Here is a 141,136-nt window from a genome sequence, read left to right as displayed (position 1 = left end):
GATCATATCCCCCACTGCGTGCACAGCTATGTAGATGGGATGAATGATACCGCAGCAGAAAAGGACGGATTGGTCAATAATCCACTTGCATGTCATCGGGGGATGCTGTGCTGTTGGTAGTAGCAGCACCTGCTGTGGAAGAGCATGCGTGACGTGAAATACGTGGTGGATGAACCGTAGAACAAAAGCATGACGCCTGAAGGTTACAAACAAGAAAAAAGAAAATGAGTAAAAAAACACCCTTTGCTGCCATTTTGTGGCAACTGGGAAAGAAACTTTTGCCAGAATTCACACGCTGCATTTTCAGGATGAAAACAACTTGAAATAGCCCAAAATCTCCTCCGTAAATACCAACGACTTCAAAGACATATTCCACTCTCCCCATGTGCCTCGTGCTCCCCCACCGCAGTGTCAGTGCCATTCCCTCCAGATGACTGCTTTTATTTGATATCAAACTAATGAGATTTCCATTCTCAAAGCACATCCTCTCGCTGCCTAGTCTTAGAGACGCTTCCATTTATGTATATACCCTGCAATGATATTTGTTTTGCATATTTACATAAGACATATCCAGCCTATCTATATTTTTTTCTCCAAATGCCAATGTTTTATTCATGTCTTTCTCTATCATTTGCTTTTCATATCTTCCGCCACTTAAACCGCATAAACTGTCACAAAGAGCGATGTGTATTATTGGTGTATTGAACGTATAATTCAGTTTGGAGCTCATGTGGGCGAAAGCTTTTATGCCAGAATACACAGACTCTCAATCAAGTGGACCAATTGCTATTGATATTCTTTGCATAGAAGTTATTGAAAGATTACTTTGCTCGGCTCTCTTTCTTTGTCGTCGCGCGGAGGAATCCTAAATTCAACCCGGGGTGTAATTGATGACGCGCGCCGCTGCGATCGCCCCCAGTTCCTGGCCTCCTCAAGAGCTCCACCGGCGGTCTCGGCGAATTCGCACGGCGAGCGTGATTGACATCCCGGTCAAGAACATGACAGCGCGCGCTCAGCGGAGCTGGCAGCCGGCGCCCGCCTCTCTCGCTCCGGAAAACATCAGTTTGTGAGCGATGGAAATCATCTTTGATATCCGTCCCGCTTTTGGCTACGCACACCAACGGCAAACGGTATTTACACAAACACACACACACACACACACAGAGGAATAGTCTTACAGCAACAGACAGAATGTCACAAAGAGACGTGTTCAAAGTCCAAGCATGAAATATGTCCTCCGAAACTGCTGTAACACATCCAGGTTGTACTCTACTCGGCGCCTCGCTTTGTCCCCCTCCAGATGTCTCCTGTCCTTGGCACATCATACGCTCTCCTTTTCTTACACAGCCACACACAAACAGACACACACACACACACACACACACAGGGCCCTGAATTATGGATGAACCCTGTGACACTCTGATGACACATTTGTCACATCTAGACAAAGTCATTCTTCAAAGGCTTGTCCCTCTTTATGCCGCCTAGAGTTCACATTTTGTCACTTGACATTTACGGGGCGGCTCACACGGAGGCCCCCCCTCCCTCCCCCCCCGAGCGCTGATGTCTCACTGAATCCGGACTGCGTGGACCCCGACGCAGACGGCACCCCGAGGGCCGCGAGACGGCGGCGCCGAAGCTCGGCGGCGACGAGGTTGACAGAAAAAGAGACGCAGCTTCCTTGCTGTGCGTCTTAAAACCGCCACGGGATGTGTGGCAACGTGAGATCAATAATCACAGTACAACAGTACAGTTGGGAGGTAAAACCTCCTTCTGTGTCCACGTGGAGTCGACCACGAAGGCCTGATTCATCAGTCCACATCAGTCACATAGTTTCAAAGTTTCTTGCAGCCCAGACCACGGAATTGTAGCGTGGGTGGGAAATGAGGTTCACTGTTGTTTGAAACAAGTTCTCTGTTCGGGGGGTTGTGAAGAATACGGAAATACAGTCTAAAAAGTTTTCCATGACCTTTTAAACGATTCTATTATTGGAGCGTTTTGTTGTATTTCTTTATTCATTGGTATTTTAGCACATAGGTTGTCGGAAGAAGGACTGCTGAGTTGATCAAATTCAAACGACATTTTAAAACCTTAAAACTTACTTTCCTACAGTATAAGAACATGCTCTGTGCATGCAGTGTGATGATGATGATGATGATGAAGATTCTGGTTTGACCTGTTCGCTGGCAGAGGTGTGTTACATGTGGACCGGTGAGGCGTGGCAGGGCCTCAAATGATGGATAGGAGATGAGAAAACAGCCGGATACAAAGGCTGCAGTAGCGAGGCAGAAGGACGGGAGGCGGAGGAGGACGGAGCAGCTGTCGCCATGACGGAGCAGATGAAGTTAAAGTAGTGGCGATTTCAAACGTCCGTCCTTCTTAGCTCGGACCAGCATCTCGTACAGATGCTCGTCACTTTGTGGGGTTTACCGGCTCTTATATGTTATTTACTGCACCCGTCTGTGGCTTCACATAAGCGACTCGTTTGATAACTAAAGCAATGAAGCATGAGGTTAAAGTTGTGCAGCTCAAACCACAAAATAACTAAGTTTAATTTAGTTTAAACCTTTTTTTTTTGTTTATGTAGGGGGGAAAACATACCAAAAAAAAGTAATATAGTGCAGATTGATTTATAGGCCTGTGTATTTTCTAAATATCATTATTTCTTATACACGGATCCAGGTAGTAGGGACTCTGAGGGGGCGGCAGCATCTCCTAAAACAAGGTTTCACTAATAACAGGCTTCATCCAACTCTGAAGTTATTTAGAAAAATGATAAAATTAGCTGCTACATCTGACTAAATATATCAATAAATTGGATTCTGTCAATCTGGGCTATGAGGTCATTCTAACATGAACACAACACTAAGCCATGTTTGATCCTTAAGATCTCAAGTCTGGTTGGCAAAAAAATACAAATGGTGACTGCAGGCAAACACTTGAACATAATAAGAAATGCAACAGAAGGCCTTTTGAATTGGGTTTGACAAAAAAAATGAAGCGCACACATTGAATGGCTGTTCAAAAATCAGCCTTCCATGAAAATATAAAGAATCATACCTCTTAAATCACGTCAAAATGTTGACGATCCCTTCTCTGCTGCAGCCGTCACAAAGATGAGTGTCTGGTTGTAATCTTTGACGGATGTAAACCTCGCGTACATAAGATCAGCACGATCCCAGTGGAATACTTTGCTTATCAACCAAAAACCTTTTGCTAATCTCACAGAAAGTCAAGAGGTCTGAGATTTGACTTTTCTCCCCAGAGGTGTTGCAGCTAATGTGTCATTCTGTCAACACACTCATGCACACAACACTATCTGTGTGCATCGGGAGAAAAGAAGAGAGCATCAACAGCTGTTCTCTACCAACACAAGAGTTCTAATAAAGATTAAAATTATTACGACACCATTATCAATTCTTCTTGATACATCGACAAATTGTTTTTTCTCTGCTGCTTTCAAACCACTGCAATTGTTCAGCTGCCACGCAAAAACTACGCATTCTGAACGTGTTTGAACACAGTCATAAGGGTTCCGCAGCGGGTCGATTCCGTCCTACCCGCTTCCCCCACTCACTTCCCGCTTGGGACCGTTGAGGTGAAGGTTGCATCCGGCTCCCCGGTGACCGAGTAAAGGCCTGGAATCGGGGTCCCCAAAAGCGTCAATCTACTCTGTGATTCCCCTTCGCCCTGATGGAAGCCGAATGCTCCCATGTTCCAGCTCCTAAGCCAGCGGGGGCCCGACTGTCCGATTATCGGCTTTTACCGCATCGAGTCATAACCGTTTAAGAGCGAATCAGGATGCGTCTAAGAACCCAAACCCCCCCCCAATCTACAACACTATTAGGCAGACAGAAAATTGGCCCCAGAGCCGGAAATTGGTGCTTGAGACCTGTTTTTAGGCTTTCATGCTCGCCGAATGTTATTGCATTAATAACGGGGCCTTTCGTTTTGCCAAATGGGGCCGGTCTCCGCACCTCCTGGCTCACGGCTGCTCGGTGCGGCTCCCAACCGGCTCAGCGAAGGAGCGCTTGATTCAAACAAATTTCCATTACAGAAAACGGGGTGGCTTGAATAAATCATAATAAAAATGGAACTTGCGGCCTGTCATCTCTCAAAGATCGGCTACCTCGGGACGCTGCTGAAACCTCTCCCATCATATGCCCCAGTGAAGCAGAGACGATGGCAGAGAGCACAGAGAGGATTTCTCTGCCAGGGGGAAAGATTTTCAAAGATTAAAATATACAGTTCCCTTTTTTAAAAGGCTTCCTTCCAAGTGTGCAGCCCGCTGGATGCAGCTGTGGCTGCAGTAGAAAGAACAGTGCATCCTCTTCTCAATTCCCTTTTATGATTCAACACTGCGACCGTCCGATCCGAATTAGTCAGATGAATCACCCGCGTCGGTCGGGGACGGCGGCGCGCGCCGGGAGGTCCAACGAACCCGTGGACCTGATCGCCTGTTGTCTGGAAGCCAAACGAGGCCGTGCGCCTCACCGAAATGCTTATGAATTAGATGGGATGGCAAAATGTCAGGCAGAGAAAGAGAGAGAGAGACTGGGCCCCTCAGAGCACTTGTGTGAATATTGTTTGTCACTCCTCCGGAGCTAGTCAGCGTCAGCGTGTCACACCGCGTCCCTCAGCTTCGCTCAAATTGGTCCCCTGGGAAACGGCGGATGGCCTTTTTTTTTATTTCAGATGTCGAGACACTGGCCGAACTTCATCAAAAGAAGACGCGTCACGGCGTCTTGCGAGAGACGGAGGATTCGGATGCTGCGGTTTTGGATGCTGTTGTAGATCAGAACAGCGGTTCAGTGAGTCTAAGGAACGACTTACATTCAAATCCACTCCATTCATTTAAAAAAAAAACATCAATCACCAACGTCGCTGGCAGTCAGTGAGGTTCACAGCTGATTTAGCTGCTAGTTTAGCAAAGTTTGGTGAAGCTTCAGCAGATGCAGCACAGGCGATGTAGAGAGGCAGAGTTTAAATTTTCCCCATATGGTTTTCCTGTAATGGACAACACACCAAATGCGATAAACATTCTGGATTCGGGGCCCAACACAATGTTCAAATTTGAAGCGGTTATAGTCAACTGAATGAGTAAAATGACCTTCAAAGGAGAACTGTTTCTTTTCAGAAAATCCAATAAGGTTCATCTCATGAAAGAACTCGGCTCTGATGCATCTGATTCATAGAGCCACGTGGTGCCCAACGGTTCCACCTGTTAAATGGAAGATCTTTTCTTGCCACTGTCGCCTCGATGGGTTCTCACTGGTGTCTGTAAATAGTCTACAACCTGCTCTACGAGAAAAGTGTCTTCAGATAGTCTTGTATTATTTGATGCTTGCAATATTAATACATTGAATTGCAAGGACATACCAAAATGTTATATTCCGTTATTTCTTTGTAATATAAGTGTAAATGTTTTAAGTTCAGTTGTTGAGATGCTGGTGAGATCCTCTTAAGATCATATATTCATTTTGAGTATTAGTTTGTATATTCAGTTTTTTTTTGCTGATTCAGCAAACGCGTACTGCTAATGCCTCCGTCATCCGCTGCACTCTGACAAGTTCACGCCCCAAAACAGTGCCGTCATCTTGCTCTCGAGGAGTCGACGTAACCAAAAGAAGGAGAAGGAGCAGGCGGCAAGATGCGGCTGATCTTTCCGATCCGCGGTCCAAAGCTCGGCGCACAGCATGCGGCTTCATTACGTTCCTGTAATATTCAACATGATCGCATTGTTAATTCCTTTGCTGCTATTATTGGACATTTCTTCTCTCCTTAATGGACACAATAACAACCTCTCTCATCGTATTGTACTTATTTGTGCACTCAGCTTGCTCGGTCTCTCTCACTCTCTTAACACCCCTGAATGCACATTAAGATTCACCCACACAGAAGTCAATACAAAATATGATTCATGTGAATTAAAGGCTTTTCGTGGGATCAAAATATCGCCCTCTCAGAAACAAATATTATTCCGTCTACTGCGGACTGGACGGCCGCATCAAAGGACCTTTCAGTTTGCTTTACTTTAGAACAGTCAGCGTGCTGCTGTGGGACGGATCTCTGTAGGCTCTTTGGTAAATCTTCTCAGGTCAGAAGAAATGGAAAACGATCGCCCTCCCTCCCTCTCTGTCGCAGTGAAAGCCACCCATGGGTGGACGTGGCCTTTGGGCTTGACACAGACTTCCAGACACAGAGCGGTGATGGACGAGGGCAGATGTTGCGCACAAGCTGCCGCACTGCTGTTGCCACTGATGCCACAGGGGAGGTGAGAGGAGGAGGAGGAGGAGGAGGAGGAGGAGGAGGAGGAGGAGGAGGAGGAGGAGACAGACAAACGGAGCTTTAGGCTCAGTGTCTTCTTTCTGATGTCACGTCTCTGACTGAATGTGGAAAGCTGTAAATGTATTTACTTAAAATCTAAGAGGGGTTTCGGCCCTTTGGGCTGTAACGAATCATCTGAATGAACTTTGACCTTTGTTCAAGCTGCTTTACTGTCTCACTCCGGCTGCCATCCCATCAGGCCCCTCACGAGCGCTTCGCTACTAGCGCTGGAAAATAAATGAATATAATAATAATAATATATTGGAAAATTGTGAAAGCGCTCCTCACAAAATAGGGATCTTTAAATTTGTAGAGCAACCAGGGTCACATGTGGATCCGTGGAGCGGGGATTCATTCTGTTTTCGTCTTTGGGTGGACAGGTGTTTTGGGCAGAATACGGTCACAACTGTGCAAGATGTAGTGGCAAAGTGTGGATGTGTATACAGGCTATTCGGAAAACCCAACAATATGGTTATCAGCACCATCATCAACGTGTGTTTTTAAGGTCACAACTGCTAAATATGACCTTTTCAGTCACCCGAAAATGACGTATTGAGTGGTCGGCCTCTAGTTTCACTTGTGGACAGCCAAGACGGCGACGGCCAAAACTTTAAACTCGATGCTTAAAAAACCACAAACCAATGAGTGCCGTAAAGAAACGGGAGCTACAACTTCAGCTCAGGCTCTGAAGGTTGGCCAACTATTCTCAGAGGTTTCCTAATATAATTATGAAAATCGCCCTTGCGAACCATGTTTTTATAGATGAAATATTTTGTGCACTTTAGTCGTCGTCCGATGTGAACGTGACCTCATTATCTCCATCGATGTGATAATGTATAACTGATACATCGCTGACTTCAGTTAAACACTTGAGTATTGAATTCACTTTTGTGTCATTGCTTCCACAGAGAGAGAGAGAGAGAGAGAGAGAGAGAGAGAGAGAGAGAGAGAGAGAGAGCAGCTTTGTTGAAATGATGAGAACAGATTCGCCTCTGGGTAGATCAGCCTTTTCTTATTGGACTCCACTGGGAAGAGAGGAGATCATCTGTCTCTGACAAAAGACAGCGTGCTATTACTCGTAGATGGACTGATTGCGATCGTGTTACTGCAGCTCTTTCAGTTACCCTGATGCAGTGCGTTTGTGCCCATCACGAAAAGAAAAAAAACCTCATATCAGAAGGAATTGTCAACGTGGTACACTTCGTTTCCACAGTCTGACAATACCCCCACCCCCCCCCCTCTCATCGCCCTTCACGGGGGGGCGGATTTGATTTAAACAAGGTCTTCACATTAAAATACCGTAGGTTGTCATACTTAAGGGCACGATGTCCACAGTACAACATGTAGCTCTAATTTTGAGTCTCTTGCGGGGGAAAGAATTGTCTACAAACACGTCTGGGATGCCCTAAAGCTAATACTCTGTAGCATAAGTTACTTTTGCACAATCCAGATCTAGAATGCTGCAGAGAAACACTCGCCATTCGTTTTGGTTCGGATGAAGCTAATGAAAAACAAAAAGACATAGGACTTTTTTCCGTGAAGAATTTATATAGTTTATCTTTGGTAGCTGCTATTCGTCAATGAAACAATTCTACTAGTACTGCAGCTAAAATAACAGGGCTTTTATTTTGAAGAATTGATACTGTAGGAAATGAAACGAGTTCATCCACCCTTTTACAGCCACGCCTCTGACCTCAAAATGCATTCAGTCGTCATCCGTCAGGCAGGTCGCGTTTAAGCGGCAAACAAACAAAGTTTAGCTCCGGTCCGGCTCGACCGATCAGAAAAGGACGCCGTTGAAAAGACGAGCCGGAGCCGTGAGGGAGCTTTGTTCTCTCCTGCGGATCCAAAGTCACGTGGCTGAATTCCGTTGCTCAAAATTGCTGGTCGCCGCTAATGAAACCTGAGCTGCTTTCTGAGCTGCTTTTAAAAAGATGCCACCTTAACATTTGGGTCCCGCCCTTGTTTCCACCTACACGACCACAGCGCATCAGGATAAATGGTCCTATTATCTTAATGGCCATTAATTCATGGCCTGCCGGCCACTAATGTTGTTTGCTGTCCGGCTGAGATGATGACTTCCTCTTTGGCGAATCATTTGACCGTGCAGGATGTTCATCCCAAATAATCACACAAGTTATATCACTGTTAATGTCCTCCTGATGTTCTGTCAGCACTTTATTACATGATTCCCATCAGCAGAGGATCGAAGAGCAGGCAGCGCTCACAGGGGCCCGCTGACCACACGGGCCTCCGGCCAAGATGTATCATTCTGTGGCATCACGGATAATTGAACAACAAATTGTAATTTCAGGGACCAGTGCTCAATGTCCACCCTGTTCTCTTTTCTAAGTGAACATCTGATTACACACATCTGCTGAGGTTTTCAGATCACCGTCTGACTCATATCGTGAGTTCATAAGAATTGTCAGACGATGGCGGAAAAAGGAAAACACGGCATTGGGCACAAACGTAAAAGCACTTAAAATTCTTTTTTTGTTTTTTCTTTAGCAAGATCCGCCTGAGCCACGTTTCGGAAGAAGAAGAAGAAGAACAACAACAACAAAGAGATTAAGATCAAGGGAGGACATTGAACATTTTGAAAGAGTTATTTTTGTGTTCTGCTACCGTTTTAAAGTACAAATCTTTTCTATCCTCTCAATGGTGGCCTTGAATCACTGTACCCTGCAAAATAAATGGAAGGCATTGGACCACAGTGCGTCATGCAGAAAGGTTTATCCTGCCAGCACATACAGTCACAACACTGGACTGTGATTTCATAATAGGGCTGCATTTTAAAACGAAATGGCGTTTTTTAAAACTGTGGCAAAGGATGCCAGAAAGCATGGGAAGAAATAATAAGAAATGATTATTTCCTCTCATTTTATCATCCAAGCATTATATTTTTATCAGAATTTCAAATGGATTAAAACCACAGTTGTTCTCAGAGTTACATCAATCTCTCAATGAGTGATGTAAGATGATGATGTCACATTATTCTCTCAATGAATGATGTAAGAGTTAAACAGAAATCCTCCATCTTCTATCAGGCTATACTGTCATTAATTTGATGTATTGCAATATGAAAATTTACCATTTCATTGTAACATTCTTAAATAGAAATATCACCTTTCATGGATAAAATATCTATTCATAGTTAATCCAGCATTTGTGATGTAATGCAATAAATAATGCAATATGTATATCAAGCAATCTTACTCATTGATTTGTGAGACTGTTCGCAATTAACTAATACACTCAGAGATATTAAAGGAAAACCTTTCCCACATTTATCACTATTTGTCTACCATCATGTCACTCAATGCTTGGAGTCCATCATCAGGGGTCCACGTCTGGATTGTTTAGGCAAACTTTGCTATATTGAGATCTGACAAAAGTAGAAGCTTCTGTGACAAAAGCACAAAAGAATATTTGTGCCAGCAGTCCATTTCATATTTAATGGATTTTGGTTTCATTAAATGAATTTGAATATTTTCTCTGAAAAAGTTTTTAGAAAGTGGAAACCATTTTTATCACGTCTGTGTCAAAATGATAACCAGCGCATAATTACTACGACAACATCGTTTCACGTTTTCCATTGATGTGAAAAATTCCTAAAAAGAACGCAGTGGGCAGATTACCTTCAAGTAAGCAGACATTTCAACATTTGCAGAGCATAATATACATGATTCTTATGTTTGAATGTCTGTTTGAAATAAAGTTACGTTAGAGACCACCTATTTATTGGCGTCGGCCTTGTGGGAAAAAAGCTAATTCCAAATTGGGAAAAAAGTAGAAAAAGCTCATTTAAAGTTTGTTGTACTATTGTGTTTCGTCGTCATTTCATCATTTATTCCATCTAAAATAAAACATCAGCCTCAGCCAGGTTCATGAGATCACCTTGTATTTTTCTCACATCCCACCCATGCAGCATGTTGTGCCAGTGTGCTGCGATGCGCCGCAGAGGCTGTGCGGCGCATCGCAGCCCCGCTAACCAAGACTTACATAACGTCGTACGATTCAGCACCTTGAAACCAACCTGTGAGAAACGGAGCGACTCCTCTCGCTGCTGCGGCAATCTGGGATAAGCCGGTTTAATGCCGGCTTCTTCAAACGCAGTGCAAGTGCGAGTCAAAGGTTAATGAAAGGGCACCTGGTTGGGAGGATGAAGACATGGCAGCCGCCAGAACCGGAGGGATTAGCCCTGCTCTCATATCAAAGAGATCCCCAGCCGGCGAGGCTCAATCTGGATTTTGTGTGGAAATCTGTCTCCATTGCAGAGATATTAGGTTCAAGAGGCGGCTCGCTGGGCCCTTCATCTTCTCTCACACCCTCCACCCTACACAAACGCACGTCCACTCCGTTATCGCTGTAACCCAATGGGCCGCGGGTGAAAGTTGGCGAGTTGTTGTTGACAGTGCAAAGTTTTTGTGCGGCAGTATGTTGCTGTTTCGCCGCGCACAGCACATTCAAGAGGCGCAGATCTTCGGAATCACCATGAAATCTACGAGACTGAACATTTTTCTTCATCAGCGGTTCAAGTTGCAACACTTAATGGGTGAATCTTGTGCCCTGTAGAACTCCTCTAACCCTTCTGGCTGACATCTGCAAGCCGTAGCGATCAACAGACTCGTCTTATGTTACTCGGTGATGCTCTTTGAGGCTGTTGCCATCTTTACTACCTCCTTGTTACTTGGCGTGAGTGTTTACTGTCCTGCAGTAAAACAAAGCGAGTCCTGATACATCTGCTTGAATCGGATATTACAAGATATTTCTGTATTGATCGTCCTTTCTGCTTTTGCCAGCAGGAAGTGATCAATGATCAATGACCCGTAGCAGCACGACGCGGCCAAAGCAAACGTCTGATTAGTTTGACAAGTAACCTAATGAGCCTCTCTTCACTGTCTTAAGCCGTCCTCTGCGGCGCTCAAACGTCATTCACCAGGTTTTCTTAATACAAAAATACACAAGTAATCCAGCAATTAAAAACCCTTCATTTCAACTCACTTATGTTGACAATATGTTTGTATTTTAAATCCCCTCCATATGTCCTGCGTGTATATTGATATTTGACATTATGTCTGAGGATCTTTGCCTGTGTTGATGTGAGGAAAAATGTATGCGCATTCTGTGTGAGAGACTGAAGGGAATTGTTGAGGTAGATGTGCTTTTCTTTAGTCCTCTTTATGATTTTAAAACGAGCTTCTTAAGCATTTCACAGCTGCTCCTCGTGGTCCCACTCTGTGACAGCTTCCCTCCAATATGCTCTTTAGAGACAGACCTGCTGGATTTTCATAAAAGAGACGCCAGTTGTTATGAAGAGATTTTAATGGATTTAAAGCTTCAGGGTTTTTTTAAGGTGCTGTTGTCATGAGATGTCAACAGGATAAATACTGTCGAAAATCCCTCTTATTTTTTTGCTCTGAGATGTAAAGGGTGAAATGTATTTTTATTTTCATGTTTCAGATGTAGTGGCTCGTTTGTGACTGTTAAAATGAGTCATAATTTTAATTAAAACTAATCACAATTGCCTATAAATATGATTGTGTATATATACACACACATATCTATATATATATATTTATACACACTATCTACATCCACACAGACACACACAATTATTAATATAACAAAGCACTTTATTAATTTGCAGAGGCCTGGACCGCTGTAATCCTCGGGAAGCAATGAAATGAGCGTTACCTCAAATGGATGATCTAGTTAATGGAAATTATTGACGCTACAAAAAGAATTAAGTGACAACAGCACATGTTTGGAGACGAGAGCCCAGTTTCTTTTGAGGCAGACTTAAAGGGTCAGATGGGATTAAAATGGTTGCACACCATGCAAAAAGGTGGGTTATTATTTATTATCCACCGGTGAAATGTTCAAAACGTTCCTTCACTCTAAATTAACTTTTTTTCTTTTCAAAAATCCCTGAGGTTCTTTTTAAATATTTTTTCGTCTCTTGTATCAGAGTCAGAATCAGCTCTATTTGCTATGTATGATCATGCGTGCGTGGAATGTTACTATTACAAAAACACAGAACATGCCAAAACAAGGCATACACGAAGATAATTAACAAAAGGGACAATACATAAGATCAAAAACAATGAAAAAAACAAAGAGAAAGTACTTAGCAACCATACAGTCAATCAGCAACATAGTCTTGGTATTTATTTACCATTAACATCGGCACGTTAGCCCCGTCAGTGTGTTAGCGAGCTGACTTCATCGTTTAGCTGCAAGCAAAGTGTCCAAGCGGATCCACCATTGCTTCCTGTAAACCTGCTGCATTAATTGTTAAGAGCAACGTGCCCTGCAGACTTCATCAGGCACAGAGCAGCAAACGTCTCGGACTTTTCTTGCAATAATGAAATTGACTTTGAGGCCCGGAGGCTTCTCAGCGACGCGGTTCTTCCTTACATCAGTCGTCGTTGTGACAGGACTCGCAGGACTCACAGGACTCACAGGACTGGTGTGTTTTCGGCATTAAGTGTTAACCGAGCGAGAGACACGTTCACAGCACTTAGTCATCTACATCATCCGTAAACACTGTGGTGAAGATACATTTTAATTGGAGGGGTTGAGCCGAACAAGATATTTTCGCTGTAGATAAAGATAGCGATTATGATCATGTTTTCCCGCATCAGCCCGCCCACACATCTCAGAGAGGTTATGAGGCTTCCCACTGCAACACAGGAAGTTGTTATCAAGTGAAAATGTGATGCAAAATTATTCCACAAAGTTTTCTTTTGATCTTCATCCTCGGCCGCGTGTTTTTTTATCTTATTACTCTTCTTGATGTGGGCGTGAGTGGAAACTCTGGAGATGAGACAAGAGGGAAAGATTACATGTGTTGTCTTTTATTAAAGATTTGACCAGCACTTTTTCTTCCTTTGCAACACTGCAGCGTGGCAGTGTTTGTAGAAAGGTTCTTTAATGTGCTTCTCCTTCCTGTTGACCCGTTTCATGGGGTGAAGTTGATCAAGGTGTCCTAGACGCGTGCGTCGTCTCCACTTACACCAGCACGGCTGGTCTGCTTCTGCACTTAATATTGGCGGACCTTCTCAGTCATGTGGAACTCGTTTGGAGAACTGATGTTTCATTTTGAACTTCTGTTGACGGATCTTCAGATCTACCCGACCTTCTTCCAGGATGGACTTCACCTTCGACCTTCTCCCATTCATAGGAATAACAGGGGTAGTAGAGTGTGTTCTTTAGGGGAACTGTATGAATGTTTTCTTTCTAAGGACGGACAAATGATATTTAAAGCTTCACAGACGTCCTCCTCATTTTTACTTTTTCTCTACCATGTTAACGCTCAGTGTGAAATCAACCAGAGCCCAAATGACCCGACGCTGCAGAACGTTCGCGTCATTAAAGCCGGCCGGAGGCATTTTGTATTTGTCAGCTGCGCAGATGTGTCATACTTTTCTACAAGACCTGTGATTGTAGTTCCTCTGAAGTTTAACTCTGGGGAGGCTCACCGAGAACAATATGAAAAGGGAGAAATAAGTAATTTGAAGCTTGGACATTTTATCGTATCGCTGCTGTTAGAGACATCATGAGTCGTCTGGGAGAGCAGAGAATAATAAATGACATTTGTTGAGGAGAAGGCACCAATCTTTCACACACACACACACACACACTGGGTGCCAAAAAGTAATCCGTTAAACATCTTACCTGTTCCTCCTCCCCTGTTGTATTTATCTGTAGCTTTCACTCAGTATGCGGATTGCTCGCTTGAAAGAGAGCGACCCGCGAAGCTTTTGACAGAAGGAACTCGGGAGCCGGCAGAAAATGCATCAAAGGTCAATGCAAACGACATGAGTGCAAGCAAATCATTGCAAATGTGCTGGTAGATAGCGGCAAAGATGCAACTGCCTGCGTTTGAAATGTCTTAACTTTAGGGGAAAATTCACCTTGGTGCCAAGACGGTATGCTTCTGAAAATGTACACAAGACCAGAGGAAAACTAGAAAAAAACGAGAAATGGGTGTAAAATAACAAAACGAGGTTTGTGTGGTCCACCAGTCTTTTAACGGAGACTTTAAAATTACAGCCCGTCGCGTCTTAATATGTGGATTTTCAGTGTTATCTCCCTCGTTGTCTAAACGGAAAGAGGCGGTTTTGGAGGAATCTGCTGACGGGACGCGCTTTGGAAAGCGCGGAGGAGGGAGGTGCACCTGTTACATCGCCCAGCAAAGTCATTCCTGGAGGGCATCTGTAACATTGACTAAAATTCTCTTTCCAGGTTTTCAGGCCGGGTGCCAGAACGGGCCCCGGTGATCGCTCGACGGTTTGAAGTGCCGGCCGTTTCTCACCGACCCCCTACGGAACGTGGAGGGGTGGATGGAGAGCAGGTATTAGCCCCATAGATCATGTAAAATTAGCAGCAGGAACCCCTGTCAGCCCAGACATTGGCACTTAATCTTGGACTTTTGGCAGACTGTTGCCTTAACAGGTCAAATGATATCTATAAATCAAGGATCCCCTGGTGGAGAGCGAGCGGTAGCGAGGGGAGGGGGGGACGCACAGAGCCGGCACTGAAGCTCCGAGGGAATTAAATGGCGGTCATAAAGCCTAACCCAAGGAAATAATCCAGTCTATTTCATAAAGGATTAAAACCTCTAAAGAAGATTGATTGCCCCTTTTTCCTTTTCTAGCCAAATGTAATCCTAGATTATGGAGAGCACTTGAGGTTAGATTTTGAAGAAATTTGCACAGGATTAATGATAAAGGGGAGAAATCCATTCTTAAGATTGCCTTGCTGGATTTTCGCTAAAAAAGATGGATGTTTTTGTCTCTTCCTCCAGTCAGTCACAAGAGTAGTTTTTTTCAGAGTGCATGAACAGATGGGGGATTGAATATTTTCTCTCTTCCTGTAAATATGTTTAATCAGGCAGAATCTGTGAGATAAACTTCTCCTTTGTTAACAGAGATGTGAAAATCAAAGTCAAACATAACCGGCATTCAAGAGAAACGCTTCTCAAGTATCCGACCATATTGAGGAAATAAAAACACTGAAAGCATCGTTTGCACACTGACATGGTTACACAGGTTTACGTCAAGTAGTGCTTTGTTATACATTAAGTTAAGCCACTCAACAGTGTACAGTGTACAAAAAAAACTATGTCTAGAAATGTCAGATTCTTTTACATTTACAATATTGTGTCAATAATAATGAAACAGCTAAAAATTCCTTTGGAATAAAAGAACTTTTCCTCTCGTGTAACCTGATCATATACTTGCATTTTCTACCCAAGAGCGATTGTTTATGTTAAAGCATTGTCTATTTTCCATTTGTTTGTTACAAATCCCGGTATTGGTGCTTTTTCCACCACTGGTGTTACCGAGTGACGCAGATGCCGTGAACACTGAGCTGTGACCGTCTGACAATCGCTCACGATGTTCTGACCACTTGAGACAAAATGGACGGTGGCTGATGTCTCCGGTCCGGCTGGGGGACCAATTACCTTCCGATCGGTCATGTTGCACTCCCGTGAATGAGACCGCATTAAACTTGCGCACACACATACGCACGCAGCCATTTGGTCACACTTTGGAACCTGTGAAATGTGCCGGGGGCGGTTTACACACGCTTCTTGGATGCATTCACCCAACGCTTTACACATTTAGACGCATTCAGCGTATTTTAGCAGTGTGTGAATTGGTAGTTTGTAGCAGAGGTTGGAATAGCAACGATCCCTTACCCCGAATCAATCCGTGGTGTTTTCTCTCTCTCTCCCCCTGATGACCAAAGGAGTGGATCTCCTGTGATTGTCCACAGCGGGACGCGCGCGGGAAGCACCGTGACGGACAGACGGGGACATCCAGCGAAGACAACCTTTAATGATCTGTAATCACAGTGGCAGTCGGAGCACGGCGGAACGAGAGCTGGTGATGAGAATAAAGCTTTTTGGAGTGTGTGTTGTGTGTGTGTGTGTGGGTAGAGTGACAGAGAGAGAGAGAGAGAGAGAGAGAGAGAGAGAGATCACCTCAAGCGAAATGCTCCACCACCCATGGAACTAATTTAAAGTCCTCGTTTAGAGGCCGTCACACGGAGGGGCCCCCGAACGACCACCGATGTCTGCACATTTAACGGCACAGGCAGCTGTCAGGCCGCTGACAGACGGGGCCCCGCCACTGAATGATTACACACAGCGCCAGAGTGAACTGTGATCCGGTGAACTTTATTCTCCCTGGCAGGCCCAACGTGCGGCGCATGCCTCAGCTCGCCGGCCTCCGATAGACTCTCCGTCTCCTCCATTATCACCCGGCGTCCGTGTGAGCAATCCCCGAGAGAGTTATGATTTATTTAATTTGACCATGGAGGTCCTGTAACACCTCTTTTCTTTTTTTTTTTTTTTAAATGAAAAAGTAAACACCTCTGGAACCTTTTCAGTCGCATCTGAGAAAGGAGCAGAGAAGCTGTGGCCCGTGAGCTGCAGCATGCAGCTATTGTCCCTGTTAATATATATTGAAGGCTGAATATTGTATATTAAAACCTCACTTAGGTCTGCAAATTTTATTCCACTATCCAGACCTCCGAGTGTCTAATAGGATTCGATTCAGACATAAATCTCTTGTCAGGCAATTGCAAATGAAAGAATTGTGCAGATCCCTTCACCTGCTGCAGCGCCGCCGCGCTGTAAGAAGTCTGCTTTAAGGATACTCAGGCGCAGATTTATCCCCATCCGCCGGGGAAGGAATTATCCAAACTAATTTCAAGATTAATCAGCATTACCTCACACTTTAGTCGAGGTGCGGTCTGACATGCAGTAGCCTGGAAACAAGTCAAAGTTGTGCTTTTTCAGTAAATTATTAATGTCAAAAGTGCTGTCTTCAAACTCTATCTATGCTTTTCAACATAATTCCATTTTGCGAGCACATGCATTATGAAGGGAACACGGCGGCGTGTTTTAAAGCACGTTGGTCCAAACAACGCCGGACAAAAGACTTTATAATATACCTTTCTGACTAAAGACAAATCAAATAATGACAATGAAAATAAACTTAATTCCATACGAATTTGAGAAGAGCAAACTTTCCTAACTTTTTGAGAAATCTATCCCGTAACCCAACGGCCTCGTGAAATCTGTGAACATCTGGCATATAACCCATTTTCTATACATTTCTGCTTACTTGAGGTCAAAAGCAAATACAGACGAAGAAGAAGGTCTCTCATCTGTCACAAGCGCGAAAGGGGCCGGCTGACGTCTCTCTCTCTCCGCCTGCAAAAAGAAAGCCATCAAATAAGGATTCCAGCCTGTCTACCTGCAAATCTCCCTCCACCGCCGGATTAGATTTAAGTCCTGGAAAATCTCGGGCTGGTGCTACATCAGAGGAAGTGCGGCGCCGGGCCAAGTTAGGTAACTCATTAAGACCTGACGGCTCTCTCCTGGGTTGGTAACTCATCCCTCCAAACTCGCAGCCTTTGAGCGAATAAAGCCACGTAAGAGGGTTGAAAAATAAGACACCGGCAAACTCCTGTAAAACTTTCTGATCGAACACAGCTTGAATTCATCTTGAGGGCAGCCCGTTTCAACTGCGTCATTAAGCATCATTACACCCATTGTTCTGCTTCCTAATCAGCAGTGTTATTCCCACCCTGCTCAGTATAGATTAACAGTCAAACTGGAAATAATAGCACGCTGTCAGTAATCTTTTTAATTACAAGCTGTAATTCAGATCGCTCTGGTCTCGAAGCGAGTTAGTGAAATGCAACGTGTGTACAAGTATCAAGACTGCCGCAAGACTTTGAGACGGCTCGTCGTCTTACGCTTTGGTTAAAGTTTCGTTAACTAAAAAGTTCCCCTATTTTTGTTCTCTGCAAATTTCTCAGCCTTTCTTTCCCAATAACTCTTGTGTCCTTCAGGAGGATCCCGCTCTTAGGCTTCCATTACCCGTCCGTCACACGGCACATTTAGAACAACACTGCTATGATTGGCACTGTGCATTAGCAATCCCCTCCCGAGCCCCGTTTCCCATTGTCATTCCGCAGCGGTGCCGGTTCTGCAGTGTTCTCCCTCACTCTCCCCGAAATGCCATGACAACGCAGTGGAAAAAAAGAAAAAAAAAAGCCTGACAAAGCCCGAAGGCCTCCTCAGTCGAGAAGGGCTCTCCGCTCGCCTCCGCAGATGACGGCACTGTTTCATTTATTTTTCATGACGGCAAAAAAAAAGAAGAGAAGATTGAACAGGGGAGATAAGGCGGCCGGGCTAAACGCGCCTCGGAGACTGACCCCACGTACACTGTGGCGCGCACGCCGCCGTCTGCCACAGGATTCCATGCTCTGCAGAGCAGAAATGATGGGAATATTTCAGTGTTTGTTTAATTAGAGCATCTGCTTTGGGTGCAGTGATAATGTTGGAGCTCGGAGCTGACACTTTTATCTGCTAAAAATGCTAGATGTCTACAAGCAGATCACATATTGATCTTTGTCCACCCGATACTGTCACTTGTGGCACTAACGGCTATAGTTTTGTAAACTTATTTGCTTTCTCAAGTCTCAAGCCAATATGTGTTCGTGTAACGTAAAACTCTTTGTCGAACAGGCGTCGCTTAATTTCTTTTGAAAATGTATGACCTTTTGTCGCAGGAGGGGAAAGTCGATGTTGGCAGTCAGCTCCCCTTCTGGAAGCCTTGGTCGATGCCCACTTCTTGATGCTTCAAAAGCGCCGCCTCTGCCAGATCCCCGTAGGAAGCGCGGCGAGCGGGCCTCGCCTCTCCGAGATCCCTCGCTGCTTTAACGCCTCATTACACCTGCGGCCAAAAGAGACACGCCGAGCGGTTGAGGTGATTACCGATGCAACGCAGCTGACTTTATAGCAGGATGAAGTGCTTTGGGGCACCTGGAGGAACGTCGGACACCACGACCGCCAGTGTCGAAGCCGCGTCGTGCGTTTGCTCGGCGTCGTGGAGATTTCTTTCGTTCTTTGATGAAATATCTGTGACCTTTCCGTTTTGATTTTATCGGCTGTAACATAACTCTCGGAAATACGTATCCTCACACTTAGGGGTTTGTGCAGGTGTTTGACCAAAGCATATTAAAACCACAATGTAAAGCTATCTGATTTGCATGCACATTAGGATTTCGTAAAGGCCAATTGGTGCTTTCGTTTGTCTCATAGATCTTAAGCAGAATCATCTAGCATTAGATATGAGCTCAATTAGCGGGTCTTCCCCACATCTGTCATCTGTTATGCACCTTTAATCAGCCGTCCTGCACAGACAGCTCACATCTTACACGCAAGTAGCACCGCAATTGAACAAGAAAACGTCCAATTTACCGTAATATAAAACCGGCCCGAGTGACAAAAAAGAGAAGCGAGTGGAGGGAGAGATGAGCGGTGCGGAGGGATTGTTACTGTAGGTGATCTCGAGGGGGGGGGACGGTTGTGGTCGTGCTTTCAGCCATCGCACCCTCTCGCCTCGACCTTGCCTGGAGCGAGCGTGGAGCCCGCGGCCACGTCCGAGTGATTAGATCAAGCGGGAGAGGCCAAGCGGCCAACTTTCTGCTGCGCTGACCGCCCCGAGGGGCCAGAAGGCCGCCGCCCGGCTTTTATTCATTCACAACCACTTTAAGGGAAGTTAAACACCGCAGGCGACCGTGTTGTTTTGTGTAAACACACTCGGTATTAATTCTCCAAAACAAAACATCCTCGTTCATTCGGGGGGCTCCCGTCGAACCTCGACCGTGAGCTGTGACAGCACAGCTGGCCGGGGGGACGTTGTTATGTATTTCCTGCTGCGCAAATTTGGCTTTTCTCTCTTCCCCCGCGTTATGGTAATGAGATTCACCGAGGTGTCAAACGCTGCCGCGGGGCGTATTCCCGTCTCCCCCCACCTCGCTCGGGTCACAAGAGACTCGACGCTTCGACGGTCGCAGATGTCGACGCATCGTGTCTGACTTGACGGCGAGGTTTGAAGACGCTGCGTCGGGAAAACCCGGCGTGGCCGCTGCCCAAGTGGTTTAAATGAGAGTCACACTGCACCAGGCGGGGCGGGTGTGGACCTCGGAGTTGTCCATACTGGAATCTCAGGGGATTCATGATAGCAGCATTCCTGTATTCCCTATCAGAGTTTTTTTTTTTTCGTGTCAAATCTTTGAAGGCAGAGACATGACTTATTCTATTGGATGAATGCGTTGCTGCTACAGGAACCCTCGCGGCTCTTTGCACGTGCTGTGTCGAACCCAAACGTCTGCAAATTCCTCCCGTGCGTTGAGACCGAGACCAGATTTTCCTGGCAACGATAACGGAAAAGCAGAAATGAAAAATGCACGTTTCATCTTTGATGTTGCAGCTACTTCTTTGTCTTCTGAAAACGGATAACGAGGTGAATGATCTCTCTTCAGAAAAGAATTCTGCCGGCGCGAGTCACGCAGCGCGCGTATATGCGCAATGCGATGCCGATTTTCGGTGGGAGAACATTTGTCACGCAGATGCTCAGCCATTCCCGAGCTAATTGACAAGTTATAATGATAGAAAGTTATTTCTCTGAAATCCAGCCAAAGTGCTTCCACGCTCCGATGCCCACAGGAGACGCACCATCTGCGCGGCCTTCCATAAGCGGTTTACCGTTCTCGTTTTCAGACAAATGTGTTCTTGATGAGCAGGTTTTCGTTTCATTGTCTGTGTAAATGAGTCAAAGGTTTTGTCCCACAGTTTTATTGACATGTCGCTCGGGCTTCTATAGGCTGCGCTTTGTGGTGAAACATGTATAAATCATAACGGCGGCGCGTGGTCTCCTGCGAGCCTGATTAATGGCTTTGTGAGTATTTTACAACGTCTGGCTGTGGAATGGAGGTTTTTTTCCCCCCATAGTAAGAAAAGCTAAGCCGCATAGAAACCCGAGCCTTTTCGATCCCCAGTCCTCTATGTTGCAAATGCTCTTCTTTTGGATTATGTTTCTCTCAGGTAGCTATTCTTTTTTAATCCCCTTATTTTGCTCCCCGGCAGATGTTTGCTTAATTTCGGCTTGCACGCGAGTCATTTGTTAGGCAATAATAGCACAGAGCAAGTAAACAACAACATCCTCTTGGTGAAATGGTAAACACACGGGGATATAAATGGATTGGTGCTCAGACCCTCAAACATATGCGATAACGCTGAACATGGTGACGACGGCATTGCAATGCGAATTCTTTTTTAGATTTACTCGTTTCCATAGTTTGTTTCTTTTGGTAAATTGCTAAAAATCCCCCAAAATTGAGGTGAGGTTAAACTTAAAAAAGAAGAATGACGGCGGCTGTTTGGGTGTACTTTCCTTCGGGTACTGTTTAAACCGCACTGTACGCGTGGCCGGGTGTGTTTGTCGCCGCGTGGCATTGTGCCCCCTCAGCACGGACAGCACTCCCTCTACGCCGCAGATGGAGTTTGCAATTGGATGCCTCCAGTGAATAATCTTCTCATTACTTATAATGATGAACTGTGGCGTGCAAATATCAATAAGGGACTGTGGTGAAGCAATCCAATTAAGCCCCAAAAACCAGAGTCTCATTAGTGCTGAGTCTCTGGTAATGCAAATGACACCCTGCTTGTAATCAACCTTGAATGTAAATGGCCTCGGCAAAATCCACCACTACAGGTGATTCTGCCTACCTGGATGTGATTAAAGAGTCGAGCCGCCGCTGCTCTGTTTGAATAAAAAACCTTTGACGACAGAACATTTCTGTAACGTGTTTGTTGTGTTTGTTGCTGTTCCGGGGCTCCACAATTGCCATGGATCTCTTGTTTTGTTTGCACATGCTATATTGTGTAATTCACTCCACCCTGTCTGCAAGTAAAAACATCAATACCGGACATCTCTGCCAATCCCAGGGTTACGATCAATGCCAACGTTTTGTCCATTTCCAAATGCTCCCTCTCTGCAATATCTGCTCATGCCTTTATAGTTAATCTAATTTAAATTACGCTTCTGAACAGGGGGATGTGTCAAAGTAATCAAGTCATTGATTATAAAATGAATTGATTCATATGAAGTGAAGGTACTTCAGATTGAGAGGCAACAATGTGCGCAGTAAGCTCTACCAATTGGAACCCGGGAGTCTTTTGTCAGGACGGCTTTCCGTCCCGAGGCATATGATATGTATTGGAATCAGCAATAGTAATAGTTATGTTATGGCAACAGTGTCACACCATGCGGCATCTTGGATCTGCATTCCGCCGTTTCTATTTTCTGTTCACTTGAACGGATGTGTGAAATGTTTTAGTTAATTGCTTTGACTTATGTTTCAGTCTGTATATCATTTGTTCCCTTTCCACTCATACTACTTATGCAAACGTAGATTTGAATATCTTAACTGAATAATATGTCTTGGATTACATCAATGCATGTCATTGGCATGTTAACTTTAGAATCAAGTAGGCTACTTCAGAAACTTGAACAATCTGGTGGATCCTTTTGATTATGTTTTTTTATTAGGACTATTTTTAGGAGATTAAATAAACATAATAAAATCCCCTTGAGATTTGTGCGTTTGACTGGTCTTCCCTGTGGCCCTTTCACACCATCTGTGAGGGGAATCGGAAGCTTCTGGCATTTCGGCTGAAGCTTCATTCGACTGAAAAACACAAGAAAAAAAACAGAAGGACAAGAAGGCGTTTAGTGCGAGTTGGACGAGGGGACCTCATTCTTCTCTGGGCCGAGCTGCAACTTCTGAAACGCATTCGAAAAAACGCGTTGGCAAAGCAAGCTTGTGTGAGGTTTCCAGGATTTGGCATCAGTGGAATCAAAGAGCTGTTCTGCCGACTCAAATCAGACACTAAAACAATGAACATTTTCGACAAACTTCCCACTCAGAAATGGTCAAATTCAACTGATCCATTCTTGATTTTTGAAGGATAATGGAAGAGAGAGCATGCTAATCGGAAGAACAAGTTTTTCTTTTTCTTTGGCTTGGTATCTCCCAAATTTACATCCGTGCTGCTCTACCCGAGAAATCAGCAGGTGGCAAACTAGACCAGAGGAGCTTGTCGAGGTCCTCACGGGCTCCAGCATTTATTGACAGACAAACAACTGAAGGAGCACACGATGAGCTGGATGCTGACTTCACTTCATCACCCTGCCTCCCTCTCGCCAACGCACCGCCGGCAACGTTGCACAGAGAGCAAGGGACAGACACCAACCCAGCATAGTTTTATCATTACATGATTATTTCGGAACAAGCGTTCTGCCAGTGTGGCTAAAAGCCTTCTAAGATTTTCCCACCAGATGGAAAATTCAATTTTCGAAATTTTGCCGAATTGTTGCTCCTGGTGGGTGTTAATTTCAGCGCTTGCCCAGAGTGGGGACACGGCGCAGTTGATGTGCCAGTCATGCTCCAAACCTCGAAAGTATCACCTGGTTACTGCTCTCAGCGCTATTTAGCTCAGGATGCTAACAATTGCGGCTGCAATTTTATCAAGAAAACACACAACCATCCCCGACTCTAAACCAATACATCCTTTCTTTAAATGTCGCATACGTATCGCCTTGCTGTACTTAGTTACTGTTCCTGAGGTTTGAGGGGGAGAGGGGCCATCAGGGGTTTAGTGAACAGTGGATTGAGAATAATAGCCCCACTTTGTCATTCATTGCCCTCTTTGTGCTACGATATTCTCCTCCAGATCCTCCCTCCCTCTTTGACTGGATGTATATACACCGTGAATCCATTCCGTTTGTCACAACTCTTCCATGAAAGCACCCTCGCTGCAATCTAACTTAAGTTATAGGCGCGCACCTGTGGAGGAGGCCATCTTTCACCAAGCTCCACTCTCGAGATCAGTCGGCTTACAATCATTAGTGTGATAGTGGGCTGACGCGGTGAAAAGCTTTGAGCGGCCTCGAAGAAAATCCAATTATGAACTTTGATTCCTCTCCAGGAACAGATTACCTATCTCGCTAATGGCATTTTTCCTTCCCATTCATGCCTCCTGTAAATGAGACGATTGAGGGACTGCGTGGGTGTTCCAAGCCGCGCGGCGATGATGATGACTATCTATCCCTCACAGGTCTATCAGATGGACAGCTTGCATTATGTTTTAACGCTTTTCCCAGCTGCTTGAGATGAACGTTGCGAGGATTATTCAAACCCCTCCTTGTATTGTGTGAGAGCAAGAGGGGGAGGCGGCGTGACAACCAGACAGATTTCTATTTACCAGTGGGCCCTTCACCAGCTCCAGCAGATGGGGCCGTTCTCCAGTTCCATGTAGGTGTCGTGGATGCAATTAGTTGAAAAAGAAAAAGCAGTATAATTTACCCACTGTTGCAACAAAGATTTGCGTTTCCACTACGGCAGCATTTTTTATTTTGTTTTACCGCATTCATAAATCATGAGCATACACCTTACTCCAGCTTTTATGAATTGAAATATCTTGAGGGCGTTCAAATGTTAATAGAGAGATAGTAGAGTCTTCCAAAATATTTTTGGCATTTGGTTTATTAGCTACAATCTGGTTAATTTCGAAAACTTCTTCTGAGTTAGACGAAAGAAAAATAATATTAATGAAATATGAAGGCAGATAATATAAGGATTGTTTTAAAAAATGTGGGACTTTACGTCGGTCACGAGACGTTGCCATAGGATGCCATCTCAGTCACTGTGTAACACGCCAAAGTGTAAGTACGGCACCTGCACACATATTACTGCCAGCCTACCTCTGATACCCTCTCCGAACCTCTGGCAACGTCACGGGGCGCCTTGGCACTCGGGCGGAGTCGTCCCTGCCAACCCTGAGAGCTCCACACCTGAGGCCCAGAGAGCGAAGAACCAGCTCAGCATCACCGTGTGGTTGTTGGCCTCCACACCACAAATATCTCTCCCGTTTCAACTCTCATTTTTTAGGGGCTCGATTTAGCCGTTTTTTTTACTCTGATACCGAAATGAAGAAGGATGGCGTGTACGTCGGGGGACTCAAGGAGAGAAGAAGGACAGATGGGAGGATTGGCTGATCGATGGGCGGAGGGGCACGGTTGACTCCTCTTTCCTTCCTCGTCTTGAATGATCAGAATCTTCATTGGAATGCGGGAACATGCACGACCGGGTAGTTAACATGTCTCCAAGGTTAACATTTTTGATGCAAGACTGAGGGATTCAGAGAAGTGCTCCTTTGAAGTTTTTCTGTTGGAGTCAGAAGGGAGGCTGCAGGGCTGCTGGAGACTGTCTGCGATATTGACATTAAAACTGAACACATAGAATGATGCCAATTGAAATTTCATAGTGCCCCCTTCGGGAAGCTGGGGAGCTGGATATGCCAGAGTGAGATGAATAATGAAACTTCCCTCGCTTTGCTCATTTTTTATTTAAAGTGGAACTCTCCTTTGTTGCTCCCTAAAACTCCGCCGGGGCTGTCGCGCACGTATTACAGGTGCAGAGTCAAAAGAAAAGAGTCAGGCTCCTACTTTAGATATGGATGAAATTGGGCATAAATGATCACGATAATCTGTTGTTAAAGATGTATGGATCACTGCTGGCTTTCGCCATTGTCTGTCATCACAGGGTATATTCGTTTCCTCTGGGATTGACGGAAGAGACATCGGTGTATAATTGAGTCCAAACACTGAATCCAAACATGCACACATTTTTGCGGGAGGTTTTCCCTCATCTTCTTGCACACAACAAAACAACACGCTTCTGTGTTTCCTATTTCCCTCCGCTGGGGGTTTATCCTCTGAAGGGATTTAATGGGTTTGATGTCGCTCGGGTTCCCTGCATTAAGTGAAATACAGCTAGTACAAAGTACAAATCAGGCCGCTGCATCTTGACGGTGAAATGCTGCATCCATTCCTACTTTTGCAGCATAGTGATGACACCTCGTAGGAATGGAAGCCCCGCTGCCGATCTGCTAATTGCATTTTCTAGTATTGTTGTACTGTTTTGCATCAGACAGAGACACTGGGACTCAACTTAACAAGACTTTTCTAACATCTGTTGTTTTTGTCAGAAACACCTGGCCCACCCGCTCTTCTCATCCACCCTTTCTCTGTCGCTACATCTCTTCGCATGAGTCATCAGCACAGCCCCGCCGGGGGACTCCATGCCCACCTCTGAGTCACAGCCCCCTTTTGCGAAAGGTTAATAAGCTAATGAAAAGTCAAGGGTGTCTTTTTGAGCCGTGCCACCGCTGAGTGCACGGCGAAGCAAAAAACGGGAGAGGAACTGCCAGGGCGGTGTATTGGATTCTGATTTAAGTAAACAGAAGTGCTCACCTATTCCCAAAAGAGTGGCGGTAGGAGCAGTGGAGCTTCGAGGGGTCTTTTTGATGAGATTGTGAGGTCAAGAGGGTTGTTTGTGTCTCCCATTAGAATATGCTCTCTGAAGAATTCGATGTTTGGGGAGATCGTGCGTGCAGGCAAATATTAAGAGAAATCGCTGTCCATACTGTCAAAAAGAAAAATGATTCCCCTGACTTCTATTGATGGGAATTAAATCTTTCCGCTCTGTCTGGTGCAGAGCTACTTCTGTGCACAGCCTTCCTTACTTAGACGAAAGGGGGCTCGCTCATTTAAGAAAAAAAAGTTGGTATTAATTTCATGGCCTTGTTCATGAGGTTTTCTCATTTTTTAAAACCCTCTGAGGGGGAAAATGATCCACCTGTGAGACTGCAGAATCAGTGAGTCATGCTAATTAGCAATTACGTCTACAATCACCCATGTTAATTCACTTAGGAGGAGGTCAGTGTAATTTATTCTCCTTTTCAGAAGCCAGGGCCGACATTAAATTAATGCTCCTAAAATAAGTGTCATTTAAGAAGCTGCGTTTCCCGCCCAAAGGGGCAGCTACACAGTCGGTCCTCTGCCGCTTTTAATCTTTCACCCAATCCCTACACGCACGCAGGCGCACACACTTTGGGCTTGAGTCTTTATCTGTGTCACTCTGTTGTCATTGAAATCTAACTTCTGCTTAGAAAACAGATCTTCCTCGGTGTCTAACACACCCGGCAGAACGTGCACGGCGTCTTGCGGCAGAGCTTACTTGATTTTCCACGTGTTTCTTCTTCACTGCACAGTTACAAACCTTGGAATTGGCATCAATGTGAACTCTGCGGGAAAGGAAAGATGAGACGTCGTGGGAAAGTAAGATGCCATCGTGGAACTGATATTTGAGGTCGATTTAAATATTCGACAGTTAAAAGTATCTGCTGACGATACTGTTGGTTTGTGATCCATGTGAGATTTGATACACTTTATCTTACTTGGTCTGACATTCATTTGATTTGCTTTGAATCCATTTTGGTTTTCCCCAGTTGAATGTCAGTCCCCTCATGCGCTTGAATGTTTTACAAAGCTTTGCTCGCCAATCAACACGCAACTAACGCGCAGAGGGATCATGTTCAGTACGGGAGAGTTGTCTTCACTTTGTCTCTTTTTCCCTGGCGATAAAACGAGACGGAGGATGGCGGCTAATTTCCGTGGCTAATTTCAGTCTGCAGAGTCCCTGCAGAGGTTACGCTGCACACACATCTGGCTTGTACACGCGACCGTTTGAGCAGTCAGATTTAAATCTGGACTAATTCACATGAATTGTTTTTTTTTCCAATATTCTACAGCTAAGACACTGGAAAAGAATTTGATGACTCAACGCGTTCTTTGTGTCTGGTGGACCAACAATGTGCCAACTGCAAATCTACACACAAAAATCCCTTAATTGTCCAAACCTGATGCAAACAGGATGAAATAGGGGATTAATTCCCAGTTAATATGAAGTGTCGCCCTCGAAACAGGAAATCAAGCTTTCAGGGTCACTGGGGGTCTTCAGTGTGATGTAAAGACATATTTACATACCAGGTGTTTTCTGTGGGCGTACGTGTAACTGTAACGAGCAATTAAGAATACATTTTGGAGGAAAGGAGACGACACGCAATCCATCACCCTGTTCAGATGTCCTATCAAGAGATTGCTTGATAAGTTGCCCTGCCTAATGTAGTTAACATGGTCATTTTTCAGATTTTAACGATTAATTTCCTCCTTGTTCGAAGAGTCAGCCACATTGATTAAACCAAAATAGTACTCGCGTCGTCGTCGTCGTTGTTGTTGTTGTTGTTGTTGAAAAACGGCTCATTTTTCCATGCGTACATTTAGTTTTGTGCAAATCCAGTTTGTCTGGTCAGTGGGCATAATTATTTGAAGGGTGTGCTGTTGTCATTTACACGCCACACAAATCCTCCCATCTGCATCTGCAGATAAACAGGAAATCCAATCCCAAGGCTTTTCTGCTTAAGCCCGCGGTTCAATTCCAGCTGACAGATTCAGAGGAGATTTTCCTTTGCAACCCGAACTTTCACTTCTAACCGAGGAATGGGAACCAGCAACCCTGGACGTGGAGTAAATTGCATCAGTGGCTATCATCAATCTCTATCTGTCGGCAACATGTCTTATAAACTTGGAGCTGGATTGTGGTGTATCTCTGTCACACAGGGCTCTCTGAAGAGACCTTTTTCTCTTAATACTAAATACATTTCTGTATCTGATGGAGAAAATTACTTCATCCTGCATGATCTCCTGTGCATTGTTTATGCCTACATTGCGTTAACAATCTTACTCCTAGTTCTTTTACACGAGGCTTTTTTTTTAGCAGAAATAGTCGGCCTAACTGCTTTGGAGAATTACTTCATTTTAATTTTAATCATTCTGACTTAAAAACCCTTTGCAGCACCAAAACAGCTACCCATAAACTCACTAATGATCTGCTGCTGGCTGCCGGTGTTGAGGCTCTGTTTTAATCACTCTTGATCTCATCGGTGCCTTTGATACAGATGATTGCTCCCTTTTACTCAACAAAAAAAGGGGTCGACGCCACACGACCAGTGTTTCTTAAAGACCTAACTCGCAGGTCTGCTTTTTGGCAGATGGTTTCTTTTTATCTCATATATTCCATTTTTCGGACACAGTTTCAATCTAGCGATTATAAAGTGTTTTATTCATAACGATTGTACAGCTTTGAGATTGTTATTTGATGTTGTGCACCTGCAACAGTGAAATCACATATAGCAATAATTGGTTCCAATTAAGCATCCTGTTGCTCGTAGCAACCATTACTGACAGAGTCCAGAGCAGTTTAACAGAGAATCTTTCACGCAGAATCTCACATCTACTTCTGGAGTGTTATCGCCATCTCTTTTCTATTACTGCTGCTTTCTGACTGTTGATCTGTGACACACAGTAGAGTTTAGTTTTCTATGATTAGCATGTTGCTAACCAATCTGGCAACAGCAGCTATCCACTAGCATTATCTGCAGAAATGAATGGTGGAGTGATCAGAGAACAAAGTTGTAGCTGTTTGACCGATGACAACAAAGATGACATGGGGACAAATTGCCCGTTGGACCTTAATGGTTAATGTAAAGACATTCTGTTCTGGGTTGATATAAAAACGTAAAAAGTCTGAATTAACGTCTGTAAAAAGTTTGCAGAAGTGTGTGTTGTCAGTGGATTTGTTTACAGCCCCTCGATGGTCTGTAGAGCTTTAATAAAATGTACTTTATTGGGTTGTTTCACTGCTCTAGGATCCCATATGTAAAGTGTGTATAGGCTACTGGAGAGCATTGCACAGTCTGCCGGCCTCAATAACAAACAACACATTAACTTTCAGTACGCTTCGTAGTGGACCCATTCATTGTTGCAGGCCATGAAAAGCGTGATATATGCTCCTGACAGTCATCCTTATTAAACACAGACATAATTGTTCTATGCTTTTCAGCGTTTGTGATTTGTAGAAAGATAACTTTCTTCTATCAGCGGTGAAGCAAGTTCACTTGTATTGTTTGCTCTGAACTCATGGGAACTGCAATTGCATGATAATATGCAAGTTTTGCATCAGCACTGACATCCCCGGCCAGCAGCGCATGACCTTTTTATTGAAGCATCTTTGCTCACAAAACAAATAAAGAAATTAATAGAACATGGACATTGATCCATTGTGTGAACCTCATGACTTTTCATACAGTATAAAGCAGATGTGGACAGCATATGACAAGTAACGTAATACCTTTGACACCAAGTAATAAATACTGTAAATGACACTCAAAGCCCAGATATCTGTATTTGGAGTGCGAAAAGTAGGATGATAAATCTACAATATCAGATAGTCTATCAGGACTGCCGGTGTTTTCACACCGTGGGGATTAACTTCTAGATTTCGATCCATCATGTGTTGGTAGATGTTAAATGGATTTACGGTCAGCAACATATTTTGGAATATAGACTGCTATGTTTAAGGCTGGAAGAAACCAATCCCCAATATGGTGTATGTCCAGGAGAGAAAATCCTTCAATGTAACAAACGCGTAACATCTGTTTTTTTCACAATGACCTTTTGTGTTCCAAGTTCAATCGCATGCGACTCTGGAGTCCGCCTCCTTGCCCTGATCCCAGCAAGCTGTGAAAAGCAGGAATGATCATCTCACACCAGCAGCAGAGAGCCAGAACCTGACATTTAAATAAAAGATGATGCAATCTAAACGAAATGGGGGGCTTCGTGAAAAATCTGATGACACAGAATAGCTTTTACCCTGATGTTATAGAGGTGCTTACTTAAAGAGGAAAATATTTTTATCATCTGTTGGCCTGCTTTGTTGATACAGCGTGTTGTTTCTGTGATTATGAGCGCTTTTTCAAGGGCATTGTTTCCATTAAGCTTATTGACTATAACCTTGTTTTATTGTGCTGTTGAATTTTGAGTTTTTAATTCGCTTTGGCACTTGAGCATTGAAGGAAACAAGTATACATTATGTTAGGTAAGTTCCTTTTTGGATTTGTGCGCCGCAGACGTTCGACAGTGAGAGACCACTGTCATGTAGTTTTATCGTCCAAAGACGGCAAGAGATGAATATTTCATCCCTCCTGAGCTGTCCAACCTTTGCTGCATGAATACAGATGTCCGCTGCATTAACACCCTGCTTCCCTTCTACCTGGCTGGGATTGTTCACTGGTGCATGTCGGTGATGAATCTGCGTTTGGTTCTAATGTTAAAAGAAAACAATGTCAAAAACGATGTCTGTCGTAGTGATATTCACCAAATTACTTACAAAAGACTGTGCTGTATTGAAACACCAGCTTTTGTTGTCATTTTTAGCAAAACTTCTGAATACGGCTCACAAAAGGCATCCGTTGTTTTGAATCTTTGAAGTCCAATTATGAGATATAGTTCACCATTTAAGATTAGTTCCAAAATAAAAGAAACCACCATCTTTGTCTGTCTCCATTGTGTTTTTTTATTCTTTAATTACTGTAAAGCATTACAATCACAGAACTAGTAATAGGACTCAAACGCAGACTTGTAGAAAACAAAAGACTTTAATAGTCAAAGCTCAAAAAACAGGAACCGGGGGCAAAAGCACACAGACGAGAAACTACGGCGATCCAAGACGAAAGACATGCGTGGCGAAAGACAATGACGCGACAAGTGACACAGGAGACACACTGCTTAAATACACAAGGGAGGTGCAGGTGATTGGACACAGGTGGAAACTATTAGACGAACACAGGGGATGACGAGACAAGGCAGGAAGTGAAGTTACCCGGGGACACGAGTGGCAGAAAACTACAAAATAAGACAGGAAGTGAACCACACCGTGACAGTACCCCCCCCTTAAGGGCCGAATTCCAGACGGCCAACACTAGAGCGAACAAGGGGTGGGTGGGGAGGGAAACCATAGACGTTGGTCGGACCACCCTGGAAACTCTGGCGGGCGGCCTGGCGGGCGGCCAGACGAGCGGGGAGCCTCTGGGGGTCGGCCCGGCGGGCGGTCACCAATCCGGCTCCGGAGCGGCGACTGCAGGGCACGGAACGTCTCTAGAATGGCAGACTCTGAGACACGGGAAACGTCTGGGGTAGTCGTCGTCGGCAGCTCGGGGACACGGAACACCTCCGTAGTCTGCTCAGGCTCGGGGACACGGAACACCTCCGTAGTCTGCTCAGGCTCGGGGACACGGAACACCTCCGTAGTCTGCTCAGGCTCGGGGACACGGAACACCTCCGTAGTCTGCTCAGGCTCGGGGACACGGAACACCTCCGTAGTCTGCTCAGGCTCGGGGACACGGAACACCTCCGTAGTCTGCTCAGGCTCGGGGACACGGAACACCTCCGTAGTCTGCTCAGGCTCGGGGACACGGAACACCTCCGTAGTCTGCTCAGGCTCGGGGACACGGAACACCTCCGTAGTCTGCTCAGGCTCGGGGACACGGAACACCTCCGTAGTCTGCTCAGGCTCGGGGACACGGAACACCTCCGCAGTCTGCTCAGGCTCGGGGACACGGAACACCTCCGCAGTCTGCTCCAGCTCGGGGACACGGAACACCTCCGCAGTCTGCTCCAGCTCGGGGACACGGAACACCTCCGCAGTCTGCTCCAGCTCGGGGACACGGAACACCTCCGCAGTCTGCTCCAGCTCGGGGACACGGAACACCTCCGCAGTCTGCTCCAGCTCGGGGACACGGAACACCTCCGCAGTCGTCGTCGGCTCGGGGACACGGAACACCTCCGCAGTCTGCTCCAGCTCGGGGACACGGAACACCTCCGCAGTCTGCTCCAGCTCGGGGACACGGAACACCTCCGCAGTCGTCGTCGGCTCGGGGACACGGAACACCTCCGCAGTCGTCGTCGGCTCGGGGACACGGAACACCTCCGCAGTCGTCGTCGGCTCGGGGACACGGAACACCTCCGCAGTCGGGTCCGGCTCGGGGACACGGAACACCTCCGCAGTCGGGTCCGGCTCGGGGACACGGAACACCTCCGCAGTCGGGTCCGGCTCGGGGACACGGAACACCTCCGCAGTCGGGTCCGGCTCGGGGACACGGAACACCTCCGCAGTCGGGTCCGGCTCGGGGACACGGAACACCTCCGCAGTCGGGTCCGGCTCGGGGACACGGAACACCTCCGCAGTCGGCGGCGGCTCAGCCCCCCCCATAACCCACCCCGTAGCCCCCCCTCAAGGGCCGGATCCCAGACGGCCCTCAAATCACCAACGGGAGGGTGGGAGAGGACCATGGGATGGGAGGGAGGGAGCCTGAGTCTCGGAGCGGGGACTGGGGGCGTCGGGGTCATGAGTCTCGGAGCGGGGACTGGGGGCGTCGGGGTCATGAGTCTCGGAGCGGGGACTGGGGGCGTCGGGGTCATGAGTCTCGGAGCGGGGACTGGGGGCGTCGGGGTCATGAGTCTCGGAGCGGGGACTGGGGGCGTCGGGGTCATGAGTCTCGGAGCGGGGACTGGGGGCGTCGGGGTCATGAGTCTCGGAGCGGGGACTGGGGGCGTCGGGGTCATGGAGCGTGGGGCCGGTACTGGTCGGGTCGGGGGCATAGAGCGTGGGGCCGGTACTGGTCGGGTCGGGGGCATGGAGCGTGGGGCCGGTACTGGTCGGGTCGGGGGCATGGAGCGTGGGGCCGGTACTGGTCGGGTCGGGGGCATGGAGCGTGGGGCCGGTACTGGTCGGGTCGGGGGCATAGAGCGTGGGGCCGGTACTGGTCGGGTCGGGGGCATGGAGCGTGGGGCCGGTACTGGTCGGGTCGGGGGCATGGAGCGTGGGGCCGGTACTGGTCGGGTCGGGGGCATGGAGCGTGGGGCCGGTACTGGTCGGGTCGGGGGCATGGAGCGTGGGGCCGGTACTGGTCGGGTCGGGGGCATGGATCGTGGCGCTGGTACCGGGGGCATGGATCGTGGCGCTGGCTCGGGGGTCGGGGGCATGGCTGAGAGTCTCGGAACGGGAGATCGCTGCGGCGGCCCAGCGGGAACGGGAGAACGCTGCGGCGGCCCAGCGGGAACGGGAGAACGCTGCGGCGGCCCAGCGGGAACGGGAGAACGCTGCGGCGGCCCAGCGGGAACGGGAGAACGCTGCGGCGGCCCAGCGGGAAAGGGAGAACGCTGCGGCGGCCCAGCGGGAACGGGAGAACGCTGCGGCGGCCCAGCGGGAACGGGAGAACGCTGCGGCGGCCCAGCGGGAACGGGAGAACGCTGCGGCGGCCCAGCGGGAACGGGAGATCGCTGCGGCGGCCCAGCGGGAACGGGAGATCGCTGCGGCGGCCCAGCGGGAACGGGAGATCGCTGCGGCGGCCCAGCGGGAACGGGAGATCGCTGCGGCGGCCCAGCGGGAACGGGAGATCGCTGCGGCGGCCCAGCGGGAACGGGAGATCGCTGCGGCGGCCCAGCGGGACGTCTGTTATTTCTCTGGCCAGGGCTCCTCTTAGGATTTAGCAGATCCCGGAGCTCGAGGCAGGCGAGCTGATAGCCCCTGGGACCGAAGATGAAGTTCGTTTTCCGCTGCCAGAAGGGACTCCTTACGTCCAGGTAGTCCGGACCGTAGTCTGGCAGCGGGTCTGCTGAGCCCTTCTTTGGTCGCGTCATTCTGTCAGGGTGTGAGGTTGGAAGGCAGGACTCAAACGCAGACTTGTAGAAAACAAAAGACTTTAATAGTCAAAGCTCAAAAAACAGGAACCGGGGGCAAAAGCACACAGACGAGAAACTACGGCGATCCAAGACGAAAGACATGCGTGGCGAAAGACAATGACGCGACAAGTGACACAGGAGACACACTGCTTAAATACACAAGGGAGGTGCAGGTGATTGGACACAGGTGGAAACTATTAGACGAACACAGGGGATGACGAGACAAGGCAGGAAGTGAAGTTACCCGGGGACACGAGTGGCAGAAAACTACAAAATAAGACAGGAAGTGAACCACACCGTGACAGGGGGGGGATTTGTTGATGTTATTGTTGCTTCTTTTCTAAATAAATCCTCTGGCTATGAGCTGTTGTCCCATGCATCTCTTTCGCTGATGAATATTGCATAGATTCCTGCTTGACAGGCCAGCCAGCCGCGGTACTTAATAAAATCACTGTGAAATGGCGAGTTAAATTATGCCCTAACTGCGGTGGCACCAATTAATTATTCATTAGGAGCTTTTCAGGCAGTGGAAGCCGACATACCTTTCCTGACAAAGCTTCTGAAGGCAACGCGGAATTAGCATTCAGAGAAAGTTCTGTAAGGCAGGAATAAAGGACTGTATGTACTTGTCATGGCAACAGATGTATGAAATGCAAATGCCATTGTATAACAGGCTTCTTCAGTTCCTAAAACTTTGTTTTCTCAGCAGTTGTCTCCAAATTAGCATTTTCATTTTCTGAAAAACGCACAATTATTATGATGGATGTAGCTGCTTTGCATGCTATCGCTTTTTAGCTAAAGAGAAAAAGAACACACATCGCAAAAGGAGGGGCTGGTGTCTTGATGCATGCAGGGTTTTCATCAAATTATAGTGCTGGCGGCTGCAGTGCACAGTGTAAAGAGTGGGCTGTTCAAATGGAGTACAACATGGGAATTGGTTGTGTATGTCAGGGTCTTGTTTTATATACAAAGACGCACACCTACACATTCAAGGAAAGGGCAGCCTTTGTGATCGTTTCTAAATAGTCAACCAATTGTCTTTCAGTTGTACTCTGGCTGCATAATCCACTATTTTACTTGAGCGTAAGTAGCATTTTTATGCGCCTCCACAAGAAAAAGCTGCATCTTAAATTCATCCACAACCTCAGTGGACTAATGGGAGCAGAGAGCGCCGATGGTTTTTTATTCACAGCACGGACGCTGTGGGTCCTCGGCCTGTTTAAAACCAGACATACCTGTGCCACACTCTGATGCCCTCTGTCTAACCATGTGAGTGGAGAGTGCAGCTACTTTGCATGGAGCAATTCTGAGTCAATTTTCCCAACTTCCTCAAGCGGAAAATGAGCAGAGCACCGATAAGATGTGATAAGGTGCATTTGTCGACTGTGTAGTATATCTGCTTTATGATGGCATACAGTGGAAATCCTGTATAAGCAGGAACCGACTGTACCTCAAATCACACGGAATAAATATTCTCCTGTGATTTCCGCAGTGATGTGCCTGAGTCATCCGACCATTTCTGGCTCTGATTTGATTTTGTTGAGCTTTCATTAGGCCTTAGCCAGTATATAAATATATATATATATATATATATATATATATATATATATATATATATATATATATATATACTTGAGTCTTTAAACTGACAAAGCTATGTGGTCATGAATTTATGGTTAAATGGATTGAATAAATGCTTGTGATACAGCCGTGGCATTGCAAAGACAGTAATGGATGCAGTCTAAACCAACACGTAATGAATGAGTCATTGACCCAAGCACACAAACAATGAAGAGACTTGAATTATACTAAGATAGAAAGGGGTTTAAAACCTTACATTGCTTTGATCGGCACTTCACCGCTGAAATAGCTGCTTAAAGGTGTAAAATTACATTTGTATTTCACCAGTCTTATTATTACTTTTTGAACTGTTTTAATCTCTTTTTTATTTGGCCACACTAACAGCAGGGCTCAAAGGAGGCGAAGGATTGACATTAAATACTGCACAGACATTCATGGTTCCCAGAGGATGAATCCCAATGAGTTTTGTCTCTGGACCGCCACAAGCAGGTTGGCATTTCTGTTTATTTCTTTAGTGACATGTCTTGACAACTATTGGATGGATTGCGAATGGATGTTTGTTCAAATATTGGTGTTCCCCTCAGGAGCATTTGATTTATGATAATGTCCACATCTGATGTTTGAACACAGCCTGAGCAGTGACATATCAGAAACACAACATCAACATATGATTATAACATAGGAATAATGCAAAGCTATTAACATGATTGGAACCTATATAAACGAGTGGTTGCTCAAACTAGCAACTACTCCTTTCGCTGTTTACTTTGGGATTTTATTAAGGGAGTGAAGGTCCAAACAATATACACTCCTCCTCATATATAAGCTGGCAGCGCTAATTTTGACTGTTTAAGCTTTTATTATTATTTTAATGATTATTATTTTAAAGCATTTTGAGACCAACATCCACATAGTGCGAAATAAACTTTGCCCACAAGATGTCCTCATATCAAGATATTATGTCTCATAATTTGGGCTTTACAGTGAGAATTTAAATCTAGAAACGCCCCAATTCCCTCAAAGTGCCCCATTCAGTTTAGAACAATGTGAATGTGGACGTCCTACGTCATCTTCATTATATTGGCCTGAAATGCAGAGCACACAAACTGGGCTCAGCCAACACAGGAGGAGGAGATAATGGAGGGAAACTCAAATGTTATGCTGGAGTTATGTTCTCATTCCAGCCTTTACCGAGGCTGGGGCCTGAGCCAACGAGACCTGTGGTGTAACAGTGTACTTGTCTCTTAAATTGTATCACTCAATAGAGCTGCCATCTGGCCAGTCTCAGAGGTGCAGAAAGACAGTGATCCAAAATAGCAGCAGCAATAGGAAAAGGTCAGACATTGAGTAAAGGCATCTGTTAAATTACCCTCTCTTGGCATCGCAGTGGCACACTGACAGATTTAGTGCATACCTCTGATGTCTTTTCTATACAGGGGAGGAGTATGATTTGGCCACAAATGAGTTCTAGTTTTAATGCCTGTAATAATAATGACATTAAGGCCTGTATCCTCTAAATGAGGAACCCGGTACGTGTCCTTGATATGTAAAATAATTGAGAGGAACATTGTGAAATTGGCTATTTAAAAAGATTTGATTTGGAATCGAGCCAGCGCGCCAAGGCCACAAATAGCAGGAGATAAATCCACTGATGCACGCTTTCCTGCGTCACAAATCCTCATGATTACCCCAGTCGTCCGTGTTGTGTGTGAATGATTTGCTGGGGCTTGATCAGCAGCTCAGTCATTCCAAAATAGATCCATCCCAACCTCTTGCCACGAAGGCACGCTCGGGCTTGAAAACGCTGATCTATGGTACTGCAGCAGGAATTGACCCTCATCGGATAAACCGCTCCAAATTGCCTCCCTGATATATGGCTGGCCCTTGTTACCGCTCTCCCCTTGTCAATTTTCCCCCGTTCCCTTCAAGGTCGGCTCTCCGTGCTGTTGGCCAAAGTAGCAGAACAGCTCTCCTCTTACTGGCTGGCCCACCTCGCATCCAGCTCTCCAGCTCTCCAGCCCTCCAGCCCTCCAGCTCTCCACCGCTATGCCCCCACGCTTCATTCACACATCAGACACCCGAGTGACTACAGCCTCCTCCCTGCAGAACAGCTGGGGTTAAAGCAACATGCAGACAACAGAGGATGGCCTCAGGTTTGAGGGCGTAGAAATACAATTAAAGCTTAAAGGCATTCAACCACCTCTGGAACGCACACACGTTTTAATCATAAAATGGAAAGTCACAACATAAATCTACTGGTTTATGTCCTATGCCAGTGTGTCATGTAGGGCCGATATGCTGCATAAATAATATTACACTTTTGTGTGTGAATGAAAACAAGTGTCAGCCTTGTGAGGCGGGGGAATTAAAATCTAATAAAAAAATAAGATTACATTTATAAAAAGGTACCAGCAACGCCACCTAGTTGCGGAGTCTAGGTCTCCATAGAACAGGTTCTTGTTCACCAGAGGAAGAACAGCATGGATCACAAGACTTAAAAGCGTGGTTTAAAAGGAGGATTTTATTATTAACTAAAAACCCATAAATAACTACAATATTAAAAGTCCATTTGGAACAAGGTACTAAAAGGATTTAAGAATTCGACCAGCCACTGCTGCTGGTCGGTCTTGCCCTTTCTTCTTGTTGTTTCCGGTTCCGTTCCTTTCCTGGGTGAGGTGTCCAGTCCGTTTCGTTCCTCTCCCCGTTGCACCCTGCCTGCTCGTCCGTTGTCTGGCCGCCCTCTCGCTCGATTTCCCGTGGCTTCTCCTGCCCGTGGCTTCCTTCCTGTGGCTCCCCTGCGCCCTGGCCTTTTCCTGCTCTGGGGCCTTTATAGCAGCTGTGTTAATTGGAGAGGGGAGGTCCTTTCATTGTGTAATGTGGTTGGCCAGGGCTCTCTGTAATTGATTAGTCCCTCCAGGTGCATGTAATTTACTAAAAGGTGGGTTAATATGTAAAAAAAATGTAATCAAACAAACCATGCAAAAATGTAATAAAACAAACCACGCTAAAATGTAAAAACAAGCCATGCTAAAAGGTTATAAAACAAGCCACGCTAAAATGTAATAAAACAAGCCACGCTAAAATGTAAAAACAATAATTTACAGAAACCACAATGTCCCCCTGCTGACATCCCTCCACTCTTTAATGTTGGCAGTCCCTGCAACATGAATACCTAAATTTCCCTATAACGAGCAGGTGGCTGGCCGAGGTTAGTCCTGTTTGAGCGTCGTGGCGCTACTTCTGGTCCTTGCTCCTGCGCCGGGACCATCACTGGGGCTGGAGCAAACCCATAGAACGCTGTACCTTGGAGCCAGTGTGTCTCCGCTGCGGGCCCATTGGTCCGTGGGTTGGGGTCTATTGGAGGAGCTAAGCAGACTTTTAAAGCATTTCTATGTACAGTTCTTTCACGGCCCCCCTTCTCAGGTTTTATCCTATACACCAACCCTGTATTGCCCACTAGTTCAACAATAACAAATTGTTCAGGGTCCCACCAAGTACACAATTTTCCTTGACCTCGTCGATTTCTGTTGCGTACCCATACTCTCTCTCCGGGTAAGAGTGGCGTAGCTTTAGCCCTTTTGTCATAGTGTTGTTTGCTTTGGGAGGCTGCGTTATCCATTTTCTGTCTAGCTATACAATACGCTAGTGAAAGTCTCTGTTGGTGGTCTAGTATCCAACCACCAATGTCATGGCGTAGTTGCTGGGGACCGACACCAAGTCCCACATGCACAGGAAGCCTCAGATGCCTCCCAAACATAAGAAAGGAGGGAGTGTAGCTGGTTGCACTGTGTATTGTATTATTGTAAGCATGTACCAACTCAAGCAAGTATTCTGGCCAACGGTTTTGCTTCTCTGTTTCTAGAGAGCGGAGCATGTTTAACAAGGTCTGGTTGAAGCGTTCTGCCCCACCGTTTCCTGCAGGATGGTACGGCGTTGTGCGGCTTTTAGTTATACCATAAGTATCACAGAGCTGTTTCATCAATGCAGACTCAAAATTTGGTCCCCGGTCAGAATGGAACCGAGCTGGACAGCCAAAAGGCTGTATTACATGAGTCCACAGAGCTTTTACTGTTGTCTGAGCCGTTTGGTCATGTGTGGGGATGGCCCAAGAGTAGCGTGTAAATAAATCCGTGGCCACAAGGATGTTTTGAATACGGTCTGTTGGCCGACCTAAGGACAAGAAGTCTAGCCCCACAACCTCAAGAGGGTATGACACAGCTATCGGATTAAGAGGGGCCCTAGGCTCTACTCTTTTCCTCTGGAGGCTGCAGGTAACACAACCCAAATGGAAATGGCGTACCTCTTGCTCCATGTCAGGCCAATAGAAATGCTGTCGTATCCGGGCCAGGGTCCGATCCACACCAGCATGGGCAGCAGCTTCATGGACCTTTTTCCAGACCTCTTCGCACCTTGAGCTTGGACACACCACCTGGAAGCATACTTCATGGGTATGCTGATCGGTAACCTTACGGCACAACACTTTGTTTTCAACTTGAAGTCTTTTCCGCTGTTGCAACAATCTCTGTGCTCTACAGGACAAGGCTCGGCGTTCTGGTCCCGTCGGTAGAGTCTGGTTTTCTACATACCTCTTAGCCACTTGTATGTCAGGATCACTGGCTTGTGCATCTTCCCATTCACTGCTAGCCCACTCACTGTCCTCACTTCTAGGGTTTAGCTCGATGGCTGCCGTGGTCACGCCTGTTCCTGTCTCACACTCCTGGTCTGCAACCCTGGCAGGGATGGGGTCAACTGGAAACCTGGACAGAGCATCTGCATTAGCATTGCTTTTACCTGGGCGGTACTTGACGTCGTAGTTGAAAGAAGCCAGCTGAGCGACCCAGCGTTGTTCCACAGCACCCAGGCGAGCCGTCTGCAGGTGAGCAACAGGGTTATTGTCGGTATATACTGTGAACTGCGTTCCAGTCAGGTAGTCTCTGAATTTCTCAGTCACCGCCCACTTTAGAGCCAGAAGCTCTAGTTTAAACGAACTGTAGTTAGCATCATTCTTCTCGGTTGGATGTAGACTTCGGCTGGCGTACGCTATTACACGTTCCCTTCCCTCCTGGGCTTGGGCTAACACTGCTCCCAACCCCTGGTTGCTTGCGTCGGTGTAGACAATGAAAGGAAGTGTGTAGTCAGCATATGCCAGAACAGGGGTTTGTGTCAAAGCCCTCTTTAGGGCATCGAAAGCTGCTTGACACTCAGAGGACCATTGCACTCTTCGAGTCTCAGACTTTTTATTTGCTGGAATGCCTGTCAACAAGTTGTTCAGGGGACGTGCAATTTTGGCAAATCCAGATACAAAGCGTCTGTAGTATCCAGCTAACCCTAGGAAGGCCCTCACTTGCCTTATCGTGGACGGGACAGGCCAGTTTGATACAGACGAGATTTTATCGGGGTCAGGTCTTACCCCAGAATGATCCACCACATGGCCCAAAAACTTTACTTCTTGTTGGAGAAGTTTACACTTGTCCAATCGCAGTTTCAGGCCATGCCGCAACAATCTTTGGATCACCTCATCCAAATGCTGTAGGTGAGAGGAAAAATCAGGTGAGTATATTATGATGTCGTCCAAATACACCAATAGGGACTCCGCCATTTGGCCACTTAAACACTGTTGCATTAGGCGCTGAAATGTTGCTGGTGCATTACAGAGGCCAAAAGGCATGCGCTCAAACTCAAATAGTCCAAGTGGGGTTGTAAAGGCAGTTTTCTCTCGGTCTTGGGGGTCCATCTCAACCTGCCAATAGCCACTAGCCAGGTCAAGGGTAGAAAACCACTCAGCTCGGGTCAGGTTTTTTAGAGTCTCTTCGATTCTTGGAAGGGGAAAGGCATCTTTATGGGTTACGGCATTGAGTTTCCTATAGTCGACACAGAACCTCCAGTTACCGTCCTTCTTCTTCACCAGAACTATGGGCGCAGCCCATGGGCTACAACTTTCTCTGATTACCCCCTTCTCAAGCATTTCTACAAGTAGGCCCTTCATTTCCTTATACATCAGAGGCGGAAGAGGTCGGTACCTTTCTCTGATGGGCGCTGCATCACCCGTATGGATACGGTGTTGTACCAGGTCTGTCCGACCAAAGTCTTCATCATGGTTAGCAAACGCGTCCTTCCACTTGAGCAGCAGGGTGCATAGCTCCTCCTGTTGCTGTTTAGAGAGATCAGGTCGGTTAGTCAGGTTCTTTACCTCTTCAGGCAGCTCCTGTCCCTTGTGGTTGCCTGTTGCATCTACCAAAGCCACTTCAACAACGCAATTGTCTTTCAGAGATAGGGTAAGGTCACAAGATCCACGCACATCAGCTTCATCAACGTGGTACAGCTTACCCAATTTCTGGTTCCGCCCTATTGACAAGGTGTAGGGATATGGGTTACAGACACGAACAGGGATTCTCCCATTTCTTACCACTGCTAGTGTCCTAGCTACGCCAACATTGTTGGTTTCAGGTAGTGCTTCCATCAGGGCACAGTAGTCTGTTCCTCGCGGGCCCATCCGAGCACGGCCCCACACCAGCAGCTCACTCTTTGGTGGGACTCGGATATTTTGGCGAGTAGCTGGCCGCACGTTTCCCAAGAATCCGTCTTCTGTCATGGTGGCCTCGATACGTTGACAGGTAGCAAAAGCATCCCGCCAAACTCTCTGGTTCTTCAGCTGCTGTGGAGTGGAAACTGGCCTTCCAGGTCGTTGAAAGAGTATTTCCCAGCAGGCGGTCACAACATTCATACCTATGAGGAGCGGGTGGGTGCAGTGTTTATCTTTAATAATCACGACTCCTCGTCCAGGTATTTTGATGCCTTCCACTTCCAGATCAAACACTGCGTAGCTAGTGTATGGGATCTCCAGGCCGTTGGCTGCCCTTAACTGGAAAACTACAGGGGTCTTCCCAAGCTTAGCTTTGGAAAAATGCTGCTCAAATAAACTCTGCTGCATTAATGTAACCTGAGACCCCGTATCCAACAGTCCTTGCAACTCAACCCCTTCAATCGTTACTCCTATAGTTGGGCATTGCCCAATAAAGGCTTCCGTGGCCCTTGAGTCGTGTAGTGCATCAGCAACCCCTGCCCCTTGGACCTCAGCAGCAGGGACAGCTAGTTTAAAGCCACCCGGGAAGCAGGCCTCCTACAATACCTGGCTATATGTCCCGCTTGTCTACATTGGCGACAGATTGGCCTACCTTGTTCATCCCAGTCGTTAACACCGGACGCCGGTCGCGACCGCTCACTATGTTGTGTCAGGGGCTGTGGGGGAGCATTGACTGGTTGAAGTAGTGGTTTAATTTCCTTTATTAATTCTTGGGTGAGTCCTTGCATCTGGGATTTCACATCTTCCATGATCTCTCGCTTCAGCGTGTCTCTCCAACTTTCCTTCTGTAACAAAGCAGGGGAGGCATGAGAGTCGTTCACAGAAAAGCATGTTACCTCCGGCTGTGTGTATCCGTGTTCTGAGTCCAGCAGTAGTGCTTCTTGTCGAAGTGCAGCAAAGTCTTCGTCTGGGTTACGGCGCGCATACACCTTCAGCGCCTGAGCCATTGGGCCTTCGTTTAGCCCAAGCAACAACTGGTCTCGTAGCACCGTGTCAGAGGGGGCGTTGCTTGGATCATTCCGCCGCAACATGCAAAACAGCTCTCTCAACCGTAATATGAACGAGGGTACAGACTCTCCAGGTTTCTGTTTACAACCGAAGAACTTTGATCTTAAAACCGGGGTTGGGGTTCTATCGCCATAGAGAGTGTCTAGGTAGAGAAAAATCTTCCTACCCTGGTCTCGCTCACTGTCTTCAAGGACGCTGACCTGGCGTTTAGCCTCACCTGCTAAGGCTCCCAACACAATAGCTGCCTTCCCAGCTTCTGTTAATTCTTGGGAACTTAGCAGTCCTTGAATCTGTTCCTTCCAATCACTGTATTTTACATCTTCACCGGGCCCTTTAAATTTAGGCAGCCACGGGGCACCAGGAAACACAGGCATCATCATCTTCAAAGTCTTTTTTGTCTTAAATCACCGCAGCTGTTCTCCAATCCGGTCCTGCCAGCGACGCCAGAAAAGTTCCCTTGTCAGCCTTGTGAGGCGGGGGAATTAAAATCTAATAAAAAAATAAGATTACATTTATAAAAAGGTACCAGCAACGCCACCTAGTTGCGGAGTCTAGGTCTCCATAGAACAGGTTCTTGTTCACCAGAGGAAGAACAGCATGGATCACAAGACTTAAAAGCGTGGTTTAAAAGGAGGATTTTATTATTAACTAAAAACCCATAAATAACTACAATATTAAAAGTCCATTTGGAACAAGGTACTAAAAGGATTTAAGAATTCGACCAGCCACTGCTGCTGGTCGGTCTTGCCCTTTCTTCTTGTTGTTTCCGGTTCCGTTCCTTTCCTGGGTGAGGTGTCCAGTCCGTTTCGTTCCTCTCCCCGTTGCACCCTGCCTGCTCGTCCGTTGTCTGGCCGCCCTCTCGCTCGATTTCCCGTGGCTTCTCCTGCCCGTGGCTTCCTTCCTGTGGCTCCCCTGCGCCCTGGCCTTTTCCTGCTCTGGGGCCTTTATAGCAGCTGTGTTAATTGGAGAGGGGAGGTCCTTTCATTGTGTAATGTGGTTGGCCAGGGCTCTCTGTAATTGATTAGTCCCTCCAGGTGCATGTAATTTACTAAAAGGTGGGTTAATATGTAAAAAAAATGTAATCAAACAAACCATGCAAAAATGTAATAAAACAAACCACGCTAAAATGTAAAAACAAGCCATGCTAAAAGGTTATAAAACAAGCCACGCTAAAATGTAATAAAACAAGCCACGCTAAAATGTAAAAACAATAATTTACAGAAACCACAATGTCCCCCTGCTGACACAAGGGTGTGTGTTATTGCTTTTGAGTTTGGTAAGACGGAGAGTGTCATTAATTCTCCTTTTGTTTTAGAATGATTCATGTTAAAGCCAGAATGTGTTGTTATTGTTCATGTATACAAAAGACGACAATTTCACTCTGGTGAGAAAATGAGGAGGAAACAAAACTCAAAAGGGACTTTGTTGCCCTGAGTCGTCGATTGGAGGAGTCCTTGCCTCGTTTCCTAAAAGGCTTCTTCATCAAACAATCGCTGTGATGACGAAACATGCACGGCCATAAATACTTTATCCATAGGTACTTTATCTATACTTCATCCCTAGGTACTTTATCTCTAGGTACTTCATCCCTAGGTACTTCATCTCTAGGTACTTAATCCCTAGGTACTTCATCTCTAGGTACTTCATCTCTAGGTACTTCATCTCTAGGTACTTCATCTCTAGGTACTTCATCCCTAGGTACTTCATCTCTAGGTACTTCATCCCTAGGTACTTCATCTCTAGGTACTTCATCCCTAGGTACTTGGAAACCAGAAGTATTTGCTGTGTGAAAAACTTGAGCACTAGACTGTGTTCCCACAGTGTCAGATTAATTTATTTTTACTTAACATAACATATTATTTTCTTCTCCAGGCTAATCTGTGTGCTTTGTGAGTGTGTGTGTGTGTGTGTGTGTGTGTGTGTGTGTGTGTGTGTGTGTGTGTGTGTGTGTGTGCGTGTTTTAGATTAGATGAAAATCAAAATATTTTTAGATTAGTTTAATTGGTAATGGCCCTCTTTGGAAAAAATGTCATCTTTGAGGTGCAGAAAATCATTTTTAGATAAGACTGGAGAGAGAAAAGATGATGTTAAAGATAATGTAAAAAAAATAAACTCAACCAAAAGAAGAAAAACAAATACTTACTAAACAACGATGAAAAGGGCCTTTGCTCAAAATCTCGATTATTTTGAACTACTGCTGTTACGGAGGAATGATTTTATGCACCAGGGACACATGCAACCTACATGCAAATGGTTTTACATTATTCTGGGCAATGAAAAAAACATTTTTAAACGTTTTCGTGTGTGAAAACATGTTAAACAAACGATACAACATGAAGAAACACTGCATGGGACCGTTTTAACGGGAAGATGATGGGACAGATTAAGTTGAAACTGTAGGTATACTAACACCCTTACATTTCATAAAAGAACATCAAACATGATAGAAAGTCCTCTGCTAGAGATATAAGAGAGGAAAAAACAATCCAGATGAAGGGAGAGCCCCTGCAGCGTTAATGACCGGAAGTCTGGACAACGGATATCTGACAGCACAGAATGTCTGACACAAGGGAAGGAGGCTTGTAAACAAAGGATCAAAAGAAAACTTCTGTGATCGAGTTATTTATCAGGAAACCCTTTTAGAGTTGTGGCTTCCGATCCTTTCGCTCTTTGTGGCGCTCATTGTTGTGTATGACCGTGTGTATCTTAAAAGCTGCGGGAACACGTTAACCTGTGTTCTGACGTGCAACAAAACTTTCAAAGTCTCAAATGCTCGGCTCCTCGGCTCCTCGGCTACCTGGTGATGTTCCACAGCAGAAAATGTCTCCATCCTAACAAACATAAAGCCGGGCAGCGTTGAGGCGAGTGCGTGTTTCAGCTGGAAGGGCAATAAATGCCTTTAGAAACACGGCAGCGGATGTGAGCTCTCTTGTCACTGCAGCCACTGACCGAAACAGACATTTTCGTATTTGTTTGTGCCATTACACTGACCCCTAATGACCCCCGTTCTTTGTCCTGTTTCACCAAACCAGGATCTACGCAACTTTCGTCTGCACCAACCATGCTGGGGCAAAAGGTAACGGCCGCTGACTGCCGACCTGTGAGTTCTTTGGGCCAAGGTGCAATTACATTTAGTACATGGGAAGGTGGAGGCAGTGCAACGTTCATCGGGTTCCTGGTTACACTAAAGTGTGTGGTTGTTTTTTTAATATAACCAACCATAAGGGACCTGCTCTTAATTTATGGCAGGTAGAATATATTTAATAATATCTGAGCAATAGAGGAGGTACGTGCAGTGCACTTGATGTGACGGGGATTACAGCACCAAGCATTGCTGTTGAAATCAGGTCAGCTCCGGTATTGAACAAAGAACACTGGTGGAGTTTGAGGACTGTGAATGTCCTCTTGTGATTGAGAACGTATGCCAGTAAACGCAGCTTATTATACTCTATAGGCGCTGTGTTTCACAAAGCTGACCTGGTCAGTTTTAATCCTGCTGACGATGCGACTAGTTTAGTGCTAACCACCGATCTGCACACTGAACCAGCACTCAGAACAACGAGATGGAAATTCTAATACATGTAATGTAAAAAATATTCATATTTATTTCAAAAGCAGGAGGATGATTCTTCAACTTTCTCGGCTTCAGTCATCACTCTCCAACGTGCCCACAACAGCGATATACCAATTAATTAACTACATCAGTAGTTAAGGTCACCACCACCTCCCTCACTATTGATCTGAGTGTGCTTTATTCTAATACTATAGCAACCGGTTGGCTAACTTGAAGAAATACGATTTAGTGCACAGCATGCTAGCTAAATGTTATTATTCTCAGTATGTGGAGATATGAAGCATTTAGCATGTTGGCATGCTTTCTTTTTGTTGTTGTTGCAAAGTGTAAAGAGCTGTTAAAGCTGATACATCACTCAGGTCCAAAAATGAGAAGTTAGAGATTTGGGGAAAAGCTGCATTTTTAATTACGCAATGTTGGTTGGGAGTTGCAGATTCCATGAATACATGCCTCTATGTAAGTGTGAGTTTGAGTGATTGCACATATGTCATTCCCAAATTCTATTACCATTCTTCACACTCTGCAGTTGTGAATACAGCCCAGGAAGGAACACTCATCTGGAGGTGCCGCTCCACGGCCTCCTCTATTCGAGGAGCAGTTCAAGCACCTTGGAACGCAATAAAACATGCAACAAAGAGAAATGTTTCTACGGAGTCAAGAGTTTAGAGGGCAGATTCAATAATCTGTGTACCAAAGCCTTTCCTTTCCCAAGCCCTCGTCCACTCATTTATAGCACCTGGGGGAGTTGTGGGAGAAAGGCCTAAAGACTGAAAGGTTCCGAAAGCTTTCATTCAGGTGGATGAGGTTAACAATGTCTGTTGTTTGGTTGAAACGTGTTTCTTACAGGCGCCATATTTGTTAGAATATCGCTGATAAATCAACTGATGCAGGAAATCAGTGTCTCAGAAAGCACGTTATCTCGTGGAGCGCAGACACTATTCGATATCCTCTCAGGCCACACGCGCTGTTCTCTTAGCTGGCCTGTGTGCATGACAGAGGGGTGGAGGAAGTATCGCGGGGGCACGGCACTAAGCCTCCCACTGCCAATAAGAACGTGACTGACCTCAACATTTAGCAACATAGTGTCCAGATCGTCCAGGCTGCTTGATCCGGGCGCCGAAACAAACTCAACCTTTCCAGCTTCCCTCAGCAAGTCACGTTTGGGCGAGGTTTGGGATCGAGGTGCCGCCGGGGACTTTTGGGCTGTCACAGCGGATATAGACCCACGGACGGCGGCTGGAGTATCTGTGAAACATATGCAGCGGTTATTTTTCATTTCATACATATTCAGAGAGGCTCAGTCCCATTCGATGACGTCCGCGGCGTCTTAACGTGTCTCCGAGACAGAGCTCATCGGGCCCAGCTGGAGAGCTCCTGCCAAGGTAAGACACTTGACAGACAGACACTATGGAGTTTGAACGTATTACGTCTCTTGAGAGTAATTGCCTGGGTAAATAAGCCATTTTCAGTTGGATATCAGTTAGCATATGTTGTTTTGTCAGTGTTCCAACAATACAGTTCCCAAAATGAGTGTGCGATTTCCCAGAGCAAATATCTAACACGCTTCCCTCATCTATAATTAATCAGAGAAATTCACCAAGTCTAATAAGCCGTATTAGGAACCTGGGGTCATGAAAGACCCCGAGTCTGGCTGCAAGGAGAATGAATGAAAAATGTTTTCGCTAGAAGCATAAACACCAAACCAAATATGTAAAATGACACATCTATTCAACTGTATTGTGTTGTGTTTCTATTCGGCCGTAACATCTATTCTGACTGCTTAATTCAGTCTAATACACTATCAATGCAAACAAGAATTACATCTGAGTAAATCGAGATGGTGTGGGGAAGTTGGGGCCTTGAATGCACCGCATGCATGATGTTTCTGTCCGTTGCTTGACGCGGCTGTACACCAGCTAATGATGGTCCTCAAGCCAAGCAACAGGGTGCCAGCACCGGGTGTTGAACAGTGACCCGTGTTAGTCGCCTAATTTGAAGGAACATTGTTTGTCTTTTCAGTAACACCAGCTTTTCCGTCTCTATCGGCCTCCACTGAGCCGACCCTGCTTTGTCAAGTGGCACTTTGGCTGATTATTTTAGATCTTTACAATGCGATGGGGGTTAGCGTTGAGGCTCGGCCCATTTCTCTACTTATTTCATTCTCCGATACCTGGCTTAAATGAATCAACCCTGCAATTTTCACTCAATTATTTGATGCCTTTCTCTCCATTTTGGAGCCAAGCAATCAATCCTTAGTGTGAAATTATCCGGTTTATTCATTACTCCTGCGGTTTTGATGCTTTATCTGAAGTCCTGTCGGTCTCAACTCCCTCCTCTATTCATCACCTGAAGTCAACCACTGAATTTTTCATTTTTTAGAATTGCAGCTCTGCTGTCAGTAAAAAACATTTTCCAATTCTTTTCTATTTGGAAGGCCGCCGTGAATGTGTGTTGAACATTTCCAGACAATGAAAGTCTTGCACCTGACCTTTGATGTGCATGTGGAGACCCTCCATTTCCAGAGTGGGACACGTGACAGGTGTGAACAGAGGCAACATCCATGAACCCTCTTCATAAACTCATATGTATTTCTTAATGTTGTCTTAGGACAGTCGTTTTTATGCTAAGCTAGGCGAGCAACCCAGGCAAGTACTTGACACACTGACAGCAACCTTCTCCGAGCAGATTTCAGCACAGTTCACCGCTTCGCCTGGAAGCTTCTAGTGCAGTTAGTACTTGTTGTCTTTCAAATCTGGAGGCTGCGACATTATTATGTTACGTCAACTGTCCGAATAATTTAACTCCTCATGGGTGATGGCGTTGAAGTAAAACCCTGGAACATTTTTAATGTCATTTATTACACTCAATTGACTGCCATCTAATTATTCTAAGATCTGGTATGAATACATAAAAGACTTATTTCACCTCCATTAGCAATTGCATGTGTAGAATACGGCGGGGGCCACATTTACAGCTGCAAAGCAGCGGCTAGAAATCCCTGCGCAATAAAAAGAGTTCTTCGGCACATTAAATATTCACTACTCGCTGCACACAACTGGCTTACCCAATACGTTTTCAGGGCACCGAACCAGTTCATCAACCAAATCAAGTCCTCCTCGGCGGAGGAACCCTATATCATCACCCACTCCTTAGCGTAGCCCTCAGCTATTCAACGGCGCGAATTCATCCAGGGTCCAAGGTTGTGATCGATGTTTTCTCTGCGTAGTCTCCCCTGTGTAAACGATACAGTAAGTTGTTTGACTCTTCGAATGCTCTCTTATTCATCACCTCTTAAGTGAGACTGTGGGACCGCAGCGGGTGGGAGCTCAGTAAATACATGCATGGAACAACTCAAAGCCAAGCGAGGCCTTAAACAGCCTCCTTAATCTTAAACTCTCTTATCGAGGTGAAAAAATATAATGAGACAAATCTGATCCCTCTCCAAAAACGCATGAAAGGCAGCAGCAAAGCATACGTACTTAGATGTGATTATAGGTCCGTAGAGTGTTGTTTTGCACATGTTGAGGGTGGATTTATGAAGTAAAACAAGTTTAGTTTGTTCAGTAAGTGCTGAGGATGATGCACTCAGGTCAGTTGGAATGAGGCAGATAAAAAAGATCAAACATAGACAAAAGTCGGCTTGGATGTTTTTTACATGGGAGGTGAAATATTTTTAAAGGAGGCCAAACAACGTGACATGCGGGGGCTGAGAAGATCAAAATGTACCTACAATTGAAGAATCTAAGGCTGGACACAGTTACACTTCTACGCAGAAAGAATTTTGTGATTCTTGGCAGTGATCTCATTTCGTTGTCTCTTCTCCTCAGCTTTGACCGCAGCAACGCTGAAGTGCTTTGTATCATTGTATCGTCATCATCAGATTTGTACAATCAGGAATCAGATAACATTTGAAAACATAAGAAAAAACTTCAACAACAGTTAAACGTGTACGTTGTACTTGTACGACGTCATTAAACCACAACATGCACATCTTATAACTCTTTAAAGATTTAGGGGGAAATAACTTGAGTGAGGATTTGTTGAACTTTGAAAATAGTTCAAGTGGGCACCACAGACTACAGCTGCGATACTTTTCTTCCAGCGTGGAAAAGGTCACGGTCAGGGTCCGTCGGCACGTAGGAGTCACCCAAAAAGAGCTCTGGTTATACAAGCAAACAACAGTACTAACAAACCGTCGCTACCGATGGTACCTCGGCTTTTAATGACAGTGAATCGCAGAAAGGTACACGTTAAACCCACTGGGTCAAAGAACCTTTAGCATTTTAACATCAGACAGACTTGTGGCTTTTAGTAGGGCAGTGGGTTAGTAGTCTTAGTATAAAAAGGCTTGAGCTTGCTTATTTGTGGGATAGTTATTGTTGTTTCCCAAACGTCAAGGCCACAAAGCCTTTAACCGAAGTTATGTCCTTGGCTGTTTTGTTTTCTCCTGAACAGATCCTCCGATCTGTTAAAACGTGTTGAAAGTGAAGAAGAGCTTTGTGCGCGTAAATGGCGCCCGCCGTCGGTGGTCCTCAAGGCTACACGCCACCCGAGGGTGGCTGGGGATGGATGGTGGTGCTCGGGGCGTTCATCTCTATTGGCTTCTCCTACGCCTTCCCCAAGTCCATCACCGTCTTCTTCAAAGAGATTGAGACGATCTTCGATGTGACCAGCAGCCAGGTGTCCTGGATCTCTTCCATCATGTTGGCGTGCATGTACGGCGGAGGTGAGCTACGACCCAAAAAGCAACCTGTCAAACATTGCTTAACACTTGACATTGGGCAGGTGGAGGTGATTTATAGATGGAGTCAGCCTCTGGCTCTTTGCACAACTTGTAAAAGATTTACCTCTGGAGTGTTGAAAGAAGAATGATCCATTGCTCAAATACAAACTTGCTTTGTAGCCCTTCAGCCTCAGTCTGTCCACAAAGAGGTTCTCAAAATTAAAAAAATCTAACATGTCATACTGAGATAGCTCAACACTGTAACTCCTGTATAGAACGTTTGTTGGCAAAAGTGCAACGTGTCTCTGGAACCACTTATTGTTTTTCCCACTGGAGGTCTGGTTGTGTTCCTGCACTGATGAGGGGAACTGTCAGGTGACTGACACCCTCTATTCATGTTGATATTCAACACGGAGGGAACCGACTTCAAAGGATTCCCTCTCGTCCCTCAAGACACTGAAATCAAACCATTGCACTTCTCCTCTCTCGTGATCAACAGGGGACGAAATGATGACTTGGGCATCTTTTTTAATCTTAGGGAAGTCTCTAGAAAGTTGCTTTAGTGTGCCAAATTGATGCAAAGTGGAAAGTATTACACCTTATGAAACTACTTTATATCAGTTTTTCTCTAAAATATTTACAAGATCTGCAAGCAATACAAGACAAGTGGAAATGGTATTTTACTAGCAGCATTGCATCATTTTGAACATATTGCCCTTTCTTTTTCTTTTGCTATGTGACAAAATCCAGGGAAAGTTGCAGGTTACAGTATTGCAAGTCGAAGGCGAACAAAACTTATTGGAGATAAGCCCACATGGAACTACGCCAAAAACAATAAATTATTGATCGGGGGATTAAAGATCACAAAGTTGCGCTGTGAGGTCGATTGTTCTTCATTTGTTTGATCATCTTCCAGTCTGTGATGTTCAATGGGAATATTTATCAGCTTGGGTGAGTTTACTTACTTTCAAAGGCGGTAAAAGTGAGATATGCACCCATTCTGACCAGTTATGAGTGACGCTGGAATAGACATGCAAATTCAGGTTTCACGTTGTTAATTAATTCAAATGTTTAGATGTAAATATACACGGATGAAAGCAAGCTATGCATGGTAATTGAAAGTTAAGTGGTGAAATGTTTGTCCATGCGGTGAGCAGATGACAGCCGAGCCCGTTATCGTACGTTAAACATTCTGTGCACATCAGCAGGAGAAGTTCATTAACAACCTACAGTCGCGCACCTCTCTACTCCTTCAATGTTTGATTCATTACATTCATAATATTCTACATTGGTTCGTCTCCCACCTTTTTATCCCGAGCAACTCTGCCCTGCAGGGCGGAAGGAAAGAACTCATTGTTAGAGTGCAGACTGGCTGCATTACAATTTAAAAACCTTTTGTCTTGCACCGTGCTGGCAAATGAGTCTGGACAACCTCTAAACAAAAACTGTCAGTTTCTATTTGGGTTCATTGGGAAGTGCGGGGATTTGGCAGGAAGGCAGAAGTGTCTTCCGTGTGGGTCCTCATACTCATTTAGGCCGCTTGTTATCAGCCCAGGATGGAGATGGTGTTTTGCGACATGAACCCGCCGCACATTTTATTCATTTGTTCACAAGTCATATATATTTTCCTGAATTGAAGTTGAATTAATGGTGCATGCATATTAAAAACTTGATTTACTGTTTCCTTATTCCATCACTTTTTTTTCAAACTAATGCACTAGGTGATACCTCATAAGAAACCCTTCCCCACACATACATGCACACTTTCCTTCACCCCCCCAAATAGAACTAACACACACACAGACACTTATACACTCAGCCACTCATCTAAACTGAGGTTCTCCCAATAATCATTTCAAATGGGTTTAGAGGCCATTTAGGAAGAATCCACCAACAAATTATTCCTCAGTCAATTTTTATGAATCTCTGAAACAAATAAATGCTTATTTCATTAGCGGCGTCATGGTTTTTCTGACACATCGCATTATTTATGGCACTTGAACACATCTGCTGCAGTGCAGCACTGACAAAAATGATTGCAGAAGTTCTTTGAGTTTTATGAGCTTCAGCTTTGGCACTAGAGCCCTCTGGTGGTTGAAATAAATACAGTTCAGTGTTTAATATCAGTGCTTTTGCTTTTCAGGTCCAATCAGCAGCATCCTGGTGAACAAATATGGTAGTCGTCCTGTGATGATAGCGGGAGGATGCCTGTCTGGATCGGGCCTCATTGCTGCCTCTTTCTGCAATTCTGTTCATGCACTGTACATTTGCATTGGTGTGGTGGGAGGTACCTAATTTAACTTTCTATATTTATAGGTTTGGTCACAAGTCACATTATTTCTTTCTTTTTATATATATATATATATATATATATATAGTTTTTTTTTTACTGCACACTGTTGCCATCTAGTGTTTTTCAAAAGTAAAAACCCCCAAACTGTTTAAACTGCTCAAATCCATTTAATTTCAACTTATATTTACAGACGTCAAATACACTTACTTTTTTATTGATCATTTTAGGTTTGGGATTGGCTTTCAACCTGAACCCTGCCCTCACCATGATTGGAAAGTACTTCTACAACAAGCGGCCCATTGCTAATGGAATCGCTATGGCCGGCAGCCCCGTCTTCTTGTCCACCATGGCTCCCATAAACACTTGGCTTTTTGAAAAGTTCGGCTGGAGAGGAAGTTTCTTGATCCTGGGCGGCCTGCTGTTCAATTGCTGCGTCGCTGGTTCCCTAATGCGGCCCATAGGACCAAAACCCAAACCCGCAGAGAGGAGCACGGAGAGGAGGACGGCAGCGCAGCTCATCAACAGCTTCATCGACCTCTCTCTGTTCAAGCACCGCGGCTTTGTCCTCTACATCACTGGCAATATCGTCATGTTTTTTGGTCTCTTTGCGCCGCTGGTGTTCCTCAGTAATTTTGCCAAAAGTAAAGACATCCCAAAAGACAAGGCGGCTTTCTTACTGTCTGTGCTGGCTATTGTGGACATGGTTGCCCGGCCCTCAATGGGCATGGTGGCTAACACCAAGTGGGTCCGGCCTAGAATACAGTACTTCTTCGCGGCCTCGGTGCTGTACAACGGTGTTTGCCACGTTCTGGCACCATTATCGGTCGACTACAAAGGCTTCGTGATTTATGCCATGTTCTTCGGGTTCGCTTTCGGCTGGCTGAGCTCAGTGCTGTTTGAGACCCTGATGGACCTGGTGGGCACCCAGCGCTTCTCCAGCGCCGTCGGGCTGGTCACCATTGTGGAGTGTGGCCCCGTGTTGTTAGGACCCCCTCTGCTTGGTGAGTACATTTGAACATCGAAGTTCACCGTCACCAATTGTTATCCATTTCTGCGTCTGAGCGGTGGATCATCCGAGGTGGCTCTTTTCTCTTCACAGGAAGGTTCAAAGACGTGTATCATGATTACAAGTACACGTACCAGGGCTGCGGCATACTCCTCATCATCTCCAGTGTCATCCTGTTTGCGGGGATGGGGCTCAACTATCGCCTGCTGGCCAAGGAGAAAAAAGAGGAGGAAAGTAAGGCCAGAGTGGGAAGTAGAGAGCAAAGGTCCTACAGGGACTTTGCTACCAAGAAGGTGGCCGAGGCGGGGAGCACAGAAGACACTGTCTGATATTCTGCTCCAAGTTAATTGACATTTTTGTTTAATTAAATATTTTCAGCGAGGCATTTATAAGAAAAAAAACGTATTTTCAGCCCTCTTCTGTTTTACAATGAATTTTTGAAGACCACCGGCGAAAGCCTGTTCTGAAATTTCCTGTAAAACATTTACACACCTATTAAAGCCCTTTAAGTCCAATGAAAGAACCACATGAAATACCTCTGATGGTGGAACTGTTGTATATGTTGGAAAGACTATCTAGGTTTGCGTTTTATGTCACTTATACTGATGATTAATCTCAGATGTTATTACTATAACTTACCTGCAGCACACAATTTTTGGTATTTTAACCTTCTAAAATGTACCTCAGGTTATTACATTTTATATTAAGAGATATGCAAAGTTCAGTATTCAATTAAACGTGTTAAAGAAATTGCTACGTGCATGATTATAGTATTCACCTCATCAAGCTTGCCGCACTGTCAAAGACATTTAGAAAAGAACTAGACCGTGTGTGGTGTAAAGAGGTTTGAAAACATCTGCGCCTCTTTCCCTAAACATATTTTCATAACAATTCTCTATTTCTCTTTCAAATGTGTGTTGTTTGGTTCATTTGTGATGATGAATGATGGGAATTATTTGTAATTGTGGGCAATAAACCTCTTTCTATCACTTTATGTATTTGCATTATTTCAAATGTGCCACCGACTGCAAGTACATGAACAGGAAAGAAAGTCAGATGAATGTCATTCAACATTACATTACATTACATGTTGTTTGGCATGGCTTATGCTTTTATCCAAAGCGACTTAAAAATAAGTTCATTTCAACCATAAGGATACAAACCCAGAAGAACAAGAAAGCGCAATTTCATCAAATAAGCCAATTTACAACTTGCTATAGATAAGATACATTGTAAGTACAATTTTAGTGCTACAATTTGTTCAGTGTTTTTTAGACATGAAACAAAGGTAGTCTGTATTCAATGTTTCTCGTCCTTTTTACTATGGTTCTTGTAACACACATAGCATTATGCCAATAACCGTTATTAAATCAACGAGTTGGAAGAATAATTATATACAGTGTTATATTGGGTTATCGGCATCAGTTAGTGGGTTCATCAAAGTATGTTGTTACATTATAAAACAACCACAGTAAAGATAAACAAATAACTTAAAGTAGGCTTAATAGAATAGTGGCTCGACATGAATAACTGACGTTAAAAAAAAAATATATATATATATATATATACGTCTGATAGGTCTGTTGTTCTGTAGGCAGTTGAGCATACTATTGACTACAATCCGTACCCAGGTAGCTAACGTTAGTTTAATGTTCTATTCCGTCGTAAAATAAACCGTTAACATAACGTCATCATTAACTGCCACCGGACAATTGTTGCACGCGCCGCGGCCATTAGTCGTTAGCTAACGGCCCTAATTAACGTTACGTCAGCAAATGCCGTGAACTGACCAACGTTAGCTGGCCGGTATAAGACAGATATTTTGCATTATATCGTAGGAATTACTGAAGGTAAGTGAGGTAAACGAAGATTAGCTAGAAAATCTTAACGTTCAATAAATTATGTCAAGTTAACGAAAGAATGTTAGCTAATAGCAACGTTAATTGTAATGTTTCATTTGATTAACGTTAGCAACAAGCTAACGCTAACATTAGTTAAGTAACGTTATAGTTTAACGTTAGTAACGTTATAGCTTAACGTTAGCTGACCAACGGATCAACGTTAGACTTATTGTAAGTCGCTTCGGATGAAAGCGTCAACCAAATGACATGTAATGAAATGTAATTATCGTTATTTTCCCGTCAAAATACGTCCGTCGTGATAAAGCTCGTTAAATTACCACGTGACGTCACTTTACGTTGGATAATATAAACTCTATTGCTCCTTTCAGGATGGAGAGAGACCGCAGATTCAACTTCAAACTGGTGGTACCTTCCAGGGGGAATAGTGGACAGGTATCTGCGGTTCGACCGCAGGACATCGTTGCGAACTGCGCTGATGTCCTGAATCCATCGCAGCAGGTAAATTCATTAGCCGGTAGTTAGCCGCCAGTTAACACGAATGGAGACCACCAAGGTAAAATTCCCCGACCCGATGCTAGCTCAGCCATGACAGTCTTTCAGCATGAGTAAAACAACTGTTTTTGTCTGGAAGTCTTCTACAAACCGTAATCTATCTGTTCTTGGATGCACTGTTATCCTTGTAGTCAGCTGAATGTAACGTTAACATTGCTAATGAATACAGGCAGCTGTTTTAAGAGGCAGTAATCCTTACGAGATCCTTAATGTTACTTAGCATAATTGCTGTTTTGCCCCTAGGGGAACAGTAAAGGTTCCGCAAAAGAGCAGAGCATGCCTTTCTCCACGAAAAGTATGGTTGCACCAACTAAAGCAACTAGACCAGGTATGTCCTACTAAACAATGAGTTGGCCGGTATCACAAAACCTGATGATGAATTGATTATTGTCTCTGCTCCATAGAACTCCCCAGGATGAAAGTTCTGCTACCAATGGAAAAAGGCGAGGTGATATTTCATTGAACAAAAATGTGAATGGGATAGATTTAGACTATTTCGAATGACTTCCCATCATTGTAAATATTCCGCAGGATAATTGCAGTCCCGGGCAGCTGTATAGCAAGCTGTTTGATGAGGTTGATAAGATTAAGTTTTGGAAGGTTAAAGTTGACTCTGACAATGTGCAAAATGAAAGGAAACATCAAGAAAACAAAAGAACAATTGAAACTCAGCGCAAAGCCATTCAAGAACTGCAGGTGTGTATCCTTATCATCCTTATCCGTATGTCATTCTCTCTCTCACCACATTTTTTATTTTCTTGTTCAAAGGATTATTGAAAAAAGAGTAACGGCACACTTCCTTTGTCTTTACAGTTTGGAAATGAAAGTCTCAGTGTGAAGCTGGAGGAACAAATCAGTGAAAATGAGGATTTGAGGAACAAGTAGGTGTTTAGTTTGGGAATATCATGAGATTAGACATGCTCTGCACAGGCCAAATAAACTTGATAATTCAATTTGTAGACGTAGACATTTTTTGTTTAACACACTTTTTTAATACAGAAACAATGCCACAAGGAATCTGTGTAATATCCTCAAAAGTACTTTCCAGCGGTCAGCTGAGAAAATGGATTTATGTAAGTAAAATGCTCCTCATTTTTCTAGTTAAGTGTCTTAACCAGCAGTATTATTATAGTGTTTAAAATAAGGATATATTGTTGTATAAAACATCTTTACATTTTCTAGTTGAATCCGAAAGAGAAGAAACACATAACCTCTATATGGAAAATAGTGAGAGTATTCAGGTAAAAAACCCTTTAGTTTATTGTTTTATGATAACTTGTTGGACACAATTCAGTAAAACATTCTGACTTTAGGTTTGACGGTCAGTTCACGTGTAACCCATTCTCCTCAGAAAATGATTGCAGAATTTGAAAGCCTTCGTATTCAAGCAGAAGCTGATCAACAAGAGACACAGAAAGGTTTTTACTCCAGAATATTTGAATTATTCAGGGATAACTTAACGGATGTAAGATAAAAGATCAATAACATGACAAATTAACCATTTTTTATTTTTCCAGTCAAAGAGGCTTTGCTGCAATTTGAAGATCTCAAGGAAAAATATGATCAAGAATATAATGTGAAAGAGAAAAAGGTCAGTTAAGTCAAACTATTTTCAGATCAGTTTGTTTATGATGTTTTGAATCAAACTTCTCAAGGAGTCACACTCACATTCGCAGGTTGCTCTGCTTCAAACAAAAATAAAGGAGAAGGAGAATGAACTCGAAAAACTGCTTCTTGACCTCAATGAAACCCAGAAGCACTGCAAACAACTTCAAGAGGCAACAAGTAAGGTCGTAGTTGGATTTCCTGATTAGCTGTGTATTCTTAGTTTTGTGAACATTGTTATGATTTTACCAAAACAAAGAAACACCATTCAATGTTTTGTCTGCAACAAATTGAATAAAATTCCCAGCAGGTGTAGTACAGACGGTTCAAATGTTCAACGACGCATTAGGTTTATGTAAAGATAATAGTTCATAAATAATAAAGAGTTCAATCCTTACTATAATATATGTGTGTTAGTAAAAGTACACTTCATTAATTGAAGGATCACTGGAGAAAGTTACCGATGATGTTATCATCAAATACTTACTGACTTTACAGATGAACAAAATGAACTTCTAAAAAGTTCAAAACGGGAACAAGAATCTCTTCTTCAAAGGCTGAACGCTGCAGAGCAGCACTGCAAGGAAACAGAGGTAAGTGTTGAGATACTAATTACCAGTGAAACTGCAGTTTAGAGCATTATCTGCTTTGATTAAAAATGCGTCCTAACCCTCAGACAAACCGTGAAGCTATTGCTGCAACACTGGCCCGAAGCAGAGAAGAACTTGACTCGAGCTTGCAAGAGCTCACTAGAGTTAAAAATCAGCAAGCAGACAAGCTGGAGGAGATTCAGATGGACATGCAGGAGCTACAGAACTCACTAGCATTAGAGATTCAGAGGTAGAAATGACTCATGTAAATTCAGTTTTTCTGACCAAATACAGTTTTCCCTCTTACGATTTTGTTCCATTTGTGGACCATTTTAAAGGACCAAGGAACTCAAGGATAATCTTATGGCAAACAACGAAGAACTTGAAAGAACAAACACACTTTTAGGTAAACCTCACTGAGTGAAGTAAGTAGATGTTTTTATTTGATTCTCTATTAAGCTAAAAAGAAGCGGTTTTACTCAACAGGAAAGAGCGTAGACGAGTGTGCAGAGAAAGATGGGCAGATCAAAATCCTGAAAGATGAAATGGTAGGGTAGATTTGAATGCATTCTTTGTTTTTGTACCAGTCATCGTCGTTCAAAAACCAAGCCTGTGTTGTTCTTAGGATAACCGATCCAAACGGGTTGAGTCCATGAAGGAACAGATGCAAATCACTGAACTCAGAGCGGAGGAACTTGCAGCTGAGCTGTCTAGAAAAACTGAAGAAGTCCAACTATTTCAGGTGATACCAATAAGTTCCTCATCTCAGAAGGAAGAGTTCTGTTTATAACATAGTCAAACACAGATACCAAGCAATGTAAGCCCTAGATAAGCTTTTTTGTTATTAAAGAGGGAAGCAGAGATCGAGAAAAACGAACAGGAACGACTGAAGAGGACTTGTGAAGCTGCTGAAAATGCACAGGAGGATTTAAAGAAGAAGGTCACAGTGACAGAGGTTTTCACAGGGTTTACTTCTCATCCGCTTTTATTCACAGTTAAGACTTTAAAAAAAAGAGATGTTATTAGAATGGAAAAATGTGATCTTGTGTAAATACACACTACTGTGCTTCTGCACATTATGTTCTTGTTTATTCTCAAGATCAAAGTGCAAGACCTTGAGGAACTGTTGAATACTGAAATGGAGAAGAATAAAGAACAAACACTTCAGATGGAGCAACTGAGGAAAGACTTCACGCAGGAAAAGTGAGTTTCTAGGAGCCAGCCCCTCCACAATATCAGCATATCAAATAGTGTATATATTTTTATTTATTTCCAGATTTAGGAGTCCATTTAAAAACATTGAGCTGTATTAATCTTAATTGCTTATATGTCCTTCATGTCTTTTTTAAGGTTAAAGTACACAAAGTTATCATCTACATTTAATGAGCTGCAGCGTGAGAAGAGAACCTTTCAACAGCAGTTTGAGAGTGGATCCTCGAATGTGAAAGCTGTTGAGGCAAAGATGAAGGTCTGAATATTATCCATTCAAATGTGATCATTGTCTTGTGTAGAGTGTTTGCATTAGGTGTCCCTTTGTAATTTTTTATGGCTGGCTGTCATTTGCATAACACATGCTGAACGCTGTTTTGACGGATCAGGTGAGTGAGGAGAAGGTGGTGAAGCTCACCAAAGAAACTCAAAGACTGGAAGAAGAAAACCAACGTTTACGGTGAGTTTTGAACTGTAGAGATATAAAGAGGTTTGCATATGTATTTTTCAAGGTTCATATTTCTGTATTTCTATCCAATAGAGAGCAAGTAAACTCCATCAAAAACAAAACTCAAGGGATATATCAGGAACTGGAGACTTTGCAGAAGAAATTTGATGAAAATGTAACTATACAAACTAAACCATTTATCAACAGTGACACAATGCCTCATTATGATGCCTGGTATGAAAGTATGTAATGAGTATTTCTATGTGATTTTTGTGTATAGTGTGAACATCTGCAAGAGGAAATGACAGGAAAAGACAATCGGATCAAATCTGTGGAATCAAAGGTTATTGAAAAGCTGAAATGCGAAATGCTTTTTATTATCCATCATTTTGTGGAAATAAGAACTTGTTTGGTTTTCAGCTGTGTAATCTCCGGAAAAAAATTGAGACTAAACTTAAAGCCCAGGAGGGATTCCAGAAAGAGGTTTGTGATCATAAAACTACAGATTAAAAATACATGCAATGGTGTTGTGTATTACGCTAACAGTGGAATTGTATATTTCAGAATAAAATGCTTCAGAAACAATTAGTAAAGGAAAATGCAAAATCCAGTCAACTTCAAATTGAGGTATGTTTTTTTCTTTAATCTTCCAGTATGTAGCATACTTTGCATTATAATGAAACATTTAGAATGATCAGTACAGCCCTCTATGATGTAAATGGTTGTTTTTGTCTTCAGATCATTGCTCTTCAGGAGGAATCTCAAAACCTTAAACAACTGAACGAAGACCATGAGATATTGCGTAGGGATCTTGAGTCTAAATCGTCCTCTGTAGCAGAGCTTGAGAAGGAGGTGGCTAATATGATATCATATTTATCGCATTTTGAGTTGCTCACAATACACAGTTACCACGTCCCCTTCCTTACAGCTACAAAAGGTCAGATTAGCAGCAGTGGACGCCATCAAGATCAAGGAAGATGCAGAACTCAAGTGCCAACACAAGATCGCAGATATGGTTGCACTGATGGATAAACACAAGGTACGGTCTTATGAAATGAATGTTTTGTCGTGTGAAGATATTCTTTTCCAGCAGAATCAATGTTGCATTGGAAGGACTTTGACTTTGCTTTAATAGAGCCAGTACGATCGTATCATTGAAGAAAAGGATGCAGAGCTTGATGAGAAGAAGAGAAAAGAGAAGGAGGCGGCTGCATTTAGGGAATCTCTGGTATGTCGCTGAAAAATTACGTTTATTTGCACATACAAAAATTGAATTATTGGCCAAACAAGTCAAACAATTTTTCTGAGAATCAGGAGTTGGACCTCACGAAGCACAAGGCAGATAATAATCAGCTGAAGCAACAGCTGGAGAAAGAAAGAACGAAGAAGGTACGTCACAGTTTGAATCATTTTGGGTTTTTTTTCACTGCAACACGTTGTTTGAGAAACACTTTTCTATTTGTTTATCTATTGCTATTAACAAAAAATGTAGACGGAGCTAAGTGACTTGAAGAAAATAATATCGTCTACAAAGATCCCTCAACTGTCAGAAGCAAAGAACAAGCAGGTAGAGCAACTCATAGGCCTTTCTAACGGATTGACATGGTTTGTCATTACATGCAATTAACCACAGAAAAATATCCTTCAATCTCCAGTCACCTGCCTCAGAACGTAAACAAAGGAGATGCTCAAAGGCAAACGACAGCCCTCAGAAAAGACACACGTTTGACTTCTCCCAGTCGAGGAGAACTCCCTCCTACGCTGACGCCGATGGACGAACTGCACTGAAGAAGAAGGCTGTGAGTTTAATCATAAGACTTTTACACAGATTGTCGAGTGTTTTGATGTGTGTGCATGTTCATGTGTCGGAGGACCAATCATCAAAACGCAGTGTGAATAAGTCACTAGAGGTTATGACTGAACGATGGCCCTGTTGCTAAGCGATGCATCACGCTACAATAACATTCAATGTCTTCTGTGTTTAAGCAATCTCACACCGAATCCATCAGAACATCTTGTGGAGCAACCCCAAAGACCAAGGTAGAGAACAGTTTACGAAGGAGGATGATAAAGACCATTATGACATGACAGTTTACTTTTGTAGCATTCATAATCATAAAACTCAAACTGACACCGGCTTTGTATGGAAGGAAATTCACGCAGAAGACCTGAAAACCCTTAAAAACGTAGCAAAAGGACTCGGTGGAACTTCAAAGATTAAAGTAATTATTTGACTTTTTCCAAAATGAATCAAAATATGAATCCCTTGCTAATATTTCCTCTTTGGATTCCTTTCCAGTCGTACAGAATAATGACGCCTCCTTCGGCTGAGAAGGGAGCGCGCTGGGGGACGAGCACCATGGAGCTGGATTTCAAGTCAGACAGCTCTGATCAAACCGATCTTCTGGTGAGTTCTTCTATTATCGGATGCGTGGTTCCTTTATCAGGAGAAAATACACAAAGTGACATGTCACATCATTAGAGCTGATTTGGCCTTTTCTCTCTCTGTCTCTCTGGCAGACCTTTGCGAGTACACCAGCACCCAACTTCTCTTCCAGTCATCAATGCAAACGTAACATCGTCGACAAGGTAACATCCTTCACCAAAATGGAGGCGGCAGAAAGAATCCCCGGTGGTTTGTGTTTGAAAGAATTAGGTGAACATTGTTTTTCAGATTCAATCACCGGGGAACTCCTTGAAGTTTGCTGCCATAAAAAGAATGAGAGACGCTGGTTGGACCGCTGTGACCGGCAGGGACAAGAAGAAGAAGACGACCAGTGAGAATATCTTTGCATAAAAAGTGCTGTTACAGGTTCTCATTTTCATTTTTTTTAACTTTGTTATCTTTTCAAATAGACAGTATTGATGATAGTAGAATGACATTTAATTTCATTACATGCATAGAAATGATTTGGTTCAGTTAAACGGTATTGTTGACAACAGAAAGATTTAGGTGTTTGTATTCAAACCACGTTATAAAGTTTGCGTTTTGCAGAGTTTTGCAGGGGATTTAAGTAGCAGTAGAGTTTTTTTGTAGCTTTTATCTTAACTGGTGTTCATTTACAATCCCATCTGCACAAGTTGATATTGTTGGTGTCGGAAATGGTTTATTTACGTGTTGCTAACCTAACACATCCAAAATGGTGATAGAAATCAAATAAATGTTCCTTTTGACCTGCATTGTCTTTGTGTGAATGTTCTGCCCTCAGCCTCTCATGAAGAATTTAGATTTCACAGTGAGTGAAGGGTCCTGAAATTGCACTAATTAGTGGAAGAGGAGAAGCAGCCAAAAGGTCAAAGTTCAAACCATGGCACCTCCTTATTAAAGGAACTGGAGCCGAAATTGCGACTGGTCTGCTGGGACTGGTGGCACGTTGTCGTATATTGGATGGCCGTCGTAAAGTCCTCCAGAAATCACAAGTGTGTCATCGTCGGCTGCAAATTCATCTGCAGAAAAGGACATTTTTAGCTGCTTAATGAAAGATGAAGTAGTATTTGCTGGTCGTATTGTCAGGGGGGGAGTTGGGGAGGGGGGGTGGTCCTTACCCGCGTCACCAGTGCTGTTTAGAGGTTGATGCAGGTATTGGATCCTATGTTTGCATTTATGAAATATGAACACAACCACCGCCAGGCCCAGCGCCCCGAGCACCGTGCTGAAGGCGATAGTCATACTTATCTCGGAAATGTTCAGTCTGAGCCCTTGCAACAGAAAAAAACAAAGCAAAATGAGTTCAATATTGAGTTCCGTTGCGCAACTGACTCACTGATAAGACGGATTCTCACCCTTTGTGGTTCTGCCCGTTGAGTCTGTCGATGATGAGTCTGTCGATGATGAGTCTGTCGATGATGAACCTGTCGGTGATGAACCTGTCGGTGATGAACCTGTCGATGATGAATCTGCGGTTGCCGTACTCGCTGCTGTGCTCGTGTGACCTGTCGCGGTCTGCGCGGTCGACGTGGTCGCAGCAGGAGGTGGAGGAGTCGTGGTTGTCAACATGGACGTGCCGTTCGAAGTCCGCGGATGGCCCGTGCTCTCGGGTGGAGCCGCGGTAGTTGTAGCGAGCGTTCCCCCGTCCCGGGTCGTGCTGCTAAACGCAATGGAGTTCGAGACGTCGGCTGCCTGTCCGGTGGAGTTGGTTGGTGTCAGTGTGGACGTGTGCGTCCTGTTGAAATCGGGGGTTGTCATTGCCGACGTGACGGCCGTTTTCTCCTCGTCTTTTTGCGCCGCCGCAAAGGAAAAGGCCAGAAGGTAACAGGCCAGGGTAACGATGGCGGTATCCATGGCCATTCACTTCTATACAGGGAGACAAAACATAAACTCTCTGTTACATGTCTCCCTTGTCTCAGTGACACTCGCAGTGAGAACAACACCCCAAAGGTCGTGTTTGGCCTTTCACTAGTAGGCCATGTGCGTCACACAAACAGAGCTGCTGCAGGAGGAAATAACTGCGTTCACGCCACGCTGATCTTCTGTCATGCGGCTCGCGTGAGAGCCTGACGGAGTCGAAGCTTTGAATAGGAAGTGAAAGACGGATCTGGCTCACCTTGTTTTTGTTGGTATGAAAAACTGAAACTCTTTTTTGCTTCCCTGGCAGCGAGCTGGCTCCCGTTGTCGCCGCCGACTCTCCACTTCCTGTAAAGCCAGTGTGGATTTACTGGCAAAGAGGCAGGTAAAAGTGGGCAGGTCACTTCTTTCTCCACTTCCTCTATTGTAGGTTTCCAAGGAGACAAATGACCCGGCTCTTACCGGGACCAAAGCTCAGTCTCTCCCTCCCTTTCTCGCTCAAGTTCAAATAGATTATACAGCCCTGGGGGGGAATACAGAGTGTGCTGATTACACTACATCTATTGTTCTTTGGCTTCGCTGTCTTGTATTCCGTCTCACAAACAGATCATAAAACACCCGCAGGAGTTTCCTCTGCCGTGTGTGTGTGTGTGTGTGTACGGGTGAATTAAATCAACACGGTTGGACTTAGTACAAAAGGTTTATTAACTAAGTATAATTTGTGAAGAATTCATACAGGTAGTTCTTAAAGATTGCACAATTTCCAGGCATAAAAAGTAGGCGTTACACAGAAAGTCAAAAACAAATGGCCACTGTTGCTTCAGTACAAGAAAACCCTTGGCACAGATTGTTATATTGTGACTATGATGAAATAAAGGAGGATTGTTAGTCCTCCTACACTGAAGATAAAGATAGCAAGTGGAACAATTGAACAAAGAGCAAATGAGTCAAGTTGCGCTTTGCTAAACAGGAAAAAGGGTCAGCTCAGCAAAACCTTGTGCTATTACAAAAGGCGCTCCTTGTAAGGTATCAAATGTATCTTAAGCTGGTCTGTGATCAAGTACTTATTACAGACTAATCATCAAACAGGAGCCTTAAGTACACACAGGGTGAAAGGGGACGGAGTGTTCCGTCTCCCTCAGAGGAGTAACTGCAAAAGTAACTGGAGCAGTGGGGTAACATGAATAGGACAGCTTGTGTATTTTTTCCACTTGATGTTTTTGTATTTCCATCACAGTTTGGTGGCCTTTTCTGCATCTTTACTCATCGGGTCAAAGTCTTTGAATGTGGAGTTGTCAGCGTTCAAGTGAATGTCTGTTGCGGCTTTCTCTGGGATGTCGGAAGCCTGCAGAGAACAAACCATTAACAACATGACAACTACATGTAACATATGCTTACTTATCAGTTATCTATCAAAAGGGTCATTTTCCCACCTCTGATTCACTGGAAGAGCTGAAGCAGATGAAGTCGCTCATCCTCACAAACAGTTCCGGGTTCATTTTTTCTTGCTTGCATCCACCTAAAGAGAGACCAGAGACGTATTCTCACAACGGTTCCACAGTAGATTTACATCACGGGTGTCTTCAGTGGAAGTGAAGGAAGGAATCAAATGCCTCACCTGTGATCATGCTCACCAGCAGGCCACACACAACGGTGGTCAGGGTACCCAAGAGAGAGAAGTACAGGTAGGACAGAGAGTACCAGGAGTCGGCCAGAGGAGGCCTCACACTGACACACAAACAAGAAATCATCGTCAAACAAGAAGTCATCGTCCTGCAAGAAAACGCTGCAAACCCCTCTCTCCATGGGAAAAGCCTTGCCTCTGAGAGCAGTCCCGCCTCGGTCTATTCGTTTCCACTCTTAAAAGTGTCTACTTTTCAGAAGGGAAGTGACTCACTCGGGCAGCGAGGTCGGGGGCGCTGCACTGGTCCACGGCGCGCTCGTTGTGTAGTTTTGGCCCATCGTGTTGTTGCAGCCCGCGATGCTGATGTTGAGAGGAATTGTCATGTCAGCCGTTGGTGGGAAAATCTGGCCTCCGATCCCCACCCACAGAGTCAACAGCAGACCCAGGGTCATCCCCACAAGCCCGCCCTGCAAAGTAAACACGGCCGCCGGCAAATACCTCCTGAATGCATTCACGGTTCTTGTATTAGGGCGCGAAAGCAAAAAGGTGGACCTTACCGTGGAATTGGACGTGCGGAACAGCATGCCCAACAGGTAGAGGCCGAGCAGAGGCCCGCTGATCATGCCGAAGATGGACAGAGCCGCCTGAGGAGCGAAAAGCGTCAGGGCGGCCTGTAGTTGTTAATATCCAGCTGCAGGAGGCGCTGTGCAGCAACGACAGACTGCAGCGCTGCCTTTAAAACGGTGGTTACCTGCAGAACGCTTCCCATCACCGAGGCGATTCCCGCCATCCCGATACACAGGGCGCCGAAGAACACGCCTGGGGGAGGTCGACATCCGCACGATCAACCCGCACGTTTAATCACAAATGTTCAGGGCATGCGGCAGGTTGGCAGGACTTTAAAACACGTTTCATACATATTTAAATGTTGCACGGTAACATGGTGACTAGGATGTGGACTGATGGGAGCCGTTAAACAAACATACAACTTGCTTATGTTTTCAATATTATGTACTCATTTTATATTCTCAGTATTTTGGAGTCATTTGACTGCTTCAGCTCAATAAATGTCACCAAACAAAGAGAAGACACATGTGTTTTATGTTGTTTTGACTGATATTTACGGCACTATCACATGCGGTTTAAGAATCTTAAGGACCCTAACTGTTCCTTCAGATAGTAAAAACATCATTTATATAATATGAACACCAATCAAAGCGGAGAAACGCCGTCTCAAAGCGGGTGCAGCCTGTGATTCACAGCCCTTCTATGGCTGGAACATGCAGGCTATACTGGGAAACGTCATGTGGGGAAACCTAAAGAGGCCTTTCTGCCCCTCACCATGGCAACATCATCCTCATGTGTTGACATGAGGTGTAATTACAAAGGCTGCTTTAATAGCTGTGTGTCTACCGTGTCATTTTTAGAACAATATGAACTTGTCGGATAACATAATGGAGCTGCGCCCTTGATTTTTAACATCGCCAAAGAGGTTTTCTCAGAACCGACATGATCCTGTTCCCGTGGATGACTGTGCTTTGAGTCACTGTTTGTACTTTTGTGAAATCTGCTCCAAGAAATTCTTCAGAAACACCGATTTCCTTTTGTAGTCGTGGCTAATGGTGTCATGGCCCTTGCAGGGGAACGAGAAGCTCAACTACCTCTGGAATAACAAGATAACGTATCTCTTTTGTACCACGATTACTGTGGTATTCATCAACAGAATGTACAGTGAGCTTGTTAATCAATGAAATAGGGAGAAGTATTTGGAATTCCGGCTCACTGTGTTTTGTTTTCTTTTAACTTACTCAGGCCCATGTTCATCCAGGTCACCTGCTTCTCTGTGAGGTTTTTGCATACTGGAAGAATAAAGTCTTCCACGGTGACGGCAACCAGGGCGTTGATGCTGGAAGACACCGTGCTGAAAACAGACGTTAGTCTTCAGACAGGACAGGAAGGATGATGCGTTCAAACGACGAATCGTGGCTCGCAAGATAAGATCTGTCTGCACGCGGACGATAAGCGGCGCGGACTTTTAAGAAGTAACGTAACCCGGGCTGTGCCCCCCCATCCCCCCCCCCCCCGGGCCATTTCTCTCTTTCCCATTGTGCCTTTTCTGCTAGATGATTTCCTCACAAACACAGGTTAAAATAGTGTATTTTCCTTGTTGGCCTCAGGTCTCACCTGAGGGTGCCGCTGTACGCAGCGGCCACGAACAAGCCGGGGATCCCGGGGTATTCCGACAAAATGTCCATCACCAGGTAAGGCAGCAGCTGGTGTGCAAGCAGAGGCGACCCACAACCTTATGACACATGCAAACCGACTGACGCTTGTGTGCTAGCGATGATGACGGCGAGCAGTCCCACCTGGTCGTGGGTGCCTATGTCCCCGTTGGCCAGGGGGTCACAGTCCTTGTAGATGGAGAACATGGTGAGGCCCGAAAACACAGCTAGACTCACAGTTAGCCACAGGCCCACCAGGTTGACGTACAGAGACCTGAGGGACAGAGAGAAGACGCGTGGGCTCGGGGGGGGGGGCCCGCGGCGACACAGGCCCGCGGGCCCACAGTCGGCGTTGCAAGCGCTCACATCTTGGCGTGTCCCAGGGTCTTGCAGGAGATGTAGCGCTGCACCTGCGACTGGTTGATGGAGTAGATCGACACCCACATGACGCTGCCGCCGACCACAATGGTCCAGAAGGTGTGGCGCCTCCGAGGATCTGGGTCGAAACTGAAGAAAGCCAAGCGACATGTGTTTAATGCTCGGGGGACGTCTGGAAGAGTGGAATTACGCTTTCATTTATCTGATGGACGATTTAGAAACAAAGCAGAGAGAAATCTGACACAAGTCGGCCTGCGCGCATACTCGAAGGCGTCCAGTCGGCCTCCTCGGCCGGCGTCTTCCCAGATCTTCGTCAGGCCTCCCTGCAGCACAGCTCCTCTGGCTATGACGGCCACAAAGCCCGCCAGCATGATGACCATCTGTATCACGTCCGTCCAGATCACGGCTTTCAGACCGCCCTGCAACAAAAATCCACGTTACAGCCAGCTCATCATTTACCACTACTACTTCTGCAGAGGGTTTCCAATTCCAAAAATACATTTTAAATAAATTTAACATTACTATGATGGTCATGTGATATGATTAAGAACAGTTTGGAATACACATAGATCCGCGCTTGGAGTTTCAGTCTATGTTGGTATATATTATGGACACTTCAACCCTTTGGTATGCGGATCGTTTATTTAAGGCGACACAATACCGACCAAAGTGCAGTAGATGATGCACACGGCTCCTGTAGCCACCAGCACTCCCCAGAGATTGAGTCCTGTGACTGTAATCACAAAAAAGCTCTGTTTTGATTTCAAAATAAACCTAATGAGACATAACGACGGGTGACAGTGTTTGTAACTTCAAGCCAAAGTCTCCACTACCTCTCTTGTTTTTTACATTGCTGTTAAGTTTTAAGAAATAAGCTGGTAGCTCTGGGAGACTATGGTGTCATAAAAGTCGTATTTATACACAGTTGCTTGTAAAGACTTACTTTGATTGAGTGCAAGAGCGGGAGCGTAGATGACCAAACCGGTGTAGAGGCTCTGAAAACCGACGCATTAGTTTATTAGGTGGAAACAAAACAAGCTTGTGATTCATGTTGATCTTGGTATCTACAATCAGTTTTACATAAAGTCAAACAGGCCGGCTTTTTACCAGGTTACATTTAAATGTTAATTACAGACGCTCGTTTCATTCTTTTTGTTCTTTTGGTTTTGTGCTTTTTAGGAGTTGAATATAAAAAGCGCGTGTTAGTCACCGTCTGCACGATGTACATGGAGGTCCCGATAACCCGGATGGGCCGGCTGAAGCGCAGCTCCAGGTACTAAGAGTGAGGGGAAAAACCATCCGACATTATTCAAATCTTTACGCACATCGGAGTTGTCCATCCGTCCACATCACACCAAATATGAAAAGCTGTTCATTTTTTGGGGTGTTTTTTCTGCATTTGGATTCAGTACAGCGTTTCACTTCTGATCTGATATACCGGACGCATCCTCGGCCCCGCTGTCCTCTGAAGGTCATGTATGTCCCTCAGCGCGCTCGCTCTGTTGACGTTTTGCCTTGGAAGGTATCTGCCGCCGCTCACCTCGTAGGCGCTGGTGATCCCCAGTCGGTAGAAGAGCGGCACAAAGATCTCGGCCGTGACCGCGGACATGATGGCGTAGGAGAAGCCGAAGAGCCAGAAGGCCGAACCGAAGCGGTAGGCCTCGGTGGGCGTGCCGATGACCGTGATGCCGGACATGAAGCTGGCGGTGAGCGACATGGCGACCGGCACGGCGGTCATCTGCCGTCCCCCCAGCAAGAACTCGGCGCTGCTGGTCTCCTTGCGGCCCCGGATGGCCTGGAAAAGGCCGATGCCCGCTGCCGCCAAAATGATGCCGGCGAACACCACGTAATCCCAGACGGAGAAAGTGGCCACTGGGCCACCTGAACCCGCCATGCTCAGCGCTCAGTTCTTCTACACGCGCCTGTATTACCTCCAGCTGTGCGTACACTAAAAGAGCAAAGACGCACACTAAAGACAGAGTGAAAAATGCTTTTTACCGCATCTCGGACTTGATATTAAAAATGTTTCCCCTACCAACCTTCAACAAAGTAAAGCGGGATCCAAAGAGTTGAGGATCTTAGTCCTCTGTCGTTTAGTCCAACTATGAGAGTCGCTGCAGAAGAATGAGACACTTTACCCGCTGAACAAACGGTGTCGTCGGCATTTCAGCTGACAATAAAGATTAGTTCACGTTGGTTAATAATCCATCAAGGGCACCTACACTAAGTCAGTGGAAACGTCAGCGATAGCGGAAAGCTCCAGCGCATTGTTTTTGAGACGCTTTGCCGTGTAGCTGTGTCCACTCTCGTCTAGGAGGGGTCCATACATAACTCCAAGTTACTCAGTATCAATGTTGCATCGTGAGGAATTTTAGGGACGGCAGGTTAAACCTTTACGCCGGTCCCTTTGTGTCACATGGTTACAAGTTGCTTTTCTCAGCACAACAAAAAAAGCACCACATTTCAAACACCAGAAGACGAAGATATATATGAAGATGAAGAAACAGTACTTGTAGGGTGCTGATTGATCTCAGTACAGGGGATACTCATCTTGTATTATTATTATTAGATAGATTAGAGATTTTTATGAATGATTTTCCTGAAGTGACTCCGAAAGCTGAAACCAGCTGCTGTCAAATCTCAGGAGGTTCTTAATGTATAAGAAGACGTCTTAATATATGTGAAGGGGAGCAAGACCTGGGGAGAAGCAAGGAGCTCCTCAAATGGACAGAGAATGGTTTTACATTGTGATACTCCTTCTAAGAATTGTGGTTTTTCATTAATAGACTTGCAAAGAGAAGAAACTGACTGGAATGCCAACGTGCCTGTTGGAGTCTTGAATGAATTCAACGAAGACAATATTAGCAACTACATGCTGAACAATTCAGACGCAACGTATCAAAGAGACTGAGAGTACGCTCGACAATCATAAAACAATCCATAAAGATAAGGACGTCACTGCAGACTGCACAGAACGCTGCACCCCTCACTGCTTGTAATACACTCACTAAGAGCAGATTAGATGAACCCGTTCTGAATGTACCCGTGTTCATTACGAGTTTGGACTGTGACAGTTTGTAAACACTCTGTGCGCACGTTGCTATCTGGATTTGTAACCCACAAAGCATCTTCGTGACAAGAGCAATGAGGAAGCGCTCTGAAGTGTTTTGTTGCTTTTCGTCCAGTTAATTTTTACCCGAATGAAAGATTGACAGATTAAGTTTGTTTTGGAAGATCACTCACAGGTTGATCTTTAACCTCTCCCCAATGTATGCGTGCAGGAAACTAATTCACAACTAATGAGCGGTGTTCATCTTCGCTTTGGACAGAACCAGATGCAGATTAGTTTTACCATCAGCTGCTGCACAATCCATTGTTTCAATCGGTTTACATGCATGGACTTTTTCCATGAAGGAAATCATTAATTCATGTCATCCACATAATGGACTTTCCTTTCTTCCTGTTGGTCACAGATAGAAGATCGCTGAGTACCGGTGGATTCTGTCATGTCTGCATAAATACTGGTCAGCAGGGATGTTGCTCAGACTCACCTCACCATCCAGCCTGCAGGCGCACGCATCTCCTGAGCAGGTGACCCACAAGATATGTTGAAGGAGCTTCCTCCTCTCTGGTATCTGGTTTTCAGTGCGGCTCTTCTGTCCTCACCTCACGTTTAGATCCTGGATCGATTGGGAGGTGAAAGCCATGGAGACTGCAGTGTTCCCCTGCTGGCTGCTGTTTCTGCTGCTCAGCCCAGCTGTTCCCACGTGTTTCCCCACGGACTTCACGATGTACGTGGAGAGGCCGGAGTGCGACTACTGTGTTGCGATCAACACGACCATCTGCATGGGATTCTGCTACTCCCGGGTATGTATACAGTGTGTCCTACATCGGTTCCTCCGCAGTTGGGTTTAACCATTTGTCGGCTAAAATGTGTAAAGTAAACCAACTTTGGACTCTTTCTTTTATTTTCAATGGAGAGAAAAAAAAACGCTTTTGTGTTTTCGTGGAACTGAAATGTCCTGTCGACACGGACGTGTTGGTCTCCAGGACAGCAACGTGAGGGCCATCGTGGGCCCACGTTTCCTCATCCAGACGGGCTGCAACTACGACAAGGTGGAGTACCGCGCAGCCTTGCTGCCCGGCTGCCCCATCGACTCGGACCCCGTCTTCAGCTACCCGGTGGCTCTCAGCTGCCGATGTGGGACCTGCAGGACCGACAGTGATGAGTGTGTGCACAGGGCGCCCGGCGTGGGCGGAGCAAGGTGCACCAAACCGGTTAGACGCATCTACCCGTACCCGGGCCAGAGCACCTACATGACCCCTTTCTGAGGGTCAGCCCTTAGCGTGTTGTGGATACGCTGATAACTGTCCTACTCATTGTACCAGCCTGTTTTTACCGTGTATTGTTGTGTGTGTGTGTGTGTGACTGCCATGCGTATTACGTTTTCTCTGACAGGGATACTCTGAATGCAACACAAATTAAAGCTGAACTCTTCAAATAGCTCTCGGACTAAGCTGTGCTTTACTTAATCACACGCCGTGCCGAGTTATGCTGAAGCTCTTCCGGTTCCCGAACACGGGGAAGGCCGTGACGCTCCACCACGTCACACACACACACACACGGAAATTTTCCTCAGCAGTCACCGCCGAGCACACGTGACCGTCGACGCACCTGCTCTCATTAAACGACCACAAACATTAGACGCACGGGATGCAGGAGAGTCAACGAACGCGAGAAACGCGGCTCGACTTCATCTGTGGAGTCACTCCGTCTCATCCCGTGATGAGCTTGCGTGTGTTGCTTCCCATTCTCAAAGGGAATGTCGGGGAGACAGCTGGAGATTATTAATAGCACAACAGTTCAGAGAGGGAGAATGTGTCATGAGTTCAACATGAGTTCTGGGTGACATCGCTCTCTCTTCACCTCATTTTACCGTATATTCTGTTTGGGGCGGTTTCTATATTTAAGCTTTTATGAGATCAATGGTTTGATGTGTATTGTATATGTATAATAATAATACTTGACCCTGTACAACCATCAGACTGCACAATGGTAAAACCCTGATGCCCAAATGGAAAAAACAGTGGATGAAACGGAATTTGCATCCATCAGCGGAATCAGCCGTGTGGCTCACATACCGATCGCTCTCTCATTCAGACAAACGTCACAGTTTGTCTGTGTTGTGTTTATTCATCCAGAAAAAATGCGAGATGTTTTTTTTTTTCCCCCGTGGTATGAGGACGTCAATGTCTTTTGATTGGTCCGGTTGGTCCTTCCCACCGCTTGAGTCTAGACTGAAATATCTCAAAAACTACAGGGTGGATTAAGACACAGTTCAGTACAGCCGTTAATAGTCGGTTCATGATCCACAAACGTTTCCTCCAGGGCCTTTGGGTTGTTTGAGTTACATATACATCCAAACATCTGCCCGGTGGATCGCTCCTGGTTCCCACGCTATTTGTTCTAATAACTTTGTGATCCATTCCACTTCACTCTAGCACCACCCTGAGGTTCACTTCTGGGATTTTGCCATTAAACTCGAGAACTTCTGTGAAGCCTTATTGTCTCCGCCATTATCAAAATGTTCATTTGTCCAGTACTTTGATGACCAAATGTCACCCAATGACTTGTTCCATTATTTGCAGCTCCAGCTCATGTTCACCGCTCATCGGCATGCTAAGATGCCAAACCGAGATGTGCCATTATTTAGATGTCAGACCAGCGGGGCAGCAAGGGAAGCCTGAATTGGCTGCACCTCGTGACTCTGCCTTACTGCTGTTGTAACAAGTTGCTCAAGTTTCTCTTTAGCTTTAGATTACTTGATTTTACTACTTACCGTTTGGTAAAAAGACACTTTTACAAGAGCATGTAACTTTTATAATGCAGTAGAATGTAATAAAACAAGAGCTAGTAGTTATGTGAGTATATAAATGCTGTTCTTTCTACTGAGGCTACACCCACTGTAACACAACTTCAAGTGAAGATAAGAACAGCTGCCTGAGTGTGTTGAAATGAGTCTCTCCTCAGACTAAGAAGAAGAACCAGTTTATATCCCAACAAGAACCCTCCTGCCTTTGTCATTTAAACGACCACTTCCCATTTCATACACCCATGTCTTTGTGCTCGCATGTAATTGAAACTCTTCAAATGACCAGATGGTCTGATAAAACATTGGAAATACCCCTTTTAGTAATTTAACTCGCTTCCTTTTGTTAGAGATTTCACCAAAGCAGCCAGTGCTGCTGCTCTTCCTTGTCAAAACCTCCTTTATTTTGTCTCGTTTCCAGGCTGCTGAATACGCACACTGCTACAGCGCAAACATACTTCATGCCTCACTCGAGGATGTCTTAAAAAAGGCGGACATGTGTCCTACCTCGTCGTAGCTGTCTGTCAGCGTGCGTCAGATTCGGTGTATTTGTACCATTACCCCACCCGAGAATGAAAGGAAGGAATTCGGCACAAATACTTACATTTAAGTCGGACCAGGATTTAAATAGTTTCATATGGCATTATTTGATCAGGCTACTAATGCATTACAACAGGTAGGAGAGGGGGCGATGTGTTGGACTGTTGCTTATACTAAACATACAATGTGTTTGGAAGGTAAGATATGAATCTTTAAAAGCACTAGCAACTAAGGCTTTCAGGTGGTGGAGGGAAAAAAAGGATTATGTCACTGTAGTGTAGCAGAAAAAGAAGACAAGCACTCTTACACCTCAGCATTGTTCCATAAAGCACTAGCACTTTCCACCCTTCATTAGCTGCATTAGGATGATGTCATTTCTCAACTTTACCAGAATGTTCTCTATAATCCATGATTTTAACCCTGGATTTACAATGGGACCTGGAATATTTTAATCTCAAAATCCGAGGAGACTGCTCCATAATCCGTACTAATCGTATTAGGGATTATGCCTAATAAAAATAATCTTTAAATGTCTATCTTTAAACATTTACATGTATTCTACCTATTATGTCCGATGAACAATGGCTTCATTCATTCCAACTTCCTTACTCATCTTTGTTAACGCCTTATTGGTGGGAAGGTAGATTGACTGATTGGCCTTCCAATGAAACGAGAGAGCGTTCAGAGAGCGTTCACAGGAGCCAATCAGCTTCGAGCGTTTTGCCAGACTGTGGGCGAAGCGTTTTACTTCCGCCCCCCGTCTCACAAAACTCAGTGGAAATTTCCACTCTCTCCTCTCGCGACTATATATCCGCAGACAGACAGCGCGCTGCTCACACGGAAACACACACAGCGGCCTGAAAGCATCGCGGAGAATTACTGAAAGACAATCTTCTGGTGAGTAATGTTTATGTTTTTGATCTAATATGCTTTTGGAAGTCATCCAGTTGTTCGAGGTAGCCGACTCATTCTCTTTTATGGAACGGGTGTTTCTGCTATTACCGTTAAATAACCTAACGTTACCCTAACCGAAGTTTGTAAATTCAAAATCAACGGCTCTCACGCTGTAAATACGTTTTTTTTAATGCAGCCACTTCCTTAATATTTCAATTTTCCATTCATTCTTCACTTCATGAATTAAAAATGAATGCATGACCACTTTTATGTCAAACGCGGTTAATATTCGTCAAGCCGTTTTCTTTACAGTAGAATCTCCTGTTGTCAGACCGAGGGGAATCTTTCTTCATGCCCCAGCTTGCACGTTCAGGTCATTTGGAAGTCTATCTCCATGAATACAAGTTTAAAATGCCCGTATATGGTGTTCCGGTATGCGCCCTAAGCCACGCCCCCCGGCGCCGACTAGTTGGGCGCTCTCGTGTCTCCGAGTCGCTTTAATCCAAAGCCTCTGCTGCCGTCCGAATACTCCGAAAGCTGCTGAGTTCTATGAATTGACTCCTCCCCTTTTCCCCTTTCTAGGAATCTATACATTGATTTGACCGAGAACACTTGGAATCTACCACTACTTGTTTGACAGCCTCGCTTATTTTTAAATTCATCATGTCTCAGAAGCAGATCAGGTGAGTCATGTTTTTCTCTCCTCCATGAAGTACGTTCTCTAATTAATCATGTTCCATTAAATGTAAAATCCTCAACATTCAGAAACCTTTTTATTAATCTATTCCAGCCCTTTTTTTGTTTATTTACAGTTCTATGTTAATTTCCACATTCTCCTTTTAGCCTCCCAGCAAAGCTCATTAACGGCGGTATCGCTGGCATTGTTGGCGTTACTTGCGTCTTCCCCATTGACTTGGCGAAGACCAGATTGCAGAATCAGAGACAAAGCCAGCAGGTCTACAAGAGCATGTAAGTGATCAAATTATTTTTATTTTTTTTAAGTAGATAATTTAATCTTTATTAATCTCTATGCCCACTGGCATTGTAACAAGAATGACCCACTTGTTGGTTGCCACAATAAGTGCAGGTGAATGTTTGGCTTTGGGGAAGTTCCGGACTTAACGGCCCATGAGTCTTTCTCAGTCCTCTGAAATGAGGTAATCCAAATACCTGTGAAGGGTGGAAACCTCGTATACCCTCCGCCGCTGCTCATTGACTCTCGATAAGCGGTCTTTGCCATAAACTTGTTCTTTTAAAATAATGAGGCTCTATGTTGAATGTTTCCCTCGTATGTGTCGGATCGATAATGTTTTCCTTGCTCTCTCTGTTTTGTAGGGTGGACTGCCTTGTCAAGACAGTCCGATCCGACGGGTACTTTGGCATGTACAGAGGTAAGAGTTACCCTCATCTGAATATTAACCAGTAGGCGAGGACTAAATTAGGAAAGCGTAAGATCCTCCTATGCTGAGGTTGAGCGTTGATCGGTTTATTCGGCTACAGTGTGCTTTGATTGCATGAGCTGCTTGATTTCCGAGTTAAACAATGGCCTAAGCTATACAAAAAACAGAAGTGGCCAAAAACGTATTTTGCTGCTTTGATAAATTGTCTTTTAATAGCATTCATGCAGTATGTAATGAAACACTGTGTAAATATCAGGTCATTGCTTTTTATAATGTCAAAAAAAGATTAAGAAATCTTGTGGACATTGTTAAATATGAGAAAAATGGAGACCTAGTTATTCTGGGGACTGCTTGTGTGAGGAAAGCTGTTTGTTTGCATCTGTGTTTTTCATATTACAGACTTGGGTCCCCCTGGGATATTGAAGGCTAGCCGATAAGGCGCAGCCACGCTGGAGGCAAATCATATAATGGTTCTTACAATATTGCTCTATTTAAAACTGTAGGCACTCGTTTTTTTTGTTCTGCCATCTATTTGTTGTGTAATGTGACTTCATAACTAACCCCTTGGCTGTCTGCTGTCTCTCCACTGTCCTGTCCACCTGGCGTAGAGCCTCTTTTTCTTGACTGTCCTTTCACTTAACACCCCTCCATTGTTGACACTGACCCACTCACTGACTCTTTACTCGCTGCACTTCATACTCTGCAGCCTCCTCTGGTTCTTCATCACCCTCATTTCCTCTGTTTTTATTGTCCCTTCCTTTCTCATCGTCTCCCTCCATCATCGTGTCTGAAGCTTCTTTTTTTAAACCGAGCGTCTTGTCTTCTCTCTGTGTAGATAAGTTACACAATGGATTAGTTAAATTGTGACGTTTGTGTCCTAAAATGGGCAAACTTTCCTGTGACCCGAACGCTGACGTCTAGTTTGTTCTTTCTTCAGGTGCTGCCGTAAATTTGGCCCTGGTGACCCCCGAGAAGGCCATCAAGCTGGCTGCCAATGACTTCTTCAGGCACCACCTCTCCAAGGACGGGTAAGCGCGATCACCTCCAGGAGGAAACCCTCGCCATTTTGAAGAGGGGAGGGGGGGCGGGCGACATGCGTCATGCTTACTTGGCGTTTCTCTTCTCCCTCCTCACAGGGCGGGGCTGACGGTGTTCAGAGAGATGCTGGCGGGTTGCGGTGCCGGCATGTGTCAGGTCGTCATCACCACCCCGATGGAGATGCTGAAGATACAGCTGCAGGATGCGGGCCGACTCGGTGAGACGTCGCTCGCCGATCACCCAGGATCACCAGTTTGTGCGCGCAGCGGTGTGTTGACGTTGTGTCTTTGTTGTGTTTTTGCCCCCCCTTAAAGCTGCCCAGCAGACGAAGCCGGTCATGATGTCTCCCACCAAGCTGGTGGCCACCAACGCCGTGCTCACGCGCTCCTACAACTCTGTGGCGTCGGCCCGCCGGCCCGTCTCTGCCACGCAGATCGCAAAAGAACTCCTGCAGACGCAGGGCATCCGGGGGCTCTACAGGGGCCTGGGGGCCACGCTGATGAGGTATAACTGCCCCCACCCAAAAATGGAACCGTAAACTCATCAGACCAGTCACTTGCTCTCTGGTTTGCAATCTAAAACATGTTTTTTTTAATTATTCCTTTGTTTTTAGGGACGTGCCCTTTTCTATAGTCTACTTCCCGCTGTTTGCCAACCTGAACCGCCTGGGCAGAGCGGGTCCCGAGGACGCCGTCCCCTTCTACTGGGCTTTCTTCTCTGGCTGCGCGGCGGGTTCTACCGCCGCTGTGGCCGTTAACCCCTGTGACGGTGAGTCTCGCAGCCACGGCGAGGACCACAGGACGCAAACGTTTAGCTCAGAATAGATCATCTTTTAGAGTTTTCTCTAACATCCTTTTTGTTTTTTTCTTTCCAGTGGTTAAGACGAGACTGCAGTCCCTGAACAAAGGGTCCAGTGAGGAGACCTACAACGGGGTTGTGGATTGTGTGAGGTAAGACAAGCCAACTCTCCACGACTACATTTTCATTTTGTTCTTTTTTTTTTTTTTTTTGTGTGTGTGTGTATGCGTGGAAGTGAACCTGACCTCCTCCCTGTGTCGCTCCACAGTAAAATAATGCGAAAGGAGGGACCCTCGGCCTTCCTGAAAGGCGCCGGCTGTCGCGCGCTGGTCATCGCGCCGCTGTTCGGCATCGCTCAGGTGATGTACTCGGCCGGAGTCGGCGAGTACCTCCTGGACAACACGCCGCTGAACCTCCTGTCGCCATGAGAGACGACGACGAACGGGGAGGTGGGGGCGGCGGGGGAGAGCGCACGCCGATCTCTTCTGAGCGTAGATGGCGACCAGCCGGCAGCTACACAACCATCAGTTCACAGCAACAACAGAAAAAAGGGGACAACGTAAGTGCTCTGACCGCTGTGTTGCACTCAAACACTTTTAAGACTTCTTCAGCAGGCCGACGTTTGCACTTGAAGCCGTTGGCCTTTCCAGGCCGTGGGGGGGGGGGGGGGGGGGCTCAGAGTTGCAGTGTTATTCTTTCTATGTCTCTGAGACAGTCCTGTTTCCCTCTGTGAGGGACGGGAGCTCACTCCATCTACACGTTTGTGCTTTCTTCCACGTTACCACTTGTCGTATTTAGTGTGCTCGTTCCTATTTTGGATCGCGGCAGCTTTTAGTCCTTTTTAGTCTTTGTTCCTTTTCCATCGCTGGGCCAAATTTACACAGTTCGTAGCAGAGGTCGTTTTTATTTTTGAAATACATTTTCAGTCAAAGCTTCGGTGCACGTTTAATGTGGCCGATGGTGTCCGTTCCTCCTGACGCGGGGCCGCGATGGTTCACCGAACCACAAGCGGCCCCGCTGTATACTTGATATTCTCCCTTCAGTGGGTCAGTAGTGAGCTGCAGCTTCAGTACCTGTGAAAAACTTGAGATGCAGTCATGCACATTACATGTATGTTTGTCCACGTAACATTTACAATAACTAATGCATAACTGAACCTAAGATGTATTTTGGTTTATGCCTTAACAGAGCAGACATTTCTCTCGCGAAGCAGGCTTAGTCAAAAAAAGCATTACGATGACTGAACATTGAACCTTGACTGTTACAATATTTTGTGATTTTTGTACAAACTGGGCATATATGTATATACAAAATAAACTTTGAATTGTACTTCTGTCTTTATGGATTATTTGATTACACGTTTAACAAGGGTCACAAATGATCAAGCATGAAGTGGTTGAACGGGGAGCAAAATGTCGACTATAAATGGGACGCTTTTGCTTTTTTTTAATTTTTTTGTGACGTGAGCATGTTTGGTAGGAAATGTACCAAAAATACCAGACGCATCAATAAAAGCACCCAATATTTTGTTTTATTACTGTTATAATGGCAGAAACTTTATTATGCTATAATCCACATCTCATTGGCACAACAACAAAATTTACATCCAGAAAATAATTCCCACACAAAGCAAACCACGTCACTGTTACAGTTCACACAGGAATACAAAAGAGTTATTTGTGACCTTTTTAGATGAATTTGGAGATTGAGATTGCAGGTTTATCATCAGACCTTCCCTAAGGCGTTGACGTTTACATCACATCTACACTTCCTCTACGGTGCTTTCCAGTAGAAATACTTGACAGTGGTGGCCAGTATGTACACACGGAAACCACGCGGTGTAGGTAAATAGGGCCGAGGCTGAAGACTGGTTTCCTGTTTGACTAAATAGGCACACGATGGAAATCTACTCGGCAAAGGTCCGCTACAGTCCTCGGAAACATTTAATCACACACAAGTATTGATTACAAAACGTGGGCTGGAAAGGGCACAATAAATAGTTAACTGCATGAAACGGCGGTCCATATTTACAGCACATTCGTGTGTCGAACGAAGGCTTTGTGTAGCGACTAGTAGCTCACAGGGAACCACTCTGTGACCCAAAACCGGCGAATGATGCAGAGTTTTCGCCGAAAAGCAGACGGTGCGTTACGCGGAGGAGCAGAGGAAATGACCACTTCCAGCGCTGGTGGAGTTCAGGAGGTGTGAAGGTGACGATTCCAAACTGTCGTGTTGAATTTGGCCCGTGGACAACTGGGATGTGCTCGCTCTCCCTGTTAGTGTTGAGTGAACCCCCCCCAGATCACTCTGGACTATTTGAATTGACATTGAAATGTAACTTTGGCTTTTCCCCTCAGACGGGCTTCTATGAAGGGGTCAGGGGGCGTGTGATGGGGGGGGGGGTCGACTCACCATCTATATAACCTCCCTGTTGTTCCTGATGGCACAGCACAGAACCATACTGAAGATCATTCCTATGATCTGAAATCAGATGAATAAACGGGACATGTTAAATCATCAGCATCATGGAAAAGTAGCAAATAGGGCAAATAGTTCAAATTTAGATTGGAAATATTTCTAATTTCCAATCAAACGTTTTGTAACTTCTCACCATGACCCCCGCCATCCCGATCCCGGTGTATCCCATAATATGCAGCTTTTCATCAAAGAACTCCGTTATGGCGGTGAGGCAGTCCTGAAAAAAAACGACAACAGCGCATTCACATCGTCGGCAAAAAGTTGAATTCAATACCAACTGTGCAGCGGCTGGTGGAACCTGGACTCGGCTCTCTAGCGCCGCCACGTGGTGCGACGCGTCACAGCAGGCGCGAGGCGCCTTCTTTTTTTTTCTTTTACCTGAACGTCCTGCTGCCCCTCGCACAGCTCCTTGTTCACGTCCGACGTGGAACCTCCGCAACAGTTCAGCTGGAGAGCAGACAGAGATTAGAAACGTGACCGGCGGCGAGGAGGAGGAGGAGGTGGAGGATGAGGATGAGGAGGATGAGGAGGAGGAGGAGGAGAAGGTGGAGGATGAGGATGAGGAGGTGAAGGTGGAGGATGAAGATGAGAAGGTGGAGGAGGATGAGGAGGAGGTTGAGGAGGAGGAGGATGAGGTGGAGGAGGATGAGGAGAAGGAGAAGGTGGAGGATGAGGATGAGGAGGTGAAGGTGGAGGATGAGGAGGTGGAGGAGGATGAGGAGGGGGTTGAGGAGGAGGAGGATGAGGATGAGGTGGAGGAGGATGAGGAGGAGGAGAAGGAGAAGGTGGAGGATGAGGATGAGGAGGTGGAGGAGGAGGAGGAGGAGGAGGTTGAGGAGGAGAAGGAGAAGGAGAAGGTGGAGGATGAGGAGGAGGATGAGGAGGAGAAGGAGGAGGAGAAGGTGGAGGATGAGGATGAGGAGGTGGAGGAGGAGGTTGAGGAGGAGGAGGAGAAGGAGAAGGATGAGAATGAGGATGAGGAGGTGGTGGAGGAGGATGAGGATGAGGAGGAGGTTGAGGAGGAGGAGAAGAAGGAGGAGCGGCCTCACTTACGGTTCTGTGGTAAATGGAAGCGATGTCGGTGCCGTTCGGAGTGGTGACGTCAGCTAAGGAGCTGCTGTAAAACTTTTGGACTTCCTCAATAATCTGTTGTTGAGATATGATAATACAAAAAAAAACGTTAATTGTATTGTTGTTAATGTTTTTTTTTAAACTTTTTTTTTTACCTGTTCCTTGTTTACGAATCCGAACACTCCGGCAGCAATCTCTGCTCCAAAGATGATGATAAGGCAAGCAAAGAACTGCAGAATAAAAGAAAGTTACTACCTTATATATCACGAGAGAAGAGTTTGTAACACTTTATTTGACAGTTCAATCATTTCCTTCTAATTTACAAATAAGAGGGACCCTCTTATACAAAGTCCATCTTGGTCCAAGATTGTTTCCTGAAAAGATTCATTACTAAAAAGCTCCATTCTAAACAAAGTTAATTTTCTTTAATTATTCATTTATTCATAGAAACTTCATTATCTTTATTTATATGTAGACGCAAACTGAATAAAATATTATTGGATATAAAACCAGGAGAGGCAGCACTTATGAGCCCATCAACTCACCGATGCCAGAAGACACTGAGACTCACGAACAGCTCCGAAACAACCAAAGAACCCGACGATCGTCATCAACCCGCCTGCACCGAGGAGGATGTACACAGCTGAGTGAGGAGAGAAAAGGAACATCGATTGAGGTTCTGGTTCTGGTTCTGGTTCTGGTTCTGGTTGAAGTTCTGGTTGTATGTCACCTTACAACAATAAGGTAATGCAAAGTGCTTCATTTAAAACAATTAAAACCATCAAAACTTAACGTTAAAAATAAGGATATCAATAAAATACTGTGTTACTCTGTGGGAAGACATTTTGAAACAATGCGGCCATCCTGAGGATCGGGGTAGAATAAATAGCCTCGATAGACTGAAGGACACATGAATGCAGTTCGCAGTTTAATCTGAGGATGGCAGCATCCGCCAACCGTTTTCTTGCCTTGTATTTTGCAGCATTTCTACAGAAGGGCTGTTGTTGTCTTTGGCCACCAGCACGACAGTGTTGCAGTGTGGGAGGCAACTTCCAAAATTCAGTCGGATTCTCAGCGCATTCCTTAAATGCAGCCACTTGAGAGTTGTAAGGCTTTGAGATGAAAACAAATGGCACTTTTTCATGTTTGGTAGCTTAAAATAATTCCTTTTTGGTTATTTTTTGTGCATCATGAGTCATAGATGGGTGCACCAGATTAGTGATCAAACAGTGTCCTGTATCTTGTTCATCGTTTCTGAATTAGCTTGTTTTCAAGAAGCTGCAGAAAATGGGGGAATCGTGTGCTAAGAGTGTTAAAGAGACAATTGGCCCCTGGCCACAGAGACGGGTCTTTGATGATGTCTTTTATGCCATTCTGTCCCTGCGGGCATGAGGGCTTGTGCACGGGAGCCAAATAGGTGATCCATCCATGCAACTGTCCAATAACTGAAGCCTCGAAATATAAATAATCTGTTTGATCAGTGTCTCAGTGCGCGGAACAAAACAACACGGCGGGTTCTGTCCAGCTGGAAGTTCTTCTTCTCTCCTCCCCCGAGGTGCGGTCTGACTGCATTCGCTTTTTTAATGTGAATGGAAGCGGATGGAGCTGTTGAGAAGCAAAGCTTCCATTTGACTCTTTATTAGTCTCTGTACATTCATGGTGCTGCAGGCCAAAGCAGATGCCATCTGCCTGGTGGGCCAAATCTAATTTTTGGGTATCTGATTGCTGCAGATAGACTCCGTCCCCCAACCACCCCGGCTCCCCTTTGCGCCGGGATGTCGTCACCCCCCCCCCCCACCCGCCGTCTCCTCCCCAACCGTCTCCCCATCTCCCAGCCCTCACTACCGAGCCCTTCTCGCCGCAACTCCACACCGAGCCCGTCCCCGAGGTCCACGCTAAGGGTCCCGTTGGTGACATAGAAGGCAACCGCTGCAGCAATTTAATTAATCCACATGGGGGGGGTTGGGGCGGGGGGGGGGGGGGGGGGGGGGGTAACAAGCTGTTGTTTTTCTGCTGCTAAACAAAGAAGGAGGTAAAGATGAGGCCAGAGGCTGGGATACGCTGCCTCAAGCCAGAGCCTAAGCAACGGACCAGAGAATGGGGCCCAGACAGCTTCTGCACACGCAGCAGGTTGCCGGGGGGGGGGGGGGGGGCGATACGTGTGAACGTCTCACTCTCTCTATCTCACCGCAAACGCACAAAGAGGCCCTTTTGATGCACGCAGCAACAGAGGTGACGGAGTGGAAAGTTAGTCGCCCCGTAGGGAATGCTTCCACTTGGCTTGTTATGGTATCACCCTGTCCCGTCTCTCCAGGCTGGAGGTGAGGGCCGGGCGGGCGGGCGGGCGGGCGGCGCCGCATGTATTCGGATCGTTGCTAAGACGACAGACCCTCCGCAGCATCTTTGAGGCGAATATAGAGTCGCTGACAGCTTTGTGCCGTGCATCTCTCAGTCTCCGTCGCACTCTGTGTGTTAGTATCACGTCGCACCCCCGAGAGCCTCTTTGGACGGTTGGAGCCATGTAACCATGGTAACCCATGCCAACCTGGTGACGCCACGCGATGATTTGAGATAATCACAGTGAGTCCGAACAAAGCTGAAAATAGACTGAGCCTCGAAAAGTGAGGTCTTATACTTCACAAAGCCACGCCATTGTCTATAGGAAACATAGTTTTTACTACAGCGTTGCATTGTGGGATGTTCAAATCGGCGTATTTTCTCTAAATAGCTTGTTGTTATGGAATTTCAGTCCCGGATGGTGTATGGTTTAGATCTATAAATTCCACCACAAATACAACGTTTGGAATACTGCAAATATATAAACACTGTGGTTTGAAAGCTGTGCAGCGTGGATATTAACCTGCAAAGTAACTGTGTCAGCACTGAACTGTACACTCTTTCTAAGCGAGTACAATGAAGTACAGTGACGCACTTTAGCAAACGCACACACCAGAAATATGTGAGACAAGTGGAGCGAGCTGTGTGATGTTTGCATATCTAATGGAACCAAACTGTAGGAAACCTTTATCAGCTTCACTTATTTGCATCAGCTGCGGGACGGACCCCTGTCTCCTGCCCCACCCTGCTCGCTCCTCCCGTCCTGAGGGAGGCAGCCGGCTCCACGGAGGCAAAGCAGAGAGCCGATGAAGTCACCAACGGGAGTAACAAGAATAGGCTTTATTCTAACCCTCGGCTCCTACGCAGCGAGAGAGAGAGAGAGACGGGGCCTATTGTATGGACGACGGCCCACTTCTACACCAAAGGGTGTTTTCACCCTCCAACGTATGTTTTACTCACCTTTACTGTGTTTTTTTTTTATTGTCATTGATTATCAATAACCAAAAGCATCCTGAGCACAAAGTGCTGCGTACTTAAAGATCTTTGAGCGAGGAGTCGAGTGGCTCATTACTCAGTTTGGAGGCTGCGGGGTCCATTTGTCACCGCATCCCTGATGGATCGTTCTGTAGAACCCCAGTGAGAGGAAAGTCGGGTCAATATTTGCAATTCTCCCCATAAGCCATAAAACGCAGCGCTTCCACTAATGGCGCTTTGTCGATAGTCGTTTGGCGTATCCTCTTTCACTTCTCCCCTCGGACGCCGTGTGAGTGGCAAAAACAAAAGAAAACAGCGAAAGTGAGGTTGTCAATGACGATTTAAAACACTCGGAAAGCGAGTCTCCGTTGTGGGGAGGAAGTGATGAAACATCGCAATTACATTGAGGGGGAAATGTGCCTGTTAAGTGTCCATTACCGTCCCTCCCCCACCTGCTGCACCCGGAAAGGTCCTTCAGTTAAAACTGTGGCAGGGAATCCCCCCCCCGGGAAATGAGTTGTAAACGATCACCAGAGCGCACCGTAAAACCTAAAACATGTAACATGGAACCGGGCTGAATCGTCTGGCCCGGAGGCGATTTCCCCCCCTTGCAGCATTTGGTACTTCTCACGTCGTGGCGTCAAACTCTTACGTTCTGGCTTTGGGAGGAAATCCGTCAACAATACATGAGAATAAGAGGTGTGACGGCAGGACGTACCTATGAAGAAGGTGTCGGGGGCTCCGTCCCCTGTCAGCAGCTCCGCTGTTTCTGGGTCAAATCTGAGCCAAAGTCCCACGGCCAGCACCAACAGGCCCGAAAGCTGAGGAAGGACACATTATTCAGCCCATATACGGGTAATATTAACACTTTAACACACTATAGAGTGTGTTGTGTTTGTCGAACGGCCAGATTGCAGATCGAAGCCAAGGGAAGTGCAAATTAGCCAATTATTTTAGTTGTCTGCTAATAGATCAATGCAAGACTCTGCTTCTCTAATGCACAATGTTTGAACCATCATGATTTGTATTTCTTGTCATTTTTAGCTCTCAACGCCCAGAAAATCACTCCACAGATGAACCTTCAGGCCCACCACGTTGTTTTTCTTCTTTGGCTCCTCTGTTGTTTAATATTCTGCTGGTGGCGCTCTCGTCTTTTGTCTCGTCCACTAAGTCTTTTGTCTCGCCCACTAAGTGCCCCCCTTCTTCTGTTCATTCCCCATGAACTGCGGAAGGGAGAGACGCTAATGCGTCACCTCTTTAACCACCGAGGGTTCGGTCAAAGTTCAGAATGCATTTCGCCTCTTAAAAGGATCACAAACTTCACGTCACGTCGCAAAACGCCACCATCTTGCTGTCGCTGGTCGAACGTGCAGCCTGAGTTAAAGGAGAGGGCATCGGGAGGACCAGAAGTTGGACCAGAAATAAACCAATTGATTGAAACCAGGAGAAAGTGGATCCGTCTGACCTACAACAAATGTTGACAATCGCATTTTGAGAAAAACACAAGGACGAATAATTGAACAGAAACAGCAGCTCGTTACCCTGAAACTCTAACGTCTTAACGGCAGCATCTGCGGGCCGTCTCCCATGGTGCTTTTCAGCCACAGGCTGTGCCAGCCTCACGGTGTCAGGGTGATGTAACTCACACTGGCATCGGGCTGCAGCCCAAAATGTGCTGTACGCCCCTCTTGGCTCCGACCACAACAGCACTGCTTTCAGTCCCCGGCCTCCTAAACAAAGAGGCCGCTGTCCGTCGAGGGTGACAAGTGATCGTCTTACAGCGCGCAGATGACTTACATCCAAATATACTGTATCATTTAGCAGTAAAACATGAGCCTCCAGCCCCCAACCTCTGCAGAGAGTCTGTAACAGCACAGAATAAGTTGATAAATACGCCTGCAAACACTGTAGTAATCACTGTATCGTTTAATGCATTTTTTTAATTAAAAATGCAAAATATTACCTACGTTGTGTTATGTTTCATGAAATACTATGTCACTTCTCTGGATTTTGGACTCTCCGAGAAAAGCAATTTGAAGACTTTGAAGAAGAAAATGTGCATTTGTCTCTATTTGCACGTTTTAGTTCCCAAAAGATTGTTGAGAAATCGATTAGTTGCAGCTATTTTATCTCATTTAATGAATTTATTTGAATCTGTTGCAAATTAACGCAGATTTGACACAAAGAAGCCATTTAAACGTAATACGTAACGCAGAGGGTTTCCAGTGGTTTGCACCTTTAGGGGTCAAGACCCATAATTGGTCAAAGGTGAAATCCTTCAAAATAAAACAGCCTGGAAAAGAAGAGGCTGTCATTAAACAAGTCGCATTCATGCACATCTGATGGAGCAGAAACCAGGTTTAACAAATATCTCAGGTGGTAAGTTACAGCAAAGAACATTGCAAGTGTTAGTATCCATGGTAACCTTATCTGAGCAGATTCGATCAAGCACCGACACCAAAACAAAAGCATCCATGGTGTTCCCACAACAGATTAACCCTAACCCTCAATCCCTCGGAACTTCTGCAGAAAGGTCTCAGCACGATGACAGATCGTGTCAAAGGCGTTTGTGGCTTGCATTCTCTCCTTTTATTTACTCATTCATTATTATAAACAGTTCATATTAAGGGCACTTTACCTGTAGTAGTAAGGGGGCATTTATGATGATTGACAACATAAAGGAGGATTCATTTAAGGAAGCAGAGAGGAGTAAACAGGTGGATGGTAATCAGTGAACTCCCATGTTCCAGAATATAGCAGGTTAAATAAAAACATTTATAATAATATAAATAGACAGACTATCCGCGTGCACGTCAACACTTCGAGCGGGAGCAGCACGAGCACGTTTTTCACGTGCAAAACAAGCTTGATCGCATGGAATTGCTGACACAACGCAAAGAATAAAAGATGGCTTTCAAAACGCCGACGACGTTTCCCCAAAACAGCAAGACCCCGGGGTTTCCACGTCAACGAATCGAACTTACCCAGAAGATGAAGTTGAAAACGAAAAGCAGGTACTTGACGCATTTCATCCCTCCCTGCACTTTGCTCATGATGTCACCCGATTAGTCGATATTCCCGATGTCTGAGCGCCGCTATTCTACGAGTCCTCGCGTCTCCCGGTTGGACATCGAGCGCGCAATGATGCTGAAGATCTGCACAGCCTCCCCATCCAAACGCGAGGACATGCGCACAAAGCTGCGCGGCTGGAGGCAGCGCGCACGCCGCCGCCCGCCCATCCCGAGGAGGTGGTGTTTTTTTTGGGGGGGGGCGATCTGGGACCCCCGAGGGAGACTCCGAGTCCCCCAGCTGCGACACAGGGGACAGGTTCAGTTCCGTGTGCGCACATTTCCACTTGAAAGCAAGTGCAGCGATAATGAGGGCATGTTTTGTTGTTATGTGAAACAAATAAATCCACCAAGAGCCATGTTGAGTCATAATTTGACCAATAAACCTTGTTAGTGAAGAAAATGTGTGGGTAGAGAATGAATAAATACCAAATGATATAATCAGTGTGGGATGTGAGTCTATAAACAGTCTCTTTGCAATCTCTCTATTTTATTGTGGTAAATATAATCGATTTAAGGATCAATGAGGACCCCCAGAAACTCTTTTTTTAATTTAATTTTTTAATTTTTTAATATTCACTTTCCCCTCTCCTTCCTCCATCACCTAAAATGGGAAGTTGGACAAAAGATCAACAGCATTTTTTAAAACCTGCATCACCAGCACCGTGTCACTGATATCAGTGTTTATCGTGGAAACATGGAAACTTGTGTAAATGTAAAACACACGGTGACCTGAGATCAGTCACACGTGAACAATGGCAGTTAGAACAAGTCTTTCTATTTATGTTCCCAACTTATTCAATCTAAAATTTAAAAAGGTATTTGAAAGGAACCTATAAAGACTGATAATCACTTATAAATGTTAAATCACAGTTTGAGCGCCGTGTGCAAGTTGTGGCACTTGGTCGTCATTTTCATATCTTGGCTTGCGAAATCACAGCTTTTCAAACACGACTGTCACAAATAGTTCACTTAGATAAACACTGTTAAAGTATTTTAAGAAAATAATTGGAGTGCACATTTTGCTTGTCAAATGAAATGTTTTCAGGGTTTTTAAGCCCTTTTCTTTCACAGTGCATTACATACTGGACTCTGCAGGGCATGCATGAAGACAAAAGTCAAGGAAGATACGGTTAGAGTTTTCAAGGAAGATACGGTTAGAGTTTAATAAACACATTTCATTTATACCGTTTTTGTGGGTTATGCACACTGTAACAAATTTACAGTGCATTTCTAACGGTATCTTACAGTATGTCATAATAACTGTAACATACAGTTAAATTTCCATCCCTTGCTTGTAAATTAACGGCCAATGTCATGAATAAACATTTAAAGCTGTCAATTTACAATAATAGCAAACTACCGTAATTTAACTGCATGTTACATATATTTTATGAAGTGGTGGAAATACACATAGTGCAGTGAATCACAATCCATCTACATCTTTTGTAGGTTAATGCATGGAAGCCCATGTCAGCCACTGAAAAACAGGTCCTGTATGTCATCCTAATGAGATACAATGATGACTTTGACTTACAGTACATTACCATACATGCAGCTGTCACTTTTATTCAAAATGCCCATGGTTTGACATAATTTGATGTGGTGTAGTTGGGGTTAGGTGTCTTGCGCAGTGACACTTCGACTTGGCACAGGGAGCAGCCAGGATTCAAACCGCCAACCTTGTGCTGCACAGCACACCCTCCCTATCCCATGCGCCGCCTTCGCTGTCATTTCAGTGGCCGGAATGTAAAGATTATAAATATTTGTATTATTCAAAGTGTCCATTGCCTAAAAGTCACGAGTGTTTAATCGTGACCGACTGCTCCTGAACGTGACGTCAGACGTGTAATCTCAGTTCATCCAGAACAGGCGTGCAATTCAACATCGGAGGAGTTTCTCATTGCCTCGTCTCTCCAAGTAACGTTGGTAAGTATTATTAGCCTGGCATGATTAACATTCTCCTTCCTTACATTGTGTTGTCTTCCTCAACTTTGTAATTTTAATATTTTACCAATGACAGTGTTTCTAAATATTTAATTTTGGTTGGTTTTACAGAGGGATTAAGGACGCCAGCCGTTTGCTGTGGTCAATTGAAAGTGTTCCATAGCGTATTGTTGCAGTTAGTTTACCTTGTTCCTAATGATTTTATCATTCATTTTTTATTATTGTACACATGCTGCATATTTTATGTTTTGTTCTTGGTTACAAATGTCTAACATTTTTGTCCTAATGCATCTAATAAACTCCAACCACTATGACCAAAATTATTTTGTTTGTCTTTCTTTAATTTGTGGGGAATTAAATGCAAAAGTATACGATTATGAGTAAAAGGTAACATTCTGGTATTTCTAACACAAAAACAGTAATCGTATGGTAACAAACTGTAATCCAATATACGACAACATACCGTAAATTACGGTAGGACACTGTAAATAAAACAGTAAGTTACTAGCGTCGACTGCCAGTAAATTGCAGTTAATTCGCAGTAAAATTCGTTCAAGTTTACTGTAACATACAGTAATCCATTTTATGGTAACATAGTGAAAAAAACATTTACGGTACTGTACCGTAAAATAACGGTACATTCCTGCCGTCCTTGCTGCCAGTAAAATACTGTTAATTTACAGTGACATTTTTTGGAGTGCATGTCGACTTACCTCTTGACTGTACATTTAGTTTATGAGTACATATTCGTTAATACAGCACATTGAGGTCACAGTTTGTGGTTGCTGGGTGATCATCTCATATGACTTTATTGTTACAATGCTTTGCACTTAGACATAGTTTGGAAAACACTCAGTTGGTTTACACACTCTGAAAGCCGAAGGCCGTATCATTTAGAACAGTTCAAGTTGCATATCTTCTAAAAAATAAACCTTCCTCCAATGCAACTTTCCTTAAATCCTGTCTGCATGAACCTGTCATGTCAAGCGTCCTCTTGCAGCTGCTTATGCAGCTTAGCCTCTGTAACTTTTGACTGTACTTTCTTACAGAGAGCCTTACTGGCTAGGGTTTAAACATATTCTCCTATTTTACATGTCACATCGACCTCTTTACTTTCATATCTGTTTCTGCGTTAATATGCAAATTGTGCTCGATACATAAGCCATATGAAGCTCCTCTGTGTCCTCTGCCGGACGGAGGGTGGGGTGCGAAATGGGAGAGGGAACAGCCTCATGTTTGTGCCGCCTTTGTTTGCTGCTCCGATGTGGGAGGGAAACAGCGACCCCCCTGTTCTTCTCACTGAGGGACAGATCACGGGACACATCGCATCACCGCCTCTTTATTTATCAGGTGACAACTCATCTGCAAAAGTCAGCAGATGCAGGCGGGCGGATGGATTGATGTAAAGATGTAAAGATGCACAGGAACGAGTAATAGTTTCCATGAATAAGATCAGTGAACTGCATTAACGTTAAACTAATACCAGTCTGGTCATCCAATCCTGTCATTGAATTCAGGGCTGTAATTATGACAGTGGGAGAAAACCCAAACTGAAACGATGTCCTCTGAGTATAATGGAGTCAAAATCACTCCTTTTCTCCACAGCCGCCTCACCCGCCTCACCCTCCTCCCACCATTCTGCTGTCCCTGATATGAAGATCTGCAATAACGTAACCGGATCTCCTTTGGGGGAACTGTCAGGCTTATGATACAATAAATATCAGAGGTGACAAGACAGTCAATTAAACAAATATTCTATATTTTTATATTGACACGCAAAGCAAATCAGGTGATTGTGAATAATTAAACAGGTTTCTCTTCAGAGTCTTGGCATTGTGTTTCAACACTGAATATTTAAAATGAAGGAGGCCTTAAATTTACATTTGTATCACAAAGAGAGTATAGCAGAATGGAAACCTAGACAGACACGTTGAAGTATTATGAGATAAGAATATTCGCTCCATCTAGTGGGCAGATGGAGAAGTACAATCTGTTATTAACATATTTATGTGAACTTTTATTTCTATTCAAGTAAAGATAGAAATTATTTAAAATATTATATAATGCACTTATACACCTATAATTCACAAATATTGAAATATGTTATGCTAGCATCTGAGCATCTATTGATCCAATGTTATGAAGTTTCATTTGAAGTAGTCGTGTTTTCCTCCTCTGGCCTCTAGAGGGCAGTGTTGTATTTGATTTTGAAGCGCTTTGGAGATGCCTGAGTTTGAAGTAAACAAGCCAGAAGTAAACAAAACATGTTGGCTTTTAAAGTAGTATTTACAGTTGGCAGGTAGACAGCTCAAATCGGGATACTTCTCTTCAAAGTCTGTAGTTATTTGAGAAACAAAGTCTCTGTTTCGGTTTTACTTCCAAGCACCTCTGACATCTTAAATCAGTCAGCTACAAAGACGAATGTTTGAGTCTAAAAAAGAAACCCCCGGGTTGTTATTCCTCAAAGACATCTGAACACTGAAATGCCGCAGTGAAAACCAAGAAAACAGCAAGCTACGACATTATCAGCCATCTTTTTCGTGTAGATGTTTTCCTTTTATAGTTTCATAGCTCCAAGCTCAATGAATGAATCGGTAATAGTAATTAACACGGCTTGGGTCTCTTGTTGAGCTGTTACTCATTCACTAAGGAACAATACACTTCAAAAAACACACGGTGCATGTATGTAAATGTTTAATAAATAACAATCAACGACAGTTTAACAAAGGTTGACTTATAAATTGTATGTCCAAAGTGTGTGTTGCGTCACTTTGTGTGCAACGCCACTAGATGTCCCCATATGTGAGGATCTGAATTAAATCTCCTTGTTTGAAAGGAGGTTAAAGGTCGTGTGGAACTGGACTGTAAATGAGTAAAAACCCCACTGGTTCAAGTGGCGTTTTGAACATATTTCCGTTGCAATGAAATAATAATAATTACAACCTGTGAGCGTGCGGCGCGCACCTCATGAATTAACTTCATCATTATACGTTTGGTTAAGCTGCGGTTCTGCTGAATCTGGGCCCGTATTTATCAAACCACTAAAGGGAATGTTTGGAGGTTGAAGATTAAGGAAAAAATCAGCATTATGCCATTTTTTTATAAAATGCTCTGATTATATAAAATGCTCCGTAGGACAACAGCACAAGTGTTCTGATTTACAATCTGTTCGAACATTGGAGAGGATATTTCTTCAGAGGTGTAAACATCAGAGAGAAAACTGTCTTTCATTTTATGTTGGAATCCCTTTTTGGGCATCTTCAATGTGATAATGAATTCTCCTTTGTTATTAGATTTTTCTTCCTCTTTTAATTGTACCCAATTTGATTTTATTTAATCCACATGCATTCATTTCTATACACATCTTTGAAATAAAGTAGTCTTTTTGTACATTGTAATTGCTTAAGGAGAGATAGAGGATTTTACTATATTATATATATCAGGTTGCTTGATACATATCTCATATTTCTCCTCAGTCATCGGAAAACTGATATCCTCCAGAGTGAGTTTTAAGAACATTTTTTCAAATTTGCCAAATTCAATAATTTAGCATTTCAGCATTTAGCAGTCCAGATTCCCAATGGACACTTAAAAAATAAAAAAGTGACGAAAAAGAGGATCAAAATCGATGCAGCAGAACTTCATTATCATCCCATGCATTCTCCTCTGTCATCAAACCCTGCATGACTACATTACCCAGGAGCCAACGCGGCTGTGGCCTCCAGCAGAACCGAGGAGCAGACTGCAGACGTTTGGTGAGAACCACGCTCTTCTTTTTCAAACATCAGCTTAATCTGAGGCCACAGAACGCTTCACACCCCTCATCATTCCACGCAAACCGGAAGCACACTCTTTGGCGTCAGAGATCCTAGTTCCCTTTTTAAAGTGGACATTCTCAGGCTCTTGGTAAATGTTCGAGAGGCCTCCCAAAAAGCTCCAGACGAATACGGATACACGGGCGTGTACCCATGGCTGGCGCACACGCACGCGGGCCCGATGCTTTGACATAAACCAATAATTTACTGTGTGCAGTGGGTGACGAGTTCATCCGTGTTTGTCCCCCCGCTCCTAGACGACCGCGTGGGTGAACGAGGTCACACCCGCCACGACTTGCGGCTCAGCACGCACACGCAGGCCACGTTGATGCGTATGAGCCTCCACGCCACCAGGTTCTTGAACGAGGTCAGCGCGCGCACGAACGTGTGCGTGTTGGTGCAGTAGGAGTTCCAGCTGCGGGCGTCGATGCCCAAACAGCTGGAGCGGCCCGGGCGCGCGCTGTGGCACGTGGTCTCGAAGAAGTACTGCTTCTTGTTGACGTTGTTGATGTTGACGTCCGGCAGCACCGTCACCTCGTGGCCCGAGATGTCCGTGGCCTTGGTCTTGTTGCCCACCCAGACGCTGACGCTGTCGCACACCGAGAAGACCCCGCGGTGCTGCGGCTGCGGCGCTCGCCGGCGGGTCCGGCCGCCCCTGCCGCCGCCACCGCCGCCACCCTGCGACTCGGCCGGCTCCGCGTCGGGCGGCCGGGCGCTGAAGAGCACCCGGGGTGAGAGGTGGCGGCGCCTGGTGAAGAGCTCGGGGTCCACCGCGGGGACGGATTTGGAGTCCGGGTTGTGGCCTGGAGGCCCGTGCTGCTGCGCGGCCACGGCCCGGGCACTGAAGAGGAGGATCAGGACCAGCATGGGCGACCTCATGGGCACACCACCTGTCGGGCGAGCACAGAAAAAGCGCAGTGTGAAGTGTAAAGGTGGGAATACTCCTACTTTACTCCCCATTCTACATGCACAACATGTTGGGCGGTGAGGTGGAGCTAATAGGAGCAGCTTGGCTAACACTCCGGCTTTAATGCTTAAACTGTCAAACAATTCATCCAGATGTTTTCCCTCAGAAATCCTTTTGCCAGACAGTTACAGGGATTTCGCTTCCACAAACAGATGCCGATGTATTATTTTAGGTAATTGCAGCTGACATTGCCTGGCAGAATTTCCGTGTGGACGTTTATAAAGTGTATCTTATTTTATATTTGGACAGTATTGACTTAATGAACCCAGTTGCGCAATAAATAACATTCCCTTATGCTACCGGAGGTATGAAAGAAGGTATCGGTTTGTTTGTTTTTACTTATTTTCTCTTTTCTGTGTTTCCAGTTGATGTAGAAAGATTTCCATATTCTGAGCTCACAGTTTGATATCATCTTCAAACTGTTTACAGACACAAAAAATTATTCAAATAGTGTAAATCTCCGTAATTAGAACTATATTCCCTTTAGTGGCAGTGAAGTGTGTGTATATATATATATATATATATATATATATATATATATATATATATATATATATATATATATGCTCTCTCTACACAACACGTGTCCTGGTCCTGCACGCATGGACGGGCGTGTCGACGCCTGCGACGCGCTCAGCCAGCAGGCTGCGTCACGCAGGGCCCATTAGACGCTGCGTTCGCCTCGGGGGTCGAGGCGGGTGCTGCTGGATTAAAACTGTTGGCACAACAAATCAAAAGAACGCTCATGGCCCGTTCAGCTCGTGATCGCGCCGATGTGGGCTCTGTTCACTTCAGTAGCTCTCTACTCGCGCCTCCTGTGTGCACGACAACATTTGGGCATAAAAATAACACTGCAAAAGTATTTTAGGGAGCCAGTCATTTATATACAGAGACCAGAGCACTGAAGGGCAGGTCGGGCCTCTGTTCAGTTTCTGGGAGGCTTTGGGACACACAGGAAGGTTGCTTTGCAGTATGAAGCAGGAAACATTCATGCGGTGGCAAACAAGAGATTCATTTTGTTGGAGTGGAGCAAAAGGCTGATGAAAAGGGAAAAACACTATAAATGAGCACAGCGACTCCCTGATGGCAAGATCTATTTTGAAAAAGGAAGTAACGGGAAACAAAATCACTGATGAAGGTGAAAATGTTTTCTTTTTTTTTTTTTTTGCAGAAAGTTACCAGGATGCATAAATAAATACTTGAATTGCAACCTGAAACATATTCAAAGGACAAACATCATGTCAGCCGCTATCACAGATTCTCTGCAGATCTGAAAGAAGCCTTTGTTTTGCTGGCGTGGGACCAGTGGGACGACAAAATGGAGCACAGCCTTAAATAAGGTTATCAGTTACAAATGCATGTCTCCATTCATGTCAAAATAGCTGCAGCACAAATGTAATTGACAAAAATCAAATGTATTTGTCTGTATTTGTGAATGCACAAGAGTTCAAGTTGTAGATAATATGTATATATATATATTATCTACAACTTGAACGCTTGTGTATTTATCAGGGGAGCAATTTTAAAGCCTGCATCCATGTTCATTGTAAATGTGCTGACTTTACGATATGATTCCTTCGATGCACCACTTCATTTAATTTACATTCTGGTTTCCAATTCACTAATGTGCATATAAATTCCTTTAAGGATTAAATAATTGCTTTTAAAAGCTACTTAGGAGATGTTGACGATGTTCATACAACTTCTACAGCATCCGTTTACTTAGTTACCTAATCAGGTCTTTCGAGATGACATTTTGACCATATTCCCAACTTGTTTGATGCTGATCATCCACACGCCATTTACGGCCTCTGTACCTTTTTCAGTGTCTCCTCGTGAACTGTAGCGCCGGTAGCGGCTTCTAGAGGACACGACCAGAGCTCCCAGTGTGCCGGGCTCCTGCCATCAGGCCCCGACTCTGGTCCCCATCCAGCACACCTCCTCCTCCTCCTCCTCTTCCTCCGCTCTGAACCCCTGATGAGAGACAAGCACAGGACGCGTTTCCTCCCGGCTCGTAAACCGTCTGTAAACACATTCTCCGCGGGAGCGATACTGGGAAGATAAAGTCGACGTGTTATTCCCGCTCACCAGGTCCTCGCATACTGAACATACCGAAATCAAGAGCGAGACCTGCATAATGTAGATTATCTGCAATGGAAACATGTCGGGAAGCTCCATGTTAACGAGGTACAATTCTGTCGAGTGTTGACTGGTCTGTGGAGATTTAAAAGGCGGCTGTGCACAGAAAGACGCTCGACGTTCAAAGATGGTTTAGGATCAAGACGAAACCAGATCGCACAGGAATCTTGAATATGAAGCCACGCACACACCAGAGAAGTTGTCAACATCACGTTCTATCTTTCTGCATCGCAGCTATCTTCTCCATTAAATTCTTTCCAGGAAGATTAACCTTCCAGGCGAACCAGAAGGTTTCATCTTGTTAAGACGACTTAATGGGCCGCGTGCGGGTGTCCAAACGACACCCGCACGCTCCTGCAAAATAACCACGGCACCTCCACAGCGGTGGTCCCCTCTGGCTGCTGTGGGATTTGAACCTGTAATCTTTCCAAATCGCACAATGGGGCGGGCTGCTTCTGTGCAGAATCCAGCGGGTTTTAACTGCCACGGAGACGGCAGATTTAGCACCGTGCTGTTGGTGTGAAAGTGGATCCGAACAAAACGCCAGCTCCAGCTGTGTATTCCAACTTTAATTTCCACCCGAGACTCTTCTGGAGTTAGTATGTTCTAGGAAAATTACAGTTTTACTTTACAGTTTTCATTTACACATTTATTAAAGTTCATTCTTGTGATGTGGTTGGAAACAGGACAGTTTTAAGCGACACAGAAGAGAAACTTCTCTACTCGGTGGCTTTTCACTGAATGTACGTGAAGATCTCACTGATTTTGTTGCGTGTCGGCGTCTTAAATGTCTGCGTGTGGCTTTGAATTCAACAAAATATTTTTTTTGTGACCGCTGACGTGAATGTGAATAAACCAAAGAACTCAAAATGCCAATTCTAGGGCAGGAAGTCTGCAAGAAAGGAGAAAATGATCACACTGATACAAAGCTCACAAAGCAGAAAATGATGAATTAAAGCTTTACTAAATATCAGAGGACGGAGCTTGAAGATAAATGTTATAATATTCATACAAGTTTGAGATTTTGTGTATCTGCGTCGTGATTGTTTCACGGGTGGCATGCAACAGCAATCGAGTTAACAGAAAACAAATCTCCTGATTTCTGGAGATGAAGGTGACGCTGGGGGAAGGAGGGAAGGAGGTGGGGGCGTCTGTTGGGCCCCCGTGTGTTTTGTACTAGACGTCCTGGTTGGACTTTAGCTTCCCAGACTCGACACAGAAACTCAACGAACAGGATGTCTGAAGCACGAGGCGCCAACGGCAGGAAATGATGTTGGATCCCGATGAGCATCCCCGGGATCTTTGCAACAAAAGGCTACGTCTTAACTTTAACGTAACCGCGTTGAGATCCTTTCTAAACTAAGCAGTGTGATTCCGGTTTGAGTTGTTTTCAGTCTGCGGCCTGTAAAACAACCGCTGCCATTGTCACATATCGAATTGGCTCACGAGTTCCACATGATAGCTGCTGTCTGCACGCGTGTCTCGCACAAGGATCGGTTCTGCTCAGCCTGCAGGAGGCGATGACATCCGAGCGTTGCGGCCAAATAGCCACTTTTTTCTTTCCTGTTCGTGTGAGGTCAGTTCAATAACGTTGGACACCATGAGCGTGTACTCACTGCAACACACTGCACGTCGCTCACGTGCACCGTTCATACAGCTGCAACGTTGAGTCATTCAGAACCATTTAGAGCCATTCATTGTATTTCAAGCTCACATTTGAAGATTATTGTACCGTCCTTGTTTATAATAGCGCTGTCGCCCTGCAGCACTGATGCTCATGAAACACGCCAGTGTCCACCTGCAGAGTCAAAGTTCTCCTGGGGGGAGAGTTTGTCGTCATCCCCTCCCAGTCTCACTTGTTTCTCAGCTTGGTGTTTCTGGGGGGGGGGGTTTGTGGAGAGTGAAGCCTCGTGTGGCCTGCAGGGTAGTTTGAGGCTCCCGTTTACGTGCAGGTAGACCGCAGAGCCGGCCGAAAAAAGGGTCCCTCTGTTGTGGGTGTGAATTAAGTGAATCGGTTACTCGCTCTGTTAGCCCCCGAATGGAGAGGCCACCCACGACCGCTGACCTACGACTCATCGGCTCTAATGGAGTTAGTTTAATGAGCTCCGTCCGGGATGAGTCGACGGGCGGCCTGCCGGCCCAAGAGCCGTCCGCCTGGCTCTGAAAAGACAAACGGCGATGGCTTCATTCATCAGGGTAAAAGTCACGCTGGCCTCCTCGTAACCCGATCCAAGAGGAAGGGCGGCGCGGGCGACTTTTTCTGGAAGCCGGCACGGCTTTGAATGACACGCTGCTCACTCCGTGGCTGCTGGGGTCATTCGTGCCAAACTGCATAGCTTTGTGCTAGATTCAAGCCCTCCGCTAAGTGGGTGCATAGTTGTGAAATACGTGAACTCTGTTGTTTTTTACACGGGTGATGGAAGAAACTAGTATTTTTAGCAGCTTTCTTTTACTTTCTCTCACAAACCGAATCGGGATAACGAGACAGTCCTCCTGTTGCTGGTGTTTTTACAATCATCCAAACTGTAAAACAGCGAGTAAGTTCATCTTATAGCTTTGGATTTTACCCAAATATACTGTAGGTCCATATAAGAACACTTCTTTCCTAGTGCAAATAGTCTGTGGCTAATTTTATTGCCTAATACTGAAACATTCGTTTGTTCAAATTTAGCCAAAAGTTTGCGCAGCATGCTTTAATCATTATTTCTTCTCACCAATAACATACATTATCAAAATGAAACACGCATGTCTAATGTCTGTGAACTTTTACCTTCATGTTTTTATGTGAATCAAAATCTTAAAGATGCTGCAGATGGTTTGTAAAAATATTTCCATTAATCCTCAAATGTTGCATTCTGCACCAATTTCATAAAATGTATGGATTGGAAAATATTTTTTAAATCAATGTCAAGATATATATTTCTATACACTATTTTTGTTTCTTACCACCCTGAATTATTTCTAATCAACTCCTCATTTAAAAAGAAAAAAAAAAGAAGAAGAAAGCTGAAACTACATTGGTAAACTGTCCCCGTATTGTTGCTTGCCACTATAATTAGATTGTTGCTGTTGTGTCCCGTTCCTTGAGTCACTCAGGAATCCACCAATTAAGCGTGCAGGCAGATGTGCTGTGGTGATTTCATAGATACACAAGGAAAACACAGGAATGATAAACATTTCTTAACCCGAAGAGTGTTTTGAGTGAAAGGTAAATATGGCCTAATGTTGTTGCTATGGTAACCGTACAGTATATTCCTCCCCGAGGCTATTTATTTTATGAGTCACGGGAGTAAGTTGGCCTCACCGGTAGGAAAACTCCAAAACCTAAATGAAAGAGCGAGCAGCGGCAATGGAAAGTAAAAAAAACAACCACTAAAAACCCTCCTGGTATCCGGTCCAGCAGAAAAGGGTGACTGATGGTTCATTTGTTCTCATTGATACTCGCCTCGGGCCTCTGGAGGAATGGTGTTCTCTTGCATCAGGCGGCCCTCGGGGTAATTCTGATTGTCAGTTAGTTTGACAAAGCCCGAGCGCCCCCACACACGCCATCATGCAGCTGATGACGGCTGGCAGGGTGAGAGACCGCAAGACAACCCCCCCCCCCCCACTCCCCCTAGAGATGTCTCTCTGTCCCTCAAACGTGGCTGTTTGTGTGAGATTCAATGGGGGGAAAAAGTAATTCTACCGTGAGAGGCGTCACTCGTCTTTTCAAGAGGAGGGGCCGTGCTCGCAACGTCTACCTGAGCAAGAAAATGAAGAAGCACATCGCTATTAACCACGTCCCCCCCCCTCCACCCGACATGTCGCACCTTGCACGTCTGGAGATAAGAGAAGATAAGATACGGAGTCCCGCGGCAGGGAAATTTGAAAACATGGATCATAAAAAGAAAAAGCGCAATAAAGAACACCAGTAAAAACAGTAAAGAATCCGATTCTTTTCACGACAGACTTTTATAATCTGCAGTAAACATTATGTCCTGCTTAACATTGTTTGCATCACCAGAGCTTTAGACTGACGTGACGCTATGAGAGTTTCTCCCCAGCCAATAACCGGCAAGACATTTCACACAAATATCGTGTTGCATCATAATTTTCAGCTTCTTCCTCACACGTGCTCACTGGGGGTATCGGATGATCTTCTTTAACACAAATGTTCACGTTACATTTAAGGGTTACATTTGTAATTTTGAGGCGTACCTGCCTCAGCCTGTCCTCGGCTTCTAGGGAACAATGATAACTCTTGTTTTTCCTTCTGGCATCTAGTCAAAGGAAACCTCAAGAGGGTTAATAGCACGCAATCAAAGGACATCCTTTCCCTTTCTCCCCCCCCGACTGCCCTCCTGTTATTTATTTGTAAATTTCGGTTTTATTCTTATCAGACTGGGAGGATGTTTCCAACAGATTATTACCTTTGGTTGAGAAATGGGGCCTCTGCTGGCATTCGGTTGTGATTTAAGGCAGATGTGTGAAAGAGAGGATGCACGTTCTGCAGCAATCTGAATATGCAGCTCGTGGATTCAGTATTCAACAGCTAACCAGCTTTCCCACAAGAGGACTCACGCACCCTGTTGACAACTCGGGGCAAACGCAACAAATTCCATCCAACTGGATTACGTCGGCGTTAAGTGAAAACAGCAAAAGGAATGTGTCGTAAAGCGCACGTGAAATACAACCCCCGAATATGACGGAAACCACCACCTGAGGATGGTAAATTTAGATTTAACGAGGGCAGTTTCATTACTCGCTGATGGCAGTTGGGTCCCGCGGCGCTGAGGAAACGCAGCCGAGCTCGGTCTCCATGCGCCCCCCCCCCCCACCCTCCCCCGGTAAACACACATCGTGGAACGCGACGAGGACCAAAGGGGGGGGGGGGGCACCCACGTTTGGACTCAAGATGAACTTTCTGCCCCTGGTTTGCTGTTATCTAACTTCTGCTTAGTTGAGCTGAACTTCGGTGACCCCGGGGTCGTCTCACCTTCTCCTGCTGATAAGAACCCGGCTGTTTATTCATTTTTTTATGGATTCCGGCCGCTGACGTTTAATTGAAGGATTTTTACAGCCGCGGACGCCAGATCAGATACGGCTTTCGATGCTTTGATTTCTCTCTTCACAGGAAAATCATTTGGCGAGACTCCGCTGTCCTTACTTGGCTGGTGTTGAGTCTATGGGACTAGTCTTTGGGAATTCTGCTGGAATTCAAGACATTTTTACTCGCAGTCCACTTTTTTTTCTGTTGAATAAAACGGTGCAGAGGCCTTTCTTATCTACCTCAAGACTATATAAGGTGATGCATGGAAATGGTTAAAAATTATACATTTTTGGACCAAATAAGACCTTCTCATCTTCTTTATAGATGAGGTCTTTCGGAGAACAATGGTCATTTTTAAAAACTTTGACTTGGATGATTACCTCCATACAAATACATAGTTGACAGCAGATGTTTGAGAGCGGGCTGAATTTGGTGTTGGCAGATACTCTGCGTTGCTATTAAGGCGGCCCATCCCATAATTTACTTTACTTGTAATTGTATCTGTTTATTGCTGTTTGTGTTAGTCAGCATTGTTCCTGAGGGGAACCACTGCAAATGATTTCATATCCACAAAATGTAGTTTCTGTCGTCTCTGGGCGTCTTTGGCCAGATATTAAGTTGTCTTCTGTTGTGTTTCTCAAATACCGTTTTTATTTTCACCAAAACGTCTCAAAGCTTGTCTGCACCGCAGTAGTGAAAGTAGCAAATATTTGTGCGGCAGCTTCAAGCGCGAGACGGGTTTGTCTGAACTATCACCCCGTGGTGGAATCGAGGACTCCCATTTCCCTTTTGCTGGATTTTGTTTCCGTCTTTGCTTTGACATCTTGTGGCAAACGCTACCCAAATGTATTGTTTAAAGTCTCGGTCCACTGAGCGTGTGATACATCTGCACCTTTTATGACCAATCAAACCTCTTGACACCTCCGAGGCTCTGCAGCCGCTGTTTTTTCTCGCTGCAATTTTCCATATCCCTCCAGCATATTATTATGGTCACACCATCTCCAAATAAGTTCACTCCTGCTTCAGTGGAAGGTAAATAAAGCGAGTGTGTTTGTAGAAATGCACATGTGTTTGACGTTAAGCAAGTTTGACTGTCGCCTTAGATGCTTGTCTGATCCTTCGCATGATTTAGTGGCTCCAAAATGAAGATTCCTCTGTTCGATTGGTATAAACTCTATACAGATATTGATCGGTGTGCAGGTTCAATCTGCTGTCTGTCGGTCATACATCTAGAGCAGGGAGCTGTGACGTCACAGCGAGAACACTGTTGTTACCCAGCGGTAAGTTTTTAAAAAAGTGGCTTTTCTTTTTTCTTTCCAGGTTTTGTTATTGAGCGCCGTGTTCCTTGAGCTGAGCCTGAGGCTGCAATGGATGATGGGACATTTCGGCATGCGTGCGCGGTGCGGGTGTGGACACTGACGCAATTATACGAGAAGGGTGGCTAATCGGGTTTGATGCCTGTGAAGGGAAGAATAACAAAAGCTTCTGTAATTGTCGGCAATTTTCAAAATATTCATCTTCACTTTTGAACTTTGGCCTTTCCTGAATTTGTTCGGAAAGTTTAAGTTTAAAAACATTTTATTTACCGTCCAATAGCATGCTGGTATTGACTGAAGGGTAAAAATACTTCCTTGGGTTGTGTGACCCTAAAATATGAGAGGAAAGGATCATTGTACACAAAGTGTAGATCCTGTTCGCTTGGTGTTAGAAAGCTTTGGTGCCGCCGATCAAGTGTTCAACCACCAGGTTCGGAATGAAAGAACAAAGCGGCAAAAAAAAGATTCAAAAAACCCTGAAAAAGAAGCAAAAAAGTTTTTAGCATGTAAATAACCGGAGTTGGTGACCGTTGTAAATGTAGACGACAAAATTCTAGGGAACCCAGTAGTTGACTTTTAAGTTGTGCAGGGAAGGACTGGATCTCATTAAACCTTCTACATAGAAGAGCAAAGCAGACCCACAGTCATCCAGTCAGATGCTTGTCTCTCCCATGAATGCAAAGCGGTATGACGAAAAAAAAAAAGGAAGAAAAATGTGTAAGTGATTGTGCAACGCAGCCAGATCTTTCTTTGCATGGTTCTCCGCTAGGTATGCAGAATCCCTCACTACAACACGCCATCTGTAACCCGTGTGTTCGGTCGGACTCTGGTCATCCACCTGTGGAACAGATTGTTCAGCCACGAGGAATGCCGGCCTGCAGAAAACCTCCGCTGATGCTCTGCGTAGCGCGAGAGATGGCGAGAATGTGCTTTCGCCCGGTCTTCTGACCACGAAGCCGCACAGCTCAAGTTCAACAGCATCGCATGTTGATCACGAGATTCTAGATGGCCCCCGACAACAAAATAATTTGCGGTCTTCTATTCAATTACAATGCAGCCAAATGAAAAAGTCATTTTTTTTTGTTTTCGTTTGGCTTGCACGCACTATTTCCACTGGACACTTTTCAAATGTGGCGATTCCAACATGTCTCTCAGATCTAAAGGCTCGGAATGTGTCCTGCAGAACTGATAGATATGTAAATGTATACAGGTTAAAGCCAGTTTATAAGAACACTGCTGCAGTATTTGGCAGAGCTAATAATAATTGTTCAGTCACGTAAAGTTAAGCATAAATATGAACACATCTGTTCTGACTGGATCAAGGACGGGAATATTCCGCATGTAGTGCTGAAAAAGATTTAGTTGATCCAAGTTTAAGTAATTGTCTGTGATTTAAATATCATTGTAGAATTATATATTTTTTGTTTGGTACTGCTGGTTCAACCAACATTTGAACACTTTTTGACAGCTTCCACTTTCAGACTCCATAAACGTTTATGCCTCACTTTTAAACACGCAATTAAAGTTTCAAGCATGTTTAATGCTTGTCGCTCCTCTGAGGCTCGAGGGTGTCTGATGACACTCGAGAGTGTCTGCACCACCAAAGTGTCATCACGCCGCCGTCAGACCCTACAAAAGATCCAAACGTTTCCACAGAGAAAACCCCCTCAAAACGATTAAACAGAACCCTTAGTTTGGAACGTTGAGACTCGCCCTACGTGCAAGTAACCACCAACACGCTACCGCGAGTCGTACCGAGACACTGAAGCATGCAGGTATACACGCGTGGGCATAGTAAGATTATTATAGTGTAGATTTATATAAATGTGACAGTTTTTCAGTAGTATATTTGAATGACCCCACTATTGTGCAAATCGCGAGATAGAAGCAGCCGCTTACATTTTCACAACAAAGTCATACACAACGGCGTCTAGCGAGCTCTGTTTTATTTTTGTTTTTTTCCTTGGTTTGAATGCAGAAAACAATCCCTACAAAAGATGAATACGGCACGGAGTCCAGTAGCGTCCCATGTTTCTTTTTTCACTCGCAAGTTCAACCACAACTGCCAAGCGAGTTGTATGTTGAGCTTCCCAAGTTAGAAAAAAACGACCACGATCTCCCGTTGACGGCAGCATCGAGCATTAACGCACAGAACACGTGGCCCTGAGTTGAAGGACGCCTCCAAAGACTGGACGACAAGCTCCGCCCCTCATAGCGGAGGGTAAAGTTGGCCTTGCGGTATGAAGCTGCCATTGGTGAAGATGAACTTGTGCGTGATCTAAAGACAAAAAGCTTTAGATGTATAAGGGGAAAGATGACATCTGCTTTTGTCATTTCCTTATCTTTAATTAAGCACCGAGACCACCCCCCCCTCCTCCCGCCCTCTGATTTCAACACTCTCTTTGTCGTTGTAAACTGACTACTGCCTCTTTTGTTTGAGCGCAGAGAAGCTTCCCTATTGATCCTGCAGTTGATAACAGCCATGTGGTTTGGATTATAAATGAGTTGCTCTGTTTCCATATTTACTACGCAGCGTAAACCGTGTAAACAGTTAAAATCTCAAGAAGACTTATGCATTTTGTCAATGCTGCAGAGTGCAAATGGGTTCAGGAAAGCATGTGTCTATCACATTTATCAAGGTGTGTTTGAATTCCTATTCCACAATAGGCAGATACACGGTATGGGAAAAGTACAAAAAGAGCATTGCAAGTCTCCTCGAGTATAATCACCTGCGATTATGACAAGAATGCAATAATTTGTTTTAACTCTGTGTGGCACACACATCATTTGGGGGGAAAAAGTCCCCTGCAGCAGGCTGCTTGTTTCCAGCCCAACATACCGTACAAACGCAAAAACAGGCAGGCAGTAAGGAATGTTTTGAGAACATCACCTAGCCCAAGGAGACGAGTGAAGGTATAATGGGTGCAATTGTAACCTGACGAGCCGGAGGCAAAGCTTAAACACTTTACGAGGGGATGGAGGAGCGGATCACTTCAAACCCCCATCAGCTGTCTATCTATCCTCAATAGGTAACTGTCACACTGACACACAGAACGTATAAAAATTTTACATTTTACTTTAACTTAAAGGCTGCATATTTAAACTATTCCATATGAATGATATGTCAACCTACCTTGCCCTCTCTATTCATGCAGTACAATAGGTTACAATTAAGGTACAATAGTCCTCTACCTCTGCAGAAGCTCTCGCTTCCCTCCACCGACTCAAGCAGACTGCCGAGGATCCCTGAAATGTATTCCAGTTTGTGTCCAATTCCCACAGTGAGGTGAAGAACAATCTTTGAGTCGGTTATCCCAAACGGTCCTTTCTGGCTCTTGCACTTGTTTGGAAATTGTTGAAAAAGTAAGTGAGAAGAGTCCCAGAGGCTGCAGGAGCCGTGTGCCTGCCGAGTGCCGCAGGGTCCTAGTGCCTGATCCTCCAAAGGCTCATCGCTCGCATAAATCTGAAGGTATGGAGGTATCTTAAGTTAATCATCTACCACATTTCAACAGAATGGTTGAGTTAGACGAATATTGTAATTTCTCTTCTAAAAAAACTGTGGGTGTATTATAATAAATACAGCTTTTATTTAAATACAATAAAACTAGTACATACAACTTTTTTTTGTTTCTTATTCTAACTTAATATACTGCTCTTGATCCCATTACCTTCTTTTCCCATCAGAAACCTACCAAGGATTTCTCATTCTACTTTTGGCTGATAATCTAGTTGTTGCTGGTGAAACAGTGAACTGGAATAATATATATTTATTTTCTCTAAAGTTCTTGAATGTGGCAAAACTGGGAATTCATTCATACATTTCCATTGCTTTGCAGGTGTTTGTATTCCCCCAGATGTTAAATTGGTGAAATTCTTTTTTTAAACTGACGTAATTGTCGACACCCCCTCTGGTGCAGGATAGTGTTACAGAGTGCACCAGTATATGAAACACTGAGGGTTCGTGGGAGTGAATGGCGCTAATGTTCCAAGAGAAGATTTGATCTCAGAGGTGAGCCGGCATAAACTAATCCAGGTGTGGAAAAAGTACATATGCGGTAGTGAGGGTCTTTCCTGGCTCCCCCAACAACAAGTGTTGCAAGTCTCTTTCTTAAAAGGGGGGGTCGGCAGGATGTATTCCTGTCCTTACCAGCCGCCGCACATCTGGATCCTTTTATACGAACACATGGACGCGAAATCTGCTTATCATATTACACAAAGGATTACACTCCGGCTTCGATAACTGCTCTGAACTCGTCACGGACGGTATTTTCGAGAGTGGTCACGGGCACGTTTTTAAAACTCTGCCCCTCGGGTCCTCTGATGGCTGTTCAGCTGCTACGTGTGGCTCCACGCTGCATAATGGATTAGACTCGTCGTTTCACAACATTACAGTTCGATTTGTCTTTTGGGAATCTGAATGCAGCAGACGGCCCGTCGGAGAAGAGTTGCGTCTGGGGGCTTCGTCCCGCTTTCTGTGAAAGTCATTTTGCGGGAGCCTGGTTCGGATAACTCGGGCCAGACCTCCTGGGGTGTTCGTCACAGGTTTGCGGCGTCTTTAGACGTGGCCGGGGAGAAGAGAACGTGGCCCGGGAATAAGCGTGACCGAGGAGGAAACAAAAGTCACGCGTGTTCGTTTTTCGGGGAAAGGCGGCATTCGATGTTTCCAGAGTTCGGATGTCAATTTGTAGCCACTGAAACTCAATTTGTGTTGTGCATTTAACAGGTTGCTGAAGGTAGAATGATGAATTGTGTTGCCCGTCCTTGACCACGGATAACAGTGCATTTGTATTTTAATGGGTTTTAGGAGCCTTTCTTATTCTATTTGGCTGAAAGGCCACAATGGGATACACTCAACATTGTAACGTGTGCATGACAGAAAGAACATTGTGGCTCATGTTTACGGTTGCTAATGTGAGGAGATGGTTGTCGGACGTCCGCCATCATGGAATTTGACTTCCATTCTGATAGCAAAATTTAAAATCAAGCGAACATGAGAAAAAGAGGATTCAACCTAAGCACCATTTGAACCCTGTCTTGCGTTCCTTTTTGCGTTCCTTGCGTTCCTTGATTTGAGGAACAAATGGAACAATATCAAGTTTGAATCTCGGTTGCTGTCAACCGGCGAGCCGAAAAGCAACCGAAAATAGAAGCAACAACAATCGCCGCGCCTTCGCGATGACTATCTTTGTGACATGCTCTTGGCAGAAATATAAAGAACTGGAAATATACGAGGTATTAAACTAACACATCCCCTCCAAAACCCCACCGGGGCGTCGCTTAATACGATGCAAAAGACGGGTTACATGTACGGTGTTTCCTGAGGGAGCACCGATCAGTTGGTCTGTTTGTAGAAGCAACACTGTAACTCCAAATGACTCCGAAGAGAGGAAATGTGCGCGCTATGGCGACGCACATCTGGCCTTCATCAGCCGCATCAAGCCAGAACCCGGCGTTTGAAAACGACAGCGGACTTCGTGGGACTGAGCAGGAAGCATGGGGCTTCATCTTCCTTCTATAAAACATTCACATTTCATTACCGCGGAGACACAGCAGAAAGCGCGCGGGTTCGTCTCCACGGCCGGCTTCAGCTTTCCTCGTCAACAGCGGTCGCGTTGCACTTTGTTTCGGGGGCCCCGTCGCGGAGGGCCCCGGGACGAGGTCACATTCAGTTAAACGGGTCATATGCGACTTTGTTCTGAGACTGAAAACCTCAAAAGTGCCTGTGCTGAAATTTAATTAAATTCAAATTTAATAAAGAACTGGGTAATTCCACGTTTCCCTCAGTCAGTATTCAGGCCGTTGTTCTCGACCGAAGTGTAGCACTTTTAACTTTTATTGAGTAAACTCATTGGTGAGCGGTGGTGAATATTATTAAGCAAATACATCATAATTACAACAACTACTCTAACATGGGAAATCACCCAATGATTACCGTGTGTTCTCCTCCTGTAACGGCGCCACTAAAATCCTCTCTGCCTGTTAGCCGTAACTGCCTCACACGTTGATCGGGTGCCTCCAAAGAACTGTTATTGTAATATTGCTTTAAAAGTAATATAACATTGCAGGGTAGTATGGGGCGCCGTTTGTAAAATGTTGCACGTTCTAAAATCCTGCGCAGTTTTGCCACATTTAGCATTATCATATGAACAAAAAAGCACGACAATGTTCATATGTCACTTTTTCAAACATTGCATGCAATGACTTTTTCAAGGATAATGTTTGGCAGCAAACACAAAGTTGTTAAATAATATAAATGTTAAATATGAATTTAAATGTAAATCTTAAATCAAAATGTAAATTTTAAATGTTATATCTAAATGTTAAATATAAATGTTAAATATAAATGTAAATGCTACATATCAGACTTGACGTTTGAACGTTCAGGTGTTCGGCCTTCTTCCTCTATCCGCGCATGTCTGCCGACTCGGTGTCTGACTCTTGACCTCAGGTTTGTTTAATCTGGTTTTAGTTCAAACATTAATCTTAATCTCCGCGCCTGCGTCTTTCAGCAACCAAACTACAACAAAATAAGAGGAAACCCACATAAAAGGTACGCCAGTTCCTTTTTGAGGGCTTATCTCAAGCAAATTGAGCACCTGACCTCAGAAGTGATCTGAAGGATCTCTGCTCGGCCCACCGGCCCAAACCAGGCTAAGCATGTGGCCTGTGACCTCCAGTCCACACAGCCCAGATTAGCCCGGGGCCACCAGGCAGATAGCCTTTCAGGGAAAAAGGCTCCCCAAGTCAGGAGGACAATGGCTGTATTGTCTTTGACAGAGAGGACCATTTCTGTATTGGTTTCCATTTCTTCTCCCAACAGAAGAATTCAAAAAATGTCACCGCCGTTCCTGTAATTTCACGTCAGCCTGTTGGAGTCTTCGCTGCCTTGGAGGCTCATTGTTCTCAACCAGAAAAGATTCATCTGAGCCCACATCTGCACCTGAAACCGCTGCCGTTTAAACGTGTTCAGAACCGACTTTGCTTCCAGCTCGGCCTCGTCTGTGTCCGAAACATGGCAGGATTCTCTGCACATCTGTGTTTATAGCTGTGTGATGATGATGATGATGATGAGGGGATCTATTCTCTCAAGTTAGTGTTTGTTTACAATGGCTTCGGTGTGTGTGTGTGTGTGTGTGTGTGTGTGTGTGTGTGTGTGTGTGTGTGTGTGTGTGTGAGAGTGGTGGGAGGTTGTGTCGTTCTGTGAGGACTGATGTGCCGATGGTTCCGGCGCTCACACCGAGACAGTATTTCATTCACTTCCTCCCGATCCCTTTTTTTAAAAGCGGTGTAAAAGCATTTTTTGTACTGCAGTGCTTTTCAGCAGCCAACTAAGGTTTTTGCATAGGACCAAGAAGCGGTTTCAAGTGTAATATTAAGTATAGATTAAATTAAAAAAGATTACATAGGAATTGATTAGTCTTCAAGCAAGTTCAAACTAATGTCTGGTCAAAGAATACCAGTCTAGAGTACAACTAAGTAAATAAGTTAACAATCAGAATTGTTACATTTGAAGCTGATGGCATGAAACTAAATGAAAGAAACACATTTATGGTCCTTTTCAACTTCTGCCAGCTGCATTTTGACTGAACACACACACATTCCCAGTCCCGGCCGGCGTGTGCATGACGACGCCAGGCGATGTACGTCAGTCAAAGTGTCGTTCCGGCCACAATAATGGTTCGTAATATAATCGTCCATTGTCGACGGGGCATTACATCTCACCCCCCCTCCCCCTTCCCCCCCGGCGATGCCCCGCGGCACAGAGCCGCTGCCCTGCAGTTTTTGGGCTGAAGGGAAAGTGGAAAACTCTGTTTGACAGAGGAGTCTGCTGTCAGATCCATGAATGTTTGTCCCTCATCCATTTGGAATGTTTCCCCGTATGAAACGTGCTTCTGGTAAATCCTGTTGATTGTTCCATGCCGTTTCCTCTCATGGCTACAGACATCTTTGTTTGTAAAAGCTCAAGCACCCATTTTCTAGAGAGCAACCCCCTGGGTTTCCATCTCAATTAAGTTGTCAAATGTCGTTCCTTCCTCCTGGCTCTTTCCATGATACGTTTCTTTGTGATGAATATAGTATTTATAGTATCATGTATTCCTCCATCTTTTAATCTATACATTTCAGATTTACATTTATCCATTTTCAACCACCTACTTAGCCAGATTGGAAACACGTTGCTGTTTCTAAACGCAACAACGCTTTTATAATCCTTTCAAGTGGTGAAGAAATGCATCGGGCCGCAGACACACAACCTCTGCGAGGACGTCTCGCGTGGCTTACGAGGCCATAACACGGATTATGAAACAACAGCAACACATCGCCGCGAGTCTTTGATCTGTTCCAAACGCCTGTACTTGACACCGATGTCAGCTATGAGCCTATTTATTAGCCTGACAGCAAAATACGCGCGGCGTAAAATCACAATCACTCCCTCTAACTCTTCCACAACTCATAAATCTAAAGGTTGGCCCTTGAAATCAAATATGACTGAGGTGGAACACTCACTGTCTAAGGGCTGGAGAGGTTTGACCCCCATGGCTGGGTCGGTGCCTATTATACCATTATCCCAAGGCATTGAGGACCCCCCACTACCCGACACACACACACACACACACACACACACACACACACAGACACACACAGAGAGGATCAGGTGACCCTCCAACCTTTTGAAACGCTGTCTGTGATCGAACCCACCGTCTGCGCTAAGGACGCACTGAGTGAAAAGTCTCCTCACAGGGCTTTTTCCCCTCTCCAGTCGCGCTGTGGTTTGCGGATACTTGGACGGGAGACGAGCGGTGCGTTCAGGAGCCAGCAAAGTGTCCTTGCGTGTCCCTGACACAGAGGAAAGAATACGCTTGAGTCAGCAGTAACAGAAATCGGGCCAAGTTTGAACTGATTTCTCCGAATGTAAAACAAATGTAGGCTGGCCGGTCGCCCCGACTCCTCTCCCTCTCCATCGGCCTGCTCTCCCCCGACTACCTTTCGCTTTGTTCGTGACAAACGTTGGCATTGGACACAACAAAAGAATGATGGCATTGAGTCGGGAGTTATTGTTAAAACCTGTGCTTCTCCCTCCCGCGCTGACCTGAGAGGTGCTGCAGCTCATCTCACCAAGACTCCTGAGTCATGCTGTATTCTTTCTGTGACGTAAAACCCACTCAGCATATTTAGTTACAACCAGTTAGTATATTTAATATCTGTGGTTGAGTAGTCAGGAAATACTACACTGCCACTACACAGAAATCGTTTGGAAATAAGACACAAAATCTATAATGCAAAAAAAGCACGTATGAGTTTTTTTTGTACGTAGCACAAAAATAAAACTGGTATTACGCCCAGTACCTTGCCAAATATGATTATATGCATTGTATCTGTATCACTTCAAGACTTGGCGTGGAACAATTCTTCCATGTTTTACATGACCTGACCTCACACGGCTAAACTGAATTAGGCCAACTTGTAACATGGAAACTAACACGCAGGATGGCGGCCAGATATTCGGCAATCTGGAGGCCAGATGTGTCTAATCTATTCACGCATAATTCCCAAGCCGGCTGCAGTCAAACACAGTCTGAATCATTGTACATTCTCCAAAAGTCGATGTAGTTGATTCGTGGGTACCGTTTACCGCGGTGCCTGTTCGAATGGAACTTCTAGCCTCCCAGCGGTCATGAAAGTGTTTTTCTACAGTCGTGTCAGCGAGAACATGAATAAGGTTGAAACAGGTGCGAACAATCCTCGAATATTGATTGAATATGTTTCCACAATGTGTTCAGTTTCCAGCTCAGGGGGGATTTAACCCTCTGAAGCCCAAACACGTTCTCCTGGCATCTTGTGGAAGCTGTGGCCTCTTTTCCTTTATTTAGTTTTTTCTTTTTGTATCTGATGGTTTCAGCAATGCTCCTTCTTCACACACAATAAAATGTGATTTATTTTAAAATTGCAAACGTTTTATTTGTCACAGCATTTGAAATGAGACCGAATGGCGTGATTTTGATTGCATGTCACAAATTTAATCTTGTAATAGTTCAATTCTCCCGACTGAAGCTTTACTTGATACGTTCAAGGGCATTCGGAAAGTTGATAACTGGGCGATAATGTCTGCTTCTGCAGACAGAAAACATTCTTTTCCAATTGGGGCGGTTTCGGGGGTTCAGAGTGTTAACCCAAAGAGTAACCACAGACATTCTGTGCATCACGACCAGCCGCACATGTGTGGCCTTGGCCCTGAAGTGAGCATGTGATTTTCAGTTTAAACATCCTTAATCTCAGGTTCAACACTCAGGTTGGAGGGTTAAGGGGGGAAAAAAGCGCCGCTAATCCTTAGCTGTCATTTTCAATTAATCTGTCTGTTTTCTGTTGCAGTGCTGCTGAATGCCAACAGAATTGAAACAAGATGCATTAAAAAAAAAGAGTCTTCCAATAGTGCCTGCAGAGTGTGTACAAGCAGTCTGCTGCCCTCCTGTGGAGCCACAGTGACAACATTCCTCATCAAAAGTTACAGCACAAAAGAAAACCACAAATCATGACCTCACGGATGATTTATTCATCTTCTACACCTCTTATCCCTAAACGGCCAAGGGGCTTGATTTAGTATGGCTTGATTCAATTATTCCACCCCCACAAGTCATGTATTCATCATTTCATTGTGTATTGCTGACCGAATATTTTAATACATGAGTGGCGATGTCTTCTTTTTGTGTTTTTCATGTCATCTCATCGTTATTTCACCCCCTTCTGCACCTCGCCAGTAGATGTATAGCATAACACCTCCTGTTTTGATGCCTTTATCCTCCGAGGAGCATCGACGGGGCATGAGATATACCCGTCAGCTCATTAGAAAGAGTAAATTAATCCTCTCTGGGATTTCACTTTTTTTTTTTTCACTGCGCGAGGCCAACAACAACAGCCCGGCTGCTGGAAAACTCAAAATTCTAATTCCGATCTAATTGTGAGGAAGGCGACCAAAAGTCACCAGCAGCAGCAGCATCATCGGCGGCAGCGCGGCGTGCTGAATGCATGTGACGGTCCCGGGCTGCAGAGCACCAGAGTCGGACTGGAGGAACCGCGGTGCTGCAGGATTCTCATGTGCAGCGACTTATTGTTCAGGAACAGAAAAGGGCTTTACAGAAAACTACTTTACAGGGAATTCTTTATGCATGCTCATGCATAAAGGATCCCAGCATAATAATGAGGCCTATATATAGACGCCGACATACATCTTGATGCTGCGCGCAGCCTCAGAGGAGAGTTGTGTGTTTGATGCAGGATGCAGTGTTGTGAACGTAAACACTGACGGATGGCTTACTTTTCAGTTTCCTTCGTTGGCGTTTTTAACTTCTTTCCATAGAAGTATAAATATTGCATCAATGACGTACATCGCTGTTGTGTCGGGCTTCACAGAAAAAACATCTCTTCTTTCCAGCGGTGCTGCCTCTCCGGAGCCCAGTGGCCTAGAGGCCAAATCTACAGTGATTTAAACCAAAGTGACCTCAGGCTCATATCAACATGCAAGTGGCGTGAAACCTTCAGTGCAACGTGCACCGCTGCGTTTGCTTGGCGAGGAGCCTGCTGGATTGTCGGCGGTCCCGAGAAGGCATACGATTAAATCCCAGACCGACGGTACGTCAAGACGCTCGATTCATTACGATTCACATCACCTCCGAGCGAAGTTGTTTGTTGTATCAAAGTGTCAAAGACCAGAAACAATCGGGATAAATGAGCTTTCATGACTTGGAGGAAGAGCAGATGATGCATCTCCATCCTTTGTCCCCCCCCACTCCTCCTCCTGCCCTTTTTCTATATCGGAGCCGCTTTGACAACTCAGAGCTCGGACCCTCTGTGTGCTCACTTGGAAACGGTCTGGCCTCCTTGTGACGGGTCAGAATATTTATATCCACGTCCCATCTGTGAACAGATTGTTCTCCTGTTCATAAATCATTGAGCTAAGGCAATTGCACATTCAGGAAGGAGTGAGACCCCCTCCCGTCATCCCCCCCCCCTCCCTCTGGTGTGGCAGCAGCAGCAGCAGCCACCGTGTCCAATATCGCTTGTTTGTTTAGTGAGATGTGCTGAGGGAACAAATGTGAGCGGCATCGAACGTGACGCGTTTAAAGGCCGAGCGGATGTTTTTTTCGGAAAAGGACGATGCGTCTTCCTGCCGTCTTCATTGTGCGCATGAGTTTTCCTGCGTCTGTGTGAGGACTCTGCGGGTGATAAACGAGCCTCATATTTCATCACATTTGCAAAAATGATGTTGGGTCGAGATAAGCGACCATGTCATCTCTTATATTTCTGTGAGGTTGAATGCGGCTGCCAGAGAACCAGTAGCCATAAACAGCCGAGCAGCTTTGGCATTGATTGTTTTAATCAGGTGGGATTGATGTTCATGTGTTCTCTATCTTTATATGTTTTTACTTGCTGTGCTTTTCCTCTTCGGGTTGGACAGTTATCTAACACGTGACTTGTGTTGAAGGAAGATCTCCTCAGGGATCGATCAATCATTCCTACCCTCGATAATAAGCTCATCAAGTGGAGAACAATCCAGATTAAATGCAAGTCCTTCTTTTTCAGCGTCGGTGTGAAATCCATTGTTTTATTTCTCTGATGACATTAATTCCGTGTCCCCCAATCCCATTAAAAAGGAATAATTAGTTCCATGCAGCGAGGTTTACTACACGTGTTCTTATCTCGTCCGGTCCTTTCCTTTCCCGTTATTGTGATATTCTGAGGACTGCCTGAGCGATTGTTTCTTTAAAATGACACAAAAAAAGTTATTCACCCGTGAACTGCAAAGAAATGTGTCTCATGACGGAGACATTCCTTCAGGGTGGCTGAAGATCTTTTTTCCAGTCGAGGCAGCCTGATCTCCAAAACCTGTTCGTAAAAATGTATACAAAAATCTTGAAGATACAAATTCGTAGTGATACATACTAAATAAATACGGACTGAAACTGATGACGTCACCCTATTCAAAGTGAACGGGGACCTGCACCCCGTAAACACACTTTTTGAAGTCTAACGATGTAAAATAAACGTGTTATGATTGCATTTTTAACGAGAAATCAATGTTAAATTGTAAGAATACAAAACTAACCCTAACCCCCTCAAAAAATCCAACATGGCGGAGAGACGTTCACTCAAGGGGCGTGGTTAACCACCGCCAGTTAGTATGTATTGTTACGAATTTCTATGTCAAATATTTTTTACGAACGAGGTGGTCGAGGTGAAACTAAACGAGCAAACTGGACATCGAGGGGTTAACACTTGAAAGTGAGCCGTGATCCAATATGTTCCCTGGGAACTTTGAGCCAAAGGGGCCACGGTGTATCTTATACAGCCCACAGAATTGCCAATTAAAAACCTGTTCCTCTCAACGGTTAGTTCAGTAATTGGATTCATTTCTGTTTCCATTTGATCGCTGCGGCCCAAACGGTGCAAGCGCCAAACCTCTTAATAGAGCCAATAGACAGAGACTTCTCTCTGGCACTGGACGGCACGCTGAGGCGGGTGAAATTCATCACGCTTGTCAGTGATATACATGCACACGCACTAACGCCACTTTGCCCGTCATGCAGATCTACTACTCGTCCAAAGCCCCCCAAAAACAATAACGCGTTGTTAATTAAAGGAGCACAGGAGGGGGGGGGGGGGGGGGCACAGCGGAGCGCTGAGAGAGATCCGTCTGTGATGTTGCACTGAGGATTGCTGATGTCTCTTCAAAGCAGGATGTCTAATGAGGACTCACGCTTTGAAGTCTGTCCTCAAAAAGCTTTTTCGGCTTTTGTTTGCTTTTGTTTGGGGTGGTGGGGGGGGGTGGGGGGTTTGCAGAAAGGATGAATTGATCATCCATTTCCATTAAAAAGAAATGAAGGGGGAAGCCTACATCCTGCCCGGCTGATTGGATTTGATTGTTTTCGTTTGGTAAATAGCCCCTTAAAATGACAGTGTAGTTAATAGAGGACGGTATAGCCCCCCCCCCCTTCCAACACAATGTTCTTTATACAACACAAAAGATGAAGCACCTTGAAAAGCAGACTGCTCTGTTTTGTAATTCTTCTGGGAGACGCGAGAGAAATGTTGCAGCATTACATATTTGTTATTAGGCAGAAATGAAAGCTCATTATATTACATATCACATCTCTCCTCCGCCCCATAATGCATTGCGTGTGTGAGCAACATAATGCGTTTGTTTTGTATAACTGGGTCTTTTCCCTCAGCTGTCGCCGGGCTCCACAGTCACCTCCGCCGACCGGGGGCCGTCGCCTCAGTCGGGCCCTCACAGCGCTATTGCTTAAATACTGGAATGCGGCGCTGAGTCGTGGCGCCACCGATGTGTGGTCGGAGCTTCCTGTGAGTTGACCCTCGTGGAGCCGCTTGCCGCAGGTCACTTGGAAATTGTCGGTGTGGAATTGGAGGTCAGAAGCATCAGGCAGGAAGGACTCGACTTTCTGAAGGGAAATGGTTACAACTCCTGCGTTGAAATGCTTAAAATTGCATTAATTAACTTTGACGTTATTCACCGTAGAGCGAATGCCTCCTTCTTTCATCTCATCTGAAAAAAAGATGCTTTAGCATATTGATTTATCGGCCACCGGTAATTGTTATTAAATATATTCCTTAAAGATAATAATTAAAAAAAATTACGACGGGAAATTGAATCCATGCTTCCAACTTCGATCAATCAATCAATCAATCAACTAATCCAGAGTATTGATTTAATACTTTCCCAAAGGTTATCTGGGGAATCTGATGTGATTATTACATCTGTAATCTCTATAAAAACAACAGTCATCTTACTCGTCACACAGACTCGGCTGGTTGTCCGTGGCACCAATGATGTCACCAGGCTTGTCTCAACTTAGGATCAACCATCAACATTTTACTTTCGGCGCATGCAGGACGGTCGTGACTCGTACTTAAGTCTGGACACGTTTGACCGGAATGAACCTTTACGAGATGCATTTTGTCTACAACCGTCTATAGAATGTGTCGGGGTAAAGCAGATGGAGTATTAATGATGTTGGCGCGGCGATGAGGAGACAGCGAATCAACAGTGGCAGCAACATTATAAAAATGTACTCTGGGACTGCAGGCGAGTCTTTGGTTAGAAGACAACATCTCTGACAGACAACCACATCATTATATGCGCGTGTGCGTGGCGGCTGTTTGTGGGAAACTTGGCACTGTTCTACATGTGTGTGTCTGCCCATGCATGAGAGAATGTTGGTGCACGTGCACACACGTGTGGCCACATATGTTTACTGTAAATACTCTTTAGGTTTTTCTCCCTTTAGCAGGAGCCAAATATGTGGGAAATATCTAATCCTGCTTTGCATATTGCCCTACTCGTGGGTGTATGAATGCATATTGCCGTGCATGTTTGTGTGTGTGTGTGTGTGTGTGCACACAAACATACACACTAACATGTTGGGGGTTCAGCTGCTTCGGGTGCAGTCTAAAGTGGGCAGCAAGCTGTGAAATTTAATCTCGAAGTTGTAATTTCTACAGGCTGGAATACAGAGCTGGAAAATTCCCTTCTCTTTATCGCTGTGCTGGGATCCCCCCTTTACCATGGTTACCATGGTTACCACCCGCCTGCCAAAATACCATCAAAGCAATGTCACCATCTGTCTGCACACAGATATTAGTTTTAGTATTGTTGGCAGCAGATCTACACAACTGGTAATTTATTTATCTGTCTCTCCTCCTGACCGTCTTTCTATGAAATTCGACTCATATGCGACACGTTCTTCTAACGGTCGCGCCGACACGGCGGCCATCCAGATTCTTTGTTCTCTGCACCAACAGTAAAGACTCAAATGTGGGTCTAAATTAATTTCATATCTTGGTATCCATCCTTTTTTATTATGGGTCTGTGGGAAATGTGGTGTCGCAGTAAAATAGATATACCGCAGGGATTTAGCTGATCCTCCCGGACGTTGACCTCTGAAAGAATTTCATACAGCTGTTGAATGGATCACCGTGACATTTGGTTGGAATGTGTCCAATACACCAGTTGAACAGACGACCTTCTCTACTATTTATGCTAATGTGAGTTGCTAAGCTGCTAACTGCATTTAGGATGGCGCGGTTCACAGAGCAAAGTTTTAAAGTTCTTCTTTTAAAAAGTGACATTGAAAACTCTGTTGTGCCAAAGGAAGGCCTCACACAGCTACGCGTATTGCTGTAGATGCATTAATAAAATGACTGCTTATCCCTGGATTAGCCATAAACCAACATTTGTTTTATATTTCTTTAAGTTTCTCTGTCGAGAAATTTTGAGGCTAAGTATCCAACATGTCCATTTTTATTGTTGTTTTTCACTGTAATTCTTACACGGTCTATGAATATTTTAAACACAAATGATTAAATATTCTGTGTGTGTTGCAAAAATACATTAATCTGAGTCAAATAATTGACAACAGTAGTAGCAGTATTATTATTATTAGTAATAGTAACAGCAAGTCAACTCGCCTCATTTGAAAACACCATGGTTGTCATATAAGACTCATTGTCCACATCTCTCATAGTACAGATGCTACACTGTGTTTTCTTCTCACCTGGATTTTCCCGAGAAAGCTCGGCGTGCCTCCAGGGAACTTCTCGCTAAATCAAACAGTTTGCAAGCACAGTACGTGTATTATGTGCAACCCGTCCCTCTCTAATTCTCTTCCTTTAAAATGACGTTAAGCCTCTTCCCTTCTACTGAGACACTTGGACTCCCCCACATCCACAGCCGGCGAGGAGGCTGAAATGTAACCAGCACATGTTTTTCGTTGTTTATTGTGATAGCCGTCTTAGTTGAGTTCTTGCTCCTCTTCATCTTGGTGATTCCTGCTGCTCACCCCCCCTCCCTCCCCCATTCTGTTTTCTCCCCCTGTGATTTGGCAGCGAGACGTTCACAGTTCCACCCGGGAGTTGCATTAGTCTGCCCGTCTGCTCCTTACAAACTGTGGTTCGCACTTCAAACGTGTGTGGAAGGTGCGAGCCTGATAATTTGCAGAAATAATACAGCAGGACGCCGTTTTCTAAGACGAGTATAACAGTTGAAGGAATAACGTCTGGTTACTTTCTGCTCCCCGGCTACATCTACGCCGTTTGTTGTGTTGATTTTACTGCAGAGCCAGTAAAATATAATGCTTGTTGCATGTGTATTGTTGTATTCCCCTTTTTTATTTCGGAGCCGCTATCTTTAGTTGTTTGATTGATTTGAGAAAAACTAAATCTGCAATAATACCTTTGCACATTTGATCCAGCCTCTAAATTGAAGGAAATTGCTGCTTTCACTTTGTCAAACATTTTCAGTTCATTTATTTTTATTTGTGAAATAAGATCATACCGGCATCATTGAGGAGACCCTATTAGCATCCTGGTCCATGCCTGTGGTCTTTCTACTGCAAACAGACTCCTCTCAGGGGAGTCTTTTTCGGCGCAGCCCCACCAATACCAATCCCAATACCTCTATCAATGTGACGGCTTGTGATTCAGGGGCCGGGGAGCGCGTTCTCCCCAGGGATCTCTAATCCAGGAGGCGGGATCCTTTCGCCGAACGTGCGCTCCTCCCTCCTTGCCAACGACCTTCACTTTTCACTGCGCGGATGCCGTTCGCGTGCCATCACTGGCTCTGGAAATCCTGGGACTCGCGTCACGTGATCCCCGAGGGGAGCGCGGCTCCATCCCGCAATCGCACCTCAAATGCCAATTTGTGTCCACCTTTTAGTGGAGAGGAACCTCATTAAAATTCACATTCAATGCTTCCCGGGTTGTTGAAGGTCAGATGATGCAAATCACAAGTAGTTATCATTCAGTGGGACGTGCCCAATTTCACTTGTTTTGGTTCTCTGCCTATGTTTGCAGGAAAGTGTTTGTCTTGGAAAGCCTGGTCTGGTTTCTGCCCTCTGTGTGTGTGTGTTATATTTTTTTGGGACATGTGCAGATATGATTATGCACTTTATGTCAGTAGGCACCGGTAAGTGGCATGTCTGTGCTTTGTGTGTTTGTTTTATTGAAGTGCAGCTGTACCATTAAGGCACAGACGTTGATGAGATGCAGAGTTCAATTCCCTCGCGGTCTTCATGTGTGTCACGCTTGTTTTATTCATCGCTGTGGCAGCAGCTGCTCGCATTTCCTTGGTGGGGAAAGGCTTCCTGAGGCGTACGCAAATTCAAATAGAAAATCTTACCTCCCAAAGAAAAACGTATTGTGACTCATTTAAATATAACCACTTCGAGATTTCTCTTTTACAAGCCCTGTTTCCCAACTACTACTGAAAAACTCCAATATAACCTTCGTTCCACATGAACTATACAGTTTTACCCAATTTTACAGTAGTTTACAGTATTTTTTTTTACAAGAATACGTCTGACACAGTGTAAATGTTTACCAGTGCCACCGCGTTCAATTCCAAGACTTTTGTTTACAACCAAACAAAAGACCCAGTAAATGACGAGCCGGCGCTACTTTGTCTCTATTTGTTCTCCAAGTGGAGCCAATGTGCGAGTGCCTTAAAGCTCCTCGCTCTGATAGTCTTCAGTCGTTACTTCCTCTGGACAAATCCCAGTGTAATTCCCATCACACGGCATTTATAACATGCTTTGAATTTGTCACCTTAAGCATCTGACAGGATATTGAGTGAAGCAGCTTTCAAAAACAGTTCCATTATTCATCATTTAACCCTTCGCCTGGCAGCATCACATTGTGGCAAGAAAAAAAGTGTTGTTGCATTACTTGTGACCTTGACCTTGACCCCCGATGGCTGTGGCAGCGGACAATGGGAATGCGTAATGATCGGGTACTGACAGGGCTCACGGCCAATGCATGACTGATCAATAGACGCTGCTCTCACTCTCTCTCTATTGATCAGTGTGTGCCTTGCCCCTCATTACTCAATGAGCAGTGCAAGTGTTGTCATGTTGGATGAAAAACCGCCCTCTTTCCTCGTTATCCACCAGAAGGAGAAATGCAGTTCAGATCTTTGGTCGAACACCCTCGTCTCCATCTCGGGCCTGAAGCACAATGTCACTTGTAACGTCACTTAAAATGGCACTTTCTGCATTATTAAGTCATTCTTTAACTTGCCAGACTGAGAGAAAAAGTATATTTTTAGCTTTCTTCAGCTACAGAGGCTTGGATACATAATATGTCTTTTCTTTAAATCTGCAGCAGGCAGGCAGCCAGGATGGGCTAGAAATGGACTGAATGACCTTGTGGAGGTAAAAACTCCATTAAGCATGTATGCAAGCATGTGAAATGAGGAATATGCATGTGCTCAAAAAGGTCAGTGTCTAGAGGGATCATTGGCTCGGGTTTATGAAGGGAATAAATCACCTGTACTGCTGTGACCGTTCAAAAAATAGACTTGATATCAAGTCTGACACCTTTTCTCTCACATAGATGTGATCTGCATGGGAATATGATCCTAACCACAACACACATTCAGCCCCACAACAATGTAACCAGGAACAGGTAACGGCATGAAGAAGTCATTCAATTGTTCATCCAAACAACAAAGCAAATCCAAACAGTATTTTCTCAACCCGTCGGTGTTTACACACCTCCTGGAGGAATTCACACTTGATGTGTTTTCAGCCGTTAGCTGGAGTTTGAATCGGATGAAAGAAACGGAGTGGGAACACGGAGCTTTGCAGCCGTGGCTGCTCGATAATGAGTGTTGTGCCGTGATGAAAGTGTGTCTTGTGCCTTACGGGTCAAAGATTTCTGTCTGTTCCCCTTTTCTTGAGCCAATTCCTCAGTGTTTGATGAGCTGGCGGAAGACACTCAATAACCGCCACAGCCTGGTTTTCTTTTTGATCCAGATACGTAAACGTGTTCATTCCTCATCAGGAATGTGAAAAATAGTCGCCGGTTTACCAGCTTCAGCACGAGTCGGGGGGGGGGGGAATAATGCAACTTCTTAAACTCATCTCCCTTCCTCCTTCACAAAAGACTTCACATTGTGTTGCCATGGTGATGAAAAATAAATGGATAACCCCGACAAAGACTTCCCATGCTCACTGAGATGTTACTAACAGGAGGTTGTTAATAACAGCCTGTTTCTTATTTCAATGCAGTGATTTTAATGTATTGATGAGAAATTAACTGTCAGTGTCTGAAAATTAACGGACCACTAGAAAATGTGATGAATCTATTCTATCACCCAGAAAGTCAGTTACAATAATAACCCCCAATTACAATATATAGCTATTGCACGAATTATATAAAAAATATATTTATTCAATCCTTGCGGTGTGAAACACCCTATTCACATAAATTATAAAGGAATCATTTGATCGACACATTTCTTCCTTTAATAGACACCTTTCTTTAATAGCTCATACAGCAGCAGTCAAAAGTTTGGACACACTTTCTCATTGAATTGAATGAGAAAATGTGTCCGTTCTTTTGACTGCTGCTGTATAGCCTCGCTCAATAGAGCAAATGTACATATCATAATTAAGGTTTTGAGCCTGACCACAATGTATTTACAGCAAAGCCATTTCTGAAAAAGGGAGGAAAGGGAGGTGTGTGTGTGGGGGAGGGAAGGAGGTAGGGGGGGGGGGGGGGGTGCATGGGTCACATGGGGGTCCAATACATTTGTGTTTAGTCTTGCTTTTTGCAGGGGCTAATGTGGTTTAATGTATTACTTCAGAGATATAGTAAAGCTTAAGACGGCTTTCCAGTCTATACACTGACAGAGGTTTTCCTCAGTTTTTTTTCCCGGCAGCTCAGAAGAGGTCAACAGTTTTTTTTGGATCAGTGTCAGTCAAGAGGATTTTCTCATATGTTCAGTTGAGAAGATGTTTCCATGTTTGGACCGAATAGAGGCTCAGCTTTTTTTTTTTTCATTTTCGATTTGAAATGTTGAAATGAATAGCAAGAATTGCACAATGTTAATGAAAAACAAAAAAAATAGTAAATTACCCTCATCAATTTTGAAGCATGGCGCGCGCGCTTGTTTCCAGCACCACGGAGAGCAACAGCTCCAAAACAAGAAGACACGAAACGCGGGGATGTTTCATTCATGGGATTTGGACCGTGGACATCTGGACGTCCACCATTCAACCCCCTGCTGTCGGGACAGACCTGATTACATCAGCTCAGTGGCTGATGTGACGCGATGACTGACTGTCCAAAGTCACATCCGACCCAGTGCGAAAACTCGCCTTCCAGCCGTGATTCTTTTTGAAGCTGCTCCACTTTCATGAATGAAAGCGTCCACGCGCGACAATACGTGTGAAGTTCATTTCTGATTGGACGGATGGTGGACGTGTGTCAGACATGTGCGCGCCGTGGGCGGGTGTGAGAAGGGGCGGCGGGGAGGGGAGCGCTCCAAGTGCGACAACGCGCGCAGAAAGGTGAGATAGTTGGAAGCGATGCACTTGGCGTCGGACCCGGCTCTCCGAAGCTGTGGCGCTCTGGCCGCGCGAGGCGTGGCGCACTCTGCCCCCCGCGGACCGGGAAGAACACCTGTATGGACGACCGGACCTTCAGCGTGATCCGGCCGCGCCCGACCGCCGGACACAGGGGGAGCGACGCGACCGACGGCCCGGGTTATGCCGAGGCGGAGGAGGGCGTCATGTCGGCGGGTAACACGCCGGAGGAGCGCGCCGCGCTCTCGTCGTCTCGCCCGTCGTTGGATCGATGCGAGCGCGGCCGGCGGGGATGCTGCGAGAGGGTGGTCATCAACATTTCGGGCTTGCGCTTTGAGACGCAGCTGAAAACTTTCAACCAGTTCCCGGACACGCTGCTGGGCGACCCGCGGAAAAGGATGCGCTACTTTGACCCGCTGAGGAACGAGTACTTCTTCGACAGGAACAGACCGAGCTTTGATGCCATCCTGTACTACTACCAGTCGGGGGGGCGCATACGGAGACCTGTTAACGTCCCCATTGATATCTTCTCCGAGGAGATCAGGTTCTATCAACTCGGAGAGGAGGCCATGGAGAAATTCCGCGACGACGAAGGGTTCATAAAAGAAGAGGAACGCGTGTTGCCCAAGAGAGAGTTCCAAAAGCAAGTTTGGCTTTTGTTTGAGTACCCTGAGAGCTCCGGACCCGCGCGGGGGATAGCCATAGTTTCGGTGCTAGTCATTCTGATTTCCATCGTTATTTTCTGCATGGAGACTCTTCCGGAGTTTCGGGATGACCGAGACCAATCCACAGTGGCCCCCGCGGTCAACGGCACGGCGCCCTACGTGGCGAGCCCGTTCACGGACCCCTTCTTTGTGATCGAGACCCTGTGCATCATATGGTTCTCCTTCGAGTTGCTCGTCAGGTTCTTCGCCTGCCCCAGCAAAGCTCGCTTCTCCAAAAACATCATGAACATCATCGACATCGTGGCGATATTCCCGTACTTCATCACTCTGGGGACCGAGCTGGCCGAGAAGGAGACCAACGGCGGCCAGCAGGCCATGTCCCTCGCAATCCTCAGGGTGATCCGACTGGTGAGGGTCTTTCGCATTTTCAAGCTGTCGCGTCACTCGAAGGGACTTCAGATTCTGGGCCAGACGCTCAAGGCCAGCATGCGGGAACTCGGCTTGCTCATATTCTTCCTTTTCATCGGGGTTATCCTCTTTTCCAGCGCCGTGTACTTTGCGGAGGCCGACGACCCCTCGTCCAGTTTCACCAGCATCCCCGATGCGTTTTGGTGGGCGGTGGTCACCATGACCACCGTCGGATACGGAGACATGCACCCGGTGACCATCGGTGGGAAAGTCGTGGGTTCGCTGTGCGCAATAGCGGGCGTGCTGACCATTGCGTTACCCGTGCCGGTGATCGTGTCCAACTTCAACTACTTTTACCACCGCGAGACAGACGGAGAGGAGACCCCGCAGTACGTGCACACCAGCAGCTGCGAGCACCTCCCCACGGAGGAGCTGAGGAGGTCGTGCAGCTCCACGTCCCTGAGCAAGTCCGAGTACATGGTGATAGAGGAGTGCATCCACAGCGCGTTCAAGCAGCCCAACTTCTCCACCGAAAACAACCAGAACTGCGTGAACATCACAAAGATCTTCACAGATGTGTAAATGAGCCCCGCGATGCACCATTTATGGAGCGTGAAGACTCAGTAGCTATATTATATTTATATAAATATATAGCCAATCATAATGTGTCGGTCCATATCTGTGGATAAACGTGCGTATTTCTTTTTTGACAAGTTGCATTGTTTTTTTTTCTAAGCAAACAGGATTTTTCTTGGTTCCACGTGATTCACATGGTTTGAGTATTTCTAAGAGATCAAGAAGTATTAATATGAACCGGAAAGATTCGCAATGGAAAAGTGGCCTCGGTAATAACAAGGACAACAACAATAACAACAACATTTCAAGAAGTGAGCAGCTTGTTAAAAGCAATATTTGTGCAGTACACGGCCACTCGATGCTATACATATCTTGATGTTTAAGTTGTTGGTGTTGATGATTGGGATACACGTGTAGCATATTGTCTACTTAATATATTGCATTTAAAAAGATGTGTGCTTCGTGGAAAGAAAAGGTCCATTGTCAAGTAATGTGATGAATAGATTATACAGCCAAATGTCTGTTTTAGGATATATTTAATATCATAACTTCTCGAGATGTTGACTGTTCACATGAATATTCAGGTATACAAGTAGATGGAAACACTTATCATGACATATACGTCTAGCTTTTCGTAAAATTGTATTTTTATTCAGAGCTGCCTATAAAGCCTATTCATTAAAATGGAAAATTACTTATCCTGACTCAAAATGTCATTTCAACCATTTGCTAAATATCTAATATTGCAAATTCCGTCCAAAGCCAGCAGAATGGCATATATGAAACATATGGAGCGTGTCAGAGGTCATGGGTGCATGACTAATATATTTAGGAAGGACGGCGTGAGGAACTTCTAGTCAACTGCTTGCCGGTCACGCCTTGTGATGCAGTCTCCATGACAACGGTGGTTTCCTGGGCAACCCCCTCTGACGTTACCACGGTCTTGTGTTTTATTTTCACATAGGTGATAAACTGTTGTACACTCTATGTATCCTTAAGGGGTAAAAAGGGACCATCAGCAGGTGAATAATGTCTAATGACAAATATGATCGTTAATCAGTTCATTTAAAGGTGATTAGCTCGGTGGTCTCAGGCAATCATGTGTGGAAATCATGAGCCTCTTTTTTGGTGTTTCCCATCACTGGAGCTGCTGCGCGAGCCTCGGTGTCTGAGTTGGCATGCCAACTGGTCTGACGTCAGCTATACCTTACATCCCCTCCAGCACACATTCGCAAGTGTGGTACAAAGTGGCTGAAAGCTGAAGTGACAAAAAAAACAAAACAGCAAAACTCAAAGGATTTAACATTAATCAGATGCCTTTCTCTGCATGTTGCATACTTTGCTTTTGCTGTTTTATTGTTTTCAGTATTGATTATTTTCTCCTTCTGCAGATTGATCATTTAATTTACTTTTGAAGTTTGAAATTATGTCTTAAATTTCTTGTTTTGTTAATCTACTGTATAGTTGTTCTCTTTTTGATGATGAAAAAATAAAACGGAGAATAGCAGCAAATGCCACAAACTTGCTGCAGAGGTGTTCCATTAAGCCGATTAGAAGAGGAATGTGTTCAAAATTCCAAAGTAAAGACGGCAATATTTGTATAAACTATTGTCTCATTATGTAGTTGAACTGAATTTGAATTGTATCACTATGAAAATAGCTATGTGCTGCTCTCTAGTGGATACACTGAGCCATTACTACTGGGAAGGTGTTTGTTATTGAGCCTATAATGACACTATTTAGCCCTGTTTTATGTAGTTATTGATCGGCTCTGTATCTGATCATATCCTAATACTCACATATATTTAGTCATTAAAGCTCCTTTGTGGCGTAGTAACGAGTCCCCACTTCAATACTTATGTGACACCACAAACAATCAGGGACGCACAGGGGATTTTGTCCTCGGCAGTGTAACTGTCCGGGATTATCTCACCTTTAGAAGGCTTTTGGTCCGACCCATTATTGTTTTGTTTCCAAGGAGACCGGAGGAAGACCAGTTTGCGAGTGCTGCATGACTTTGAACGTGCAAATGAACGAGCACAGAAGGGGAGGTGAGGTTACTTAGCATTTCACTTTGCTAAGTGCTCGGCTGGCAACATCCGTTGTTGAAGAATGAATGTTCTGGGAGTCTGTTTACCAAGTAAGCTCTCCCTAAACACTAAGAGCTACCAATGATAAAAGAACCATAGCACAAACCACCCGCATGAAATAAACAACCTCTTTGCTTGGGTCTCTATCCTATATTGATAATGTACAATGTACAGGTAACTAATATTGTGCTTTGGAAGTATGAAGGTTGAGTTTGGGTTCAGCTTCTGTTCATGCAGATCAGAACTCAGAACTGCTGAGTGGCTTTGTCCCCTTAACTGGAAGGTAAGTCCTCCTTCAATATGTTTTCAACCCGGAGGGGACGTGGCTGCGGGTCCCTCAGCGCGTGAATCACCAGCTGCAGAAAGAACCTGCAGCTCAGCTCGTCTGGTTCTGGTTTGTGGAGAGGTAAGAAATCCCGTCTGCTGTGGCCTCATGGGGAGTTAAATGTTGGAATTTCCCCCTTCGTTCCATATAGAGCTTGGCATCAAAATGTATTATCAAAGTGGGAGAAGCACTCATCCATATTCCTCTCTCGATAATGGACACGCTTCAGTCAGGAGGGGGGGTTTGCATCTCAGCTTCTCAGCTCTTTTTTTTGCAGACTCTGCCCTTGTGATGAAACGCTTGAGGCTACCATGTAATTATGAAACAGGAGACGGACAGAAGTTAGTGGCTAGCCTGTGAAGACACTGCAGCATTTAGCAGCTAAATAGTCAGATCTTCCCCTCAGAACTGAAAGGAGGGTGATTGGTGGACTTCCATCCTTCTCGACAATAAAAAAACAACCTATGTGTTTGCTTTAACAACTTCAGATGCTGATAATTGTGTGTTCCGCCTCTGCAAAGTGGCCGAACAGCGAACACCTCTTTAAGTGTTTTGTCATCTTGGGGATTATGTGTACTTTCTCTCATTCAGGTATTTCTTGATTTGAGTGGAGATATCGGCAGTATTTTATTTAGATGAAGGCTCCTTGTGTGGACGATGTTGGCTTTTAGTTTGAAGTGAGTAGAGTCACTTGGAGTGCATTTTTCTTATCTTCTGTTAAAATGTTACCCGCCCTCCCTGTATGTTTTATTCCACTTATGTATGCATAGAAATGAATATGCCAAAAGTGAGGTGGAAGCAGGAACAGGAACAAGTCTGCTATTTTTAAAAAGGGTTCAATAATCATCTGGTTTGGGGATCCTGGTCGAGGTGGACATGAGTCCACACACACACACACACACACACACAGTGCAGGATCGTGTACGGGAGGGAGGAGGGTGTGTGTGGGGGGGTAAACCGGACCCTGGGCTTCCCCTCTCGTCTCGTCATGTCGGCATTGGCCACACATGAGGAGAGATGCCTCCTCGCAGCAGTTGGAGAGAGTCGCCGCTCGTCATCCTTGAACTTTACCAAAGCGACGCAGCGGATGGGGGGGGTACAGTTAGCGAGCCCGGGTCTGGTTATTCACACTTCTGCATGTTCTTTCTCTCTCTTTCTTCGTCCTGCTCCGACGGTCTTTTCATGTGGTACAGTATTTGCCCTTAAACTGTAAATCAGTGCTGCATAAACTAGAAGCCGCATGCAAACGGCCATTGCGTGTTGCCATTATCTCTCTGGGTGCCATTGGTCCATCTGCTCTTCACAGAACATGTAATGATACTCTGGGGGCTTTTCGGAAAGTTCAGTCTTCTGCATCAGGACTCTGTGTTCAGGGTGCTCAGCGAGAGCGTTTCAGACGGCGAGCACCCCCCCCCCCCCCACCCAGAGGGAACGTGTTCCAAAAACTATTTTCCTACGGGCTGGAAAACATGGTGCCAGGTGTGGAACTGTCAAACGAGGAGGACGGTCCTGCACGTGATTTACACTCCTTCTACACGCCTGTTCATCTTCATCTCATGCAGCGGACTGCAGGCAGACGAAAAGCGCTTCGTCATGGTGCTGTAACTTTACCTGAAATCTCTCAGGGGCACCAGAGATGCCGTGGGCGTGATGTCACCGCACAGCCTCCTCCCACTGCTGCCCCCGGCGATGGTCTCCGTAGCAACCGAATGAGGCTGAGGACAAGATTCACCCAGATACAAAGACTATGCTGACTGTGGGCAATTTCTGTGGTGCTTTCAGGTGCTTTTCAGTAGTCCGTGAGCGTTTGGAGGGAAAAAGTCACATTCAGTTTTTTGGCGATGTGACGTGGCAATCCTGGGAACGGTGCAGCGCCGCTTGGCTCATACTTCACGGACAGCGGCTGCTTTTGCGGTGTTGACTGCAGACCAGACCGCCGCACGAGGCTGAGGCAGAAAAAACAAACAAAGGATTGCACCGCCGCAGAGACACAGTCGCTGTCACTCGGCATCCCACCAGTCCCACAATGTGCATCTGTGCTGCGACAAAACAAACACAGCTCGTGCTTTTTGATGCCACGTTTTTGTGGAGCTTCCCCAAAACCAGAAAAGAACGCAAAACATTCTGGGGTGGAGCAACATGCTTCCCGAATGCCCAAAGTCATCTGCTTCCCTCTGCTGTGCATTTAAAAAAAAGCTCTTTGTCACGAACACAATCAGTTTCACATTGGTCCTCTCATCCTCACTCCGGTGACCTTGGTGTAATACAACCTGAAGTGTTCCTGCAGCAAGCACTTACCTCGACTTGAATTTCACTCAGCCATACGGACGCACTGTGTAGGGCGTAGGGTATCCCTGCAGCGGTCACACTGACTCACAGTCCTTCAGGATAGCTCACCCAATTCAATGCAACCTCTTTTGCTTTTCTCTTTTTCTTCTTCCTTTTTATCGTTTGGGGCTCGGCACAAATGTGTTTGTTTCAGCGAGATGTTTCAAGATGTAGCTTTTGACTTGCAGATCGGCAGCATTGGACATTGCGATCACGAGTGAAATGTCCACAGGTGGCGACAGGTTTGCTGCAGACCTAGGAGCGTATATAATTAGCTCTTATAGCGGGTGTGTGCAGACCTCTGTGAGGTCATCCGGGTGTAATTGAGGTGCAGCTTGCCAGCATACCGCAGTGGACCAGCGTCCTTGTGTCTCTCCTGGTGTCTGGCTCTTTTCCAGTGCCGTCTCTCAACCCGCTGGGCCTCAATCTGACGAGCGCGACCCTCTCCTTCCGTTCCCTTTTCTTCTTCTCCTTCCACTCTTTGTACGATGCTCTCTGTTCCCTATCCCTCCCTCCTTTATCTCCATCTCGTCCTGTGGACACAAGTATGCCATATATTTATCTAACCGAGCCACTCTATGGTCCAAATATATATGTGATGCATTTAGCATAATATTGCCACTTTGCGTGTTTGCTGAAGACCTATTGGCTGCTGCAATGCAGTGTCAAGGAGTAAAGAGGTTAAACGGACCTTGGGAAGAGGGTTCGTAAAAACAGCACTGCAGTCAAGAGCACTGAGGCAGAGAGCAGCACTGACTCAGTGGTTATGAGTTTAGATTGGAAAACTTAAAGCAGGGGTCACTTACAGACAGACGACCATGAATCTGGTTCGGAGTACGGACCCGGACCCTGTTGTCTCCGAGCCTGGACCAAATAGATAATTGAGAATTGACATATTTATAGGGAGCGCTTGTATTTGAAAGGTGCCGCTTTTCGCCTTCATTCAGCGATCCAGGAAAGACGTGTACTATGACAGTATAGGAATAAGCCTTGGGGTTCCCTGGTCGGTATGTATTATCTATCAGAAAGGGGCCCTCGATTGATCAACATTTGACATTAACATTAATATACAAAAGTTGCTTGAATGCAAACTGCACTAAAACGATAGATTATTTACATGGTAAATAATGGTTTGAATGTCAGGCCACCTTTTGTTTCATTAATGATAGAAATCTACCATCAATCAACCATTATTTGTAAGATAATCAAACGCACCTGCCATTCAGCTGGTTGCTCAGTGATAATGACCCTTCAGTTTAAAAAAATCAAGGTTCCTGCTCCAGAAATGCATCTGATCGGAAATCAATACCTCTTGGAAACAAATGGACGGCGCCATCATTTGCCAACTTGCACACAATCATCCATCCCCGTGTCGACTTGTGATAAAAGCACGCACAGTGCTGGGACCCTTTGCCTTTAATTTAACCCGACCATCAAATACAGTGAACTGAGCTTTAAGTCCTTCATTAAATGTGTTTATAACGGCCCCCGGCTCATAAATAATGGCCATGCTGCCATGAGGGAGTGGGGAAAGCCACCGAAAGACATTGAGGGGCATCCGCATGAGTGGCAGCAGACGGGCAGACGGACGGAAGGGACCAGGCGGGGAGGCGTGGTGGTCTCGTGTCTGCCAGGAGTAATAATCCGGCTGGCCTCCCTCCCTCCCTCCCTCCCCCCGTTCACCCCGTCCACCTCCTCCCCTTCGAATGCGAGGGATTCCCGCTGACCTTTGGCTCCTCTGGACGTCGCTCCTGCCCGCGCTGTTTTGATTCCCAGCTCCGGTATTGATGGCGGGGGCGAGGATTTACTGTTGACCCCTCTGATCTTCTGTGTGCATAACCGAGCGCAGTCATGGAGGTTTTGATCTATTTTAGTCACCCTCCTATCTATTATTGATGCCGCTTGTCGCCAAGGAGGGGGAATATATCAGCGTTGTTGCCTTAGGATGTTATTCTAATTTCAACAAGAGAAGCTGAATGAAGGGAGGCGTCCCACTAAAACACAGAGTCTGTGGGACAAGTGTTTTATCCCCCCCCCCCAAAAAAAACCCAAAGCAGGTGCAGCGTACTTTGTTAAAAACCTTGTGTTTGTCCAATCTGGTTGGAATAAAGCACAACACGCTGAAAGCATCCGGGCCGAAGGATGCTGGAGATGCTGTACCGCTTTAAACTGCCCACGCTGCAGATAAGGTGGAAGGAGTGGCGCCGTGGCCTTCGGTGCGGATGGAGAGCGCCTTGTTTTTGTTTCCCCCCCCCTTCCCATCACCAGCACGGCTCTTGGTATGCGCGGCGGTGCCCGAATGCAGGTTTGACTGTAACCTTTATTAAGCACCAGCGGCCACTGCCGACTGCTGCAGAAAGAGGTTTCACTCAGAAATCTTTCACCTGGAGAAAAAAACTTTGTCACCTTCTGGCGAGCAGCATAAAACGGGCCCCTGGGAACCGAGGCGCCCCGTTATTGCATCACCCCCGGAGCCCGCCACGTCGGCCGATTCTTTCATGCGCGCCGTTTCAAGTCGGTGCCTGAATACACCTGTCCGTGTTCACCGTGTCGTGACGGTGTCCGCGTGCGCTAAACGTGCGGACGCGCTTGCCCCAGCGAATCCACGGTGTGCATGTTTCCACGTGGCGCGCCTAAACGGGCAATACACATACAGATTGGCCGAGTGAGTTGCCGATTTATTGTCACACTAACACGAAAGGAATAACTGACGCACGTTTCCACAACGCGTCTAATTATGAAAGCTTGGTAATACGATTTATTTTTTTGCCCACTCCCCTCTCCTCCTCCTCCTCCTCCTCCTCCTCGCATCGCATCGCTTTTACTCCCCACCCTTCTGCAGATGTTGGCTCTCCGAGCAGCCTCTCATCAGGACCATTTATACCTTTGCGGCTGCCTGCAGCCACAGCGCGTCACAGTCATGCTGGCGTGGAGGGCGAACAGCGCAGGCAAATCATTGTGCTGATCACAGCACCTTTGGTCGGTGGAGGGAAGCACCAGCACCTCCTCGATCGGTTCCCTCCCTCCTCCCTTTTTTTTTTTTTTGGTTGCCAATCCCAATCGCCATCCAACGGCAACGATAGGAAAGGAGTCTGGGAGGGGAGAGCGAGGACACACCCGCACGTACTGTACCCGGTGTACACGGCGAGGATGCCGCAGACAACATGAGGTGAATATCATCGAATCTCCCACATTGGAATTTTTTTTTTTTTACCTGCTCGGACGACCTGGTTGTCGCAGCTGGTTATTCACCTTGCTGATACCGACGTCCGGCAGGAGCGTGAACTCACAGCAGATGTGAAAAAAGATGCCTGCAGGTATGTTGAAGATCAAGATAAAGCAGCTTACCTTCAGTGATTTTGAATATATGTATGTTTTAAAGTCTTGGCATTTTGTTCTTTTTGCACTGATCCGGTAATGTTATGAAAGGCATTAGGCAGTTATGGACTTGTTAAATGTTTCCTATAGATTTTATTTAGTGAAACGATGCGCTGCCACTCTGAGCGGAGATGCAGGCGAGAGACAGTCTCTTTCCTCTCTTGTATAAATTATTTATGGTGGTTTTTGAATATTTCAGAGACATGCACCATCTCAAGACTAAAATTTTCCAACAAAAACAAAACAGAAGTCAGTTAGTATGACTGTGTGTGTCTGTTTGGTGCAGCACTAAATCTTAAAAGCGTCTCATATATGTGTGTGTGTGTGTGTGTGTGTGTGTGCGTTGAGACTGCAGTGGATTTCTATGATATTCTAGACAGGATGTTGTCTATATGGACTCGGTGCTTGCTGCGTTGCCGTATTCATGCAGGGCTCTACTGCAGAAAAAGTAGTCCCGATCATTTAAGTGGATTTTGTCCATTGCAGCAGACCGGTGTCCTAATTTACAAGAGTCCGTTTGCTTTCATGTGCTAGTGTGCCAGAGTTTACCTGCATTGAAGCCATTTATATGCAGGGGTGATGGTTTATTTGCATATTAATTTGCCCGAGTCATGGGCAAGTTTACACCAGTTGTTTCATTGTTGCATCGATTGTCTTCTCAAGACATTATAACTAAAAACAAAAAAAATCTTCTGACAGTGTTTTGTATGAATCATGTCTGCGGTGGGCCTGACCTGGTTGTCTGTCTCTGCTTTGTCTGTCCTGCATGCAGTCGGATCCTAGGGGGACATCCTGTGGCCGTCAGGTCTTTACGACGTTGAGCCCCCTCCCTCTCCTGGCCCCTGCCTGCAGTTCTCCAAGCTGCAGGACCCCGCCTCACTGAAAAGTGCAGGCCTCCACCTCCTGCAGAATGACTGTCGCCACCGGCGACCCCTCTGACGAGGCGGCCACACACCCGGGGCAGGACTACGACCCGGAGGCCGACCACGAGTGTTGCGAGAGGGTGGTCATCAACATCTCAGGGCTTCGCTTTGAGACTCAACTAAAAACCCTCTCCCAGTTCCCAGAGACGCTGCTGGGGGACCCTAAAAAGAGGATGCGCTACTTCGACCCGCTGAGGAACGAGTACTTTTTCGACAGGAACAGACCCAGCTTTGACGCTATATTGTATTATTACCAATCAGGGGGCCGGCTAAGAAGGCCGGTCAACGTCACCCTTGATATTTTCTCAGAGGAGATTCGCTTCTACGAGCTGGGGGACGAGGCCATCGAGATATTCAGAGAAGACGAGGGTTTCATCAAGGAGGAGGAGCGTCCTCTTCCAGACAATGAGTTTCAGAGACAGGTGTGGCTGCTGTTTGAGTACCCAGAGAGCTCAGGTCCTGCTAGGATTATTGCCATAATCTCTGTTATGGTCATTCTGATATCTATTGTCAGTTTCTGCTTGGAGACCCTCCCCATTTTCCGCAATGATGATGACGACATGCACAGGTCTGAAGTCTATTATCCTGAGACCAACACCACAATCATCACTTACACATCCACCTACTTCACTGACCCCTTCTTCATCCTGGAGACTCTCTGCATCATATGGTTCTCCTTTGAGTTTCTGGTGCGCTTCTTCGCCTGCCCCAGCAAAGCCGGCTTTTTTGGTAACATAATGAACATAATTGATATCGTGGCCATCATCCCATACTTCATCACTCTTGGCACGGAGCTCGCGGAAAAGCCGGACGACGGCCAGGCGGGTCAGCAAGCCATGTCTTTAGCCATCCTCAGGGTCATCCGCTTGGTGCGAGTGTTCCGAATTTTCAAGCTCTCCCGTCACTCCAAGGGGCTCCAGATTTTGGGTCAGACCCTGAAAGCCAGCATGAGAGAGCTGGGCCTGCTCATCTTCTTCCTCTTCATAGGGGTCATCCTTTTCTCGAGCGCCGTCTACTTTGCCGAAGCGGACGAGCCCGAGTCCCAGTTCGAAAGCATCCCGGACGCGTTCTGGTGGGCCGTGGTCTCCATGACAACGGTAGGCTACGGCGATATGGTCCCGACCACCATCGGCGGCAAGATCGTGGGCTCCCTCTGCGCCATCGCTGGTGTGCTCACCATCGCCCTGCCCGTGCCTGTCATCGTGTCCAACTTCAACTACTTCTATCACCGCGAGACCGAAGGCGAGGAGCAGGCGCAGTACCTGCAGGTCAACGTGGCCAAAGCCGACTCGTCCGAGGAGTTGAAGAAGAGCCGGAGCGGCTCCACCATCAGTAAATCGGACTACATGGAGATCCAGGAGGCGGTGAACAACAGCCGCGAGGAGATCCAGGAGGAGAACCTTAAGACGGCCAACTGCACGCTGGCCAACACAAACTACGTAAACATCACCAAAATGCTCACGGACGTGTAGTCTTCTGCTTCTTCTCCTCCGCGTCAAGGCGGGAAATGCGGAGCCGGGCAACTGGACGGGACAGGCGCACAGCCTCCCATCTCCCGTGTGCTGGGGAAAAAAAAAAAGGCAATAGAAATCGGGATGATGGTGATGATGATGATGATGATGGACAGTTGGATAAAAAAGAATGCAAAGACCATCCGCTCACTCCTCACTCGTCCTGTCTTCCTTCCTCACAACTTGCCCTTAAAACTCCTGATGACTGTCAAACAGAGTGGAATTTTGCATTTCTGCATGGAGTTGGCTTTTTGTGTGTGTGTGTGTGTGTGTGTTTGTGTGTGTGTGTGAGAGAGCGTGGCTGGTTAAAAAAAAGAATATCAACGCCTAAAAATGTCCGCTCACAACTGTAGCCAATGTTAGTGCACAAAACGAAAAAATGGGAGAAATAAGGCAAGAAAAAAAAGTATTTCTTTCAAAAAGAAAAAAAAAAGGCACGCTGACCCCGCTTTCGTCCCTCGTCCCCTTATTTCCCAAGGCCCCCTGCTCTGCCATGCGCTTTCTGAAGAGCCCTACTCGTGTGCTACTTATGCTGCTTCCTGGAGCCAATGAGATGAGAATTGTCTCACGCTATATCATTTTAGAAATGGGAGGATGAGTGAGCATGAAGCGAGCTCCCTCCAGCGCCGGTAAAGCCAGCGGCGACTCGTGTGACGGGGGTTGGTGGATAAGCACACCACGTTATTTCAAGGATGAATGACAGCCGTCAGCGCAGAGCTTATGGTTCGACACCTCATTTTTTTTTTTTCCCAGCAGACATCGGTATCTGATGAATGACTGAGGATAGCCTTGACTTTTCACTGCTTTGGTCTTACTGTCTGTATTGCAATGCAAGCTCCCCACCCCCCCCCTTCCATTCACCCAAAACTGGTCTTACTGCAGAGCTTTGAGGACAACTTGAATGTTTCTTCTTGTTTTGTTTGTTCTTCACAGTTTTGCACACACACGCACATACGCACACCCATATTCAAATAGTAGGTTAACTGTGACTTTACTGACAGCCGATAGGTAGATAAGTGCTGTAAGTAGTAAACATATAGCCAATAGATTATTGCATGACATTTTTCTCAGAATGAGAAGTTCCACTTGTTTCTCGACTGCCACTTGCTTCATGGCACCACTGTATATTTGTGTGCACACTGCCTTCTATACATATCCACACTTATAAAAAGGCCCACTGCAGGTAGCTGTCACGCAAACCTAAAGCTTTATGTTAGAGGCTTTCTTAAGGAATACTAATGAGGCAAAGTCCTCCTCGATACTAACATTCCATGTGGAAGCCGTCGCGTTGAACCTTCGCCGTGTGGCTGTGGTTCCAGCCGCAGGCTCCAATTCTAGTCTCGCACTCAATCCCAGTTGCAGTCACACGATCATGTCGTCATGATAAATACAGCAACTTTTAAGGATTCGTGTATAGAACAATGCCCCCCCCCCAGGTTTACGCTAATCTCTTGATGTTGCATGACCACAAAACATTCCTAGAGTGCATGCAGATCAAATAAGAAGCCAGACAAAATGTAATTGATACAATAGATATATTTATGACTTATATGACATATACGTATACAGACAAGACACATATACAGTACACATATACTTTCATTGGAGGGTTAAAAAACTTAGTCAATGTCTAAGAGAAAGCAAC

At 45.3% G+C, this 141,136-nt stretch overlaps 9 protein-coding genes, 1 long non-coding RNA gene and 1 other non-coding gene across 13 annotated transcripts; 6 read left to right on the top strand and 5 right to left on the bottom strand.

The window, feature by feature from the left end:
• Positions 1-38,772: 38,772 nt before the first annotated feature.
• LOC144388883 (uncharacterized) lies at positions 38,773-45,107 on the bottom strand. The gene is made up of 2 exons (XR_013453140.1): positions 42,290-45,107; positions 38,773-41,796 (listed from the first exon to the last, which is right to left on the bottom strand). It is a non-coding gene; the product is annotated as an uncharacterized LOC144388883 (long non-coding RNA).
• Positions 45,108-48,494: 3,387 nt separating this feature from the next.
• LOC120835841 (monocarboxylate transporter 1) lies at positions 48,495-56,450 on the top strand. Its single transcript, XM_040205108.2, has 5 exons — positions 48,495-48,816; positions 51,890-52,160; positions 54,301-54,444; positions 54,678-55,451; positions 55,550-56,450. The coding sequence occupies exons 2-5, from the start codon at positions 51,944-51,946 to the stop codon at positions 55,783-55,785; spliced, it is 1,371 nt and encodes a 456-aa protein (XP_040061042.1). The 5' UTR covers positions 48,495-48,816; positions 51,890-51,943; the 3' UTR covers positions 55,786-56,450.
• Positions 56,451-57,170: 720 nt separating this feature from the next.
• Positions 57,171-64,900, top strand: sycp1 (synaptonemal complex protein 1). The gene is made up of 34 exons (XM_078092929.1): positions 57,171-57,816; positions 58,114-58,198; positions 58,275-58,318; positions 58,402-58,566; positions 58,684-58,751; positions 58,870-58,943; positions 59,053-59,111; positions 59,222-59,288; positions 59,388-59,461; positions 59,547-59,655; positions 59,974-60,068; positions 60,152-60,315; positions 60,404-60,471; positions 60,552-60,613; positions 60,691-60,807; positions 60,916-61,020; positions 61,165-61,268; positions 61,416-61,533; positions 61,664-61,734; positions 61,816-61,897; positions 62,003-62,065; positions 62,143-62,205; positions 62,287-62,349; positions 62,461-62,574; positions 62,651-62,761; positions 62,858-62,950; positions 63,037-63,111; positions 63,215-63,289; positions 63,378-63,521; positions 63,709-63,762; positions 63,873-63,944; positions 64,022-64,129; positions 64,243-64,311; positions 64,397-64,900. The coding sequence occupies exons 1-34, from the start codon at positions 57,688-57,690 to the stop codon at positions 64,517-64,519; spliced, it is 3,087 nt and encodes a 1,028-aa protein (XP_077949055.1). The 5' UTR covers positions 57,171-57,687; the 3' UTR covers positions 64,520-64,900.
• LOC120834838 (uncharacterized) lies at positions 64,395-65,665 on the bottom strand. Its single transcript, XR_013453312.1, has 4 exons — positions 65,575-65,665; positions 65,506-65,544; positions 65,269-65,421; positions 64,395-65,169 (listed from the first exon to the last, which is right to left on the bottom strand). It is a non-coding gene; the product is annotated as an uncharacterized LOC120834838 (transcript).
• A 1,026-nt stretch (positions 65,666-66,691) lies between these two features.
• slc5a8l (solute carrier family 5 member 8, like) lies at positions 66,692-72,543 on the bottom strand. Of its 2 annotated transcripts, none has more exons than XM_040203138.2 (16): positions 72,271-72,543; positions 71,772-72,179; positions 71,442-71,507; positions 71,175-71,226; positions 70,897-70,964; positions 70,496-70,650; positions 70,220-70,360; positions 69,998-70,127; positions 69,816-69,904; positions 69,440-69,552; positions 68,383-68,450; positions 68,189-68,275; positions 67,905-68,098; positions 67,626-67,735; positions 67,441-67,526; positions 66,692-67,352 (listed from the first exon to the last, which is right to left on the bottom strand). In XM_040203138.2, exons 2-16 carry the CDS (start codon positions 72,123-72,125, stop codon positions 67,239-67,241), a joined length of 1,827 nt encoding a protein of 608 aa, XP_040059072.2. In that variant the 5' UTR covers positions 72,126-72,179; positions 72,271-72,543; the 3' UTR covers positions 66,692-67,238. The 2 variants fall into 2 exon arrangements, with proteins under 2 accessions (XP_040059072.2, XP_040059071.2); XM_040203137.2 differs by having other exon boundaries at positions 71,772-72,200; positions 72,271-72,542.
• A 1,137-nt stretch (positions 72,544-73,680) lies between these two features.
• tshba (thyroid stimulating hormone subunit beta a) lies at positions 73,681-74,737 on the top strand. Its single transcript, XM_040203146.2, has 3 exons — positions 73,681-73,822; positions 73,909-74,098; positions 74,282-74,737. Exons 2-3 carry the CDS (start codon positions 73,937-73,939, stop codon positions 74,561-74,563), a joined length of 444 nt encoding a protein of 147 aa, XP_040059080.2. The 5' UTR covers positions 73,681-73,822; positions 73,909-73,936; the 3' UTR covers positions 74,564-74,737.
• Positions 74,738-77,358: 2,621 nt separating this feature from the next.
• slc25a55a (solute carrier family 25 member 55a) lies at positions 77,359-82,100 on the top strand. Its single transcript, XM_040203141.2, has 10 exons — positions 77,359-77,538; positions 78,118-78,218; positions 78,379-78,504; positions 78,871-78,926; positions 79,873-79,963; positions 80,072-80,190; positions 80,288-80,477; positions 80,587-80,741; positions 80,848-80,923; positions 81,040-82,100. Exons 2-10 carry the CDS (start codon positions 78,199-78,201, stop codon positions 81,197-81,199), a joined length of 993 nt encoding a protein of 330 aa, XP_040059075.2. The 5' UTR covers positions 77,359-77,538; positions 78,118-78,198; the 3' UTR covers positions 81,200-82,100.
• Positions 82,101-82,295: 195 nt separating this feature from the next.
• LOC120834839 (CD9 antigen) lies at positions 82,296-90,973 on the bottom strand. Its single transcript, XM_040203144.2, has 8 exons — positions 90,617-90,973; positions 88,351-88,453; positions 84,866-84,963; positions 84,476-84,550; positions 84,303-84,395; positions 83,628-83,696; positions 83,383-83,466; positions 82,296-83,252 (listed from the first exon to the last, which is right to left on the bottom strand). Exons 1-8 carry the CDS (start codon positions 90,683-90,685, stop codon positions 83,187-83,189), a joined length of 657 nt encoding a protein of 218 aa, XP_040059078.2. The 5' UTR covers positions 90,686-90,973; the 3' UTR covers positions 82,296-83,186.
• A 4,355-nt stretch (positions 90,974-95,328) lies between these two features.
• Positions 95,329-109,326, bottom strand: ngfb (nerve growth factor b (beta polypeptide)). Of its 2 annotated transcripts, XM_040205098.2 has the most exons (3): positions 109,106-109,326; positions 99,247-99,403; positions 95,329-97,352 (listed from the first exon to the last, which is right to left on the bottom strand). In XM_040205098.2, exon 3 carries the CDS (start codon positions 97,339-97,341, stop codon positions 96,742-96,744), a length of 600 nt encoding a protein of 199 aa, XP_040061032.2. In that variant the 5' UTR covers positions 97,342-97,352; positions 99,247-99,403; positions 109,106-109,326; the 3' UTR covers positions 95,329-96,741. The 2 variants fall into 2 exon arrangements, with proteins under 2 accessions (XP_040061032.2, XP_077949053.1); XM_078092927.1 differs by lacking the exon at positions 99,247-99,403.
• A 17,907-nt stretch (positions 109,327-127,233) lies between these two features.
• Positions 127,234-130,457, top strand: LOC120835721 (potassium voltage-gated channel subfamily A member 3). Its single transcript, XM_040204894.2, has one exon. The coding sequence runs from the start codon at positions 127,389-127,391 to the stop codon at positions 128,940-128,942; it is 1,554 nt and encodes a 517-aa protein (XP_040060828.1). The 5' UTR covers positions 127,234-127,388; the 3' UTR covers positions 128,943-130,457.
• Positions 130,458-136,496: 6,039 nt separating this feature from the next.
• On the top strand, positions 136,497-139,918 carry LOC120835531 (potassium voltage-gated channel subfamily A member 2). Its single transcript, XM_040204551.2, has 2 exons — positions 136,497-136,996; positions 137,830-139,918. Exon 2 carries the CDS (start codon positions 137,968-137,970, stop codon positions 139,450-139,452), a length of 1,485 nt encoding a protein of 494 aa, XP_040060485.1. The 5' UTR covers positions 136,497-136,996; positions 137,830-137,967; the 3' UTR covers positions 139,453-139,918.
• The last annotated feature ends 1,218 nt before the right edge of the window (positions 139,919-141,136 follow it).

The sequence above is a fragment of the Gasterosteus aculeatus genome, chromosome 17, assembly GCF_964276395.1.
Source record: "Gasterosteus aculeatus chromosome 17, fGasAcu3.hap1.1, whole genome shotgun sequence".
Classification (NCBI taxonomy): domain Eukaryota; kingdom Metazoa; phylum Chordata; class Actinopteri; order Perciformes; family Gasterosteidae; genus Gasterosteus; species Gasterosteus aculeatus.
Note: the sequence above shows the minus strand (reverse complement) of the source record. Positions and strands in the feature narration are given on the sequence as shown.

What these genes read in the sequence shown, in the direction of transcription:
- slc25a55a (XM_040203141.2), top strand. Translation starts at nt 78,199, where the DNA reads ATGTCTCAGAAGCAGATCAG. An exon ending in GGCCGTTAACCCCTGTGACG is followed by an intron (nt 80,742 to 80,847) that starts GTGAGTCTCGCA and finishes TTTTCTTTCCAG; the next exon opens with TGGTTAAGACGAGACTGCAG. An exon ending in GGGGTTGTGGATTGTGTGAG is followed by an intron (nt 80,924 to 81,039) that starts GTAAGACAAGCC and finishes GTCGCTCCACAG; the next exon opens with TAAAATAATGCGAAAGGAGG.
- LOC120835531 (XM_040204551.2), top strand. Translation starts at nt 137,968, where the DNA reads ATGACTGTCGCCACCGGCGACCCCTCTGACGAGGCGGCCACACACCCG.
- tshba (XM_040203146.2), top strand. Translation starts at nt 73,937, where the DNA reads ATGGAGACTGCAGTGTTCCCCTGCTGGCTGCTGTTTCTGCTGCTCAGC. An exon ending in TGGGATTCTGCTACTCCCGG is followed by an intron (nt 74,099 to 74,281) that starts GTATGTATACAG and finishes GTTGGTCTCCAG; the next exon opens with GACAGCAACGTGAGGGCCAT.
- sycp1 (XM_078092929.1), top strand. Translation starts at nt 57,688, where the DNA reads ATGGAGAGAGACCGCAGATTCAACTTCAAACTGGTGGTACCTTCCAGG. An exon ending in TCCTGAATCCATCGCAGCAG is followed by an intron (nt 57,817 to 58,113) that starts GTAAATTCATTA and finishes TTTTGCCCCTAG; the next exon opens with GGGAACAGTAAAGGTTCCGC. An exon ending in CTGCACTGAAGAAGAAGGCT is followed by an intron (nt 63,522 to 63,708) that starts GTGAGTTTAATC and finishes TCTGTGTTTAAG; the next exon opens with CAATCTCACACCGAATCCAT.
- ngfb (XM_040205098.2), bottom strand. Translation starts at nt 97,341, where the DNA reads ATGAGGTCGCCCATGCTGGTCCTGATCCTCCTCTTCAGTGCCCGGGCC.
- LOC120835841 (XM_040205108.2), top strand. Translation starts at nt 51,944, where the DNA reads ATGGCGCCCGCCGTCGGTGGTCCTCAAGGCTACACGCCACCCGAGGGT. An exon ending in GGCGTGCATGTACGGCGGAG is followed by an intron (nt 52,161 to 54,300) that starts GTGAGCTACGAC and finishes TTTGCTTTTCAG; the next exon opens with GTCCAATCAGCAGCATCCTG. An exon ending in GTTAGGACCCCCTCTGCTTG is followed by an intron (nt 55,452 to 55,549) that starts GTGAGTACATTT and finishes TTCTCTTCACAG; the next exon opens with GAAGGTTCAAAGACGTGTAT.
- LOC120834839 (XM_040203144.2), bottom strand. Translation starts at nt 90,685, where the DNA reads ATGAGCAAAGTGCAGGGAGGGATGAAATGCGTCAAGTACCTGCTTTTC. An exon ending in TTTTCAACTTCATCTTCTGG is followed by an intron (nt 88,454 to 90,616) that starts GTAAGTTCGATT and finishes GTCCTTCCTCAG; the next exon opens with CTTTCGGGCCTGTTGGTGCT. An exon ending in CCCCGACACCTTCTTCATAG is followed by an intron (nt 84,964 to 88,350) that starts GTACGTCCTGCC and finishes CTCCTCACTCAG; the next exon opens with CTGTGTACATCCTCCTCGGT.
- LOC120835721 (XM_040204894.2), top strand. Translation starts at nt 127,389, where the DNA reads ATGGACGACCGGACCTTCAGCGTGATCCGGCCGCGCCCGACCGCCGGA.
- slc5a8l (XM_040203138.2), bottom strand. Translation starts at nt 72,125, where the DNA reads ATGGCGGGTTCAGGTGGCCCAGTGGCCACTTTCTCCGTCTGGGATTAC. An exon ending in GGCCGACTGGACGCCTTCGA is followed by an intron (nt 70,361 to 70,495) that starts GTATGCGCGCAG and finishes GGCTTTCTTCAG; the next exon opens with TTTCGACCCAGATCCTCGGA. An exon ending in GCTGGTGAGCATGATCACAG is followed by an intron (nt 67,527 to 67,625) that starts GTGAGGCATTTG and finishes GTCTCTCTTTAG; the next exon opens with GTGGATGCAAGCAAGAAAAA.